This window comes from Microtus pennsylvanicus, chromosome 1, assembly GCF_037038515.1.
Source record: "Microtus pennsylvanicus isolate mMicPen1 chromosome 1, mMicPen1.hap1, whole genome shotgun sequence".
NCBI classification, from domain to species: Eukaryota; Metazoa; Chordata; class Mammalia; order Rodentia; family Cricetidae; genus Microtus; species Microtus pennsylvanicus.
In genome coordinates this window covers 99,363,286-99,507,464 of record NC_134579.1, presented here as the reverse complement: position 1 = coordinate 99,507,464, position 144,179 = coordinate 99,363,286, and the positions used below count along the sequence as shown (strand labels likewise).

At 41.4% G+C, this 144,179-nt stretch overlaps 5 protein-coding genes and 1 long non-coding RNA gene across 19 annotated transcripts in view; 3 read left to right on the top strand and 3 right to left on the bottom strand.

Moving 5' to 3' along the window:
• LOC142840486 (paired immunoglobulin-like type 2 receptor beta) overlaps window positions 1-1,211 on the bottom strand; it is a 5,959-nt gene extending 4,748 nt beyond the window's left edge. For both annotated transcript variants that reach the window (XM_075956983.1, XM_075956988.1), the window contains exons 1-2: window positions 722-1,211; window positions 40-426 (exon numbers count right to left, since the gene is read on the bottom strand). In XM_075956983.1, the coding sequence (XP_075813098.1) occupies window positions 40-426; window positions 722-809 (475 nt within the window). In that variant the 5' untranslated portion in view covers window positions 810-1,211. The remainder of the gene's footprint in view (window positions 1-39; window positions 427-721) is intronic.
• Window positions 1,212-28,737: 27,526 nt separating this feature from the next.
• LOC142851655 (zinc finger protein OBI1-like) lies at window positions 28,738-59,063 on the bottom strand. 2 transcript variants are annotated; one of them, XM_075975555.1, is made up of 4 exons: window positions 58,950-59,063; window positions 44,176-44,302; window positions 38,226-38,318; window positions 28,738-32,431 (listed from the first exon to the last, which is right to left on the bottom strand). In XM_075975555.1, the coding sequence occupies exons 1-4, from the start codon at window positions 58,986-58,988 to the stop codon at window positions 30,615-30,617; spliced, it is 2,076 nt and encodes a 691-aa protein (XP_075831670.1). In that variant the 5' UTR covers window positions 58,989-59,063; the 3' UTR covers window positions 28,738-30,614. The 2 variants fall into 2 exon arrangements, with proteins under 2 accessions (XP_075831670.1, XP_075831679.1); XM_075975564.1 differs by having other exon boundaries at window positions 29,370-32,431; window positions 44,176-44,340; window positions 58,950-59,059.
• LOC142851663 (uncharacterized) lies at window positions 59,052-63,164 on the top strand. The gene is made up of 3 exons (XR_012910858.1): window positions 59,052-59,279; window positions 61,199-61,291; window positions 63,077-63,164. It is a non-coding gene; the product is annotated as an uncharacterized LOC142851663 (long non-coding RNA).
• A 2,302-nt stretch (window positions 63,165-65,466) lies between these two features.
• Window positions 65,467-81,229, top strand: LOC142851439 (zinc finger protein OBI1-like). Of its 7 annotated transcripts, none has more exons than XM_075975272.1 (7): window positions 65,480-65,614; window positions 68,089-68,218; window positions 68,684-68,773; window positions 69,353-69,414; window positions 76,817-76,943; window positions 77,054-77,146; window positions 79,481-81,229. In XM_075975272.1, exons 4-7 carry the CDS (start codon window positions 69,355-69,357, stop codon window positions 81,061-81,063), a joined length of 1,863 nt encoding a protein of 620 aa, XP_075831387.1. In that variant the 5' UTR covers window positions 65,480-65,614; window positions 68,089-68,218; window positions 68,684-68,773; window positions 69,353-69,354; the 3' UTR covers window positions 81,064-81,229. The 7 variants fall into 7 exon arrangements, with proteins under 7 accessions (XP_075831390.1, XP_075831387.1, XP_075831386.1 ...); XM_075975271.1 differs by having other exon boundaries at window positions 68,678-68,773; XM_075975275.1 differs by lacking the exon at window positions 69,353-69,414 and having other exon boundaries at window positions 65,467-65,614; window positions 68,678-68,773.
• Window positions 81,230-100,373: 19,144 nt separating this feature from the next.
• Window positions 100,374-105,531, top strand: LOC142850380 (uncharacterized). The gene is given in 6 exon segments (XM_075973908.1): window positions 100,374-100,498; window positions 100,749-101,284; window positions 101,287-102,203; window positions 102,205-104,020; window positions 104,023-104,871; window positions 104,874-105,531. Coding segments are annotated over 6 exon segments (4,299 nt in total). The 3' UTR covers window positions 104,930-105,531.
• Window positions 105,532-110,019: 4,488 nt separating this feature from the next.
• On the bottom strand, window positions 110,020-135,215 carry LOC142851515 (uncharacterized). 6 transcript variants are annotated; one of them, XM_075975279.1, is made up of 5 exons: window positions 135,053-135,215; window positions 129,091-129,217; window positions 126,110-126,202; window positions 115,334-115,443; window positions 110,020-114,580 (listed from the first exon to the last, which is right to left on the bottom strand). In XM_075975279.1, exons 1-5 carry the CDS (start codon window positions 135,053-135,055, stop codon window positions 113,210-113,212), a joined length of 1,704 nt encoding a protein of 567 aa, XP_075831394.1. In that variant the 5' UTR covers window positions 135,056-135,215; the 3' UTR covers window positions 110,020-113,209. The 6 variants fall into 6 exon arrangements, with proteins under 6 accessions (XP_075831394.1, XP_075831401.1, XP_075831395.1 ...); XM_075975286.1 differs by lacking the exon at window positions 115,334-115,443; XM_075975280.1 differs by lacking the exon at window positions 115,334-115,443 and having other exon boundaries at window positions 110,020-114,576.
• Window positions 135,216-144,179: the final 8,964 nt, after the last annotated feature.

Below are 144,179 nucleotides of genomic sequence, written 5' to 3'. Positions count from 1 at the left end.
GAACACAGAGACAGCAAAGCCAGAACCCGGGTGGCTCACCGCGGGTAATGGTGAGTTGGGTTCCATCAGTTGACTGCCACTCTTGTAAGCCATCTTTAGTGTTCAGACGAACTTGGCAGAAGTACACTGTCTGGTCCTTCTCCTTCAAGTCCAGGATTCTGAGGACTCCGGATGTCTGAGGCTGTGTCCAATTCAGGATGAGCCGGTCCTTGAAATGCTCATGGATGAAACCCGAGGAGGAGTTGTAGATAAATTCCCCATGGTAGTGCTGCCATCTCCAGAGAATCCTCATCTGTGGATCCTTTGCCAACTCCCAGGGGAAGGAGAAGGAGAAGGGGATCTCGATGGAGTCACCCTGGACACCAGAGAGGCGTGTTGGTTGTTGGACCCCTAAACGTCTTTCTCTGTTGGATCTTCCTGAGTTACCTGGAAGGATGGGAAGAATCTGAAGCCTCTGCAGGGGAAGGAAATGACAGCCAGAATTTCTGAACCTTCTCCCCCAGGCGAGTGTGGGATGCAAGGAAGGACTGTCCTATGGCTGGTGGGACAGGAAAGCCAGGGAAGGCTTGGGTTGGACCCACTCTGAGGGATGAGCTCTCTCTTGGGGCAGAGAGGACTGGCTGGCTCCTAGAGGAGCCACATGCCAGGCTAGTCTACCCAGACCCACTGGCCCCTCCTGTTTGTAAGGCAGAGTCTCTGATAACAAGGTTCCCACACTCACCAGCTTGCAGGCAGGCTGCTGGCAGCAGCAGAAGCAGGATCCAATCCATGGTCTGATTCCCTCCAGGGAATGGGACCAGCAGAGCCATCAGGAAGGAGAGGAGGCCCCGTGGAGGAACCCCAAGTTGCTCAGGAGTCAGGAGAGAATCAGTAAAATGACCCACACTCCCCGGGGCCTTCTCATGTGGAGGACTGAGTGGGGACAGGACCTCCCCACCTCCACCTCTTTGTGACCAGCAACTTCCTTTATCATTCTGGCTTCTTTCTCATGTTGCAGAAGATTTGCCCTTGTGGTCACTGACAAGATGGCCTTGCTCTTAAGCCTCACCCCCATGTTTGACTGAAAGATGCAGCCTTGACCTCACCGTGCTGAACTCTCCTCTCTCCCACCTCGACCTCCTGTCTGTCCAGTCCTTCATATGTCTCATGCGGTCTCTTCTGTCTCCTGCCTGATATCTGCCTGTGCTCCTCATTCTCAGGAGAGAATTACTATAAAGTGACACACATCCCCAGGGCCTTATGATGTGAGCGAGTGAGGTGGGGTCAGACCCCACAATCTCCTTATCACTGCCTCCCCTTCCCACTGTCTCATTCCATCTCCTATCTTGCTGGCTCTCTGTGTGTGTCGTGCTAAGGAAGAGCCTGCCTGGACCAGCACATGCTCTTTTGGGGAGAGAAAAGCTGACCCATTTTTCTGACCATGGTCAGTTAAGAGATGCTGTATATGAAAGTTTTGGAATGGATGTTCCCTCAGAACCCAACTGTAGAACATGGTTCCCTTTTTCTGCTCTTTGACTCTTCCTGTTCTTTATCAGCCCATTTAAATTCTCAGGATACAGAAAGGGGTGCTGGATGCTCACTGCCCAGGCCTGCCCCCTGCTGCCCAGTTCACAGTGGATTAGGATTCCACGTGACACCCCTGTCCCTAGACATGGATTCTAAAGCATATCCTGTTTCTGCAAGAGCCTTGTTGTCCTCCCACCCACATGGCTTAGGCCATACCATCATTGAATGGCAGATCTGAGGGGACTCCAGTCACCCTAAGTCCTTGAGGGCTTCTGCTCTGCACAGAGACTTATTCCTGGCTGCAGGATATCGCTCAGCCTGATCTAAAGGCCAGGGACAGGTGACACCTTCCAGGAAGCTCTATCAATGACTCTCTCTAGTTCTTTTCATTCCAGAACATTCTGTGTACTCATTTTGCAAAGAAGGGTCAGAGCAGCGATGTGTCACTCATGCCAGACTGCCTGGGACATCTCTGAGAGTGGCCACACTTAGACTGTGACCGAGGTAGAAACACGAGAAGTGGGGGCAGAGACTGTGATGACCTCAGGACAGCTTCTGTATGAGCGTCATCCCACCGTTCCCCATGGCAAGGTGTCATCAGTTCAGTGAAGGGCAGGAAGATGTGATTGTTCTATGTCTGGATCTGCAGGCAGCAGGGGGAGAGACACGGGTCCTTGTTTGAGCATTTGAAATACAAACCCAACCCCCAGTGACCTAATCCTTCCACCAAGTCCCCAAAACTCCACAAGGCCATATACCCTATGTGCAATTCCCTGGTGACAAAGCTTGCAAATTCTTGTGTCTATGTGGCCCTTTCTTTCTTCCTTTCTTTCTTTCTTTCTTTCTTTCTTTCTTTCTTTCTTTCTTTCTTTCTTTCTTTCTTTCTTTCTTTAAGATTTCTGTCTCTTCCCTGCCACCGCCTCCCATTTCCCTCCTCCCCCCCCGATCAAGTCCCCCTCCCTCATCAGCCCAAAGAGCAATCAGGGTTCCCTGATCTGTGGGAAGTCCAAGGACCACCCACCTCCATCCAGGTCTAGTAAGGTGAGCATCCAAACTGCCTAGGCTTCCACAAAGCCAGTACGTGCAGTAGGATCAAAAACCCATTGCCATTGTTCTTGAGTTCTCAAAACAGCCCCTTGCCTGTTTCTTGCAGTCACCTGGCTAGGGTTTTCAGTTTAGTCTGCTGACTGTAACAGAAGAAACAGTGTCAGTGTGGCAGCCAAGCCTCTCAGTTATTGTCTGTATTCAGATGTCATTAGGGGCCCAGGCAGCAAACAGGTCTGTAGCAGGCATTCAAGGACAGGTCTGAGAGTCACCAGGACCTGAGGTCGGTCCTCAGCTGTCCTTCTGCACAGCACAGCCAATCAGAGGACAGCTCTCCTGTCCATTGCCCCTTGTCCATGTCCTTCTCCCTTTGCTTCCCTCCCCTGCCTTGAACTCATGTCCCCTCCCTGCTCTGCACTCACCAGGCCTCCCTTTTGTCTCCCTGGAACCTGGATCCCTGGCTTCCCTGTGAGTGAGGCTGCTGCTCCCTGCAGATTCAGTCTCAGGATCAGAATCCCAGTCAGATCTGCTGCCTCCCAGTCGTTGCTCTCACAATTCTAGATTCCTCTTCTCACCTATGGAGGCTGAGCCCTCTGAAAACCACGGCCCAGGTCTTCACACTTTATTTCTGTACTCCAGTTACACACTATCTGCTCATCTCTACTCCTGCCCTGTAGTCTTCTACTCAGCACAGATTTAAATCTGCTCTGCACCCAGTCCACACTTGGCTCTTTTTTTTTTTTGCATGTGCACAAGGTCTCAATGAGCCCAGGCTGTCCTTCAACTTTCTATGTAACTCCAGACGACCTTGTTCTCTTGATTCCCTCTCTGTACTTGCCAATGCTGGGGTTCAGGTGTTCCCTACTCTGTCCCCATGATTGCTTCTTAGAATCCTTTTGAATTTAGAAGACAAATAATTTATCTTTACAAAAACACAATTGGGATTTGAATAGAAAATGCAGTGAATTTTAGAGTGTTTTGCAGTGTACAGAGGTATTGCATAAAATTTTATTTGTATAAAATTTATGCAAATGTTCTTATATATTTTAGTATTGTCCTACTTTTTGAAATTTATTTTCTGTCCGTGTGTATATGTATGTTTACATTTGCATGTGTGCACACCTCTGAGGATGACAGAGGACATCCTTAGGTAGCATCTCCAGGTGATGTCCATCTACATTTTTGAGACTGGTCTGGGGTCCTAGTGTCTCTGTCTGCCCAAATATCTGCCAAGTTGGTCAACTTTTTAAGTGGATCCTGAAGTTGGAATTAATGTTCTTGTGTTTGTGGGGCAACTCATTACCCACTATACCATCTTCCCAGCTGTTATGAAATTTCTTTCAGCAGTGCTTTGTTTTTAGGACTCAAAATGTTTTTTGCCTCTTTTAGTATAGTTTCTTCTCAGACATTTTCTTCTCACTTGTGGGTTAAATACTATTTTTAATTTCTGCTTTAATACCATATCCCCAACTCAAACAGTGTCTCTCTTCACGGGTTTCACTTCCTGTGACATGTTTTCTCTGAATGCTGGTCTACCTCAGAATCTGTTTAGCAGCCATAGCCTTTTCTAAACGAGCAGTTAGCCCCTGGGGCTCCCGTATGATCCTTGAATTCCTTAGGAGCAGGCTGTGTTCATCTGCACTTGATCCTTTAATTTCCAGCTGGAATTTTTTTTTTTTTTGAGACAAGGTTTCTCTGTAGCTTTGGAGCCTGTCCTGGAGCTTTCTCTTGTAGACTAGGCTGGTCTCGAACTCACAGAGATATGCTTGCCTCTGCTCCGGAGTGCTGGGATTAAAGGCGTGCACCGGCTCTCCAGCTGAGACTCTAAGGAAGTAGGAACAGATTCAGTGCTGTTTTAGCTCAGCCTCCTTTCTGTCCTCATGTTCTCTGGGCTCTGCCCTGCACTAGCTCATCTTTCTCCATCTCCCACAGCTGCAAACTCAGTGGGGAAGCCCAGAAGAAGGGCCTGTCCTGGACCACTCATCTTTTCTTCCACCAGAGGAAGATCAGCATCACATAGTCAGGGGTTATGAGCAGAGCCGTGGTCACCAGTACCCCGACAGTGGCTCCCAGGCTTACAAGTGAAGGATTCCTCTGGCCCTCTGTGTCCTCCAGGCCAGCCATGGTGACTGCAGAGGTGATGATGGAGGGGCTCTGCATGGTGGTGCTGACTGCTGGGGAGAGATGAGGAGTGAGCAGATCCTCCCTGGATGAGGAGGGATGGGGGGAGTGTCACACCTTGTCTCCTCTGTGGGAGGTGGGATGGGAGCAGCTGTTAGAAGTTCACAGAGGGGAACACATGCCTGAGACTCTGGGGGAGGAAGCTCAAACACACATTCTCCACCTGTCCTGGCTGAGTGCTCAGATTTTCATTTGACCACAGATAATGAAGTCATAGAAATATAGTTGCTTTTGTTGTGAATGTGTTTAATGCAGAGATGTCTCAGTCCATAGAATGCTTGTAGCTCAGATCATAGAAACAAGTTGATTCCTAGTGTCTATATATTAGCCAGGTGAACTGGGTGTGGCCTTTAATCTTAGCCTTATAGGCAGAAGACGGTGGATCTCTGGGAGTTCAAAGCCAGGCTGGTTTATCTATTGAGTTCCATACCAGAGCTGAGTGAGTTATAATCCCAGTACTGAGGAGGTAGAGACAGGCAGACCCCTGGACCTCACTGGTCATACACCTAGTCTTCTTGCCAAATGTGAAGCCATTGAGAGACCCTGTCTTAAAACCTAAGGTGGATGCCACCCAAAGGTGCCCTCTAGCCTCTGCAAGAACATGAACAAATGTGAACATTCATGCATTTTCACACACACACACACACACACACACACACACACCTGAATTAACAGAGCCACATGTTCACATTCATTGAATACATAAGAGTGTATAAAAACACATATAATTTTAGCCATAAGCTCAGTGCAGGGGTGACTACAATCATTCACTGTACACACATTACTATTGTTGCTTTCCACAACATTTACCTGTTTGGAAATGCAAAATCAGCAGTTCTCAACTCGTGGCTCTCTAACCCCACCAGGGATCCACATCAGGTGTCCTGCACATAGATATTTATACTGCAACTCATAAGAGTAGCAAAATTACAGTTATGACGCAGCAATGAAATAATATGGTTTGGGGCGTCACCACAACATGAGGAACTGTTTTAAGTAGTTAGAGCATTAGGGAGGTTGAGGACCACTGGTGCATAGCATGAACCTTTATGTGCAGTCCAATCCTCAATGTTTTTTAAAAAATTTCTATGTAGATGTATGTCTGAGTGTGTGTGTGTGTGTGTGTGTGTGTGTGTGTGTGTGTGTGTGTGAGTGTGTGAATGCAAGTGCCAAGAGAGGCCAACTGAGAGTGTTAGATCATCTGGAACTGGAGTTATGGATGTTGTGAGCCTCTCCACAAGAGAGTTGGGGAGTCTAACTCAGGTCGTCTACGAGAGCAATGTGTGCCCTACTCCCTGAGCCTGCATAGCTTCCAATCCCCAATCCTTTAAGACCCACACATTACACTTCTCTCGGTCATACCTGTTATTTCTAAGTAGTTGGATGTTTGGCTTGTTTTTTTCACAATGCTGGAAATGAAACCACTCACTCTAGGCAAGAGAACTCTACTACTGGGCTGTGCCCTTAGGCCCTGGTATGGGTGTTCCTGTGATCTCCTTTCTCAAGACTGTTGGTCAGTTTCTAGTGTAAGCCTCCCTGTATCAGCCCTTGTAGAGTGTTGTCTTCCTTAGTTTATCTTTGTCACTTTGCTTTTCAATAGTATGTTGAAAAGTCTTATGTCCTTAACATTTTCCCTTGTTCTTCATGTTTTTACCTTTTTGAATCTTTTATTTCCACTTTAACATAGTTTGGAAAAGGTAGGGAGATAATCATACTGTGGTACAAACATTATTTTGCTGTTGTTCATAAACCGTAGATTTTTTTCTTCACAATTATAGAGGATCAATAATTTTTTGTTGTTGTTGTTTTGAATTTTCTTCTTTAATGAAAATAGAGTCTTTTCTTATACAATAGTTTCTTCTTCTACTCCTCCCAGTTCCTACTCCCCTCTAGATTAACTGTTTCTGTCTTTCATTAGAAAAGAACAGGCCTCTAAAAATTAACAAGTGAACAGAATGAAATAAAATACAGTAGGGCAGAGTGGGAGAGAAAGGAAAGAGATGTCTTGATTGAGGGAGCAATTAAAGAGTTAGCGAGAAACATGGCTCTGGGGAAATTCCCCGGAATCCACAAGGATGACCCCCAGCTAATACCCTAAGCAACAGTGGAGAGGACGCCTACACTGGCCTTCCCCTGTCATCAAATTAATGACTACCTTAATTGTCATCATAGAACCTTCATCCAGCAACTGATGGAAGCAGATACAGAGATCTACAATGAAACGCTGGGCCAAGCTACCAGAGACCAGTCCAAGAGAGGGAGGAGCGATAACATGAGCAAAGGCGTCAAGACCATGATGGGAATTCCCACAGAAACAGCTGACCTGAGCTAGTGAGAGCTCACTGACTCTGGACTGATAGCAGGGGAACCTGCATAGGACCAAACTAGGCCCTCGGAATGTGGGGCACATTTGTGAGGCTTGGGCAGTCTGTGGGGTCACTGGCAGTGGGACCAGGATTTATCCTATTGTTTGAACCGGTGTCTGGGAGCACATTCTCTTTGGAGGGACAAGGTTCTCAGCCTAGAAATAGGGTGGAGGGCTTTGGTCTTGCCTTCAAATGAAATGTCAGACTCTGTCAACTCCCCATAGGAAGCCTTACCATTTTTGAGGAGTGGGTGAAGGAGCAGGTTAGAGAAAGGGTGGGGTGGGAGGAAGCGAGGGTATGGGGATGGGGATAGCTATGTAAAATGAGAAAAGATCATATTAAGAAATTCTTAATGAAAAGCTGGAAAATGAGAAAGGAAAATCATATCAAAGTTGGACACAGGAACTCATCAGGAGGAAAGGAGTCCCAAGAGTCAGAGACCCACTTGTTCTCAGAGTCAGGAGCCTATAACAATACTAAGCTAGTAGCTATAATATAAACACAAAGGACTAGTGCCGGCCCATGTAGGGCCTGTTCTTGCTGCTTCAAGCTCTGTGAGCTCACATGCACCTAGCTTAGTTGACCCAGAGGACTGTGCTCTCTTCGTGTCCTCCATCCCCTCTGGCTCTTAGAATCTTTCTGTCTTCCCCACAGGATTCCCTGAGCTCTGAGAGGTGAGCCTTAGACTCATTTAGACTTTTCCTACATAAGGTGTGGCTGTGAGTCTCTGTATCTGTTCCTATCTGCTGCTGCTGGAAGCCTCTTTGATGATGACTGGAGGATAGCAGAATATCATCAAGAATCATTTTATTGATTTTTTAAAAAATGAGTAATGTTTGGTTTTACCCTAGGTATCTCGTCTCTGGTCCTTAGTTACCCAAGAAGTGCCAGGGATGGTTTTCTTCTTATGGAGTGGACCTTAAATCAAGTCAGATGTTGGTTGGTACTTCCACATTTCTGTGCCACCATTTCCCTAGTATATTTTTAGGGGTGACTGATTGTAGGTCAAAGGTTTGTGGTTGGGTTGGTGTCAGGTTTCTCTTTCCGTAGTTTACAAAGGGGCTTTCTGCACCAAAGGGACTAGAACCTGGTGGTGGCTTGGGGAGGCTCCATGTCAGTCCCAGCTTAATTTTCCCACATCCAATGAATTATGTGGGTGTTGACATCGGCAATGGGGCCTTACTGTCAGTTTGTGGAGAGTAACTCTTTGTCTTGGCAACAGCCTAAGTTGTTTGGGGATTTACATGGGACCTCTTGGCCAACGACTCAGTTGAATACAGTCCAGCCCCACTCTGGAGGCCTTCCCTGGCTGTGAGAGATGGCCAGCTGAGCTTCCATATCCCCTGCTACTAGTAAGAAGTCGTCAGGAGGATCACCTTCCTAAGTTCCAGGAAGTTGCTTCTGCACTAGGTTTCCACACCATCCCCCAAATGCCCCTGAGTTGCAGCTGTCTTTCCCTACACTCTTTCTACCCCAACTCTCCCTGCCAACCTAGCCCCCCCAACTCCCATAGGGGCTCCTGTCTGTTCCTGTCCCCACATGCCCCCAGTCTGTTTGTAAAATCTATTTCCCCTTACCAGGGAGATCCATGTACTTCTCTTAGACCCTTCTCTTTACCGAATGTCTCTTTGTCTATGGATTGTAGCTTGTTTATCATTTACTTCCATGGCTAATATCCACTTAGAAATGAATATTTACTGTATTTATCTTTCTGAGTCTGGATTATCTTAGGATGGTTTTTTCTAGTTCCATCCATTGACCTGCAAATTTCATGATGTCATTTTTTTAAACTGCTTGCGTAAATGCACCACATTTTCCTTATCCATTCTTTGGTTGAGGGACACCTAGGGTGTTTCCAATATCTGACTATTATGAATAAAGTTGAACAAAGTATCCTTATGGTAGCATTTAGCATCCTTTGGTTATATGTCCAAGAGTGCTATAGATGGGCCTTGAGGTAGATCAGTTCCCAAATATCTGGAGAACTGCCATATTGGTTTCCGGGTGATTGTACACGTTTATGCTGCCACCAGCAATGGAGGAGTGTTTCCCTTGTTCCACATCCTTGCCAGCATGAGCTGTCACCTGTGTCATTGATCAGACGTTCTGACAGGTGTAAAGGGGAATCTCAGAGTCATTTTGATTTGCATTTCCCTGATGGTTAAGGATATTGAATATTTCTTTAAGTGTTTCACAGTCATTTAGATTCCTCTGTTGAGAATTCTCTGGTTTTTTTTAATTCTCTGTTTTTAATTGGATTGTTTTCTTGATATTTAGTTCCTTGAATTCTTTATATATTTTGGATATTAGTCCTTTATTGGATGTGGAGTTGGTGAAGCTCTCTTCCCATTTTGTAGGCTGCTGTTTTATCCTATTGACATGTCCTTTGCCTTTCAGGTTCTTTTTGGTTTCCTAAGGTCCCATTTATTAATTGTTGATTTTAGCACCGGTACTATCAGTGTTCTGCCCAGGAAGTTGTCTCTTGTGTCAGTGAGTTTAAGACTATTCCCCACACTCTCTTTCACCAGGTTCCATTTTTCTGGTTTTATGTTGAGGTCTTTGATTCACTTGGGCTTGAGTTCTTTGTTAGGGTGATGGATATGGATCTGTTTGCATTCTTCTACATGCAGATACCTAGTTTGACCAGCACCATTTGTTGAAGATGCTTTCTTTTTCCAGTGTGTATTTCTGGCTTCTTTATCAAGTATCAGGTGTTCATAGGCATGTGAATTTATGTTTGGATCTTCCATTCAGTTCCATTGATCAGTGTGTCTGTCTCTATGACAATACCAGGCTTATTATAGTATGTCTGTAGCTCTGTAGGATAGCCACAAATGGTGAAACCTCCATCAGTTCTTCGATTGTTTAGGATTGTTTTAGCTATCCTGGTTTTTTATTTTTCCTTATGAAGTTGAGTGTTGTTCTTTCAAGGTCTGTAAAGAATTGCATTGTGTTGGATTTTTTTTTCCAGACAGGGTTTTTCTGTATAACAACCCTAGCTGTCCTGGAACTAGCTCTGTATACCAGGTTGACCTCAAACTCACCTTTGCCTTTGCCACCTGACTACTGGGATTAAAGACGTGCTCCACCACTGCCTGGCGTTTGTGTTGGCATTTTGATGGGGATTTTTATTAATTCTATAGAGTATTTCTGGTCTGATGGTCATTTTTACTACTATATTAACCCTACCAATCTACGAACATAGATTTTTCCATCTGATTATCTTCTTCAATCTTTCTTCAAAGACTAAAGTTTTTGTCATACAAGTCTTTCACTTGCTTGGTTTGAGTTATCTCAAGATATTTTTTATTATTTTAGTTTATTGTGAAAGGTATAGTTTCCCTGATTTCTTGAGAAGTTTCTTGTCATTTGTACACAGAACAGCTATTTTTTAAAAGTTAATCTTGATTCCAGATACACTGCAGAAAGTGTTTATCAACTGTAGACGTTCCCTGGTAACATTCTTAGGATAACTTATGTATTCCAACATGTCATCTTCAGATAAGCATACTTTGATTCTTCCTTTCTAATCTGTGTACCCTTGACCTCCGTCAGAAGTCTTGTTGCTCTAGCTAGAACTTGAAGTACTATTTTGAATGCAGTGAACAGCTTTGTCTTGTTCCTGATTTCAGTGGAATTGCTTTGAGTTCTCTCCATTTAATTTGATGTTGGCTATAGGCTTGCTGTAGATTGCCTTTATTATGTTTAGGTATATCCCTTGTATCCCTACTCTCTTCAATACTTTTATCATAAATGGATGTTTGGTTTTATGAAAGGCCTGTACTGCATCTTGTGAGGTAATTATGTGTTTTTTTTTTCAGTTTGTTTATATGGTGGATTACATTTACTGATTTTTGTACATTGAACCATCCATGCATTTCTGGTATGAAGTCTACTTGATCATGGTGGATGATCTTTTTGATGTGTTCTTGGATTCAGTTTGCAAGTATTTTATTGAATATTTTTGCATTTATGTCTATGAGGAAAGTTGGTCTGTAATTCTCTCTTTCTCTTTTTTTTGTTGAGTTTTTATGTTGTTTGGGTATCAGAGAAACTGTGACCTCATAAAATGAATTGGGCAGTATTCCTTCTGTTTCTACGTTTTGGAATAATTTGCGGAGTATTGGCATTAACTCTTCTCTCAAAGTCTGGTAGGATTACTGTGCTAATACAATCCGACTCTGGGCTTTTTTTGGGGGGTTAGGAAACTTCTAATGACTGCTTCTATTTCACTAGGGGCTATAGAGCTATTTAAATCATTTATCTGATAATTCACTAGGGGTTATAGGGCTATTTAAATCATTTATCTGATCTTGATTTAACTTTGGTAAGTGGTATCTATCAAGAAAATTGTCCATTTCTTTTTTTCTTAGGTTTATTCATACTTTAAAATGTTTACTTGGTGTTATTTGCCACGTGAGAAAATCTATCTGAGCCAGTGGGCTAAGATTCTCCCCCCTCATTTTTTAATAAAAAAATACCAATCCAAATTCCCACCCCCTCTTCTCCTCCCACTCCCTCCACACATCTTCCCACACCACTCCCTCTAAACCTAAGAGAGGATAGGCACTTTGCTTTGTGGAAAGTCCAAGGCCCTCCCTACTACATCTAGGCTGAGCAAGGTATCCATCTAAAGAAAATAGGTTCCCAAAAAGCCAGTATAAGCAGTAGGGATAAATCCTGGTGCCACTGCCAGTGGCCCCACAGTCTTCCCTAGCCATACAACTGTCAACCACGTTCGGGGGCCTAGTTTGATCCTATGCTGTTTCAACTGGTGTCAGACTGGTGAGCTCTCATTAGCTCAGGCAGTGGGTGTCCTCATCATGGTCTTGACCTCTTGGCTCTTCAACTGGCCTTTGGGAGCTCAGCCCAGTGCTCCACCGTGGATCTCTGCATCTGCTTCCATCAGTCGCTGAATGAAGGTTCTATAGTGATATTTAAGATATTCATCAATATCACTACAGGGCAAGGCCAGTTCAGGCACCTCTCCACCATTGCTTAGGGTCTTAACTGGGGCCATCCTTGTGGATTCCTGGGAATTTCTCTAGAGTCAGGTTTCTTACTAGCCCCATAGCGGCTCCCTCAATCAAGATGTCTCTTTCCTTGCTCTCCATCTCTGTCCTTCCCCCATCTCGACCATCCTGTTCCCTCAAGTTATTCTTCCCCCCCTTTTCTCCTCTCCTTCTCCCCCTTCATCCTCTCTTCTCCCCCACCCCATGTTCCCAATTTTCTCAGGAGATCTTGTGTATTTCCCCTTCCCAGGGGATCTCTATATATTTCTCTTAGGGTTCTCCTTTTTGCCTAGCTTCTCTGGATTTATGGACTATGGGCTCATCATCCTTTTCTTTACATCTAATATCTACTTATGAGTGAGTACATTCCATGCTTATCTTTTTGGGTCTGGGTTACCTCACTCAGGATGATTTTTTCTAGTTCCATCCATTTGCCTGCAAACTTCAAGACGTCACTGTTTTCACTGCTGAGTACTCTATTGTGCAAATACACCACACTTTCTTTATCCATTCTTTGTTTGAGGGACATCTAGGTTGTTTCCAGGTTCTGGTTATTATAAGTAATGCTGCTATGAACAAACGTCCCCATTGATTCTTCAGTAAAAGTCAAGATTTAAGTTATGAAGCTTTCACTGGGTCAGAACATAAAATCAAGACATTTTGATGCCTTAAGAGTACATTTGAGATTCTTAAATATTAACTATAAAATATAGAAGTGAAAACTAGTATTTGACAATATGACAAAAGATGAGAACCTTCAATAAATAAGGTCTTATAAATCCATTAAAAACACATTTAAAGTTTAAATACAATCTTATTCATCTATCATTGGTCAGTTACATTAGGATTTTGCCTCCCCCCCCCAGTCGGAGACATATAGCTCAGGAAAGACTGGATTTTGTTTTTTCAACACTTTACAATACCATAGTCTACTATTTTTTCCAGAACTAAACCAGACGTAAGTTTAATCTTTTAATTATTTTATTTTGTAAATTCAAAAATGCTTTTAAGTTCAGAAAAAGTAATTGGTGCCAGAAGTCAGCAAAAGGCTGAAAATTTTTTTAAATTTATTTATTTATTAAAGATTTCTGTCTCTTCCCCGCCATCGCCTCCCATTTCCCTCCCCCTCCCCCAATTAAGTCCCCCCCCCCGGCCTGAAAAGCAGTCAGGGTTCCCTGTCCTGTGGGAAGTCCAAGGAACCCCCACCTCCATCCAGGTCTAGTAAGTTGAGCATCCAAACTGCCTAGGCTCCCACAAAGCCAGTGCGTGCAGTAGGATCAGAAACCCATTAAGGCTGAAAATTTTATGTTAGCTATTAAACAAGTTTCATACATACAGAATTTATTTTGGTGTATATAGTGTAATAAAGACTGGGATATATTTTTCTCACATATCTAACTCTTCACTTATTTCTGTTTGCAAGTCTGTGTGGTATATTGTAAGTTAGTTGGCAAATGAACAGAAAGGGAACATTAGCAAGATTCCCACCCTGCTAAGTTGACTCACTAGACTCCTAAGACTGCTAAGGTTGTGGTCTTGAGTCTCTGTGCTTCAGCCTGCTCACCTGGAAGCTGGCAACGACAAGATACTTCTACTGATTCTTCTGAGAAATACACATGTAAGTCAGGTACAGTGTTTTGAAGACAGCCTGTCATATGTGTTGGAATCTCTATGCCTTTTGTAATCTGGCTGCATCTGACATTAGAATTCTCTTACTGTTCATTTTCTAGTCTCCTTTCTATAGAACATCTACCTTGTCCTTTGTCTACCATTACTATTACTAGAATTTAAGACTAAGGGGACAAGAATTTAGGAAAGTCTGTTAGAAATAGCATGTTAAGGTGTGTTACTTTTGTTTATGTTGCTTTTGCTCAACTCTGTGAAGCTGTGATACGTTGCCTGTCTAGAACACCTGATGGCCTAATAAAGATTTGAATGGCCAGTAGTGAGGCAGGAGAAAGGATGGGTGGGGCTGGCAGGCAGAGAGAACATATATTTTCATCGTTTATCACCAAGTGAGAAAATGTATCAATTTAGGATCTGCTCAGGTTAGCGGACACCTCGGAATCAGCGTAGGGCTGTCTTACTTTTTTTTTTTCTTTTTTTTTTTTTGATACAGGGTTTCTCTGTGGCTTTTGGAGCCTGTCCTGGAACTAGCTCTGTAGACCAGGCTGGTCTCGAACTCACAGAAATCCGCCTGCCTCTGCCTCCCGAGTGCTGGGATTAAAGGCGTGCGCCACCACCGCCCCGCTTCTCTTACATTTTTTTTCTACCATTCAATGATAATTGACAAAAAAGGACCCACTCCTGGTGCGCTGCCAGGCCTGCTTTGCCCCTCATTTTCTCAGGACAACTGCAAGGAGACCTATTTGCCAGAAGAGGTCGCCCAAACACTGGGCTTAGCTTCCGTTCAGGCGTGGCGACTACATTCAGAGCAGAGCTGTGGGCAGGAAGGCCCCTAGGTGGTTTGAATTGGCCAGGGCAATAGTGGAGAACTCACCCTGGTGGTGAAGATGGGGGAGAGTTTGTGAGCTTACCAACCCTGCCACTACCAGGCCCAGAACCAAGGTTAAGTGTTGGCCCAGCACCCCATCTGTGATCTGCTGCAGCACAGGTGGGATTGTGGGGTAATCCTAAAGACCCGGGGCTACAGGATCTCCATGACACAGGGCAGCAAGGCGCTGTCCAAGAAGAGTCCCAGTGAGGGCCCAGCTTCAACAGTGTAGCAGAGATCAGGGACCTGTAACAAAACCAACGATTCTTTGTGATGAACACCTGAATGTAAAGCTGTCTGGATAGAGGGATTTACTGTGTGACGCAGTGTGTCACACTGTAGCTTCCATGATAAGATTTTCCCTTTCTTCCTTTTTTTCCACTTCTTTATTTTGTTTTATTTATTCATGTTTTGGAGGGAGAGTTGCAGGGACAGAGGGCAGATGTGAGAGAATGGGGGCCAGGTGGGATCGGGATGCAGGATGTGAAAGACAAAGAATAAATATTTTTGACAAAAATTAGTCAATTTTATATGTGCAAATGGGTTGGGAGAGACATTCCATGGCCCATATGTGGAGACCAGAGGTCACCTTGTAGGAGTCAGTTTGCTCCTTCTTCCCCCTGGGTCCCAGGGATTGAAGCCTGGCCATATTGTCTTTACCCTCTGAACCATCTTGCCAGCCCCAGGAGACAGTGAAAACACTGTAAGTGACCAACTAAACCCAAAATGTGGAATCAGTTGGTAAACCGGCTCTCACCAAACACGGGATCTAGATCAGGGGCCTTCCTTGTGTGATAAAAGTAATGTTTAAATTATTTCCTATGGGCTGGAGGAATGGCTCAGAGGTTGGGAGTGCAGACTGCTCTTCTAGAGGACCCAGGTCTGCTTCTCAGCACACACATGGCAGCACTTAACTGTCTATAATTCCAGCTGTAGCGGATTTGACATCCTTTTTCTGGCCTCCAGCCAGGCATACAGGGCCGCCTCTGTGCTAGGTAAATGGTCTGCCATTAATTTATAGCTGAGTCCTCCATGACCATCTCCACATAAATCTGGCCTGAAGGTCGCTCAGTCCGGGTCAGCTGTCACCAGAATAGCTGGGATGACAGCCCTGTAACACCACACACAGTTTAGGAGAGATTGTTTCTATCTTGCTAGAACTTCAGTGGTCCTCTGCCTTCTGAATGCTGCCATGAAGGAAATGAGCCAACACACCTCACAATTATCTTAAGTTTTATTTATTTATTATCATTATTACTTTATATGAAGGTGTGGGATGAGCTTATACCATGACACATTAAGACTTGAATTTATTTTGTGAATTGGCATCTTCTTCACTGTGCTCTGCCTTCAGGGATGTGAATGATCTACTTATCATTCTCATTTTCAAAAATGACTTGAAAATACATCTGCCCTAGCTTAGTGCCTAGGACTTGTTAATCAAGCACTTGCTTGAAAGACTGGGGCGGGAAGATTGTGAGGCTAACCAGGGATATTCAGACAGGCAGGCTGAAGAAAGAGAGACAATAGACCATGGAAAGAGATGGGTGGCTCCTTCCTGGTTTATGGTGATGGGAAAGAGTTTTTATGTTTGTGTTTGACACATGATTGGCTGAGGATTCTCTGTGCCTTTTGCTTCTTACTAAGGTACATGCCCATTTCTCCTGAACTGTCTGAAGGATGAGGATGCATCTCGGAGGAGAGCAAGTCTGTCTTCCTGTCCTCTGACCAGGACTCAGTGTCTGTGCTCTTATTGTAGTGTGCAGAATGACAGACATACTTGTGGTTACTTCCTCTCTGATCCTCGCCTCTATGGCGCATGGCCAAGGAAAAGGGAACCTTTAGGTTAGCCAAAAGAAATAATGAGTCAAGAGAGGTCTGGATATCATTTTGAAGCACCATGAAGTCTCACTATGAGAAGATTTCATTTTACTTCCAACTGTATTTCTTTATAGCAACCAAAATGCACTGTGCCTTCAATAGTAGGGCCTTACCATCTAGTTGTGGTAACCAAGAACGATGTCACATGTGTGTGTGTGTGTGTGTGTGTGTGTGTGTGTGTGTCTTCAGGTCCTCCCTTGTTGCGGGAGGTCCTCCCACTCCTCCAGCCTATCGCCGCTGAGATACCAGCCCCTTGGGGCGTGGTGTCTCTCCCTTTAAAAAAGCGGCCACTTCCCTCTCCTCTCTCTCTTCACTTCCTGCTCCGCCGGTGACTTGACTTCCTTCCTGGTTACGCAGAGGGCTGAAAGTGATCTGTAAGTTTTTCCCCTTTAAATAAATATCACCCTATTAATCATAATCCCAAATTGGCATTGTTTGTGACTTACGCCTTCATTTGGCGCCCAACGTTTGGTTTTAGAACCTCTCCCGGCTCGCAGCCGCGAGTTCGGCTTGGCGGCCGGAAGTTCGGCTTGGCGGCCGCAAGTTCGGCTTGGCGGGCGCTTGTTCAGCTTGGCGGGAGCAGTTGCTTCCTCAGCCGCTGCCTGTGGATTTAAACTCCACAGGCCCGCGAAGTCTCTGCCCGCGTGATTTGCTCTTTTCTGAGTCGTTTTCAGATCTCCCTTGCAAGCACAGCTCTTAAGTGGCGCGAACCAGAGCACGTGGTTGCTGAAAGCTGCAACCCCTCAGGGTGACTCTGTCACGTGGAGGCATAAGCGGCTTCCAGGTTGCTCTTCCCTACCCCTGGATTCTGGTTTCTGGTTCCATCTCTGGAATTGATTTAATTACATTTACTTTGTTGAGCAACTTACATTTTCCAGTTTTTAACAAATACTAGGCGGACTCTGAAACAGGACCGTGTTTTCGTCGAGACTTGGCAACAGCGCCACCTGCTGGATAATAGGTAATATGGCAGTTCTCGTTTCCAACGCGAATTTTACTGTTCTGGTTACCAATACAATGGGTTATATCATGCAAGGTTTATATGACTATGGGGATAACTTAATTTACTGGTTACTAGGTTTCAGTATTTTTTTGCATATTCTATCATTTAGGAAGATCATGGCACTCCTAAGAACCATACAATCTTTACTAGAAACTCATGCAGGTCAGGAGATTAAGGATTCAAAAGAGACAATAATAAAAAGACTTGAAATGATTGAAGAAATGATTGGAGCTGGTGAACAGAGTAATAAGGCACAAGGACAGAATACAATGCCAATACCAGCTATTAGAACTGGCTTACCAAAGGTTTTAGCAGCATACCCTATACTTAATTCTGACAAAGCGTCAACTTCTAAAGGCTCAAAGGGAGTCAGAGAAGCTAGATGGACGCCAATAGCAATGAATGATCTAAAAGAAATTAAGCAAGCTATTGTTAATTTTGGCTTGCACTCTGCATACGTAAAGGAAATGATAAGGACTTGGGCTTCTAATGCTAGAGCTACCCCCCATGATTTCCATCAGTTAGTGTCTGCAGTTTTAGATAATGGACCTTCCTTGATGTTTGGAATTTATTTCAGAGAAGAATCCAAACATATGGAACAGCAAGGAAGAGCAAAAGGTATTAAGGTTTCCCAAGATCAAATTCTTGGTGCAGGAGAATATGCTGATCCACAGGTCCAAGCTCTTTATGATGATGAAGTACTGTGTCTATGTCACCAAGCAGCTTTAAATGCTTGGAATAGGATACAAGATCCAGCAAAAAGGGTTGAATCATATACCAGAATTAGGCAGGGACAGAGAGAACCCTTTATTGACTTTTTGCAAAGATTAATTAAGGCTCTGGACATAGGGGTAACAGACCCAGAAGCTAGACGAATACTTCTTGAATCTCTAGCTTTTGAGAATGCAAACATAGAATGCAAAAAGATAATTGGGCCTTTAAAGTCTAGATCAGCACCTATGGATGAATGGATTCAGCATACGATGAATGTTGAGACGTTTAGCTATAACGATGAATCTTGGGTAGGAGAAGCGATTTCCACAGCAATGAGGAGACATCAAACTGCCAGGTGTTTTAATTGTGGTAAATTAGGACATCTGAAAAGGGATTGCAGGCACAGAATTTCTAGGAATATTATCTCCTCTGGGAATGACAAAGATAGGAGACCTAGGCCTTCAGGTATATGTAGGAGATGCGGTAAAGGCCGACATTGGTCCAATGAATGCAGGTCAACAACAGATAAACAAGGCAACCCGATACCGTCGGGAAACTCCTTGAGGGGCCTCTCGCAGGCCCCCAAGCCAACAGTGGCCCAGTCATTCCCAGTCACAGTGGAGAACGTGCCTCACCAAGAAAATTAAAAGCTCCAATTTCTGCTGTAAAAAGTAATACTGGTCTAAATGATGAAATCCATGTGGAGGATGAGTCAAAAAACCCAGTTGGACAGAGTAAACGTATATTTTGGCAGACTTCTATTAATGATCAAAGACCAAAGCTAAAAGTCTGTATAAATGGCACTTTTATTGAAGGCTTATTAGACACAGGTGCGGATGTAAGTATCATTACCCCAGAATCTTGGCATCCGAATTGGCCTCTTCAAGAGGTAGATGTTCAGTTCCTGGGAATTGGAACCCTATCTCGTGTAAAACAAAGCACAAGATGGGTTGAATGCATAGGGCCCGAAGGGCAAATAGGAAGACTAAGGCCATATATAGCCAATATTGCCATAAATTTATGGGGCCGTGACCTGCTACAGCAATGGAATACCCAGATTAACATTCCTGTAGTTCCAGGAACTCATAATTCTGGGAAGTATATGATGAGGTATTATGGAAAAAGGTCACTAGCCATTCAGGCTGTACAAGAACATACAGCAAATACCAAACCTTTAGAGGTACCAACAGCCCTACCTTTAAAATGGCTAACTGAGAAGCCAATATGGATCAAACAGTGGCCTCTAGCTGAAGATAAACTACAGGCATTGGAACAGCTGGTGCAGGAGCAACTAGATGCTCACCACATTGAAGAATCAACCAGCCCTTGGAATTCTCCTGTGTTTGTTGTAAAAAAGAAATCTGGTAAATGGAGAATGGTGACAGATCTAAGAGCTGTCAACAAAGTAATTCAACCTATGGGCTCACTACAATCTGGAATTCCTTTGCCTTCTCTGTTACCAAAAGGATGGCCTCTTATAGTTATTGATTTGAAAGATTGTTTTTTCACTATACCGTTACAAGAAAAGGATAGAGAAAAATTTGCCTTTACAGTGCCTACTTATAATAATTCTCAGCCCAATAGGAGATATCAATGGACTGTCCTCCCACAGGGTATGCTCAATAGTCCTACACTGTGCCAATATTTTGTAAGTAAGCCATTGGAAATAATTCGTAAACAATTCCCCAAGTCCATTATTTATCATTACATGGATGACATCTTGTTATCTGATTCAAATAAAGATACTTTAGAAAGGATGTTTGAAGAAGTAAAGAAAGTCTTGCCTAGGTGGGGATTACAAATTGCCCCTGAAAAGATTCAAAGAGGAAACTCTATTAATTACCTAGGTTACAGAATAGGGTTAGAGAAAATTAAAACGCAAAAGGCACAAATTAGGAGAGACCGCTTAAAGACTCTTAATGACTTCCAAAGATTGTTAGGAGACATTTCCAGTCTACGACCAGCTGTTGGGATAACACCTGATCTAATAGTTCATTTAAACAAAACCTTAGATGGTGATAAAGATTTGAATAGTCCAAGAGAACTGACAGCTGAAGCAGAAAAGGAACTGACAATGATTGAGGAAAAATTACAGGAGGCACATGTGGATAGGGTGAACCCAAATCTTAGCTGCATCCTAGTCATATTGCCTTCCAGAATTTCTCCTACAGGGATTCTAATGCAGAGGGAAGATATTATTTTAGAGTGGATATTTATACCTAATAAACCAAGTAAAAAATTAAAAACTTATGTGGAAAAAGTCTCTGAATTAATTATAAAAGGTAAGCTGAGACTTCGTCAACTAGCAGGTATAGACCCAGCAGAAATTATAGTGCCTTTTACTACTGAAGAAATAAAAAAGTTATGGGAAGACAATGAACCGTGGCAAAGAGCTTGTGCTAATTTTTTGGGAGAAATTAATAGCAACTATCCCAAAAGTGGTAGACTTAACCTCATAAAAAGAACTTCTTGGATTCTTCCTAGAATTGTACGTGATGCTCCAATAACTGGAGCCCGTACATTCTATACTGATGCAAATAAATCAGGGAAAGCAGGTTACAAGTCAGATGAATTGAGTAAGGTGGAACAAAGCCCTTATAATTCTGTCCAGAAGGCAGAATTATATGCCATTCTTATGGTGCTAAGGGATTTTAAAGAACCTCTTAATATAGTTACAGATTCACAATATGCAGAAAGAGTTATCTTGCATATTGAAACCGCTGAATTTATACCAGATGGCACAGAGTTGACTTCATTGTTTATCCAGGTACAAGACATAATCAGGAACAGGCTTTGTCCGATGTACATAACACACATCCGTTCCCATACAGGTCTGCCTGGTCCTCTAGCCCAAGGCAATGCTGAGATTGATCAATTATTGATTGGAAGTGTGTTGCAGGCCTCAGAATTTCATAAGAAGCATCATGTCAATAGTAAAGGCCTAAAGAAAGAATTTTCCATTACTTGGCAACAAGCTAAGGACATTATAAAGAGATGTCCTACTTGTTCTTTCTATAATCAAACACCGTTGCCTGCAGGGAGTAACCCAAAGGGCACTAAGAGAAATGAAATCTGGCAGATGGATGTGTTCCACTTTATGGAATTTGGTAAATTAAAATATGTACACCACACCATAGACACGTATTCAGGTTTTCAATGGGCTACTGCCCTGAGCTCAGAAAAGGCTGATTCAGTAATCACACATTTATTGGAAGTTATGGCCATCATGGGTATACCTGCACAAATAAAGACAGACAATGGTCCAGCATATGTATCTAAGAAAATGAAACGCTTTTTTGATTATTATAATATAAAACACATTACAGGTATACCAAATAATCCTACAGGTCAGGCAGTTATAGAAAGATCAAATCGTACTATAAAGGATATGCTGAACAAACAGAAAGGGACCGAAAATACCCCCAGAAATAGATTACATAATGCTTTATTAACCTTGAATTTTCTTAACGCTAATGAGAAAGGAACGACAGCAGCAGAAAGACATTGGATAATGGAAAAGTCTGCTGAACTAAATCAACCGATTTATTTCAAAGATGTGCTGACCTCTCAGTGGAAGCCAGGAGATGTGCTACGTTGGGGAAGGGGTTTTGCTCTTGTTTCCACAGGAGAAGAAAAATTGTGGATACCATCAAAATTAATAAAGTTTCGATTTGAAGAGGAGAAACCTCTTGGAAAGGAGAAATGACAACTTATCCACAATGATGATATTCATACAGGTGGTAAGAAAAACATATAGAATGGGGGCAGGGTTCTGTTCTTATCTCCACAGGAAAACACTCATCTTTGAGAAATTCAAGAGACCCTGGATGTTTGGATACTGACAGATGGAAAAATACCTGCCTGATAGGAAATATCAAGAAAACTGAATGGGTTGTGTAAGTAATATTAAACCATATTTCTAAATTTATAAAGCTGGTTTTGAAGTTGGACTCTGGCTCAGTCCCTCTCCAATTCCAAGCCTGTTAGTAAGAGAAAAACCCAGAGTTTCTGGAGTTTCTGTCTCATGTCAAGAGCCATGATGTGGGACAGAAAGAAATATGAGTTTAGAAAACATCTTTGCTTTTCTTCATATCTATCATACTTTTCATTGAATATATCTATCATGTCTTTCATTGAATATATATATATATATGTCTATATGATTAATGCTTAAGTTTTTCATAATGAACAATGAGTTTTTCCTGAAGTGACATTTGAAGTTTCCAGGAAGAAGATGGGGCCCCATAACAACAACTCCACCTGGTTGATATGACGTCAGATACTGATAGCGCTACAACAAGACCTGCTTTGGGTACCAGCTGCACAAGACAGTTCCAACTTGGTTAGCTGAAATGGTGCACATCTTGTACAACATTCTGGCCAGACCTCCACAAAATACTCAGAGACTATTTGCAATTTTAAAAGACATTGATCTTGAAATTTAACCATCATTTTACTTTCACAGGATCCCCCAGAAAGAACGTCGCCCCTATGACAGCTGGAAGTAATTTTAGAGGACGACGTCCCCTCTCCCAGTAAAGTTTGCCCTTGGGTTTAGGGACATCATTTAGGGGTTGATTATAATTAGTATACGATTGAGGGTTGGGGGAGGAATTTTATAAGCTCAGGGATCATTTTGAAAAAAAAAAAAAAGAGGGATGATGGGATAATAGATTTGTAATTGTGAGTTACTGTTGTTAGACAAATATATTGATATAGATTCTTGTATATTGATACAAAGTTAAATTGTATTGACTATTGTATGCATTCATGTTTCTACCTCTGTTTAAAACATTTTTTATGTATTGACATATATATATTGTATATATTTACCATATTGCAGTGTACATTTCTACCTCTGATTAAGATACTTATATAATGTTCGTGTATTGGTATATGTTTACCCACTGCAATGTATATTTGTACATTGTTTATATTTGGAGGTCATTGTCCTCATTTGTTTCACAGTCGTTTATTGTCTTAGTCTTTAAGTTAGATAGATATTGAGAATTATATAGACTAATAGTCATCTAAGTTTGTCATTTATAATTAGACTAATCAGGTTCTTTAGATATATAGAGATTATACTCAGTATAGATAGATAATCTTCAACTTCTTCAAAGAGCTGTAGAAAATGGCCTTTAATCTAACTCAGAGTTTTGTGGTAGTGAGACACAATTGCTCCTGGCAACACCACTCTATTCCCGAGAGAATGTTGAGCACCAAAGACACTCCACCTGGAGCATTTCTTTTTGGCAGAACTGGCCTTGGGGCAAAGAAATGCCCATACCTCAACCACTGACAAAGATACAGAGCGTGCATCAATGGATAAAACAGGGCTGTCTTATCCTGCCAAGACAGGGTAAGATAGTTTTGAAAGTTGCTTGCCTTTGAAAATGGTGTGTCAGTTATGTTAGGCCTTAGCCAAAGTTGGTTGCTTCAACGCTGCTAATGTGACTTTGGGTGATTGCCTAGGTAGCTAGTTGTCTCTGTGATTTGTTGCATGTTTTGGAAGTTGTTTTACTGAACTTCCTAATTACCCAGGTAACATTATTTCCCTTCTCAGATCTTTGATGGGGTTGAAGACTATATAAATGTAGTTACTTTCTCTCATGACTTGGCCAAGTTATTTATTATACAAGACCTAAGCTAGTTAGAATAGCATATTTGTACTTATTGTATATAATTTCATAGTAGGTTTAGAACTCTCTTATTTAAACAGAAGGGGGAGGTGTTGCGGGAGGTCCTCCCACTCCTCCAGCCTATCGCCGCTGAGATACCAGCCCCTTGGGGCGTGGTCTCTCTCCCTTTAAAAAAGCGGCCACTTCCCTCTCCTCTCTCTCTTCACTTCCTGCTCCGCCGGTGACTTGACTTCCTTCCTGGTTACGCAGAGGGCTGAAAGTGATCTGTAAGTTTTTCCCCTTTAAATAAATATCACCCTATTAATCATAATCCCAAATTGGCATTGTTTGTGACTTACGCCTTCACTCCCTGACTGTAGCCTGAAATGTTTTGTTCAATGACCCAGCCCCTAGAACTCCTTGAACTGTACTGTTGACCTCATTTGTCCTTTGTGACCTATGACCAACAATTAGAGGAGTGTATAGATAAATGAGCAGTGTGATATGTCATGTTAGCAGCTCAGGCTTTAACAGAAGTAAACAATTGGGACACGGTGGCACATAACTATCATCCAAGAATCATAGGATATATGAGACCCCGTGTGATGACTATTCTTGATTGTAAACTTGACTACATCTGGAATTAATTAAAAACCCAAGCGGCTGGGTACACAGCTGCATTTTTAAATTAAATTATTTGAAGTGGGAAGACACTTTTGAGGGTCTTTAAGACAATGAAGGGGTAGCTATTTTCTGACCAGTTAAAATTCCTGGTGCCAGTGTTTGAGGATTGGAACTGGGTCAACAATAATCACTTTTTGAGTGATACTCCACTGAGAAGCTCAGCATTTAATTGGAGTGGGCCTGAAGTCTAAAGTCCTTAGAGCTCACTCCTTGCAATGGAAACTCTTCACTCAAGCAATAGTAAGGGAACTCAAAGCCTGGGCATTTCCACAGTGAACCCATGGTTGAATCACTGTTACCCAAGCATAGATTATAGCAAGAAGGGAACCCTGTTTTCCACCACACACACATACAGGACCAAGATACACTGTATCAGATCACCAGGGAGGGAGGCAAGCTAAATCACAGTCCTAAAAAGGTATCTCCCAGTGGGAGTCCAGAGTGAGCCGCATGTTCTTGTCTATAACCATTAAACATGGTTCCTACTTTCCTGCCTGATCTAGGAAGGAGAAGAAAGTAGTTTTGGTTCAACAGATACACACTCCCCCCCCCACACACACATGGGAAAAGGAACATTTCCAGAAAAGTACATGATTTTGAATTATTTTACTTTTTACCACTTAACTAAAGAGCAGGCCAACAGAGCCTCTCAATGTCCTGCCAGATGTGGAGTCCCAGTGCTGTGATTTTTTTAAAAATAAATATGAGATTTACTGTTTTGCATTTTCTGTGATGTTAGGTGTTGAACCCAGAGTCTTGTGTGCACATTTTATCATTGATCTGTATATTGTCAGCCTTAAGGTGTATTTTTGTGGTTCTAGGTCAAACCAAGGATCTCCTACATATATAGACACAGGCTCTGTCACTGAGATCCATCCAAGAATGCTTCATTGGGATAATTTACTGCTTTCAGAAGCCAGGTATGCTTTTAATTTGTGTCTTATAGGATAATACACCTGAATTGTAGGTGTTACTCTGTGGTATAACAGTTGCCTATCAAGTCTAAGTCACTGGATTTGACTACCAGCACCACAAAAACAACCGAACAACGTAGTATTCACAGGAAAGGATTTAGCTGAGCAGGACGGCAGTACAGATCAAGACAGATAGCCCTATGGACACAGATCATGAACTTCCATCTGTAGCTAGCAAGGAAAGTAGCTAAATATTTATGATGCTGGACTTAAAATGCCCTTTGTTGCATTAAGGGGTACAAACAAGCAGTAGGAACACCAGAGATGTAACTCCAGGATGAGTTTTCAAGCACAGAAATGAATGATTTGTATGATCAAGGCAGGGAAATGACCACTATAGGAAGAGTAAGGGATTAAGAGGGCATCAGTGAGAGCTGGTATTGGTCTTTAGAGATTCTGCGTTGAGACAGGCTGTCTTAAGTCTCTTTTCTGTCACTGGGATAAAATATTCCAACCACATCAACTTAAAGAGAGAGTTCACAGTTCCATATTATAGTCCATGATAGCCTGGAAATCATATGGTAGACTCTTGAGGAAGTTGGCCCTATCACATCTATATAAGAAAGTGGGGGAAAGGAAAAAATGGGTACATGCTAGTGCTTAGCCACATCTCTACAAGTCTATAGTCCAAAATTCCCAAGCACAGGGATTGGTGTAACCCATAGTGGGCAGGTCTTCCAACAATTGATGTAGCTAAGACAGTCTCTCAAGTCATCCTCAGCCCTCTCTCCCCCAGTGATTCTAGATTGTATCAAGCTGACATTAAGACTATCACATAAGGATCTTGTGTAGACAGTGCTGGTCTTGAGGTTTCTATGAAGCTGAGGATGACCTTGAACTTCTGATCTTCCTACTTCCACCTCCCAAATGCTGATATTAAGGACATGTACTACCATACCAGGTTTCATGCTAAGCAGTCTTAGATACCTCCTGAAGATCACAGGGAGACCAACAGTGAGAGTGTACAAGCACTACCAGCATTTGGACCAATTATAAAGTGTAATGGGGAAATAACGGGAAAAAACAGTTATATAGAAGGGTTTTTTTTTTGTTTTTTTTTTGGGGGGGGGCAAGATTTCTCTGTAGCTTTGGTGCCTGTCCTGGAACTAGCTCTTGTAGACCGGTTTGGCCTTGAACTCACAGAGATCCACCTGCCTCTGCCTCCCAAGTGCTGGGATTAAAGGTGTGCGCCCAAGATTTTTATCATGAATTTGAAGTCACATTCTTCTTAAATACCAGTTATTAAGCAACAAGTAAGTCTGGTATTAGGGAACTCTTGATGTAGGAAGGTCATTTGTCAATCCGTTGTTTCATTGGTTAATCAAAAAAGAAAACTGCTTGGTCTGTAGGTGGAGTAGACAGAACAGAATGCTGGGAAGAAGGGAAGTGAGCCAGACGCCATGCCGCTCCTCTCCAGGGCAGATGCAATGAAGCTCCCACCCAAGATGGACATAGGCTAGAATCTTCCTAGTATAAGTCACCACCTCGTGGTGCTACACAAATTACTATATGGGTTAAACGAATATGTAACAGTTAGCCAAGAAGAGGCTAGAACTAACGGGCCAGACAGTGTTTAAAAGAATACTATTTGTGTGTTGTTATTTTGGGTGTACAGCTAGCCCTGCAGGGAGCCGGGCGGGATGAAAAGCAGGCCTGCCCGCAAGCTCCATCTACAAAATCTTAAAAGTTCCCCTCTCATTTTATTGTCTCCTTCCTTCCTTCCTTCCTTCCTTCCTTCCTTCCTTCCTTCCTTCCTTCCTTCCTCCCTCCCTCCCTCCCTCCCTCCCTCTCTCCCTCCCTCCCTTCCTTTCTTTTTGACACACTGTTTCTCTATGGAACTCAGGCTCTCCTGGAACTCATTCTGTAGATCAGGCTAGCCTCAAACTGAGATCTCTCTGCCTCTGCCTCCCGAGGGCTGGGATTAATGGTGCGCACCACCACCACTTGGTAATGGCTAGGTTCTTGGATACTGGCCAGGTCCATACCCAGGATTCCCAGAGTATGGCCCCCTTCTATCTTAAAGTACAAAACCCCACAAAAAAATTTTAAGAATTTGATTTGTGTACCATATTACTGGTCTCAACTGTTCCAATGGCTTTGCCAATTGTGATAACTCCAGAACACCTGTGATATCTGCATATAATAACCACAGCTTTCATAAATCACTTTTACTTCTAGAGAAAGAATCAATTTCCTGGGTTTGGCACTTGTTTTCTATTGTCTCCTATGCTATCTGGAAATATATATTATATCCTTTCCCTTGGGAGTTGTCACATACTCTCACAGATTGGAAACACAGGAATTCAAAATTAAGTTTTCACTGTGCCATGCATTCTGTAAGACAGGATACAAACTTGTCTTTCCATGGAAGCTGCAGGTACAATGGGCTTTGTCATCCCCATTGCTCTCCTATGGCATGGTGTTTTCCTCTCTGTATATGGATTCTGTTTACAAGGGATGATTAGTCATCCTATATGTTATCTCTAGCCATCAAATAAGGTCATGTTCTCTTAGTCAGAGACAATGACTTGAACATACACCTTGAGATATAATTTAATATATAACAATATTGTTATAATAATACTCTTTTCCTATTGTTGTGATATGATACTCTGACAAAACCAATTTAATGAAGAAGGGGTTTGTTTAGTTCATGGTTCAAGATACAGTCCATCATGATGAAGCTCAACACATCTTGTCACACTGCATCCACACCAGATAGCAGAGTAATGATGGGTTCATGCTCAACTTCTTTTCTTATACAGTTCAGGATTCCCTATTCTTGGTATAGTTCTGAATAATTTTAGGTTTGGTCTCACCATCACGAATGATGTTCTAGACAGTGAGCTATGTTTTGTCATATCTGTTGATCTAATTTATATATACTGAAGATTTTGCTTAAGGATACATACATAGAAAAGCATGTACCCTATCACTGAGGGAGGTCTTTATAACACTTGTCACACTTGATGTATATGTATTATCTGTACAATAATGTGAGTTCTCTCGAGGCATATACGGGATAGTATATATAATGTCCATTGTTGAGTGGCATGCTTGACTCTGTCTACCGGGATTCTACTGTCAACTACCAGCCTCCAGGATAACAAGACATAGCCTAGTATGTGTGTAATAAGAGCATCATTCATGGTTTTTAACTAGCACACTTTTCTGTAATTTAAACTGTGACTCATAATCCCTGATTATCAAGTCTACTTGAAGACCAACATCAAGTTGTGTGAAGTGATACTTTCTACCACAGCTTTCTGAGACATCTTTCAAAATAGGCTTTAATTCTTTATGCACTAAGTCAATTTTTTTCCAAGAAAAGTGTTAGATGCATGTAATCCAAACACATATGAGGCTAGGCAGGAGGACAAGGACTTTCAGATTATCCAGGGTTATAGTAGGAGTTTGAAGACAGCGTTGTGTTGTCGGAGACCGCTTGTTCATTCCCGACTCCCCATACCAGCCTTGGCTATATACAAACCCTCAGCTAAAATATGAAACAAACAAAACAAAACATACAAATAAAAAACTTGGTTAGAGGAGATGATTCTTTAAGTAAAGTGCTTGCCATGAGGACCTGAATTTGAATTCCAGAACCCATGTAAAGGTGGATTCGGTAGCCCACATCCATAATCTCAATACTCCCGTGGTGATTAGAGGTGGAGATAGGAGGGTCTCCAGAAGCTTGCAGGCCAGCTAGTCTGCAAATCCCATATCAAAGTGGGAGGCAAAGTCTAACATCCAAGGTTGTCCTCTGACTTCCAGACATATGCTGTGGCACATACACGTCCACATTCACACACAAGAAATACACACACTGCACACACATACATACAAAGATAAACAAATTAAAAATAAAAACTAAGATTTATTTTACTGAATGTGACCAAAGAAAGAATTATCAATTGACTGCAATTAATTTGAGCATATTTGACAATGCAGGGTACTTGCATGAATTTGAAAGAATGGGTAATAGATGACAAACACTCTGGCAGTGGGCCCCATGCCAGCCTTTTTCAACCCTTGCCATTCAGATGGACCTTGCAATGCCTGTAGATATGTGACTTTGTGGAACTTCACAACCATGATGTATGGAGGCTTCTAACATGAACCACTGATGCCGAGGTGAGTGAGGTACAGCAGCACAGTCCCTATATTCATCCTGTGTGTCTGTCTTCATGGTAATCTGATGCTAGCTGAACTTCAAATCCCACTAAAACGTTTTTGAGAATACTTTCAATTGGTTCGAAACTGGCGTGTTTCCCATTTCCTATAAGGAGAGGATCCAATCCAATTTGAATGGACATTTTTATAAAAAATATTTTTATTATAAGCCAGGCATGGTGAGACACACCTTTAATCCCAACACTTGGGAGGCAGAGGCAGGTGGATCTCCATGAGTTTCAAGTCAGCCTGGTTTACACAGAGACCTAGCTTTTAAAAAGGACATGGTGCATTACTCTGTTGTCCAGGCTAGCCTTGTCTCAGTACAAGTGGAATGTAAGCATCAACACTCAGAGAAGCTGATATTAAAAGTGCTCCTTCAAACATCTCTCGATTATTTACACTCACAGGACTCCTTACTTGCCAGGGCTCTGTAAGCTTCCCTAGATTAGTACATTTTCTTCACCTGTGTTGAGATTTCTGGCAGACACTGAGACACTTGTCAAAAAATTTCTCATGTTTGAATCATTTAAATTCATTAAATTCATCATCCCAGCTATAAGTTTTCAGACAGTGAGATTTTTTTATGATGGTAAGCTTTTCTGCATTGTTTACATTGGTGGGATTTATGCTTGAATGTCATCTCTTTTTTGTGTTAGAGCTTTACTATAACCTTATATTCATATGCACAGGGTTTCTCACTTACCTGAATTCACTGACTTATAGTGAGGTGTAACTTATGCACAGCACCCCTACCATTTCCTATGGCTTCTCACCTGTATGCACTCTCTGACAGAGAGTGAGGCATAACTACTGTATAATCCTTTCTCATACTTTTACATTTATAGGGTCTATTACTGGCATGGGTTTTCTGATGTTGGCTAAGGTGTAATAGCAACACATTTTCCTACATGCATGGTGCTTCTCACCTATGTAAAGTCCTCTGTTAATTCTGACTAGTTTAAGAAAGTTCTTCATAATTTGCATCCCTATATTTCTCACCTAGACTGGGTTTCTCAGCTCTGTGTGTCTTCTGATGGCGTGTGAGGTATGACTTACGTGAGAAAGTCTTTCCACATTTCTTACATCCAAATGGCTTCTCAGGTTTATGAATTACCTGATGTCGAGTAAGATATGCTTTAAGATAGAAAGCTTTCCTGCATTCTTTACATTCATAGGGTTTCTCACCGGTATGAGTTGTCTCGTGTTGCATCACTTGTGACTTACGAGAAAAGGTTTTCCCACATTCTTTACACTCGTAGGGCCTCTCACCTGTGTGGGTTTTCTGATGTTGAGTGAGGTGTGACTTACGGGCAAAAGCATTCCCACAGTCTTTACATTTGTGTGGCTTCTCGCCTGTATGGATTTTCTGATGTTGAGTGAGATGTGAGTTACGGAAGAAAGCTTTCTGGCATTCTTTACACTCATAAGGCTTCTCCCCTGTATGAGTTCTCTGATGTTGAGTGAGTTGAGCCTTCAGGTAGAAAGCTTTCTTACATTCTTTACATTCGTAGGGTTTTTCAGGTGCATGGATTCCCTGATGCCGGATAAGGTGTGACTTGTGGCAGAAAGCTTTCCTGCATTCTTTACATTCATGGGGCTTCTCCCCTGTATGAGTTCTCTGATGGCGAGTAAGTTGAGACTTATGGGAGAAAGTTTTCATACAGTCGTTGCATCCGTAAGGTTTCTTAAGACTGGGAGTGTGGTGTTGAGTGAGGCTTGATATATAGAAGTAAATTTTCATTAATTCCTTGCATTCATTTTGCTGTACATCTGTATGAGCTCTCTGATATTGAGACAGTAGAGAATTGGGGTAGAAGGCCTGACTGCATTCTCTGCACTCACAGGATTTGTCATCTGTGTCAAGTCTCTGATGTTGGGTGAGGGCTGACTTATCACAGATCGTTTTCCTATATTCTTCACACTCACAGGGTTCCTCACAAGTGTGTGCTCCCTGATGGTTGATGTGATGTGACTCATGGTAAAAGGTTTTCTCAGACACTTTACCTTCATAAATTTGTTTCTCAGTGTGCCTTTTCTGATCAACCGTTTGCAGTTCTGCATCCAGACAGAAGAATTTGGTGTTTTCCTTGTGTTCCTGGGGCTCTTTCTCTGCATATGCTTCCTGATGTTTCTTAAGGTCTGATTCGTTAAGCATGGGTTTCTCATAATCGCATTTATAACCTTTCTCTTCCATGTGCATGTTGTCATGGTTACTGAGATCAGTCTTGCTTGGGTGTATTTTATGATCTGTATTCCATCCCAAAGTTTTCTTTCTTAACTGAGTCATAAATTGGGCAGGATGTGCTACCTCATCCAAGGATTTCTCACAGTCACCGAACGTCCTACAGGTTGCCTGAACGTCAGACTTCTTAGGTGTTAATATTGCTTTTGTGTGGAAGGCATCATCTGGCCCAAAATACTGAAAATGACACTCTGAACACTTCTCCTGGCTGTGGTGAATGGAATGGTCAGGATACGAGAGAACGTCCCATGTTTCTTTCAAATCATGAGTTACTTCTGTTCCCTGCCTCTGAGAAGGCTCACTAGGCAAAGACACATCTTGCCATGGATTAACAAGCTCCTGATGGAACATTCTATAATCGACTTCATTTTTCATGTTCACACTTGAAATGCAGTTGGAGTCTGCATGGAATAGTTTTTCTACTTCAGCCATATCTTCATTTGGTGTATTTCTCTTGGTGATTTCAAGTTGACCCAAATACTTCTCTTGAGCTTGCTGTCTTGTTTCAGTCAGGGCACTCCATTTATGGACATCTAAAAATGGTAATAAAATGATCATTTAATAAGTGATACATGCTCTTAAGAACAATATTAAAAAGTTGCATTTGACATTCACAGCTATTTACATAAATTTGACTACTGATCTGAGAAATTACATAATGTCACGTTTACTAAAATTGTATCTGGGGATGCATAAACTTTTTAATATATCTTGATTATGGTAGTAATGGTTATGTGACTATATTCTAAACTAGAAGAGTGAAATTTGCCACATGTTAAAACAAAAACCTGAGAGTTAAACGTCACACTTTCATACCCCATATGTCATCAGGCGCCTCTGAAATCTTGCTTCTTTGTTTCTCCAGGTAGGCTTTGTCTTTTCACCCCATAGGAAACCTGTGATAAGATCTCACTTCTTGTGCTGCCAGGCAACTGACTCCACTCCCCTTTGATGGCTGCTACACTAACCTTCCTCTCTGAGATACTGCACCCCAAGCCCTCAGTAGGCCGTCTATTTCTACAAGATTCCAGGCTCCTCTAAGATCTCATTTCTTATAGTTACTAGGGAGAACCATTCTCCTCACCCCATAGGCCTTCTGACTCTATAACTAGCTTCCCTAGGCTCTTGTTCTCCCAATCCATACCAGCTGATCAGAGCTTAGCATTTAGGTATGGAGAGATGCCAGAAGGCTGTGGTAGAGAGGACCAGCAAGAGGTATGGTGATCACTGGATGACGGTTAGCATAGATAGTAGAAGACTCTTAAAAGACTACTAAGGACAGACCCTGCAGCCCTCAGTACTAAGCCACAGGGCAAATAAGGTCCCAACCCTCTTACAAACTAGTCCTCTCTTGAGCAGTTCACATACCTCCCAGTGAAAAATAAAGGGATTTGAGCATAAAGAAAGACTCAAAAATGCATTCCTTCAGATGCAAGTCCCTGCCCAGAAATGAACATAACTTGAAAATCATGACAGCTTGCACTCTCCCAGTTACTAACCCCATAGTCACCACCCAGTGGAATGACCTGGAAAAATTCCAAGACAATAATTCAAAAGAGTGATAGTAGCTATGTTCAAACAACTCAAAGAAGGTAAGAATATATTGCAAGAAAATAAAAATAGAGCTGAATGAAATGAGAAAGTCAATCTAAGACACGAAAAAAGAATTCAACAGAGAGACAGAATTTCTGAGGAAAATCCAAACTTTATCAAATGCTAGAAATTAAAAAAAAACTCATTAAGTAAAACAAAAACTTTGGTGGAAAGCCTCATCAATACAATGGATCATGTGGAAAACAGTTTGAGGGAGAGGAATTGGATTACCCAATAAATATCAATGATAAATTTTTAAAAAATGAACAGAACAGGGGAGTGCTTTGCAACACCATAACAATGCCTAACTTCTGAATTATTGGGCATAAAAAAAGAATACCACACCAAAAGTATAAATATAAAATCATAAAAAATGTCCTCAAAGCAAGAAAAAGATACACCTCTCCAGGTACAGAACACCTACAGAACAGCAAGTAAACAGAGAGAGAAAAGCCAGCTGGACTGGGATCAAACTGGACTCTCTGAATGTGGCTGACAGTTGGGGCAGACTGAGAAGCCAATGATAATGGCACTGGGATTTGTCTCTACTGCATGTACTGGCTTTTTGGGATCCTAGTCTGTTTGGATGCACAGCTTCCTAGGCCTGGATGGAGTGGGGAGGGCCTTGGACTTCTCACAGGGCAGGGTACTCTGTCCTTTCTTAGGGCTGGAGGGGGAGTGGGGAGAGGGAGTGGAGGAGTGGGAGGGAAATGGGAGGAAAGGAGGAAGTGGAAATTTTGAATGGTATTATTTATAAAACAATACAAAAATAAAATAAAATAAGAAACTCTCCACAACATACCATAGTTAAAACACTAAAAACAGAGTAAATGGCTTCCTGCTACAGCTATACAGTGCCAGAATGTGCTACTCTGCTTGGGGAGGAAAGGTATCAGAGGTTTTGCTCATTGCTAGACCCTGCATGTTCCAATACTGACCTGACTGGGGAGATGTGCCCCAGGTACAACACCAGCAGTGATAGGTAAGGGGATTGCCAACAACTATTTTGCCTGTATATGAGGCTTACATTACAGAAGTATTTTATGCCTGGTAAAATAAGCCTGGTCAAAAGCCCATAAATGTTAGTATTTTTTTTTAACCAAAACAGTAGTGAAAGTCCAATCAAGAAAAGTTTGGAATCAGATGGATTCCCTGCTGCGTTCTCCAAAACCTTTAAAGACGAGCTGACAGCGCTGTCCTCACGCTGTTCCATGAAGGAGAGGAACACCACACCCAACTAAAGACACTGACACTGTCCTGATACCCAAATCTGGGAAGGATACAAGAAAATCATAGGGCAGTTTTCATGATTATCGCAGATGCAAACATCCACAGTAAGATTCTTGCAAATCCAATTAGGGAGATCACACACAAACTGAACAGCACCACCCAAACAAACTGGATACAGACATGATAAATATGGACAATTGCCAGCCCTGCCAGTGCCTGTGGTAGCGACAGGCAATAAACTGTGGTAAATAGACTGTGAGCTGAAAAACAAAAGTCAACAAATAATAAAAAAAATGAGCTAAAGGAAGGAGGGAGAGAAAAATAAAAGAGAGAACTGAGGTTAAATTAAAGACAGAAAAAGGCCAGGCATGGTGGTGCATATCTTTAATACCAGCACCCAGGAGGCAGAGGCAGATGCATCTTTGTGAGTTCAAGGCCAGCCTGATCTATATAGCGAGTCTAGGAGAGCCACAGGTACATAATAGAGAGATCCTGCCTTAAAAATAAAATGTTGTCTTCCCACCACCCAAAAAAGTGTGTGGAAGAAGAGATCATGTAAGACAAAATAATTTCATACAAAGTAATAAAAAACACATAAAAGGAGAGACAGGTACAAGGAGGAGTAAAAATGAAATAAAATTTAAAAAATGAAAGTGAACAGTAATACTAATAACTCAACAAAAAGAAAACAATTCAGAGAAGGAACTAATAAAGATTATCCTCCTCCTCCTCCTCCTCCTCCTCCTCCTCCTCCTCCTCCTCCTCCTCCTCCTCCTCCTCCTCCTCCTCCTCCTCCTTTCAAAACAAGGTTTTTCTGTGTGACTTCAGAGCCTGTCCTGGAACTAGCACTTGCAGACAAGGTTGGCCTTGAACTCACAGAGATCTGCACGCCTCTGTCTCCAGAGTGCTGGGATTAAAGGTGTGGACCACCGCCCAGTTTGGTGAAGGTTTCCGTCTGTTCTAACACTGCCTCTAGCAGCAAGGGGTGGATACTGAGGTTGTGCCTGGAGTCTTTATCACATCATCAGTTGGTATTAGGTGCTGGCAGGGGGCTGAGCCCATCAAGGTTATGTTATGACAGGGTGGCTTTTCATTTAAAAACTTTTCTGTTTGCAGAAAAGAGCCACTGCTAACCTCATCCAACTTGGGTGTGTGTGTGTGCCAAGCAACATTCTGCTTGCTCCAGAGACTAGTTTGTGCATGGAGGGAAGGTGATGCCTACTTGAGTCTGATTGACGTTTTAGACTGAGGAAGCAGGCTGCTGACAATGCTTATTAGTCTTGCTGTTATTCTCTGCAGAAACCCAGAAGAAACTGGAGCTCTGTCTTAGTTAGGATTTCTATAGCTGCAATGAAACACCATGACCAAAAAGCCAGTTAGGGAAGAAAGGGTTTATTTGGGTGACATTTTCACAGCATTGTTCATCACTGCAGGAAGACCCAAGCGAGGCAGGATCCTGGAGGCAGGAGCTGATGCAGAGGCCATGGAAGGGAGCTGCTTACTAGTTTGCTCCTCACAGCTTGCTCAGCCTGCCTGCCTTCTTTCAAAACCCAGGACCAACAGCCCAGGGATGGCACTATCCACAGTGCTTTGGGCCTCCCTCACTGACCTCTAATTGAGAAAATGCCTTACAGATGGATCTCATGGAGCCATTTCCTCAACTGAGGCTCCTTCTTCTCTGATGACTCTAGCATGTGACAAATTGACACAAAACCACTCAGTACAGGCTCATACCTCACCGAGAGAGCGTGACCAGCAGACACCCTCTACCCTTGATTTTACCTGGTTTATGCTTCTCAGTGATTCTGCACCTAACCCTGCTCATCAACTCGAAAGTGGTCATTTCCTGCATAGAAACTTGGCAAGTGTGCCCAGCGCTTCCTTTATTTTGTAGTCATTTCCAACTTTCAGACCCCAAGAACAGCAGCTTTTTATGGTACTCCCAGGAATGCACAGAAATGCAAAGACTTCTGCATAATAATCTGCAGTGCAGAAAGTTAGAAAAAACCATTGCAAGCACTGGATGGGATGTTTACAGAACTCCAGAGTGGAGGAATATGAGTGTGCTGGATTTGGGGTTCCTTGCACTCTCCAGGCTGGGGGTGGCTTTTGGTTCCCCTCTCTCTGAAGAGATGAGGTTGAACTTAAGTGGCTCCTATTCTTCTCTGCATTGCCTTTCTGCTTCCTGTCTTTCAGCTATACTCACAATATCTTCTTAATCACATGGTTCACACTCTGTCCTCAGAATATGTTCTCTCCTTTGTTACATGCTGGTCTCCTATTCCTAAGTCAGCAAAACCTAACTGCCACTTTACTCCTGAGCCTCTGATTAATTATTCTTGTTTTCTTAAAATTTCCACAGGCAACTACAACAGTAACTGCAACATTAAATCTTCCTGTAGGCCACTGTTTATTTACGTTTGTGTGTCTACACAAACTAAGATTGCTGGTTTTGGTTGCTGTGATAAAACATGATGAACAAAAGCAACTTGGGGAGGAAAGGGTTTATTTGTTTTAAACATCTTGCTCATTCCACCACTGAAGGAAGCCAGGGCAGGAAATCAAGGCAGGGACCAGGAGGCAGGAACTGAAGCAGAGACCACGGAGGAGCACTGATTACTGGCTTGCTCCCCATGGCTTGCTCAACCGGCTTTATCATAGCACCCAGGACCAGCTGCACAGGAGTGGCACCCACACAGTAGGCGGAGCTCTCCTTACATCAATCAAATTATTCAAGAAAATGACCCACAGGCTTGCCTACCGGCCAAACTGATGGAATCATTTTCTCATTTGAAGTTCTCTCTTCTCAGATGACCCTGGCCTATGTTGATGACAAAAACACTAGCCAGCTCAGGCATGATCCAGTGTTTAGTTTGTAAGTAAGTAATTCACTGGAGGCTAGTTCACTTGAAGCCTTTCCTAAAAGAGAATCTCATGTTTTTTCCTCTCCTCTATTTTTTTTAAATCTTTTGTGACTCTTCTATCATTCTTTGACTTTTCCTTCTCATGATACATTGCTATTCAAGCAAATACAAAGACAACAATCCTTAAGCTAATCAAAGAGCAAGAACTGAAATAAAACCCAACATGTCAACAAATGCCAAATAGAAATTAGTCTCTGGAAAGGAGAAAAGGGTGAGTGAGTGGTGGAGGAAGGGCTGGAGCTCAATTGATAGAGTGTTTTCCTAGAATGCATAAGCTTTGGTTTTGATCCTTCAAAAAATAAATAAAAAAATAGGAAAAGTATTTAACCAAAAAATTGTATGAGAAATTCCACACAGCAGTAGTGAGTTTGAGCAGATACAAGGATACTTCAACAACAACCAAACCCAACTCAACCAATACATACAGGGAAATGGTTTAACATATGGACCCTCATTTGGAAATTGTATAAAATAAGTGTCTGATTCAAGAGCTCACTCCCCTTCGGTCTGGCTTTGATATAAGCTGATGAAACATCTCAATATGACCAACAGCTGAAGAGCGCATTTCTTGCTGACTCACCTGGTAGGCACTGCTCTGTGACTTCGGCACCACTCCACGGCACCAATCCTTGTTCCAACTTGGAGATCAACTCAGGTTTGGCTAAACAGTGCCCTGTAAATGAGAAATAATAAAAGCTTAATGCCAAGTCAGGTTTATGAACAAAAAACAACAGTCTCATTTGCGGATCTTTGCCAAAATGATCGGAACTTGTGTTAGAGTAGGTTTGTACTGCAGTCTTCACTCACTGGAATATCACCTTATGGGGAGTTACATTGTATGATACATAACCCAATATAATGATGTAGAAAAACTTGGAAGAAACAGAAAAAGTGAAGAAAAACAACAACAACAACAATAACAAAAACCCAGACACTGGAATGGAATACCTGTCTTAGGGTTTCTATTCCTGCAATGAAACATCATGACCAATAAGCAAGTTGGGGAGGAAAGGGTTTATTTGGTTCACACTTCAGCATTGCTGTTCATCACTGAAGGTAGTCAGGACAGGAACTCAAACAGGACAGGAACCTGGCAGCAGGAACTGATGCAGAGGCCATGGAGGAGAGTTGCTTATTGGCTTGCTTTCCATGGCTGGTTCAGACTACCTTATAGAACCCAGGACCAGAAGCTCAGGGATGGCACCACCCACCGTGGGCTAGGCCCTCCCCCATTGATCACTAAATCAGAAAATGCCTTACAGGTGGATATCAAGAAGGCATTTTCTCGGCTGAGGCTCCTTTCTCTGATGACTCTACAGCTTGTGTAAAGTTGACATACAAAACCACCTGGTACAATGACTCCTGATCTTTAAGAGAAATGGAAAAAGTAGAGATTGATCACAAAAAAGAACCAGCCAAAAGTTTTGGAAGTAAAGGCCTCAATTCATGAAATCATAAAAGCTGACAGATGAAATCACAGAGCTCATTAGTTAGGAGAACAAATTTCAGGGAACTTAGGAATAACCCAGGCAGGCTTACTAAACTGAAAGAAATATAAAAAAAACCAGCAAAGCTATTGATGGACATGCAGTACTCTGGAGAAAGCAAGCATTTCATCACTGTGTTCCAAAAAAAGGAGGGGGGATCAACACACAGATTGAATTTAAGGATTTAATGTCGAGAGGATGTTTATGTTCAGATATAGGAGGATGCTAAAGACCCCCTACCAGAATGGACTAATAATAATTTTGAGTCATATTAGAGTCAAACTGACAAAACTCCATGACAAAGAAAATTCTAGAATATACTTGAGAAAAGCCTATAGTTACTTTTAAAACAAAAGCCATTAGAGGAATATGTCAGTTTGAATGAGAATCGCCCCATAGGCTCACATATTTGAATACTTGGTTCCCAGTTGGTGGAACTGTTTGGGAGGGATTAGGAGGTGTGCCTTGTTAGAGGAGGTGTGTCACTAGGGGTGGACTTTGAGGTTTCTAAAACCCACACAAGTCTCAGTCTCTCTTTTTCTTTCTTTCTTTCTTTCTTTCTTTCTTTCTTTCTTTCTTTCTTCTTTCTTTCTTTTTTTCAACTTGTGGCTAAGAAGCAATGTCTCAGCCACTGCTCTATCAAACCTGCCTATGTGCTGCTATGCTCCCTGCCTTTATGGTCACAGACTCACCCCTGGAAACTATAAATAAGCAAATTAAAGATTTGGTTTATAAGTTGCCTTGACCATGAAGATTCCTCCCAGCAACAGAAAAGTAATGAAGACAAGTCTCGACCACTGTAGCTGTAACCTTACAGATCAGCACTACAATGATTTCAAAAGTTGGTGTGGACACAGCAAACAAACTACAGACAAAAAGACCTAAGTTCTCGGCAAGTCAGCAAATCAAGTGGAATGGAATATAAAAATACACTAAACAATGATTCTACTTTTTTAAAACTTATCTTATGAGTGTTTTGCCTGCATGAATGTTTGTGTATTGTGTGCATGTCTTGTACCCTTGGAGATCAGAAGAGGACACTGGATCCCTTGGCATTAGAGGTATGGATGGTTATGAGCCACTCTGTATGTGCTGGAAATTGAGCCTGGGTCCTCTGCAAGAGCAACAAGTGCTTTTTAACCATTTATCCATTTTTCCAACCCCTAACCTGTGATTCTCTGTAACTTGTTCCAGGGATACAACTTTCATGTTATAGGAAGTTATAAGTGTAAACCACCATACCAACAGAATGAAGAATATAAAGTCACATGAACACCAACATTCCTGCATAAAAATGCAGTGAGAAAATTCAACCTACTATCTTCACAAAACTCAATAATTTGAGTCAAATAGAGGCAGAAGATTGATACCTCTATATGATAGGATTTATATAGAACAGACCCACAGTCTACAGGTTAATGAATGAAAAAAAACAGACATTATTTCCTCTAAGCTCTCATACAAGACAAGGTTGTACTCTTTTAACCTTCTTCTTCAATATAAGTAAAGCAATTATAGACATAACAGTAGAGTAAGGGAAAGAAATAAAAGGAGTTAACAAAGGACAATGTCATAAATGTCCTTTTTGTAGGTTAAATGATTTTTATATAGAAGACAAACAAACAAACAGAAGTAAAAATAACAACTGCTAGAATTGTTGAATCACTTCCCTTTAGGAACAAAACACTAAGTAAAAACACTCAAATCTGAAATTGCATGCTTATTGGTAAAGGAATTTCTGAGAAATAAATTCAGAATGCAATTCAATTCATAATAGCTATAAAATATTTTTAGTATTTATTGTTTTTTATGTCTCTGTATGCTGTGCGTGTGGGTGATGGTGGAAGCCAGAGGAAGGAGTTGGATGCCTGATCTCAGGGGGAATTACAGGCAGTTGTGAACCACCTGATGTGGGTGCTGAGAATTGACCTTGGAAGAACAAAAGATGCTCTTAACCATAGAGTCATCTCTCCAGACATTATAAATTATTTTTAAAAATTAAAATAATTTTATAATTTACTAACCAGGATATACATTGAAATGCCAAAATAGAGAAAAATGTTTAAGAAGACACACACCCAAATAATCACTGACTGAAACATCTGAAAAATGTAAGCCAAAAGAATTCTGTTTCTTTCAAGATGCTTGTGTCAAGCATTTTTGTTTTCTGGGTGACAGAAATATAATATGTTTAGCCAACTGATTTTCAAAACAGCTTTCATGTACTACCACTCAGGAATACTCATTAATAAGTCACATTGAGAAAAGGCATTCCATTCCCCTATCTCACCACATACAGAAATCAAATGAAAATGATCAAAGAAAGGATGTAAGGCCTGAAGCTATGAACTTATGCTATCCATGTGAAACTCTTTAGTACAATAGTGTAGGCAAAATGTCCTTTTTGACATAATTCCAAAAATAAGCTGATACAAGCAAAAAATCATTAGCTATTAAAAATAGAATAATTAATAAAATATATAATATAATAATAATATAAAAACAATATGATATAAAAATTCATTTTTTTAAAAAAAAGGCAAGCTACCAAAGTCAAGTCAACATACAGAATAAGAAAGTACTGCTTGTATCTGGCTTTTTGGGAATCTATTTTCTTTGGATGGATACCTTGCTCAGTCTAGATATAGTAGGGAGGGCCTTGGACCTTCCCCAGTGCAATGTGCCTTACCCTCTCTGAGGAGTGGATGGGGAGTGGAGGGTGTAAATGGAGGGCATGGGAGGAGGAGAGGGAGTGGGAACTTGGATTGGTATTTAAAGTAAAAAGAGCTAGTTTGGTTTTTTTTTTAAAAAAAAATTTAAAAAAAGACTCACACAGAAAAGAAAATATAGGCCAACAACCTATCAACACACTAACTTTTAGAATATATGGATACTTCAGATGCCTATAGGACAACGATGTGAACTGATGCTTCTCTATCAGGACACCCAAACAGCCCGAGGAATGTTCAACACCATCGGAGAATGCCTAGGACAACCACAAGGGTTATCTGCACACTGAAGCTAGAATGCTACCCAAGGAAAAGATTCACAAGTGCTGGCAGGTCCCACAGACTGATGATGGGCAGATAAATTGGTACAGTCACCATAAAACCAGTACAAAGGTCCTCAGAGTTTAGAACCAGACTTCTACATGGACTGTTTGCACATATGTCCCATGGATATGTTACTGAAGTACTAAAAACATGCATTTTTGTTATTGATTTCATATTTTACTTTTTAAAATGATTTATTTTTATTTAAAAAATTGTATGGACTTGTGTGTGTCTGTGTGAGGATGTGTACATGTGAGTATAAGTACCTACGGAGGACAGAAAGGGGTGTTGGATTCTCCAAAGTTGGAGCTACAGCTGGATGTGAGCCACCAGATGTACATGCTGGGAACCGAGCTCAGGTCCTCCGCAAGAGCAGCAAGTGCTCTTAACCACTGATCCATTTCTGGAATAGTCTCCTATAGCCTAGTTTGGCCTTGAACACACCATATAGATAAAAATAATTTTGAACTTCTGATCCTTCTGCCTCCACCTCCCAAGTGCTAGGCTTTCAGGCATGTAATGAAAGGTGGTTCACACCTGGTTTAAAACCTTTGGTCTTGTGCTCACTACAGTGCTATCCACAAAGGAAAAAAGGTGTCCATCAACAGAGAAAGAGTAAAAACTAGTATATATATAAATGGAACATTTTTTATCAAAATAAATGAAAATTCTGTCCTAGTGACATGGCAGGGAGTGTGTTACAGCTTTAGTAGAGTGCCACGCACACCACGGCCCCTGTATGCGCTCTATGCACTAGAACCCAGTTCGTGAACTTCGGGCTAGGGGCTGGAGGTTGAGAATACACACGCAGATACAGACTGACACACAGACCTTCCAACAGTGGTACCAAAAGCCCCTCTGTAATAGCACCATGGAGGCTTAAATACACTGCAGTCAATGGCCAACAGGTGAAAATCCCATCCTCTGATCCTCTAGGCAAAGCACAGCTTTTAGTCACTTCAATTAGAAGGCTCTAGACAGGGAAGAGCAGCTGAAGGCCAGGACTCAATTAGTCCCAACAGTAGGGCTAGTTCCTTGTGATCAGTCACCACTATCTTGAAGTAGAGCAGCTGCAGCCTACAGGAGACACTGGCACAGTCATGACAACAGAATTGAGTACAGCAAACATCTAGGTCTACGACAGAGGTTCTCAATCTGTGCCTTGTGACCCTCTGTGGTCGAATGACCCTTTCATAGAGGTTGCCTCAGACCATCCTGCATATCAGATATTTACGTTATGATTCATAACAGTAACAAAATTACAATTATGAAGTAGAAATAAAAATAGTTTTATGGTTGGGGGGTCAATACAATGTGAGGAACTGTATTGTATTAAAGAGTCACAGCGTTAGAAAGGTTGAGAACCACTGGTCTATAATAGTAATGGGAAATTAACATTCCCTCTTAAGATGGTCATGAAATTCCAGTAATGGCTCCCTCCCGCCTAATTGCGCATGCTCTTAATAAGCTAGCTTTGGAGCTCCAGCAAAGGAGAATTGATAGACACTTCTGTCAGCTCCTTATTATTTGGGGTGGGCAGAGTTCCTTCTATGTCTCTCCAGAAAAGGCACAATATGTAAGTGAAATATATTGGGTAAAAAAAAAAGACAAAAATAAAAACTAAGTTTTTTTAACAACTAAAAAAAATATAAACAAAAAGATAAAGAAAAAATAAAAGTCAAACTTGGGCAGCAAAAAATAAATAAAAATAAAAACTAAGAAAGAAATAAGGAAAGAAACAAAAACCAAATGGACAATGATGCAAGTTCTTGTAGTTGAACACTTAAGTTGAACTCAAAGAAGTAATGAGTGGTTACAGTATATGGGAAAGGTGTAGGGGAGGTGATGGTTAGTGCACCCTGGGGGACAGTGAAATGGAGGGATAATTTTTAATGGCTGTATAGTCCAAGTACTACATGTCAGTTGAAAATGTATAATACCCATTAGTATGAACAGATATTACCAAACTTGTCAACAGGGTCGGACTCACCCAGCCACACCAGGCTCCTGTAGTTCTCCAGCATCACATCCCTGTAGAGGGTCCTCTGAGCAGCATCCAGCTCCTGCCACTCCTGCCAGGTGAAGTCCACAGCCACGTCCTCAAACGACACCAACGGCTGCAATGACACACTTCTCGTCAACCCAAGTCCTTAGCCTTGAGAACACAAAATCAGAGTTCATGCATGTATTTGTATCTCTCTCTGTGTCTCTCTCACACATACACCGCATAGCATTGTCTTGCTAGTATTTCATAGAAGGTACAGCTTGATTTGTATTGTTTTATGTGACAAAGAAAATTGAATACAAATATCCTATCTCTGGTTAATTCATGGATTAAAAAATTACAGAGGAATCACAATACAAACAAAATTCATAGATGAATATATATGGATGAAAAGTTTTTGTTACCTTTTCAATAGAATTAAAATAATGGAGGTGCTGGAGGGATGGCACAGCTGTTGAGAGCACTGGGTGCTCTACCAGAGGACCCAGGTTCAATTCACAGCAGCTCCATGGCAGCTCATAACCATCAATAACTCCAGTTCTGGGGGGACCTGACACCCTCTTCAGACTTCTGTGGGCACCGGGCATGCACACGATGCACATAAATACATGTAGGTAAAACACTCATTGTGCTGGATACTTTTATATCTGAGAGTTGAGTTAGAGGCTAGCCTGGTCTAAAGAGCAAGGACAGTTCTAGGTCAGCCAGCACTACCCAGAGAAACCCTATCTCAAATTCCCCTCCAAAACCTAGAAACCCTAAGGCATTCATATGAATTAAATAAAGAAAAAACTGGGTTGTAGGCAGGCTTATAAGGCATTTTCTTAATCAGCAATTGATGGGGGAGGCCCAGTCCATTGTGGGTAGGTGGTGCCATCCCTGGGCTGGTGTTTCTGGGTCTGTAAGAAAGCAGGCTGAGCAAGCCATGAGGAGAAAGCCAGTAAGCGGATTCCTTCACGGCCTCTGCATCAGCTCCTGCCTTGAAGTTCCAGCCCTGCTGGAGCTCCTGTTCTGACTTCCCTCAATCACGGACTATGATGTGGAAGTTTAAGCCAAATAAACCCTTTCTTCCCCAAATTTCTTTGGTCATGGTGTTTTGTCACAGCAATAGAAACCCTAAGGCACTCATATGAATTAAATAAAGACATTTTTAAAAAAGAGTAACAGGGTAAAAAACATCTTCTACGCAACTGTGCAGACTTGAGTTTGGATCACTAGAGCCGACATAAAAAGCTGGGCATACTGTGTGTACTTGTAGGGAAGAGGACAACCAGATGTAAATGTCGTTCTCTCCTTCCACTATATGGACTCTCAAGATGGCACTCAGATTTCAGGCTTGATGACCTTTCACACACGGAGCCATCTGCCTGGCTCCAAATTTTGTAATCTGTAAAATTGTGAAGCTTGGTATATTTCTGAAATATATTCATGTTCTTTATGATGAAATAGCATAATAAACACCATCTACCATTGAAAAAAAGGATCATAAGCTAGAGAAAAAAACCCTTGGGCATGGCTGTATATCTGCAGTCGCAGCACTGGGGGAGGGGAGCTGGTAGAGACTGGTGGATCCTGAGAGCTCGATCCTAAGTGAAATAGTGGGCTTTTAGTTGAGTGAGCATGGTCTCTGAGGAAAACAAAATGGAGAATGGTAGAGAAAGACACCTAATGTCTATCTCTGGCTTCCAGTGTGTATGCATGCTTGAACATTTAGATACATGTTCCACACACCCCCCACGTCTCTCTCTCTCTCTCTCTCTCACACACACACACACACACACACACACAGAGAGAGAGAGAGAGAGAGAGAGTCTATATAAATGTAAAATTTAACTTAATAAAAATTAAATTAAACCTGAAAAGGAACAACCCAGTGAAAAAAGCAGACATTGGGACTGTGGCACAGAACTATGGTACAGTGTGTGCCCAACAGATACAATGCCATGCATCTTTACTCCATTCATAAACAATCTGAATGAAAAGTTCCATATGTTTCAAGCCTCTCTCCACAGCAAAAATGAGTTGATAGACTTCTGTCTACTAAGAATTGTAAGAATCCATGAAAACACTCCCCCTCAAATGGGTAGGGGAAGCAGAGGCATACCTGGATGTGAATTCTGCCTTGGCCGACATACCATGTCACTGAGAAATGATCCTAACAAGTAACTCCAGTGGAAGATTTGGAAAATGCATATGGCACCCTATCTCTGCAGTCTTCTATGGATGAATCCTAAGTCATCTCACACTGGGAAGGCACAGATCTAGGCAAGCACGAGTCTACTTAGATCATGGAATGAACTCATAGGTTTGCATGGGCTTATAAGTACTCCCCTTGGCTCCTCCTCCTCAGGGCAGAGGAGGCCCGGTTTATCCCTGGAGGGGATGTATCAGCACAGCCTGTTCATTGCTGAGCCGACAGCTAGGCTTTTGTATGACCTGCCACAGAGAGTTAATCCAGCAAAGGGCAGTAGACACCCTGCAGCTTGCCTGGAAACTCTGCATATCTTGAGCCTTCCCCCACTGCCCACCTCACTGACATCTCCCAGGTCCTCCAGTTCATCCAAGGTGGAATTTTCCATGCACTGAGTTTGTCAACTTTAAAACATTTTATTTGAGGGAATAGATGCCAAATCTCCAAGCTCTGGGAGCAAGGGCATCTGGACATGTGCAAATGACATTGGCTCTCAGAAAAATAAATGTCCAAAGTGGGCACAGAAACCTCTAGCATGAATACAAGAATCGGTGGGAACATACAGATCTCTATTTAGTCCCAGAAGAACATTTAAGCCTACTTTTCCAGTGCCCACGTCACAGCTTGGACTCTAATAAACTTCCATCATGGAGGGGACACATCCCTAAACACACTGGTCCTGAGCACAGTGGTCAATGTTATGATCAAAACACTAACAGACAAAAAACCTTTGAGAGGACACTGGTGAGGCAAGGAGGAAACCCTAGTGCTCTGCTGGAATTGAAATCTACTCAGTGGAACTAGAGAGATGGATCAACAGTCAAGGGCACTGTCTGCTCCTTCAGTCGACTTGGGTTTGGTCCCCAGCACCCACATGGTGGCCCACAATCAGCTGCAGGGCATCTGGAATTCTAGGGACAGACTGCCATATTTGAAGACGAGATATAACCAGAAGAGGTCAATCTAAGGAAAAGGTACCTATGTCCACACAAAGTCCAGCGAGGTCTGGCATCTTACAGCTGAGTCATGGATAGGGATGCCTCTAATAGGAGTTTTAGACTTTTAATGACCCTTACCCTTCTTGTCCTGAGATCTCGCTCTTTCAGAATACTCCCTCAATCCCATTGAAGCTCCAATTGCCTACATACTTAACTAGCAAAACAACTTGACCCGGATAAATGAAAGAGAATGTATCCTTATTTATTTTCCTACAATATGGTCTGGTTACAGTATAAACTAGACAAACTAGAGCAGTGGCTGTTTCATGGCAGCCTTAGTTACACTGTAGAACATAGAGAAGTCAAATGGCCGGAGATGTCATACATACAGGCCTTCATGGTCTCTTACTAAGGACACTTGGTTTACAATGGAGCCCAAGTAGTCCAGAAGGAAGGGACTTCAATACAGACCCTGACACCATGAAGAAGTGAAGACACCTGACACTTCTGAGAGGCCCATGTGTACCAGGGAGAGTTAGAGTCTCCTCCCTCCACCCTCCTGCCTCTTATGCTCTACTAACACAAAAGCAAAGAATGTCATCTGACAGCATCTGAGGGCCAAGGCAGAGAGTCCTCTGCTTTTGAGGACCTGCATACAGGGTGTTTCTATCATGTATTTTAAAGTGTCTGTTCATATAGAAAAAGATACATAAAACTGTTACTACATGGGGATGTGGAGCTTGGGGTAGCCTAAATATCTGCTCACAGGACATGGTCCTGCATATATCACTCTAAAATAAACTTTTTCATCTTCCCCTTGAGGTTAAGAGCTGTATCTTTGCCTCTGTGGTCTTGGCACCTAGAAAATGAAACCCACGGATAATCCATTTTCACCAGGGAAATCACACGGATTTCTGTCCAGGGGCTGTTCCAATTCTGAAACCACAGGCTGCTTACTCTACTCACCTATGAAATCTAACTAAATTGGTATCAGTTGACACCAAAATAAATTTCATACATTAGGAAGATAAAGCTAAAAGTGTGACCCGGGCATCTCACAGGGCCCCTTGCAAACCTGTAATTGGGGCTGTATTAGCGAAAGCTTTATCTACCTGGGAAAAGGCATTTGGTGGCTTTACTCTCATATTCCCCACCAAACTCAACTTTGCCTTGCAAATTAGAAAACATCCTCGGTGATGGAGGAAGAAAGATTTTGCTCAGCTTCACTTTCTGGTTACGGTCCATCATGGCAGGGACACCATGGCCACGGGAGCTTAAAGAAGCTGGTCACATCACATGCACAGCAATGAATTAATGCACAGGCTATTGGAGCAATGGTCCATTGGACCATCGGAACCATGTGAAGGGAATTCCGAATGCTTGTGAGAACACTCCAAGAAAATGGAACAAGACTCTTGTGACTTAAGTTTCTCCAAAACATAGGATTGTTCTGGGACTGTGTTTCTGTGTCCCCATGGGTAGAGCAGATAGGAGAGGGTTTGCTTCAGAGTACCCATTGCTGCTTGCTGTTGTTAATCAGAATGTTTACAGCCTGAACTCATGTGATCTGTACTCATATGACCTCTCCTAACTCTCAAAGTATGAACTGATGTTCTAAATAAAGTCAGCTATTGCATAGGACTTCCGTCTGCCTCATTCATCAGCTCCCTTCTCGCAGGTCCCACCACCTCTGGAGTGATGACAGTGGGCCATGGAGGTGGCTCAGTGAAGAAAGGCACCTGCCACCAAGCCTCACTACTGTAGTTCAAGCCCAGATGATGAAAGGTGAGAATTGACTCCAGAGAGTTATCTGACTTCCACATGTGTACTGTTTGGATGTTTGTGGGTGCTTGCTTATGCACGTCCACTGTGGTTGAACAGGAACGGCCCTGATAGATTAATATTTGAATTCTTCATCATTAGGGAGTGGCACTACTTGAGAAGGATTAAGTATACCTCTGCCCTTGTTGGGGTTGGTGTGCCCTGTGGTATCACCGGGTGTGGGCACTGAGGTTTCAAAAACCCAAGCTAGGCCCAGTGGCTCACTTTTCCTGCTGCCTGTGGGTATGGTCCCACAGCTATTCTCCAGCGTCATGTATGCCTGCATGCTACCATGCTTCCTAACATGGTGATAATGGACTAAACCTCTGAAACTGTAAGCCAGCCCCAATTAAATGCTTTGTTTTATGAGTTGCTTTGGCCATAGTGTCTCTTCACAGAAATAAACAGTGACTAAGACAATCACAAAGTAAATAAATAAAAAATCAAAATTACCTTATTTATTTATTTTTGTTTTTTTTTCAAGACAGGGTTTCTCTGTGTAGCCTTGGCTCTCCTAGAACTCACTCTGTAGACCAGGCTGGCCACAAACTCACAAAGATCCACCTGCCTCTGCCTCCCGAGTGCTGGGATTAAGGTGTGTGCCACCACCACCTGGCTAAAATTATTTTAATTAAAAATGTTGATGTACATTTATTGTGCATGGTGATAGCGTTCACAAAGACATTTTAATGTAAGCACATAATGTAATTTGATCATATGCATACTTCCATCCCATTTCTCCCTCCTCCACTATTCTGTTGTTTCTATAGTCTTGCTGCTATTTTATACTCTCTCTCTCTCTCTCTCTCTTTATATATATATATATATATATATATATATATATATATATAATTTCAAATATACACATGTAATTTAGGATCTATAGTGAGAAAAGGTAATGTTTGTCTGAGTCTAACTTATACTCTGATGCTATGCAGTTACACCCATTTCTCTGAAAAAAAAAAGACAACTTTGTTCTTCGTATTTGAATGACTGCACATTCCTTTTCATCCAGTCACCTGTTTGAGATCTAGGCTAATTCTGTAAGTTGTCCAGTTTGAATCACACTGCCATAAACAGACACATAAGTATCTTTGGACATATATCCAGTGGTGGTATAGCTGGGTCACAGGACTACTTGAAGTATTTTGAAGAATCTTCATACTGATTTCTATGGCTGGCCTAATTTGTATTCCTATAAGTAGTGTATAAGATCTCCAGCATTTACCTGTTTTCTTAACTGTACTCTAACTGGGGTGAGACGGAATCTCACAGCACTTCCCCAATGGCCTAAGGATCTCCAATATTCTTTATATATTTACTGATCATGTGTAGTTCTTCTTTTGAGAATTGTCTGGATTGTGTGTGTGTTTACATATGTGTATATGTGTGTGTGTTTAAGACAGGGACTCTCTACATAACTCTGGCTATTCTGGAACTATGTAGACCAGGCTGGTCTCAAACTCACACAGCTTTTATTTCTGCCTCCCAGGTTCTTGGATTAAAGACCTGTGTCACTGAGAATTATCTATTTCATTTGCCCATTTACTGTTTAGTATTTGTGTATCTGGATGTTCTTATTGTTGTAGTTGCTGTTTTTCTGAGTTTCATGTAGACATGTTGACTTCGTACTTACCATGTAGCAGAGGAGGGGAGGACTTTGAACTGTGTGTGTGTGTGTGTGTGTGTGTGTGTGTGTGTGTTGGGCAGGGATGCACATATGTGCCATGGTCCATATGTGAAGATCAAAGAACAACTTTGTGGAGTTGGAGTTGATTCTTTCTTCACCGTCATGTGGATATGGGGGTTAAACTCAGGTCAGCTGTTTTCTGTGCCTTTACCCGCTGGGCATCTCACTGGTTCTGTGTTCTGTATGTGTTCTAGACATTAATCTCATCAGATGTACAGCTAAAACGGTTTATTTCATTTGTAGGCTGTATCTTACTTCCACTACTGTTTTTTTCTTTTGTTGTACAGTTTTTAATCTCATTCAATCCTTTGGCCAGTTCCTAAATTCTTAATTTTTCGAGCAACCAGAGTCATTTTCAGAATGCCTGTGCCTTTATCTTTAAGTGTTTTCTCATTTCAAGTCTTATATTAAGGTATTTGATTCATTGTTAATGACAGGGGACAGGGTGACATTATAGATCTAGTTTCATTCTCCTATATACATGTGGGTAGTTTTCTTTGCACAATCTGTTAAAGGGGGCTGTATTTTCTCATCTATATGAGAAAATATAAAAAATATAAAATATGAACAATATATGTAAATGTTATGTTATATAGTATATTATATATACATATAAATATACACATATACACTCTTTATCAAAGATTAGGTGCCTATAACCATGTGGGTTTATTCTGGGTCTTCTACTCTGTCCCACTGATCTATATGTCTGTTTAAGTTAGCACCTCCTGGACATTTTTCACATCTCTCTCTGTTCCACTTGTCAACCTTTCTCTCTATATATCTGGATAACAGCAGTGAGCCGTAACCCTGGCACAGCCTGAATATTATACCGTGTTAAAACTTAACTCACAAAACAAATTAATCCACTATTTAAAATTTTAAATTCCATTTATTTATGCAGCTATATGCAAGGAGAAAGGGTGCAAATGTACCATGTATACATGTGGAGATAAGAAGACAAGTGGTGGGTGTTGGTCCCTTTTTCCACCGTGTGGGTCCGAGAGATCAAATTCAGGTCATCGGACTTTGCAATAAGCATCTTTACCTGCGGAGCCTGACCTATTACTTTGAATCAAGATTCATGCAAGTTCTCATCACATGGACAGAATAAAGTTAGATCCTTAGTGAGAATGAAACATGAAAGACCTCCAGCCTAGTTCCTGACAGAATCCTTGTTCCCCCTTGAAACCTTATTAGCCAGGTCTCCGAAGTCCACATTTCTCCCGGCACCCAAATGCTTCCCTACGCTCTGTTTATGGGATTCCAGGACTTTCCTAGTCTGTAAGCCTTCTTCAACATCTCTATCACAACCAGTTCAGCGGATGTAATAACCGCATACTTTTACTCATTTCTGGAAACTCATGTTGCCAATTTTCCGTGTCAGTTACTTTTTATTCATTACTATGATACTATGATCTGGCAAATCAGCTTAAGGAAGCTTGTTCTGCCTTGCCTTGGACTGTACAGAGCCTATTGCAGGGAAAGCACGGCAGTATGAGTATGAGGCAGCTGGTTATATTATAGCCACAGTCAGGAAGCCCAGCAAAATGGATGCTGGTGTGTTCACTTTCCCCTTATTTATTCAGTGTGGGTTCCCAGCCTCTAAACTAATGCCACTCACCTTCAGGGTGGATCTTCTAAGCTCAGTTAAACCTTGCTCTTAAAGACTCTCATGGACATACTCAGAAGTTTGTCTTCTACATCCCATCATTAGCAAGCAAGATTAACCATTATAATCACAAACAGATCTGTTATAGTGTAACAGAATCTATAGTTGGAATTTTTTTAGCTAGAATTTAACTAATGTGGACAAGGTTGTGACATTTGTTTTGCATAATCTATTCCTCAGGACTCCATGTTAAAATTCTCCACTAGTCTAGTCTGCATGAGATACAAACCGAAGTTAAGAAGAAAGGTGTTGGGTTTTTAGCTATTGAGTATAAACTGGTGGATGCAATAAGGGTTACAATGACATGCTTGGAACATATTTGTATGCTACTTTACCCTGCCAATTGAGAGTATTGTCATGCGTTAATAGCATTTTAGTCAATAACAACCCACATGGTATTATGGTAGCTCTTGTAAGATAATGTTAACACAAAAAGTCATAACAATTACACAATAGTACCAAGTGTGGAGTTCTCTGCCTATGCTTGAATTCTCATGCTCAGAAGGAGCTGTGGGAAGACACCGGGGTCAACTCTGGTGTAAGTGTCAGGTTCTGTTTACATGGAAATGTGGCTCACAGGAGTCTACAAAAGGAAGGTGAATCTCCTGCAGACTGACCTTCTTCCCTGCATTCTACAGGAATGGGAATAACTGAGCTGTCCAATCAGGTACTACGCTGAAAGAAAAGGGTGGAGGTAAAGGCAGCTACTGGGTTAAAGCACATGAATATGTGTGGGCTGTGTGATAGGGTGTGATAGACATATGCTATGGGCCTTACAAACTTCAATGGCTGTGCAGTATCAACTATCTCACTGTAACCCGTATGGCAGTCATAGCGAGGACAGCAGGACAACTGAAAGCAGAGCATGGTGAATTTGGGCCAGGAAGTCCAGAAGTGTAGATGGACAAGCTATTGGAATTTGCATAACTAGCACTTACCACCCTGGGTCTCCACTTGTCTAGAGCCCAATTTCCCAGCTGTCCACTGTGTGGTGTGGATCTGGGACCTAGGCTCTTGTCTGAATGATGTCTTGGGGCCTGGGGCCCTCTTCAGACCTGTCAATGTCCACATGCCCACAACTTCCCAAACTCTGGACTCCAAACAAAGGGAGCAGGGACAATCAGACACTTTGTGGGCTTGGTGCACAGGACTGTCCACAATACAGTTCTCACCTCACGGGGAATAAAATGCACTTTATTCCAAGTCAAATATTAGTGGCTGTGGCCTACCAACATGGTTTTAAGGTGGAAGTGGTTATATGAACCTTTATAGTCACAAGACAATGTCATAAATCAAGGCATTACTAAATATAGTGATGTAGCTATCAGGTAAGTGGCTGTATTAGTTACTTTTCTGCTGCTGTGACAAAATACCATGACCAAAAGCAACTTAAGGAACAGTTTATTTTGGCTTATGGTTCAAGAGGAGTAAGAGTCCATCAAGGTAGGGAAGGCGTGGCAGGGTGACAGGAGCAGGAAACTGGCTGATCACATTTTTATCCATGTACAGGAAGCAGAGAGGGAGGATAGGAAGTGGGGCGAGGCTGTTAGTCCTCAAAGCCTGCCCAGTGGTGTGCTTCCTCTAGCAAGGTTGTACCTCCTAGAGGTTCTATAACATCACCAAACAGCACCACTAGCTGTGGGCCAAGTGTTCAAATACACGAGCCTGTGGGGAGAATTCCTCATGTAAATCGACACAATGGGTTGAGGCAAAGTAGGCAAACTTCTAGCATAGGGTGAAGATGCTATCTGTAGTTAGCTTTGGGGCGGCATGAGTCAGTGTTCTGTTAAATTAATACATACCAAACATTTTACCTGTTATAAATGGTATCCATATTTTATACAGGAGGTAGTAATTACATGTCCCTTGTGATACATCACTGCTACATAATTTTGATATTTGTTACTTTTTTTGTTCAAGTAATATAATATGTTTATTACATAAAATATGATGGGGAAATACAAAGGAGGGATTGTATAAGAATACTATAAAACACAATGAGACCATGGGTATGTTAATTCTGTTAATTCTGCTGATTGTGGTACTGATGTTATGAATGTAAACATGTCAGCAAACAAAAATATATGCAAATCATGTCAATTATAAGCCAATAAACTTGGAGAAGATGTATTAAATCCTGGTGTTAAAAATGAAGCATATAGTATTGATTACATAAAGACAATATTAGGTAAAACAATAAAGAGACTAAGAATTCATTGCCTAATCTCTGATCTCAATAATTAAGAAAATAATTTTTTTTTCAAAAGAAGGACTGACAAGATAGCTTGCTTACTTATTTTGTGTGTATGAGTCTCTCCTGTTATGTGGGTCTTGGAGATCGAACTGAGGTCATCAGCCTTGGTGATCTCCAGACCCACATAACAGGAGAGACCCGACTCCTGAACATTGTCTTCTGGTCTCCATACAGTCTCTGTCTCAGACTCACTCACGCACTCGTACACACAAAATAAGTAAGCAAATGCAATTTCTAAAAAAGTTTGGGGGAGAATATAAAATCCAAAATAAAGGAAATAATGAAGAGGTATTGAAAAGGAACATATCACAGAGAATATCAGCAATCCCAGGCAACTTCAATAAGGAAAAATAGCATGTTAATTTGTATTATATATTTATACTCATACCTCACATCATAGTGTGAGACATCCTATGAAATGTTTTCTCAGGGATTCTGACATTCTGAAAACATTACCAAGTAAACTTATACAAACCTTAGTTACGTGCCACCATCATATATGAATCTACTGAGAGCACAACATCTTGATGTGTCACATGTCTATATATTATGATGTTGGCAATTAGAAGAATAAACAGAATAAATAGAACTGTGGATATGAAGGCAGAGCCCTTATAAACACCCTTGCCTCTTAGATTCCCAGGTGACAGACTGGACTGCACCATAGGGAAACAATCCCTTCCCAATGGAAACTACTGAAGAGTGGAGTAGCCGGATGGCTACAGATGTTTGCATACCCTTTCCTCATACCCTGTAGGAAGTCATTCATAAATTATAAATCTAAAATCACACTAAGACATCCAAAAGGTGTTATGGAAGGGGGGGAGGTGGAGTGGGAACACAAAAGTATTGTGGGAAATCTCTTCAAATATACACAAAGCTATATTTTAAAAAATTCATAATTTAAACTACACTAAAATAATTGTATTCATCTAATAAAACAAAGAGTAATAAATGAAGTGGCCCAGTGGAAGAAACCAACTGTCTCACATACATCTGATAACTTTAAATATGGAAGGAAAATAGGCAAGGGATTTGAAAAATTGGTTTTATATAGTAAGTATGTACATGTTCAATAACCAAAAAAATTGAGAACACATTTAGAAATGAGCAAAAAATATAAAACTAAATTACAAAACAGACGAACAGTATTGATGAACACATGGAACAATTGAACACAAACTCAAGATGAAGTGTAAGTTGTTATTTCTTTGGAGAAAATGGCCATGAAAGAGGCAAACTATTATCTGTCACAGGTATAAATTTATGTCATGATAACACAGAAGACACAGAAATAATAACATAAGAAGCTGAAATCCTGGGAACGGAGACAAGAGGAGATACATTCAGGAAGTGACAAATGATTATTTGGCCTAGGTCACAGTCATCCTCAAGGTCTTTTCTGAGTAGCTAGTGTTAGCAGTGAAGCACGGGCTAAGTATTGCATAGATATGGTATGCCTGCGGTATTTCACCTGGACATAAAATTTGCAAAGGAAATAGGTAGAACTTATTAGAAAATAAAAATTCAGAGAGGCACATAGAAGTGACCAAGTTACATATACCATTTGTTTTGAAAAAAATGTAAACATAACCTTTTCCTCCTAAGTTAATTAATATTATCCCATCAGAATTTCAACATGCTTAATTTTTAATAGAAGGAAAAGAACCACAAAACCCTGGAATTTTTCTTGAAGGTTTAATATATGCATGCATAAATAGATACTATATTTATGTACATGTGTGTATCCATCATACGTATAATATTAACCTAGAAGTAAGAGCAATAATATGCTATTATTATACGATACTAACATATGGTATGTAACTCTCATACTATAATAACAAACTCCAAGGAATCCCAATATAAGTAAGGTCCATGATGGATTTATATGGATGTGAGGTTTGTATTAAGAGCAATAGAAACACATGTATCAACCCAACCATATTTAAAAAAAAACCACTATTAGTAGAGAAAATATAACCAAAGACTGAAAGCTCTGGCATCCAGAATGGGCGTGCAGCCCTTCCTAAGTTCCCCACCCTCACCCCAGCTCGTCCTGTCTACAAGGTCCACCTCCTGGAAGGAGTTTAATACCCACCAAGTGTCTTGGTCTCAATGTATCCCACTTCAAGGAAGTAATCCTAAGCCTGAGAACTCTAGAAGCAGAGGAGGCTGGGCCTGTGCAAATGGCAACGAATCACAGTCAAAATGAACTTTTTAAGGTGGACACACAGGCACTTCATTGGACCTCAACTCCCACCGTTAACGAAGAGTTAAAAGCCACAAGCCACTGCTACCCCAGAAGAGGTTTGAACACTCTTCCGGTGGTGACTTGAGCTCCACCAGGGACTGGTTACTGCACACAGCGGACCTCCTGTAGCTTCAGTATAGAATAAGGCCATGCGGGACAACAGTGTTTGAAAAGACCTGGATAGGGCAAATGAGGAGTCCTGGCACAATGCTAATGAGAATATAAATTATGCAAAACAGTTTGCGTTCCATTTCAAAAATCTAAGCGGAACTACCATATAACCCAAACATTATGATATTGATTATGTATTGAAATAGCAATCAATTTGCCAGAGAAATGGCATCATTCCCGTGTGTGCTGCTCACAGACCCGACACGGAAACAACTGAAGCTCCTTTTAGATGACAGTATACTGGGACCTTCCTTCCAGTAGCAGGACATCCAGGTGCTTCCCTGAGGGATGCACCCCCACACCTCAGAAAGCCTCCTAGAGGAGGAGAGGACCCAGTACCCTAGAATAAGAGCAGTAAGATTGGCTATCATTACATGACGCTAACATACAGTTTATACCTCGAATACTGTGATAACTGCCCAAGGGGCTCAATGCTGTATTTATATTATCCTCAGATGGATGTATTGTAAAGAGCAACAGAAAGACATATTGATATAACCATATGAAAAAATGCATTACTAATTAATTGAAAACACATACACACAACCAACAGCAAATAAAGCAGTGGACCTCTTGGCAGACTGATGGGACCTTGGTACTTCCTATGCCCTCCCTGAAGTTCACCCCACATTTCAGGTCTACTCACTGTTACTTAATCCAAGAGATCAAAGACTGGAGACTAGGCAATTACAAGAACTTGGTGTCAGGCAGTTCTGAAACCTATCACCTGGAAAAGACACGAGGGCGGGATGAGGACTCTCACAGTTCCCAATGAGAGGGAACACAAAGACATCTCCTAAGCTGTCCTGTTCTGGGGGCGGGGAGGACAAAAGGAACAGTTTCTTTGTAACAGGAACTCAAGTGATTCTTCTCCTGAAATGTTCACAGGCAAACATCCTTGGGACTAGAGAGACAGCTCCGCAGTTAAGAGCAGTTGCTGTTCTTCCAGAGGACCTGGAACTTGGTTCCCAGCATCCATATTAGGTAGCTCACAACCTGCGGCAACTCTAGTTCAGGGGATCATACCCCTTCTCTGACACTGCTCTCACTGGTATACATGCATACATACACTCAGGCACAAACACACACACACACACACACACACACACACTTATGCACGCATGTATGCACACATGCGCTTAAAAATTTGTTAAAATCTATTTCTCTGGTACCTGGAAAAAAACAAAACTTTTTTTTTTTAAACGAAATATTGTGTTTGAGATATACCATGAGGAGCAATTGGGAGGCATTCGGTACAGCCTTTCTGGGGAGCACCTGTGGGAAGCCAGGGGCACGCACAAATGGTGGAAGGGGAAGTTACAGGGTTTGGGAGTGTGGGCGGGGATGTGGAATTTGAAGAACCAGGTAACCAGACTTCAGAGGAGCTGGCCTAGGTTCTGGATTTGGATCCTGCTTCCCATACATCTGTAAAGTCCAGGGACTAGGTGGAACATGGAGAGGACGAAGGGGCTGGGGATCTAGGGAACGTACATAGCTCCTTTCGTGAATGAACGTCACATTGAGAGACTCTTCCCTGATGAGCCACCAAGTCCTCGCCACACGTGATCCGGAGCAAACGGGCAGCCAGCGCAGAGATGCCCTCGCTGAGAGGGCTCCAGAGCCGGCCGCAGTCGCCACAGCGGGAGGGACAGCCCCGCTGCCCAGGGGACCCTGCACGGCAGCCCGCTCCGCCTGGCCGCAGACCCCGCTCTGCTGCAGCGCTTTCCGCTCGCGCACCGCCACCTCCGGGCGCCACACGCACACTCACCATGTCCGCCTCTCGGTGCCGCCGGCGCCCTCCTACCATCGCCCTGCACCCACGGCGTCACCGCGCCACCAGAGCTGCGCAGGAGCTTCCTGGGCAGCAGACACACAGCCCAAGATGGAGGGTCCCAGACAAAGGCCTGGCAACAGGCAGAGCCCGCCCCCGTCCATCGTCTGTGTGTCTGATTGGACATGCCTCAGCCCACGGCTTTCGATTGGGAAGGGCTTCGCGTCCTGCCCGCTGAGTGACAGCAGTTGTCGCCAACGCACGGTTAAAGGAGCCTAGGATGACAGGTTCTCAGGTGCAGCTGCTGGGGACTCTGGCTTCTGTCAGGTAAATACACGTACGTGTTTATTAGTCACAGACGGGAAGAAGATATCAATTTTCAAAATTCCAAATTTTCTGAACTCTATTCTCATTAACTTGGTCTTCAAAATAGAAAGAGCTATCTAATGCTTTTTTTTTTTTGTATTCAGACTAAAAATTGGAAAGAAACAAGCGAAGTCAATTTTGGTGGCACATGCCTGTATGTACTTTTTAGAACTTGCAAGGTGAAGCAGGGAAAGTGCAATCTCAAATCCAATTTGGCTACAACGAGTTTTATGCCATCCTGGAATGCATATGTAGACCCTATCTCAAAGCAAAGAACTACAACCCATGAAATGGATGGTAATGGCCCAATGCACTTAAACACATCTTTATAATCTTATCAGTGTAAAATTGGTGACTTTTATGTTCTGTTGGGACAAAAACCTTCTAAAGTCAGCAAATGTTTTAAGGTTGTAGCTCGTCTCAGTTTAGAACAGCCACAACATCCTTTTGAGAGCTGCGACTCTCCTGATCTCAGGAAGTAGAAGGGACTGTCATGCCAAAGGGGAGGGAACAGGAGTCCCTATTGATATTTCTCCTGAAGCCCAGAGAGGAGAGCCACAGCAGCCTGAAAGAGAGCAGAGAACTTCAATCAGAACTGCCCAAAAGTAAACCACTGCTTCCCAAGAGCTGTTGAAGACAGGCCTATTCTTCCAGAGATTGGGCAGAGGCAGGCAGGGACTGTAGGGTCGCCAGAGGAGAAAATGTTATGTCTTTATATCTAGCTACAGCCTTGGTCTGTAGAGTTTAACAAAAGATAACCTCCCATTTTTGCTATTTGTTCTAATGATCAAGCTGTGGATATTGCTTCCTTCTGTGATGTGGGATATTGCGTGATTTCTGGAACAGTATATTTCTATACATATTTCTGTGAACACAACAACATCTAACGAAAGGAAAGGGAAATCGGTGTTTACATGAAACCTATTGTTAGCCAGGTAACTTGTAAACAATATGTCATTCAGTCCTGGCAACCTGCTTTTCTCTATAGTCCAGAGCATGGTCTGTGGTAGCCATACTTCTGGTTGTGAGTAGGTGTGCTTATTGAGTGTACGAGAAGCAGAAAAAATAATAAAAGATAAATTGCACACAGCTGATCAAGAGAAGCAGCGGATAGATAGCAAAACATCTTTAAAGCAGGAATTTATAATATCCAGCAGGGACAACTGAAGGCCCAGCCTGAGTAAGAAGGCAAACAGGCTGGAGAAATGGCTTAGGAGCCCTTGGTGTGCCATCCCGAGGACCACAGTTCCAATCCAGCACCCACACAGGTGGCTCAAGAACACCTGTAACTTCAATCCTAAGGGGTCCTATGCCCTCTTCTAGCCTCCAGGGCGCCTGTATGTACATGTATGCATACACTCACACAGACACATAAATGTATACACATAAAATAAATAAATAAACACAGGGAGGAGGAGGGAGGCCCAGAGTAACAACACTAAATATTGTGTTTACAAACAGGCAGCAGAAGCCGGGCGGTGGTGGCGCACGCCTTTAATCCCAGCACTCGGGAGGCAGAGGCAGGTGGATCTCTGTGAGTTCGAGGCCAGCCTGGTCTAGAAGAGCTAGTTCCAGCACAGGAACCAAAAAGCTACGGAGAAACCCTGTCTCGAAAAATCAAAATAAAATAAAATAAAAACAAACAAACAGGCAGCAGAAATTGGTGAGGGGAATTGAGGCAGTCCTCTGGGGTTCCTGATCTAGATCTTTGTCTCCTCAAATGAGCCCCAGCCTCTCTTTCCTACTGCAAGTATTTTTACAACAGTGGAATGAACCATAGTGAAGTTTGTTGGAAGTGGTTTAGCTTTTAGCGGTTCTGAATGATGCACTATGTTTGATAATCTAGCATGTTTGCTATGCTTTTGCTCTCCTTGCTACAGAGCCCGGGAGCCAGCCTGACTCAGGACAAGGAGTTTTGGAGGAGACAAGGGAGGACCTCCTCACCCTTCAAATCTGCTTTCAATACGCTGAAGGTAGCACGTGATAATTTGCTTATGTCATTTACGTTACCTTCCTACCTGTCTATTAAGGTTGTGGCCGATTTGATAAATAAGGCTGGCTGCAAGCCCCTTCCAAAGTCTCCAGTGCAAATTGGGGCTGGTTAGTAACCTAAGCAAAAACCCACTGGGCTCCGTCTGCTATATGCAGTTATCCACCGCCAGATGAGGTGGCTCCGCTGCAGGAGATGAGCTGGTTGCTAACAGGGACACTGCTTGATTTTCCTGCAAACAATATTTCATTTTCTAGCTGACTGCTGGGCACTTGTTCCCATGGAGATGGCAAGATTCTGGAAGTAAAAGGAAAATTACTCCTTAAAACCTTTTCTGCCTGTATCAGGAGCATCGGCTAAAGCACATTGCTGACAGGCCAGGTCGGTTAACAACTGGCTCAGTGGGTAATGTGTTTGCCACTTGTACAGTAACTCTGGCGTTTGGATTCATAGCACGCATGTGAAAAGCCGTATGTCATCCCAGCTCTGCAGAGGTGGAGACAGGAGAATTCCAAGCTCAGTGAGAGACCCTGTTTGACTTGGTCAGTGTTTTGTTGCTGTGAAGAGACACCATGCCTATGGCAACTCATAAAAGAAAGCATTATATTGGGGCTGGTTTACAGTTTCAGAGGGTGAGTCCATTATTAGCGGGCGGGAAGAGTGGTGGCATGCCGGCAGACACGGTGCTAGAAAGGCAAGTTGAGCGTTTTACATCCAATCCACAGTCAGCAGGAAGAGAGAGCCTCTAGGCCTCACTTGGGCTTTTGAAACCCCCATGCCCACTTCCAGTGATATACTTCCTCCATCTAGGCTACACTTACTCCGACAAGGCCTTACCTCCTAGTCCTAATCTCTCAAGTAGCACCACTCCCCAACGGCCAGGCATTCAAATATGTGAACCTTTGGGGGCCGTTCCTATTCAAACTACCACAATGGTGGAGAATGATAGAGGAAGACACTTGTAATCAGCCTCTAGCTTTCCCATGTACAGGCAAGAGCACCTACACAATACAAACATATATATACAGTATGTGTATATATAAATATGTAGTAATAGGAGCGGCGGGGCTGCGTCCCCAACATCCCAGCCGCCTGGCTAGCTTATGCCCGAAATAACAACACACAAACTGTATTCATTTACACTGCTTGGCCCTTTAGCTCTAGCCCTTACAGGCTAATTCTCATATCCCGATCAACCCATCTCTAATAATCTGTGAGCACCGGTTTTACCAGGAAAGATTCAGCATGTCTGACCTGGCAGCTTGCTTCATCGCGCGTGCGTCTGCCCTGGAGAGCGGAGCATGGCGTCTCTCAGAGGCGTCTGCTCCCGAGAGGAGAGCTGTGGAGTCTGAGCTCACTTCCTCTTCCTCCCAGCGTTCTGTTCTGTTTACTCCACTTACCTATGTTCTAACCAATAAAATGGGCCAAGGCAGTTCCTTTATTAGCCAATGACCTTCCTCCATCATAAATATCTATTAATATATATTCTATCCCTAATAGTCCAAAAGCCCCAACTGTTTAACAACTGGACTCAGGGGTCTCCAAATGCGAACACCTTCACTTAAACATAAGACTCGTGTTTTTTTTTTTTTAGATCTTCGATAGCTTCCTCAGTTGATATTATTCCAAATTCTCATTATGTTTACTTATAAAACATTTGTTTTATTTATTTTAATTAGTCTGTGTCTATGTGAGTATATGCCATGTATGTGTTTGTACTTGCAGAGGTCAGAAGAAGGATATTTTTTGTTTTTTGGGTTTTACTTAGGACTCCTGGATCTCTCTACATAGGTCAGGATGAACTTGAATTCACAGAGATAGGTTTGCCTCTGCCTCCCAAGTGCTGGAATCAAAAGGTGAGCACCGCTGGGCCTGTATCAGAAGAAGGCATTAGATCTGATGCAACTAGAGTTTGGGGTGGTTGTGAGCTGTCTGATGTGGGCATGGAACTTAACCCAGGTCTTCTGCAAGAGCAGCAAGTGCTCTTAACTGCTGAGCCATCTCTCCAGCTCCTGCAGATTTTTTAAACTGGCATGAAAATATTTGTTGCTGCTTTGTGGCTTTTCAGTCTTAACTGAACTACTTAATTTCAATCCTTTGCTGTATTCAACTGTTCATGTTGTTTCTGATTGAGCTCAGTTTCCCAAGCACCCACTGTAGGCTCTGATTTGTGTTAATTGGTGAGTGTGGGCTGAGGGCTTTGCTGGGTAAAAACAATCTCACACAACATTGAAACTGCCCAGAGGCAGGCAGAGCTCCCTGATTTTGAGGCCAGCAGGGTCTATATAACTAGTTCCAGCCACAGATACATAGTGAGACCCTGAACATTATACTGTGGACATGACAATATGGAAGATACATAGTGAGACCCTGAACATTATACTGTGGACATGACAATATGGAAGATACATAGTGAGACCCTGAACATTATACTGTGGACATGACAATATGGAAGATACATAGTGAGACCCTGAACATTATACTGTGGACATGACAATATGGAAGATACATAGTGAGACCCTGAACATTATACTGTGGACATGACAAAATGGAAGCACTCATGAACTCACTGAAGCTGGAGGAGCCTGTAAGAGATAAAGCCAGTCAACATTTCAGAATGGGAGCCACCCTTCCCCAACATTAGATGAGGAGCTATTTATAGTTGAGTGCTTCTGGGGAAAGGAGAATCAGTTTTCTTTAAGAGTAAGAGTATGGATCCACATCCATGAGAATACAGGCCACACAATTTGAGCGGGAGAGGGCTAGCTCAAAATTGGAAGGGGTTAGGGGGAGTGGCGTTAAAGGAACATAGGCAGATGGGGAAATAGAAAACAGCCTCCTTGAGATGGTGGCTTCTTGTTCCTAGAAGACATTATCAGGGGAAATGACATCAAGGATAGGTATCTAAAGAGGACCAGTAGGGGGAAGGGGAGGACTCAGGGGCCCCTATGAAATACCAAAGCCAATGTCCACTGAGCAATGGGCAAGCACCCAGGCTTGTGGCTCCTCCCACCCTTAAAGAAAAAAGCAGTTATTTTTACTTTCCTTCCCAGATATTCAATTCTTTGTCTGTTCAAGGAAATGAGCTCAGAAAACCACCCAGAAACCACCTGCCAGCATCCCTGTTAGAGCTGGGTGATGATGGATCAAGAAGGGGGCAGAGTCCCAAGTGAATATGATGGAAATACATAGTGTATGTAAAAAAAGAAGGATAACTTCTTAAAGAAGTGTGGGGTGGGCTGGGGTGGAGGGGTGAGTGTGATGGGGCTAGTGAGCTGGCTTAGTCGGTAAAGGCATAGGCCTCTAGGCCTGACAAGCTGAGTCCAATGCCCAGGACCCACAGAGTAGAAGGAGAGAATCAACTCCCTCAAGTTGTTCTCTGACCTTTATGTATGCACAACCAGGGCATGGTGACACCCATAAGCGCATACACATTCACCCCAAAAACTAACCACCAGGTAATCTCTGAGGTAGCCTTGGTAGGGTTGCAGTAAAGTAAAAATCTAGCTCGTAAGGATTCAAGAAGACAGGACATCTTTACTGTAAACAAAGTTAAGCCTTGCTAGGCAGTCCTTGGTTATGCCAGGGAAAAGCAATGAGGTCTGCCCAAGATCATTTACACTCAACTTTTGAGTATAACGTAGACTCAGTTCTACTGGCCAAAGGTTGTGGAGGCCGGCACAGTGACAATGCGAGCTTCGCTTGTGTGTGTGCGTGTGTGTGTGTGTGTGTGTGAAATTTGGTTCTGTTAAAGCATCAGCTATAGTTCCATAACCTACCTAATATTACAGACTTTTGAAAACTGGCATCTTATTTCTATTTGTGACTAGTATGTGTGTATACACACACACACACACACACACACACACACACACACACACACACACACACACATATAATTCATAAGCTTATATGATATTAGACGTGAGGCTCTGAGGGTAAATCGCAAATGCCCAGGAATATATTGTGCTTCACAAGAAGCTCTCCCTGCCTTAAAATTGGTTGCAGTCAAGAACCTGTCATCCTGGACTCCTTTAGCCCTGCGTTGGCGCCAACCGCTGTCACTCAGCGGGCAGGACGCGAAGCCCTGTCCAATCGGAAGCTCTGGACTGAGACGTGCCCAATCAGACACCCAGGCAGAGGGCGGGGGCGGGCTTTGGCGGTCTCCCGGCCTTTGTCTGGGAGTCGCCATCTTGGGCTGTGTGTCTGCTGCCCAGGAAGCTCCTGCGCAGCTCTGGTGGCGCGGTGACGCCGTGGGTGCAGGGCGATGGTAGGAGGGCGCCCGCGGCCCCGAGAAGCGGACCCGGTGAGTGTGCGTGTGGCGCCCGGAGGTGGCGGTGCGCGAGCGGGAAGCGCTGCGGCGGTGCGGGGTCTGCGGCCAGGCGGAGCGGGCTGCCGTGCAGGGTCCCCTGGGCAGTGGGGCTGTCCCTCCCGCTGTGGCGACTGCTGCAGGCTCACAAGGTGCGCAGCCCTGCGCTGACTGCCTGGCTTCTGCAGGTTGTCTTAGGTTTTGTTCTTCCTATTCTGTGAGGTTTTTCCTGGAGGCGAACTGTCGTCCACCGGATGCTTATTCCCCGCCCCCCCCTTCCTGTGACTTCGCCTGTTTCCTCTAATTTTCTGGAACGTTTGGTCCTTGGAGTCCCAAATCCAGAATCACGAATGCCAGCCCCTCCCCTCCTTGTTCCGTGTGAGCACTTGCCCCAAATTTACCTCTCTTCCTCCTTTCTCAAACACCAACTTCCAGTTTCCATTATGTTAACTGTTCCCCATTGTACATTTTAAATATACAATACTGTATGGTTTATTTTTTTTTTAAAAAAATTCCGAGAACTAGAGAAAAATAATCTCTCAAAGACTTTAAAAACTTTCCAGTGAATATAACACGAAAAGAGAGAAAAACAAGTCATTTGACTCCTGAACTTTGTGCAGAACGTTACCGAGTTTCACAGGAATGCTTCGTGAATGTTTTAGTATGCGGGTGACATCAACAAAAAGTAACACCTGTTAACGTTTTGCATACCTGAGTATCTGAGAATAACAATAGAATGGAGCTTTGTTTGAGTGCTGGCCATGACCACACGTGTCCTTGTGAGGTCAGTTGTAGTATTTTGAGGTCCTCACCCTTGGGCGAACCCTAAGCACTGCCATGTTTGTTTGAATTTAGTGGATGACTCTGTCCCTCCTGTAGTGCTCCGTCTTCTCGTCATGCTCACTGAAGCTAGGGGAAAACTACCTTATGCAGGCTAGGACACATCTGGTGTTGGGTTCAGCCAGGGACAAAGTAATTGCAGAGTTGAGCGAATGATACTGATTAGGTAAACCTACGTGAATGGCTAAGACAGAAACACAACTTAGCAGTACATTTCTTTTGTTTATATGTATGTGTGTGTATCTGTGGGAGTGTATGCCGTTAGCATGCAGGTACCTCCGAGGCCAGAAGAAGCACTGGATATCCTGGAGCTTGGGGTTACAAGTTGTTGTGCGCTGCCTGACATTGATGCTGGAAACTGAACTTGGGTCCTCTGAAGACCAGCGAGTAAAGTGCTGAGCCATGTCTCTAGTGCCGAGATTTCTATATTACCTCAAGACCAACTTACAGATTAGTCAACAAAAGATAATGGTTTAAAAAGCAATAGGTTTGGCCCTCCCCTCACATCACATATTACTGGAAGCGTGAAAGAGCATTGACTTCTAGGTGGGCCTCTACAGCCATTCCAGTGCATTGGCCCATTGCAACTTTAATTTTGAGGATTTTAAGTCTCAGGAATGGGAGGGGGTTCAGGGTTCTAGGAACTTCCTCAGTGTGCCGTGTGTATTTGCTTCATTGCCCTATCCGTTTCAAGTGTTTGAACACAGCTTTGCCTAGTGAAAAAAATCAAAGACCAAATGCAGGCTATTTAGCTGTGTCTTTCTTGAAATTCCAACAGGAGGAAATGCTTTCTCTAATCATGTCTTCAGGGCACCTTCACAGTAGGATGTTCCAGGCACAGCGATTTGTTTTTATCTGGACAGGAAATCGTAAAGTACTTGCGAGTACTAGAAGTGGTGGAAGTGATTGGCACACCTGTGTGTTTTAGGCATGTTTTCAAATTTCTCCTGTGATGAGGAATCAGAAGTGTACAGTTGCTCCTTTGTTTCTTGAGTTCTGCTACTAGAATAAGTGTTCATTGTCTAGGACTGAAAAGGACAAGGTCAGTTACGTGAGTCATGTTGTCTGGTGGTGACACATGGCAGCGTTTGTAGTCAGACGGAATTGACTCCTGTTCTGGATCACATTGGCTTTTTTTTTTTTTAGGAGTATTTTAAGGACTGGAGAAATGGCTCCATTGAAGGGTATACTCACAACCAAAACATACACCTGTTTTTTTTTTTTTATTCTTCAACAGTTTCACGCATGTGTACAGTGTGTTCTAATCATATTACCCTACTCCCCTCAGGCACCCCTACTAGGCCCTTCTTCCACTTTCACATTCTCTTTTTTTATTGCAACTCAAGAGTCCAGTTAGTTAGGTCAGCTGCTTAGTACCTGAAGGGAGAAGTTCCTTGATATGGAACAGGTGCAGAAACTTCATCTGCAAGGAGCGGCTGAATGATACTGAGTGTCAGGATGTTAGCAAGTCGCTATTAGTTTTCCAGATTTATAACCGGGACAGCCCCATTGAAAGGGAGCTCTATTTCCTGAACCTTGGATTCAGGGTTCCCTTTTTGGCACATCGCTTATGACGCTGTGTTTGTACCTGCACTGCAAAGGCCTTGGAATCCATTCATCCTTTCTTTCAGATCCCTCCTATCTCCCTGAGAGGAAGGCCACAGTAGGGCACTGGTGGATAAGAATCAAGGAGGAGAATCAAGATGCTCCAAATGACAGTCAGGTCACTCTCTGAAGCTCAGCTGCCTCTTCAACCATCAGGTAGGTGCACTTATCAAAAAGAGCCCACCTGATCCTAGCCTAAACTACCGGCCAGCCCAATCATATTGTATTTAATAACATCTAGTGCAGATAATTATCACCCCTTATGATAGATAGGATTCCAAATTTAATGACACCTTGCAAATGGCAAAGCAATAGATGATTTATAGGTACCGATTTCCTCTTACTGAAATATACTGTTAGGTCACACCGAAATACATGTAGATGTGTAAACACATGATTGGTGTTCAACTCACCGTACCTGTTATGCTGGCTTTTTCCATTTATGGGGTGGTGACTCTCCTGTTACTTAGGGACCTAGAAAGGCAGCCCCTCCTGTATAACTGAAGGCATTGGGTTGAGGAATGTCTAGTCAGACAGATGAGCAGTAGGGGGCAGGCTTTCCCAGTCTTGCTAGGGCCTTATGCGTCCCTAGGCTCAGTCTCCTCTACTCTGGAGGTCTAGGTGGCTGTGCTGTAGACTCTGTTGCCCTGTGACGTGCTGGTGCGGGGAGTTCCATAGGGAAGACGCTCGATGCCCTGGAAGCCAGAAATGGTGAGTGTGTGGGCCAGCGTCTTGAACCAGGGACTGTAATTGGTGGGAATTGTTGGTGGCTCCCAAGTCATTAGGTTGGGAACCCTATACTGGGTGTCTGAGCCCCAGGTCCCCTCTTTCTGTGGGGTGGGTGATGGGCTGGTACTTGGGACCCAGGTGGCCTATCTCATTCCTGCAAGGTGATTTCAGCTCCTATTGGAGCTCTCTCTGTGCCTTTAGTTCCCTACCAACTGCAGGGCAGCAGGGGGTATTGTGTTCTGTTCTCAGATGATTACAAACATTTTAACTATTACGAATTTGACTTTTAACATAATTGATACAGCTTTAAAAATTATTTCAGAATTTCATATTATGCTTTGATCAATCCCCCATTATCCTTTTATCACCATCCCCCTGAATATTTCTTCCCAATAAGCCTTTCTCTTCCTTTTCTGTATTTAAGTTTTTAATAGCCCTCTGCATTTAAGTAGGGTTGCTGGCATGAGTGTAGGTAGGGGATTATTGGTTGCAAGGGCACTTGAATCCCTGGCAACACCACTAAGGAATACTCAGCATTCATTAACTCTCATACTCCCTAAGGAATGATGGGACCTTGTGAGTGCTGCCCCATCCGTGGTGGACTGCGATGGACCACTTCTTGTGTAGGTAGCCACTGCTAGTCTGTTTTCCCCAAGACTACCTCGCTTTTCCTCTCTGGGTTGCTTGAACTGAGGTCACTGGCCACTTCTACTTCTCACTGCCTTGTCTTTCAGCTTCTACTCCCCTCTGTTGTGTTTCTCGGTGTTCTCCCCCTTTGTTCAGAATAAAGTCTGTCTTTTGTTACTCTGGTCATCTCGTTCTTGGAGTCACCTGTAGACAGCTTATAGTCCTCCATCTGACCCCCAAATCCCGAATTTCAATCTGTTTTATTCTTTCTTGACTTTTTTTTTTTTAATTATAGGATTTGAAAACTGTGTTAAACTTGGAATTCACAAATGCTAGCTGACTGCTGTGGAAGTGAGCTACATTCCTAGCCCACAGAACATTTTTTTCCATTTGTTTTCTGCCTGAACTAGAGGAGGCAACTTTTAAACTATTTTCAAGCATAAAGATGAGATGGAAACATGTTTAGATTTTAGTCCTGTATGCTCTTAGATGTCTGCTGGTTCCTTTCTCCTTTCTATGCATATCAACTGGCATGTGTGTAATCTCCATTCATAACTGTGTATTACAGTCTCCAAACGCAATGGCCGGTACCTGAAATATACTATTGTTGTTTATGTTTATTTCCCTGTGGTAAGCAGTACTTATATTACATTAATTGGTATCCTAAATAATATAAGTAAAATGTAACTTAAGTTACACCACTGGTAGGGGCTAAGTGTCACTTTTTATTTAGGGTTTGTTCAGTTTTAGTTAGCATTTAAGACAGTTTATAACAGCATCCTTACACTGCTTGTTATTTCTGGTGATGTTTATAATGATGATTAATTTTCCAGGAAGTTTTTTTTTTTCTACTTATACTAACCTGTCCATCAACAGCATAAAAGTGTTTACTTCTCTGACTTAGAATAAAGAGGAAAAAGATTTTTTTTTTAATCTCTGTGTGGTACATTCTCAGCCTTACGACAAAGGGAAAATGTGAACTTGTGGGTGACACCTCTGACTTGTGCTTAGAATACTGTGCATCCCTTCCATGTGGCTCCTCCGGCTTCTTCTCGAAGACTGTATATCACTTGCATTCACAGTGCAGAGGGAGCCCAGACAGCAGAGGGAGGCTCCAAGTTGGCTTATGTGAATGTTGCGTTATTTTCAGCATCTCACTTGGTTAAAGGCATGGCAGTCAGGGCTATGGATGAAATGTTTATCCTTTCCCCAGAACTTCTGTATCTGCAGATAGGGCTTATCGGAGGTAATTAGCATTAAATGAGAAAATGTGTGAGATGCTAACACCATACAGCTGAACTTCCCTATTTAAAAGAGGAGGAAGGGCTGGGTGCTAGCACAGTGTAGGAGCATTTGTCTAAGGCATGGTTGATTCCCCGAAGAAATTAAAAGAATTACTTGTTTTTTTGCGTGGAAAGACATTCTGATTAGGCTGTCACCTGATTATCAGGAAAGGAGACCTTACCAGGTACAGAACCACCTGCAACCTTTGCTATTAACTGACACAATTGTGAAAACAATTATCTTTCACCCATTCTATGTAAGTTTTTATTGTAACCCATGGCACCATGGCAACTAATGCAGGGGGAAGAATTAGATTTTGAAGCACAGGAATTCAACCTGTACTACTCTTGCTATTTTTGTGTTAATTTTTCAAGAATTGTTTTTATTATTATCATCATCATTATTATTATTTGGCATATACCTGGCAATCAGAGGACAACTTTTGAGAGTTGGATCTCCATATGGAGCCTAAGGATTGAACCCAGGACATCAGATTTCTTAATGGGCATCTTTACCATCTTGCCGGTGTATAAATTTTGATAACAACATTGAAATCAACTGACCTAAGGAAAATTAATGATATTGTGATGACATCCAGTTATTGTATTTTTGTGATAAATAATCTTACACCCATGAATATAGTGTTTAGTTTTTTTTTATAACCTTAATTTGTTTTATTATCTGAGAAGTTGATATATTTTTGTTACTAAAGTAGGTACCTTTAATTCGGTATTTTGTTATTGTCTGAACATATTCTTATGTGTGACTAATCTTCCTTGTCATTTTGACATACCTAGGAAGAGGGAATTTTAATTGAAAAATTGCCTCCATTAAATTGACCTGTGGTCATGTCTGTTAGGAATTTTCTTGGTTGCTGATTGATGTAGGGCTCCCAGCTCACTGTGAGTGGTGCCTTCTTGGGCAGCTGAGGAAGCTAGAGGGAGAGAGTCAGTAAGCTTCCTTTCTCTGTGGTTCCTGCTTGAGCTCTTGGCTTGGCATCCCTTGATGCCAATCTAATTTGAAAGATGTCGTAAATTATTTCTCCCACAGCTGCTTTTGTTCAGTGTTTTATTGAAGCATAGAAAGCAATTATTATTTTTTTTAAAGATTTATTTATTTATTATGTATACAACATTCTGCCTCTGTGTATGCTCCCACACCAGAGGAGGGCACCAGACCTCATTACAGATGGTTGTGAGCCATCATGTGGTTGCTGGGAATTGAACTCAGGACCTCTGGAAGAGCAGGCAGTGCTCTTAACCGCTGAGCCAGTGTTTTATTGAAGCATAGAAAGCAATTAAAATGGTTTCTTGTGCAGTTTATTTAGGCATTGCTGGATATTGAAACCAGGAAGCTGTGTGCTATGAAAGCCCTCTGCCACTGACCCACATCCCCAGCCCTTATGTCATTTGTGTAGTGTGTTTATTGAATCTTTCTATTTGGAGTAATGTCTGGGGAATTCTCTTGGGATGTAGGTATATGTTGTAAAGATGATGCTCTTTTGTAGTAATAGGGAGCTGCGGGGCTGTGTCCCACCACCCAGACGCCCGCACGGCTAGCTTTATACCCAAAATAATTACATGGAAACTGTATTCTTTTAAACACTGCCTGCCCCATTAGTTCCAGCCTCTTATTGGCTAGCTCTTACATATCGATCTAACCCATTTCTAATATCCCTGTAACACCACGAGGTGTCTTACCAGGGAAGATCTTAACCTGCGTCTGTGTCCGGTAGGAGAATCATGGTGACTCTCTGACTCAGCTTCTTTCTCCCAGCATTCTGTTCTGTTTACTCCTTCCCCTATGTTTTAATCTATCAGGGCCAAGCAGTTTCTTTATTGCTTAACCAATGAAATCAACAGATTGATATATGACACTCCCACATCACTTCCCCTTTTTCTGTTTAAACAAAAAAGGAAGGTTTTAACTTTAACATAGCAAAATTACATATAACAAAACAGTTATCAAGCAAGAATTACAGTTATAATATTTATATCTATTTTATCTTTTATCATAACAATGGAAAACTATAACTATCTGTCTATTCTGCAACTCCATCAAAGACTCCAGAAGAATACAATATTACCTAAGCAAACAAAAAGTAAGCAATTTTCAAAACTCTAGAAATGACAGAGACATCTCGCTGCCTGGACAGTCACCCAAAGTTCCTCTGTACCGTTGGGGCATCAGTCTTCAGCCTTCAGACCCATAGTATCCAGCAGACATTTCCATGAAGCAGGAAAATTCAAAGTCAGTTCAGTCACTATCTGTTGTGCCCTGCAGAATGTCTTGCAGACTCTTTCATGAATCAGGAACCCCGAAAGATCATCTCACCTTTAGGCAAGTTCAGTAGTCCTCTCTCTGCGGGTTCTCTGTTTCCAGTTTATGCAATAGTGCAGGCAAGAGCAGTTTCTTGCCCAAATGGCTATCACACTCCATAAGGTGCCTCTTCAATGCCCATCTTCCTCTTGAAGTAGATTCGTGCTGCCAGGAGCAGAGTGTCTCATTGCCATGAAAAACCCTAAGTTATTAAAACATTTAAAATGCCATATTCTATAATCTTTGAAAAATATGAAGAATGCCTATCTAAAATATATCTATGTACATCTAGAAAATCTTAACTAACATGACTACAAGCTTGACTATTATGATTATTTATTAACAAGCTATATATATTACATTTTAAGTGAACTACACAATCACAATACCTTAATCAAGATCAGAAACACATATACATATAACAATATTGACCTTAAATTTATATCACTAAAGCAAAATCCATGTCAATGCAAGTTATTCATACCTATATCATATCCCCCTTTAAATGTAAAAGAACATTTATAAACAATATTTGGGAACATGGGTGCAGTTTTTTCTCTCCAAACTGCTTCCTGCTGAATGGGGGCGCTGTTAATCATATCTTTCATGGGGTAACCTGTGTGCCAGGGTCATCTCAGTTGACAGTTGAGCGAAGCAATTTTTTGAGGGTGTTCACAGCAACCTTTCAGGAGGGCATGGTCTATCATACCACATTGGGCAAGAAGCGATCCACAGACTTTCACCCTCTGTGAAAACAAAATAAGAAACTCCTTTCCAAAGCATCATGTCCGTAGATCCAAATTTCAAAGTCAAGGCATTTTCAAAATATCTATGTTGGATTAGTTCAGCAGCATTTATAACCAAATATCTTTTAGCAGCTGTTGCTCCTTCCTCAGCATTCAAACAATTCAAACAGAGCATAATAGCATACAGTATCAAGATTCTCTGTGTATTTTCTATCTTTGTGCGTTTTATTTTAACCTCTATTTTGTTTATTTTTATTTTTTGCTTTTAGAGACAGGTTCTCTGTATCTTTGACCTAGAATAACTCTGTAGACCAGGCTGTCCTTGAACTCTCAGAGATCCGACAGTCTCTGCCTCCCGGGCATTGGGATGAAACGTGTACGCTACTATACCTTGAACTCACAGAGATCTGTTTGTCCCTGCCTTCTAGGAACTGGGATTAAAGGCCTGTGCTACCACACCCAACAACTCTCTTTCTTACATTTTTTACTTTTAAGAACTTTAAGTTTTAGTTTGCATATATTTTTACCACACTGTAAAGCATTTAGAAATTTTCTTTGTCTTTGAATCTCTCTTTACTGTATATCTCTCTTTTTCTGACCATATGAGTCTTTAATGTACCAAGCAATAAGAGTAGGACTAAAGCCGTGGCTTTGCCGGCTAGATGTAGCCCATTCTTTAGCTTTCTGCCATTCCAACCTTGTGGCTGAGGTACCGGCCAGAGCCGCATTCAGTGCCACAAGTCTACAGTGTTTCAAGGTCCTTGCCATCTGCAACAGACAACACTCAAGTCCTGTCTCTGTAGCTGGCCCTCCTGCCTCAGTCAGAGTTTGCCCTGGCAGGATGGCCCAGAAAGCCAGCATTTTAAAACAACACAGGTTTTTTTCCTGCTACTGCTGAAAACAAACAAGCATTCAGTCGGCTTTTATCAACACCATTTAAATGTTTTGTGGCAGGACCTCTTAAGAGCTGCAGGGTTTTGCAGCTGAAGCTGAGTCAGTAAGCCTCTCTTAGATGAGAGTGCTAGCAAGCAGAGCAGACCCGAGAAATCGCTGCTACCAAGAAAACATGCTTTACTCTTTCCCAAGCTTTCTCAGGCTTTCAGTGGATTCAGTTGTCCACATGTCTGGGCTCCATTCTGTTGTAACAGGAGCGGCGCGGCTGCATCCCCAGCACCCCGGCCGCCCGCATGGCTAGCTTTATACCCGAAATAATTACACGGAAACTGTATTCTTTTAAACACTGCCTGCCCCATTAGTTCCAGCCTCTTATTGGCTAGCTCTTATATATCGATCTAACCCGTTTCTAATATCCCTGTAACACCACGAGGTATCTTACCAGGGAAGATCTTAACCTGCGTCTGTGTCCGGTAGGAGAATCATGGCGACTCTCTGACTCAGCTTCTTTCTCCCAGCATTCTGTTCTGTTTACTCCCCACCCCCTATGTTTTAACCTATCAGGGCCAAGCAGTTTCTTTTTTTTTTTTTTTTTTTTTTGGTTTTTCGAGACAGGGTTTCTCTGTGGTCTTGGAGACTGTCCTGGAACTAGCTCTTGTAGACCAGGCTGGTCTCGAACTCACAGAGATCCGCCTGCCTCTGCCTCCCGAGTGCTGGGATTAAAGGCGTGCGCCACCATCGCCCGGCTTCCAAGCAGTTTCTTTATTGCTTAACCAATGAAATCAACAGATTGATATATGACACTCCCACATCACTCTTTCTTATGTTTTTTAGATTTTCCAGTACTCATTATAGAGTGCTGAATACTTTTGTGATTGAGCACAGAAGTTAACCCTGCAGTTGTGTGAATATTTCTTGGGAAGACATCAAATTTCCATTCACCCTTAAAAACACCACTGACAGGTGAAAAAAACTATTCCACTCAAGTCCTGGTGAACCAGTGAGCCTAGTTGGAGTTACTTAATAGGCACATGGGTAAATATTAAACAGTTACACAATTGAAGGGATATCTTTCTGCTAGATGTCTATAAATCTTTGAGAATGGTTGGCGCCTTGTGAATGCCTCTTTTTGAAACCATCAATTGCCTATAAATCAGAGGTCAGAGTTAGTGATGTAGATGGTCAATTGGCTCATGTAATTTACATAATTTATGGCACCCCATGCTTTTTTTTTTTACACCTTTTGATTTAGGAAATGAGTAAAATAGTCACTTTTATGTGGACCCTAGCAGTTCCTTTTGAATTAGTAAAAAAATACAAGAATGACCATAACTGCAATTATTATTTTTTATAGCAGGTTTAATTTTTAAAAGTTTTATGTATATTGGTGTATGGACATTTTGTCTGCATGTCTATGTGACAGGAGTGTGCTTGTGCCCTTGAACATCTTTTGATCCTCTGAATTGGAACTCTAGATGACTGTGACCAGAATGTGGGAATCAAATTTGGGTCCACTGGGAGAACTTAACTCTTAACTGCTTAGCCATTTTGCCAGCCTCTGAACAGTTATTTATGTATGTAATGGACTACTAACAAATCCATGAAATTAAACTGCTAGAATTACTTAAGTGCAAAATCACTGGATAATAAATGATTTGAATATTTACTGGTATTTTCACTTATCACATGAGACTACACAGACATGGAATTCTGTGTGGTTCTGTTAGCCTGTCTTGTGTCCTTTGTGCTATCATAACTGGACTTCTGTTGCTTCTTGTTCATGAGAACACATCCATGTAAACATTTAAGAGTACTGCCGTATGTAAGTAACAAATGTTTTCTACTTCATCATTCTGTTGTACATGAACATTAACTTTTTGTACACATCAACAATGTGTTGGTACTTGTGTCTTTGAACTATATCATCTGCTTTCCTAAGAACTTTATTGATTCTGTTCTTCCTACTAAAAAAGATTATTTAGCATCCATAAGGGAAACTGGATAATTACATTTTCTTGAATTATATAAATTCATGTTTAGGTAAGATAATACTTCCTGCCATGATAAAGAATACAAATCAAGTTTTGTGTTATGTTAGACAGATACCCATATAGAAGGATGAGCTCCTAGGCTGAAGAGAAATGTGTCATTACAGGGGTTGGTATCGTTTGAGGACGTGGCTGTGGACTTCACCTGGCAGGAGTGGCAGGAGCTGGATGCTGCTCAGAGGACCCTCTACAGGGATGTGATGCTGGAGAACTACAGCAACTTGCTGTTCTTGGGTGAGTGAAGAATGGAATGTAAACTCTTTATCATTGATTTTTCCTGAAATGAAGATAATTTTCTTTTTTCTCTCTGCCTGACTTCGTAGTTTAACATTTCCCATTTACAGGGCACTGCAAGACCAAACCTGAGTTGATCTTCAATTTGGAGCAAAGACTTGGATCATGGATTGTAGGAGAAACTGCAGGCCAGAGTATCCCAGGTACATCAGTGCATACTATTTAGAGATTAGGATGATGAGAACTAATCAGATATGGTCACCAAATTTACCCATCCCAGCCCTAAAAATGGCTAATCTTGTATATTAGACATTTGTCTAATACACTCTCCAAAGAAGATTGTTTTTGTTGTTGTTACTAAACGTTTTTTTTTTAGACTAATTATAAATCCTATGTTGTTTTTAAACTTAGTATAAATCCTATGTGGATCTTGGAGAAAGAACATTTATAGTGCTAATTTAGGAAAAGTCTAATAAACTAAGTTGTAAGGAAGTAGCTTTGCATTTATTTTTATTTAGGTAATTTAACTATGAGATGAGTATTTTCCAAGTTTACTACATAATATATAGGTGACTATCTAATAAAGACTTGATTATAGTCATGAGGATTAATAACAGACTTACAAATCAATGAATGAGTAGTTTAAAGCTACTATTTAATCAATTATTTGGCAGTTACAGGTGGAATTTGCATGAATAGCATTAGAATGTTCCATAGTAAAGCTGTAGACTAAAAATGCTTTAGGATTCTCTGAATACAGAGAGATACGGTAAAAGGGGAGAATATTCCAAGTCTCCTGGGCAGCAGAAAAGCAAAACTGTAATATATGAGCATACACACACACACACACACACACACACACACACACCACACCACACCTGATACCACACCACATCGTACCACACCACACCAAGAGGAGATAGCCTCTCACTGTTTCCCTATGCAGAGGAAAACCAAAAGCCATAAGCATAAGGGAAGCCTGGAGCGTGTAGTCAGCCTTAGGGACAACTAGACACAGGAGAAACCAATAGTTTTCAGAAGGCTTAAATCCAGTTGAGCGTTCCTTGTCTTAAAGTAACTTCTTCATAATAGACTAGCAATGGAGAAGAAATCAGTTATAGTGCTATACCTAGACTTGAGAGATACCTATACTCTCAACTTGAGAGGGCACTCATTCAGTTTTTGAGACTGAACTATGCTGTAGTCATGAAATCAGATAATCACAGATTGTAGAGGGTATAGACATGCTAGCACTATTATTAATTTAGCAAACCAGATGACCTTTTAAGATAAAGATTTAATGTATATCTTCCAATAAGAGTCCTAAATATAAGTATTTTTAACTTTAAAGCAGATGACTAGAACACAATAAAACAAAATAAAAACTAAGATCTTGTTCTCTGCAGCATCTCCTGTCACTGGCAAAAGTGCATATGGATTTAAAATAAGAACAGTGTTTCTTAAACAGTGTAAAGGGACTCAGCAGTAGCTCTACTCACATGAGTAAGCCAACTTCATGATTAGTTAGCTTAGAAGGCATAAAGAAATTTACCGAATATTTATAAAGAAACCAATCCATTAAAATATAATTCTTTCAAATGTTTATGCATTGAATATTGGTGTCTGAGTTCCATAAGAAATTATTTCTAGACACAAAGGAAGACAGAAGTTCTGGACAGATCAATAGCGAGTGACTTCAGTATTCCAGGAGTGGATAATATTCCACTAATTAGTATAACAGATTTGAACTAGACAACATCCACTTTCATGAGTGAAATAAATACTGGAGTTGAGTGATTAAAATAGTCTACTATCATAAATAACTAACTCACAGTTAACAGAGTGCATCACTGTAACTGAAGAGACATCTATAGTATATACTATCCAGTGGCTGTGAGATATACATCTGAGCTTTCTCTAAAATAAGTCAAATTTGAGGTCATAAAGCAAGCCCTAATGAACAGATAACATTGGAAATATTTTCTTACATGTTTTAAAAATCAAAACTACCAATAGTCAGAGAAAAGAAGCGAAACAAATAATGTGGTTGAATGCAGTTTTGGATGATGAATGGCTAGTAAAAAAGATAAGTGTTAATTTTTAAGTAAACTTTACAAAAAAGAATGAGGATTGTCTGGAAAGAGGAAGAGAACCTATAGGTCTGGGCAGAGAAAGATAGACATGAATATTATCAGAGTACATTGTGTACATATATAAAAACAAAACAAGGAAACCTCTTTGGGTGTGAATAGTATTCAATTGTATACATATATAAAAATAACATACTATGCCTTAGTTTGTATAATTAATGTATGTTAAATTTAGAAGTCACATATGACATTGAGTTAGACAAAGGAAAATGATATCATTTTGGTATACTATATAATATTTTTATAGTTTTTTTTTATTTTGATAAAATGAGTAGGAAGCAAATATATGGCTAAAGCATAATAGGGATTTGGGGGGGTGTTTATCTTTGTGGTGGGAAGGAAGATAGTCCAGTTTGTGCATATAAATTTACTTTAATGTTATTTCAGATTTCCAGGAAATGAATGTCCTGGACAAGTTCTGTGCAGAAGCCAAAACAAGGCATGTGTGGCAAGTTGTGCTCGACAATGATACATCAAAGGATTTGACTGGAGTAGGGAAGACTTTCAGTGTGAGGGCAAACCATGTTTCAAATCAGAATAGAAAGAGTGAGAACCCACGAGGAATGAGTCCTGGAAAGTTTATTCTGTGGAAGAATGTTTATCTCCGTAGTGATGCTGATGAGCTAGAAGTTGAACCAGATGACCTGAATGGAACTGTAAAATCCATCAAACATCCAGAGCATGTTACTCTGTACAAGTCTGAAAATTCACAAAGTTATTTTCAAAGTCTTATACCAGGGAAATCCTTCAACACAAAAGCAGTATTACTGACTCATAAATTCAGTGAATATGCAAAGTCCTTAGGTGATACAACATTTATTGGCAAAGAGATGGCTCACATAAGGGGGAAATCTTTTGAATGTAACATATCAGAAATAAAGTATAACAAGTCTGACCTTGATGAAAATGAGCAAAGGCACCCTGGAGAGAAACATTACAAATGTAGTGACTTTGAGAACCCTTTCATTATTGAATCATACCTTCCAAAACATAAGGTACAGCATGCAGGAGAAAAACTCTTTGCCCAGGAGGAATACGAGTTTTCTCAGCAGTCAGAAGTGAATCTCCATCAGAAAATCCACAGAGGGAAAAAGTCCTATGAATGTAAAATATGTGGAAAGTGCTTTCATTGGAAAACTAGCTTCAACAGACATCACAGTACTCACACTGGTGAGAAGCCCTATGAATGCAATGAATGTAGGAAAGCTTTCTGCCAAAAGTCACACCTCACTCAGCATCAGAGAGTTCATACAGGTGAGAGACCATATATATGTCTAGAATGCAGGAAAGCTTTCTATCGTAAGTCAGAGCTCACTGACCATCAGAGAATTCACACAGGTGAGAAGCCGTATGAATGTAAGGAATGTGGGAAAGCTTTTTGCCAAAAGCCCCAACTCACTTTACATCAGAGAATTCATACAGGTGAGAAGCCCTATGAATGTACAGAATGTGGGAAAGCCTTCTCCACCAAGTCCTACTTAACTGTACATCAGAGGACTCACACAGGCGAGAAGCCATATGAATGTACAGTGTGCAGGAAGTCGTTTATCTGTAAGTCGAGTTTCAGCCATCATTGGAGAACTCATACTGGTGAGAAACCCTATGAATGCAAGCAGTGTATGAAGACATTCTACCGGAAGTCAGGCTTGACTCGACACCAGAGAACTCACACAGGTGACAAACCCTATGAATGCCAGTTATGTGAGAAAGCTTTTTACTGCACTTCCCATCTCACTGTACATCAGAGGACTCATACAGGTGAGAAACCCTATGAATGCAAGGAATGTAGGAAATCTTTCTATGATAAGTCAAACCTTAGAAGGCATCAGAAGATTCATACCATGGAGAAAGCCTGTGAATGCAAACAATGTAACAAATCTTTGCTGAGTAACACTTTGCAGCATCAGACAATGTACTATGAATATGAAGAATGCAAGAAAGCTTTGCACCCTAAAACAAACTTTACTTAAACATCTAACACTTCTTACAGGTAAGGGGACCTGTGAATGTAAAGAACATTGGGAAACATTTACCCACATGACAGATCAGATCTTACTGTACATAGGAGTACTCACATGAGAGATTAAACTTTATGAATAAACAGTGAAGGAAAAAACCTTGATTTATGCTTTTTTTTTTAAATCAAACTCACAATTTACTGTGGCAAGTAATTTAGCTGGTACATTAGTGATTGCTTTTAACCCAGCATAAGATATGTTTATGGTAGGGGGTCATTTGTACTCTGGCACTAGAGGATGACACCATGACTTAAGAGAAAATAGGGCCAAGTTTTCTACTTAAGGTTCTCCTAACATACTATCAGAACTTGATGTGAAACCAATGCTGGTGAAGAACTGACCCCAACTCTGAATAGAATTTGGAACTCATTGCTGGGTGTGTTGGTGCATGCTTATAATCTCAATACTTGGAAGATTGAGGAAGGAGATCAGGAATTATAGTCTTGGCTACAGAGCTATTTCAAACCCAGCCTCTGTTACATGAGACCTTAAAAAAACAGCAACCAGATGAAACAACCAGATGATTAAAAATACAAGAATTTGAGAATCTAATGGTGTCATAAACCCTGTATGTGACAAAGAACAAGAACGCAATTAGGGAAAATGTTGCCATACTTTACTTCCATTTGAATCAAATGTGCTATAGGAGTTTTGTAGAAACGTGGAATTTTGTGGAAATTTATGGTAATGGGCATCGCTTCACTCAAAAGTGAGTCCACTTGAATTTAAGCAGTTAGGGCTGTGGATGTAGCTCGGTGGCAGAGTGCTTGACCACTAATAATGTTAGCTGTGTTTCATATAGATTGCTGGTTATATCTTTAAAATTTTTATTATATTTACTTGTGTATGTGTTTCATATCACATATGTCAAGGGCAGAGGACAAACTCTCCAAAGTTAGTTTCCTCCTACCTGGTGGGTCCTTAGTATAAAACTCAGGTTGTTAGACTTGGCAGCAAGTGTCTTTATCCTCCCTCTGAGCTATCCTAGGCCTGTATTTTATACTAATTAAGTTTGATAAAATAAAAGCAGTTCTGGTGGTAGTCCATCCAGTTCAGTAAGGACATTTGTTTTATCATTTTTGGAAAAATCTCCCTAACTTTTCAATTTGGAGAGAAGGTCTTGCTATACACACCCTGGTTAATATTAAAGTCCTGCTCTTCCTCTCGTATAAAGTGCTTAGATTACATGTGTGTGCTATTCTTTTGCCCAGCATAAAATTTTAAGGTTTAAAAAAATTAAGACTGAAAACTTCTAGAGCTCTTTGGCTGTTGTCTGTATGTCTAAGTGTTCCATCACTGTGTTACAAAAATTTGAGCAAATGAAAGATTTGATTTCACAGCTCAGTGATAGGATGCCAAATCTGTGAAGATGAAGAAAAATGAGGATAGTGTGAAGTTCAGAATTCATAGCAGTAGATACGTATACCTTGATCATTACAGCCAAGCAGAAGCCAAGGAAGCTGAAGAAGATAATGAAGGAGTTGAAATGAAACATATCCTCATTTGGATTAAAATCCTACAATGTAAAGAAATTCTGTTTATATAACTTGGGCGTTAATTGGAAATAAAATATTTTAAAAATATTATTTCAAATCATGTTCAATGTGTGTACAAGCAGGAGGGTTATTCCCAGTCAGCATAAATTGACCTCCAACCTGCAGCACTTGTGCTTGACATAAATGAAAATTTATTATTTAATGCTCAAATTTAGTGAACAGGTTTGAACACACCTTAAGTATAAGTATGTTCAACATTATATATTTTTGTTTTAGAAATCTGAATTAAGGGCACTCAGCCTAAGTACAGAATATTTGTTACTTATGTAACTAATACATTGGGATACTACTTAAGAGGTAGGGTGCATGCCTTTTTATGTATGTGATTCTGATTGCAGTTTCAGACTTACACAGAGTATTAAAATGTTGTGGTCATATTAGTTAACTTGGTATTATTTGGGCAACTAGCTGACAGAACCAGTATAAGGGTGTACATATTTATTTTAGGTCATAATTTCATATAGTCAATAGTTTCTGGATTCTGACCATGAGTAGATCGTGGTTGGCAGAAGCACTTTTTATCCTATAGATAGGACACAGCAAAGAAGAGGCTGAGTATCAGGCTTATTCTTTAAAGGTATCTAACAGTGGCATACATTAAAAAAAATCTTCCTGAAGTTTATATCATCTCAAAAGCATTGCCACAATCTTAGAACCCAGCATCCAACACAAAAGCCTTTGGGCAACGTTTCAGATTCAAATCAGAATGTACAGTTTTCACATTAAACAGCTGCCCCGTTTATTTTTTGTTAAACATATGTTCATATAGAGTTGTATGGTATTTTTGTACAACTATTCAGATTGAAACTGAAGTGCTATCTACTGCCTCAAGAGGGCGATTGCTAATGTATTTATAGTGTTTAACCAACATAGAACCTGTTACTTATCGTGTCTAATCTCAGCAATTCATGTTGAAAAGCAGAAATCTGGTACACAATTGTTTATAGTTGACATCTGAATTAAAGCATTTTTGGCCAATAATTCTTGTTTCTTCTTTTATTTTTGACATTTTTAGTTAATAATTGTATCACCCCACTACCCTTTTCCTTCACTCCCTCCCTCAAATTGATAGTCTTTTTCATTATTACAGTTACATGTATACATACAAATATATAAATACAGCCCAATGAGTTACTTTTGTGTTTGTGTGTGTGTGTGTGTATGCTGTTTAAGGACTGACTACTTTCTAGTGGATTACCAATTTAATTAGTTGGAGTTCATTCCTGGAAGAGGGTGATTCAGTCCCTGATCAGTCATGTAAATTTCACTGAAATATTACAAAGAGTAAAGACTGCCAACCCAAATTTTTGGTTGAGTTAAGCAAGCTTTATTTTCTGTCAGGGCTATCGCCCAAAGCTGGGTTAAGAGAACAGGCCCAAACATAGAAAATTTTTATAGCCCCCAAACTGCAAGGTTAGGAGGTTTCCAGGGGATTTTTAGTTAAGTAGGAACATGGCAGAACATCTCAAAACTATTTGGTAGAGCATCTTATCAGGGTGAAGGTCAGGGTATAGGGTGTTGAGCATGTCAAATTCCAGAAAAGTGGTCAAAGCACAGTCCAACTTAAGTTTTATGGAAAACAGGAATTAACTTATTTTGACCATTTGATAAGATGGCTTCTAATCTTAACACCAAGTTAGGCTGCTATATCATTCCCCCATTGTCTTATGTGTCCCTTTCCAATCCCTGCCAGGGAGCAGTCATTTCTGTCTATTGTATGGGCTGATAGTGCCAACAGAGGACAAGTATCTTAGCTTTTTTGTCAGGTCTTAGAATTTGTAACACTTTGGAAGACAGAAGGCCCTGATTGTGAGTAGCATTATAAGGCGTGTTAGGAGCCTGCAGCAGCTGAAGCAAGAGTAGTCCCAGGGGGCCCAAGTGAACAGGGACTGGTACCCATTGTTTCCTTCCTGTTGCTTTAAGATTGTTCTTTAGTCTGTATAGAGCAGGTCGAGTATCCTTTCATATTGTAAAACTGCTTTAATGAACAAATCTTCCTGTTGATAGATCTTGATCTATTTAGTTTTATTTTTTTAAATATTTATTTATTATATATACAATATTCTGTGTGTATGCCTGCAGGCCAGAAGAGGGCAGCAGACCCCATTACAGATGGTTGTGAGCCACCATATCTTTTTTTTTTTGACAAGGAGTTTGGTATACTAATAGGTATTTATGTAGCCCCTCAATAGACGAATGGATAAAGAAGGTGTGACACCAGGTGGTGGCGGTGCACGCCTTTAATCCCAGCACTTGGGAGGCAGAGGCAGGCAGATCTCTGTGAGTTCGAGACCAGCCTGGTCTACAAGAGCTAGTTCCAGGACAGGCTTCAAAACCACAGAGAAACCCTGTCTGGAAAACCAAAAAAAAAAAAAAAAAAAAAAAAAAAAAGTGTGGCACATATACATTTTAGAGTTTTACTCAGCAGTAAAAAAAAAAAAATGACATCTTGAATTTTGCATGCAAATGGATGGAAATAGAAAACACTTTACTGAGTGAGATAACCCAGACCCACAAAGATGAACATGGTATGTACTCATTAGTGGATTCTAGCCATAAACAAAGGACATTGAGTCTATAGTTCATGATCCTAGAGAAGCTAAATAAGAAGGTGAACCCAAAGAAAAACATAGTTATCCTCCTGGATATTGGAAGTAGACAAGATTGCCAGGCAAAAGTTGGGAGCATGGGGGTGGGGAGTAAGGGGAGATGGGGAGAGAGAAGGGAGAAGGGGAGGATTGGGGAGAGCTTGGGGGAATGGGATGGTTGAGATGGAGGAAGAGTGGATATGAGAGCATGGTGTGGGAGAATTGTCTGTATTCTGTCAATCATGTTTTAAATAAATGCTGATTGGCCAGTCAGGAAGTATAGGCGGGAAAACCAGACAGGAAGTAGAACTGATATAATGAGAACAGGAGAATTCTGGGAAGGAGGAAGCTGATTCTTCCCACTCTCTGACATTTGCTCACATTTCCTTTGTTGTTCCAGACTCAAGTAAATCAGTGCTTCATAGTGCAACTTCCCAAATGCTCTCTAATCAATCATTCCAGGTTGATACTGCCTATCTTCTTTGATGAACATAAAGTGAAAAAGTCTATTCCTTTCATTGTTATACTTAAATGTATTTCACTTAAGTGATAAATTGTATTTGTATAGTCATAATTTATAAAGTCATAAATTATTGAATTAAATTACATAAACCTAACTTTATCATAGGATCAACTCCTTCTGAATTCCCAGGTGTGACTTTGTCATGTGAGTTCAGCATAAGGAGTATGTGCTTTGAAATTTCTTTCTTTTAATGTTGGCCTAAGTCATCAGATCCAAATTTACTTATTTCCATACTGTTTGAGTCCTCTAGTGCTTGTGTGAATGCGAATGAATATATTCTTGAAATCTGGAAAAACTCCTATTGTGAAAATATTTAATCATTTCTACAGAAAAACATCTACTTAATAAATAGATATAAAACTCTTGTTTTAGTCTTAGTTGGTCATGAAATAATTTTGTGGTACTTTATCACTTATAATTTGTGAATTTCATCTTGAATTAAAAGATATAACTATCAATGTATTTATCACATATTTTTCATTAACAATATTCTGTTTCAAATTTCTATTAATATTTCCAATATTTTTATAAAGCGAATTTTGCAATTTAATTTTTCTTGAAAGTTCTAATTAAAAATATATTGAATTCACCATTTTGCCAATGCCTATTGTACCTTTTATTTTATCATTTTAGGTTTTATTTCTTCAGATGTGCCTTCCTGCTACCTCTCATGTTCTCAAGCACTCCATCAGTTCTCTATCCTGTGTGTTTACTTCTATTGGCTTCTAACTGAGCATACATGTTTCATAAGCACAATCTTTTATCTTCTTTAGGAAAAGCACAGGATATATAGTTAATTACACATATCTTTTAGGAATGAAAAATGATTTTTTAAAGCCAGATGAACCTCATTCTATAGATTTTCAGGTACAGAATTCATTGTTTTGTAATAATTATCATTTATGTCTTAGTTTCTTCTTTCTTACTAAAATATTTTGTAGTGTCACTTTAAACTGTAAACATGCAGAGCTTGGTATTGCTGTTTCTAATTCCCTCCAATGAATTTAATTAACATGTCCACGAACACACCATGGCTCCAAACTACACAAAGACTCTATATGCTCATTAAGTCTTTGATGGTCTGTATACTCTCAATATGCACATTTTGAAATTAGACAAATCAAAGACAACAAATCATTTGAAAATTTTTATCTTTATAAAGTAATATTTAAATGTCTAATTGTTCATAAAATTATAATGTTACTCAAAATATTCCAACTAATATATGAAGAAATGCATTAGACATAAATGGTAAAGTTGAAAAATGCTCTTTGATTTTCTCTCCATAATCAACATTGTGTCATAGTGCTCCTCACATTCGCTGCTCTCAATGTCTCATTCCTATTTTCTGTTCCTTGGATATATTTTGATATAAGAATTTCTACTATTGCCTGCAAAAGAGAATCCATCAAATTCGGTGTCCTGACTTGTTTTAAAAACATGGTGTATGGGACTGGAGAGATGATGGCTCAGTGGTTAAGGGCACTGACTGCTCTTCCAGAGATCCTGAGTTCAATTCCCAGCAACCACATGGTGGCTCACAACTATCTATTACTCTCTTCGGACCTGCAGTCATACATTCTGGCAGAACCATGTATATATAATAATTAAACAATTCTTTGAAAAAGAACAAGGTGTGCATCTATGCATGGCATAGTCACACTATCATTAGTGGGGGTGCTGATGAGCCATTTCAACTTCTTTTCACAATATATGAACAGCATACCTGTTACTCTTAAGTCATACGTGGGTTCAGTTGCAAGCATCCACATGGTGGTCAATGCTCTCCATGACACCACACCCAGGAGATCTGATGCTCTTTTCTAACTTTGATGTGCACCAAGCAAATATAGGGTATACATACATGCAGTAAGGCAAAACGCTCAAGGATAAAACAAAATAAAAATATCTAAAATAAAACATTTTAAAATATGTCCATGGTTAATCAAACGTAACCTTTCTGATCACCTCTGATGAACCTAGAACCATGACTCAAATTATGCAACTAAGAACCACAAGGATCTAAAACTTAAATGTAGGTTAATTCTGAAGTAAATATCCTTTGAAATACAACAAAAGTCAGTAATTTATAATGTGTGTGTGTATGCGCGTAGTGCACATGTCATGGAGAAATAAAACAGACTACTCTGCGATGCTAAGTGGTTTTCTGGAAGGAGCAACGTCTTTAGAGGGCAGAGGATTGGAAACCATGAATCCAGTATGAGATTCAATGGCCAGAGCATCATTTAAAATGATGATAAAATGAACAAAAGCACTTTCGCTTCTATCTGAAAGAATCACAGGATTTATCTCTATTGTTCCTTCACAGAACTTTTCCACCTGCTTAGACACTGAGAAGATGGTGGAAATTTCCCAGTGAGTCGGACACATACCTGTCTCATTGGAAATCTCATTTTCTGGACAAGGAGTGCAGTCATAGCAACAAGTAGCCTTGCCCTCTTGGGGGATTTTCTGAATCCTGGAACACAGCTCTCGCTGCACACAAACTGAGGAAGCTGATATTTAAATAAAGAAAAGAGAATACTCAGGAGTGTAGAGTTTTAAAATAAGAAAAAAAATTAAAATAAATAAAAAATGAGAAGAACGGTGTTCATTGCTATCTACTTCCTGACTGAAGATAAAACATGACTCCCTTTCTCAGGCTCTTGCCAACAATACTTAGGACTGATCACACCAAGTATGATCCTACCAAACTCTGTGTTCTTAAGTTTTGTCTGCCTGTTTGTTTTTGGGGCATTTAACAAATTGTTTTTTCTTTCAGTCCCAAGACATGTAAATAACCCATATTCCTATGCCCTGCAGGCTACTGGGTATATCTAGGTGCCTAAAAGCATAATGACCATGCACAAATATTTAATAATCTGGGAGTCAAATTAATGCTTTTGTCAGGTACTTTCAGCACAGGGATGAAATCTTAATAAATAGACACTGTATTTATACCTTGAAATTAGTGCCCATAGGAATAAAAATACAGAACAACAAACAATCCCAGAATAAGGCAGCAAAATTCCTCATATGATAGTAGTTTTGTGCATACAGATGTGCACTGAATAAGCAACCAACAATCATTACATCTGTAAGCAAATGCTTATTGACATAGAGATCAATACAATGAGATAAGATCCAACTCACTTCTGTAAATCCTATAGCCCACTGAATCATATGAACAGACAGAAATAGCTCTTGTCCCTGTGGAGCTTTTGGAGAAAATGTTCCAACTTTCATCTTTTGCCTGAGACTCTCTGGAAAGTTCCAGAAGTTGAGAATGTCATATTCTGCATCTAATTTCCTTTGTGAATCCAAAACCACAAGGTTTCCAGCTCTATTTTTGAAATGGATATCCTTGAGAAAAGGGTGAAGCTAAAAGAGATGCAAAATCTGAAGGTAAATTTATTCCCAGAAGTTCAACAGAACCCAGTGGGGTCTCACTGTCCTATATCCCTGACATTAATTCCAAGCTATACAAAGCTAGCAACATTTTAATGGATGAAGAACAAAAATTAATATATTATAATGTTTCTGTACAGCCACCTACCTTCAAAAGAATGAACTGACACACACATACAATACCAAAATACTAACAAAAGGTTTAATCAGTGAATGTTGATTCCAGAAAATGTTCACAATTGTGAAGTGCTAGCTATATCCAAATACTTAAGAAATTTCAAATCTTTGGTTTGTAAATTGTGTTTTTATATCTACAAATGTGATAAAATGGTCATTTAGGTAACATAAACATAGCTTCTGAATTTGAACTATAAGGATCTAGCACCAACTAGACCAGTTAGGATCTAGTTCTATTTCTTTTCTGAAATATGCTTATAGATAATAGAGTTTCAAATGAGATATTATTATGAGAAGATTATGTGATTAATTGTAACACAAAGTAGATAATGAAATGTATACAATTAAACCTTTTGTTGCTCCCATTCATCACGAACAATAACAGATGTGTCTGCAACGACTTCTAGATAACTAATTACATACAGTCTCCCAGGTATATTTTGGCAAAATCTGCCACAGTATACAATCATGTACTGAGTGATTTTATAAAACATCAGTATGTCATAGAGTTATTAATAAAATATACAAGCAGAGAAATTACCTCCCAAGGGTAGGTATTTTCCTCCCCATTTCCATGGCGGCGATTTTGTACTTGTTTGAGAGACATCTCGTGGAGACTGTGTGCCACAGCATATACAGAATTATATACATTGTAACTCTCTTCAGTCATTTCCACTTCCCAAATATTTCTAGGCAACATTTCCAAGGAAACATTGGTTAGACAGTTACCCAAAATTTTACAATCAGGTCCAGAAAAAGTGCAATTGAAGTGTGTGTTCCACAACAAAGCAAGAAAATAATCTTCTGGGTATTTGGAAAGGTTGTATGTTTGGATAAACTTCCTAAACTCGGGTATCTCAGCACAGTGGTGTGAAAAAATGAGACTCCCATGGAATGGATCAAATATGAAAGATTTGGAAACAGCAGTTGAATCCCATTGTGATGTCATGACCCAGACTTTCCAGTTCGATAAATGCTTTGCTCTATTTATGATTCTACCATGTAAAGATTCATTTTCACCATAAATAATAACCACCTTTGCAGATGATTTCAGTATCTGCAAATGAGTTTTGTAGTCAAAGGAAACCAAGTTGTCTGGAATCATTTCTACAAAGGCTACACACACTCTGTTCCTATCCATCTCTCCTCTCAAGTCTGAAAGAATCTCAGCCCCATTGTGGTCATCTTTGAGAACCAGTCCCACCCAGGTCCAGCTGAAATGAACCATCAAAATGACAATGCCATGTGACCAGGGATGTGTCCTTGGGTGCTGTCTGGTAGAGAGAAGAGAATTCACCTCTCTCAGTTAGGATAGTGTCAAATGGCCCGAGAGCAAGCTGAAGGAAATCTCAGAGGAAGGAAGAGTGAGGGCATTGGCATGGAGCGCAACCTTAAACCTAAGTAGGCACACTGTATTGGCAGAGACTAACGTCTGTTCATGGTGTTTTAAACTCTCATCTTTTTTCTGAAGACACTTAAAGAGACTGTTTTATTTTATTTGTTTTATTTTATTTATTTATTAAAGAGTTCTGCCTCCTCCCCGCCACCGCCTCCCATTTCCCTCCCCCTCCCCCGATCAAGCCTCCTCCCTCATCAGCCCAAAGAGCGATCAGGGTTCCCTGCCCTGTGGGAAGTCCAAGGACCACCCACCTCCATCCAGGTCTACTAAGGTGAGCATCCAAACTGCCTAGGCTCCCCCAAAGCCAGTACGTGCAGTAGGATCAAAAACCCATTGCCATTGTTCTTGAGTAGTAGTCCTCATTGTCTGCTATGTTCAGCGAGTCCGGTTTTATCCCATGCTTTTTCAGACCCAGGCCAGCTGGCCTTGGTGAGTTCCCAATAGAACATCCCCATTGTCTCAGTGTGTGGGTGCACCCCTCGTGGTCCTGAGTTCCTTGCTCGTGCTCTCTCTCCTTCTGCTCCTGATTTGGACCTTGAGATTTCACTCTGGTGCTCCAATGTGGAGAGAAATTTTTAAACACAAAAACACAGTATTTCCTAACTCCCCACTATAGGCGCCAGCCTCTTCTTGTTTATCTTAAGCACAGTATATGAGGCTATATAACCAAATGTCTCATTTATTCTCTTCGGCAGATGGACGGCACAGCCTCACTTGTGTTGGAGTGTGAGGTATTGTGAGAAATATATTGTTTTATATAAACATACAATAAAACACAATAGCTGAAAAACATCTCTATATTCAATAATTCAAAACATTGAAAATTTGCTAGCAGGACTCCAGTTCCTAAAGCATGAGGGATCCGGGGGCTGTGAAACTAGTGTGTGTTATGGACAATATTAGTAAAGGCATGGATACATATTAGTATAAATTTACTATGTTAGCCATTCCAAAGAAGAAGTGTGAGCTATTATGTAAATAATGCCCTTCCCCTGATAATAATGAAACAATACTAGTTTATTAATTGGGACTCACTACTCAATAATATGAGGTCTCTACAAAGGAAAAAATAGGAAGGTTATATGTGTTTGGGGTAACTAGCAATACTCTTTCTATAAATTTTCTATAATTCTGATATGGCCCTAAAACTACAACTTCTTTATTTCAAAATATTAAGCCTAACAAGTTTCTACTAATCACAGATAAGTTCTGATCATTTGGAGTGAAGTTAATCAGAATAGAAAAGGTTCCAGAGAATAAGATATAGTTTGAAAAATTCCACATGAACATTCATGCTTAACACTTCAATTATAGCTTTTTACTTTTGAATGTGAGCTATGTGACAAAACTGAACACCTAAACTGAACACCGCCACACATGTCAAATATATATCTGCTCTCTATAGAGGAGCAGAGGTTCTCCCTTTTGAAGACAACTAAGGCGTTTACGGTCACACTCACCTGCCTTTCCTTTATCTTAACGGTTATAGGTGGTCGTAGATTTGTGTCTACCGAAAGCCCCAAGTATGTCCCTATGCCTAGATATCATGCAATTCTTGTTTGACAATATATTGTTTGTAGATGTGACCAGTGTAAATTATGGTTATTATGGTTGGATCAAATGTGGTTACAACTCTATAACATGAAGACCCTCCTATAGTATGGCCCAAAGAAGGAAATGTTGCTGCTTCAATGCAAGGATGGCTGAGACTTTATCATGTGATTCCTAGAGAAGACACATCATTTTGTTCCTGAAGATCAGAGTATGAATGGGCCCAGAGAGTATTTGAGATTGAAATTCTGTGTCCTTGTGTTGTGACAGAATAAATATCTCATGTTCTCAAACTCTCCCTTTCGGGTATTTGTCATAGAACTACTGAAACAATACTCTAAGTATATTGATGAATTGGCGTATACACCTCATTTTAAGCACAGAGTGCCCTAGAAAATTCACAATAAGCCACTAATTCTTCCATGAAGCTGATCTTTTTTTCTTCTCATTTTCCAACAGGTATCCAAACTGGGTTTTCCACATTATCTCTGAATAGTTCAGATTTTATTCTATATTCTCTCCTCTGTATGCCAAAGTAAGTCTTCATATGTCAGCGGGAGATTAGAAATTGGAACCCGTTATGTGTGCATGGCAGTCTGGGAAGAACTGTGGAAATATGGAGCCATAAACATTGAGAGTGAGAACAATTTTAGGACCCGATGCAGAACAAAGATCTTGAATTAGTCTGTCTTAACACTAGATGTTAACATTAGCTCATGAAGTCATGAGTTGCTTTAGAGCATTGTCCTGTAAGCTAGGTTTGATTCTCTCCCTGCTCCTGCTCCACTCCACACCCGCACAGAACCCTTTGCCCCAGTATTTCTCCTTCCACTCTCACATTCCAAGTGTTCTATTATTATCTTCCCTTCACAAATGACTTAGTTCCACCATTTGACCCCTTCCTCCCACTTCTATCTACATATGCTTGTAAACACAAATATTTACTAATACAGAGATGTGATTATGAGACAGAGCATGTAGTAATTGTCTTTTGAAGCCTGGGTTGCTTCAGTTAACATATTTTCCAGTTCTATTATATCATTTTCCTTGAAAAAAATTTCCAAAGCATTGAAGAAAAATATTCTCATTCTCCTTTTATTCGTTGATGGACATTTAGGCTGCTGCATTTACTTGCTGCAGTGAAAAGAATGGCCATAATAAATCCTATTGGGCAAGTATCTTTGTAGAAGGGCATATGGGTCTTTAGTTGCATGTCTACAAATGGAAGATAATGGTCATAAAGTAGTGTTATGCTTAGTTTTGAAACCCCTCCAGTTCTCTCCATTGCAGCAAAATAGCCACAGTGTATGAGGGTTTTTCTCTTTCCTAGGATTCTCATAATCATTTGTTCTCTACTTTGCATTATTTTACTATTTGATGATTTATCTCATTTATTTTTATGTGTATGAATGTTTTACTTGAATGTTTGTATGTGCACTGTTTGTTTGATGGCCTAGAAGGCAGAAGAGTGCACAGATCCTCTGGAACTGGAGATAGAGATAGCTCTAAGCTACCATGCAGATGCTAGAAACCAAACCCAAGTCCTATGAAAGCAGAAAGTACTCTGAAGTTTTAAGCTCTCTTTCCTGCCCCATTTTGACTAGGTGGAAACTGAGTTTCAACATAAGCATTTCTAACTTTCTATGTGTTCATATGTGTATCTCTACACATGGGAATATGTGGTTGTGGGTCATGTGTGTACATGAGTGTCATGTTCCCAGGAGCTCATGCAAAAGCCACGAAGAATTAGGTATCAAAAACCTCCCTACAAAAAAAAAACACCCCAGGACCAGATGGTTTCAATGCAGAATTCTACCAGAACTTTCAAGAAGACCTAATACCTATACTCCTTAATGTACTTCACAATATAGAAACAGAAGAGTCATTGCCAAATTCCTTTTATGAAGCTACAGTTACCCTGATACCAAAACCACACAAAGATTCAACCAAGAAAGAGAATTACAGGCCAATCTCACTCATGATCATCGACACAAAAATTCTCAATAAAATACTGGCAAACCGAATCCAAGAACACATTAGAAAAATTATCCATTATGATCAAGTAGGCTTCATCCCAGAGATGGAGGGCTGTTTCAACATACGAAAATCTATCAATGTAATCCATCATATAAATAAACTGAAAGAAAAACCCATATGATCATTTCATTAGATGCTGAAAAAGCATTTGACAAAATTCAAACTCCCTTTATGATAAAGGTCTTGGAGAGATTAGGGATACAAGGGTCATACCTAAATATAATAAAAGCTATTTACAGAAAGCTGACAGCTAACATCAAATTAAATGGAGAGAAACTCAAAGCCATCCCACTAAAATCAGGAACATGACAAGGCTGTCCACTCTCTCCGTACCTCTTCAATATAGTGCTTGAAGTTCTAGCAATAGCAATAAGACAACATAAGGGGATCAAGGGGATTCATATCGTTATTTGTAGATGATATGATAGTGTACATAGGCGACCTCAAAAACTCCACCAAAGAACTCTTAAAGCTGATAAACACCTTTAGTAACGTGGCAGGATACAAGATCAACTCCAAAAAATTAGTCGCTCTCCTATACACAAAGAATAAGGAAGCAGAGAGGGAAATTAGAGAAGCATCACCTTTCACCATAGCCACAAATAGCATAAAACATCTTGGGGGTAACTCTAACCAAGGAAATGAAAGATCTATTTGACAAGAACTTTAAGGCATTGAAGAAAGAAATCGAAGAGGATACCAGAAAATGGAAGGATCTCCCTTGCTCTTGGATTGGGAGGATCAACATAGTAAAAATGGCAATTCTACCAAAGGCAATCTATAGATTCAATGCAATCCCCATCAAGGTCCCATCAAAATTCTTCACAGATCTTGAGAGGACAATAATCAACTTCATATGGAAAAACAAAAAACCCAGGATAGCCAATACAATCTTATACAATAAATGAACTTCTGGAGGCATTATCATCCCTGATTTCAAACTATTACAGAGCTACAGTATTAAAAACAGTTTGGTATTGGCATAAAAACAGGGAAGTCGACCAATGGAATCGAATAGAAGACCTGGTTTTTAACCCACAAACCTATGAACACCCGATTTTCGATAAAGGAGCTAAAAGTATACAGTGGAAGAGCAGAAAGCATCTTCAACAAATGGTACTGGCATAACTGGATGCCAACCTGTAGAAGAATGAAAATAGATACATATCTATCACCATGCACAAAACTCAAGTCCAAATGGATTAAAGACCTCAATATCAATCTGAACACACTGAACCTGATAGAAGAGAAAGTGGGAAGTACTCTACAACATATGGGCACAGGAGACCGCTTCCTATGTATAATCCCAGCAGCACAGACATTAAGGGCAACATTGAATAAATGGGACCTCCTGAAACTGAGAAGCTTCTGTAAAGCAAAGGATACTGTCACTAAGACAAAAAGGCAACCTACTGACTGGGAGATCTTCACCAACCCCGCAACAGACAAAGGTCTGATCTCCAAAATATATAAAGAACTCAAGAAACTAGACTTTAAAATGCTAATTAACCCAATTAAAAAATGGGGATCTGAACTGGACAGAGAATTCTCAACAGAAGAACTTCAAATGGCCAAAAGACACTTAAGGTCTTGCTCAACCTCCTTAGCGATCAGGGAAATGCAAATCAAAACAACTTTGAGATACCATCTTACACCTGTCAGAATGGCTAAAACCAAAAACACCAATGATAGCCTTTGCTGGAGAGGTTGTGGAGTGAGGGGTACACTCATTCATTGCTGGTGGGAATGCGAACTTGTGCAACCATTTTGGAAATTAGTGTGGCAGTTTCTCAGGAAATTCGGGATCAATCTACCCCAGGACCCAGCAATACCACTCTTGGGAATATACCCAAGAAATGCCCTATATTACAAAAGCATGGGATAAAACAGGACTCTCTGAACATGCCGGACAATGAGGGCTGATGAAAAGCCAAGGACAATGGCACCGGGTTTTGATCCTACCTTAGGTACTGGCTTTGTGAGAGCCTAGCCTGTTTGGATGTCCACCTTCCTAGACCTGGATGGAGGGGGGAGGACCTTGGACTTCACACAGGGCAGGGAACCCTGACTGCTCTTAGGACTGGAGAGGGAGGGGGAGATGAGTGAGGGGAGGGGGAGGGAAATGGGAGGCGGGGCGGAGGCAGAAATTTTTAATAATAAAAAAAAGCTCACCTGGAGAAAGGTCAGGGTTTCACTGTGATCATGAATATCCAGTATATTCACTGCCCAGCTAATGCTTTCTATTGTCCTAAAATTATGTCCAAGAAGTCTTCTCTGGTAGAGCCCACAACATATCTGGAGGTTCAACCAAGATCTCCAAGTATCAGACTTGAAGATACCTGGTTTCAGAGCCCCTCAGGGTGGGAAAGAGCTTGGTGGTCAAGAAACTTCTGGAGAATACACAACTTGAGATGTCCCAGGTCCACTAGAATCCCTTTGATCAATTGCTTCCTAATGCTTTGGAGGAGTCTGATACCTCCATCCCAAAAAGAGGCCAATTACAAAGTTGCCTGGTTTATCACCTCTTAGGGAAATCTGGTTAGAGTGCCTTATGTTTCAACACATAGGTCACACACTGCTGTTGAATCCCTGATGTGGGATTCCCCTCTGTATGCTGTGATTACCATTAATGAATAAAGAAAACTGGCTTGGCCTGATAGGGTAGAACAGAACTAGGTGGGGAAAAACTAAACTGAATGCTGGGAGGAGAAGGAAGGCAGTAAAAGAGAAGCCATGGAGCTACCATCGGAGACATCTACTGGAACCTTAGCAGGTAAACCCTAGCCACATGGTGAACACAGATTAGATTAAGAGAAATGGGTTAAATTAATATGTAAGAGCTACCCAATAAGAAGCTAGAGCTAATGGACCAAGCAGTGATTTAAATAATACGGTTTCTGTGTGATTATTTCAGTTCTGGGCTGCCAGGACAAACATCAGGCCTCCTTACTACAAATTGGCACCCAATGTGGGGCTCAAACCCACAACCCTGAGATTTAGAGTATCATGATCTACCAACTGAGCTAGCAGGGCAGCTGGAAAACAATTGGTCTCTTCTTCCAACAAATCCCTGTTTGCTCAGGTGCATGAATGTATTTTAGCCACCCCTGGTTGTCTTTATAGTCTCTGTCTTTCTATGTATGTCAGTTCTATTTCCCAGTGCCTTTCTCTAATACAAAACCTCCCCCAACACAACCCTAGCTTAGGATCTATATGTATATCATTGGGGGCCTGAATCCTTTTGTCTCTGCAAGGTCACCCAGAGAAACTCACAAAACAAAACAAACAAACAAACACTTGTCCCACTCATGTGGGGTGCTGTCTGTTTCATCATTTGTCTCCAATGACATACTGGTCCCTGTGTGGAGGGGCTGAGCCTGTCATTCAGGGTCCCTGTACCCTATATTCTATGTGGAATGTACAAAGGGAGGGAGGAATAGTTTCCTGGGCCACACATTCCCTTTACTACCCTGTCCATTCTAAACAGTCCCAAGAAAGGGGAAACGAAGCTTCACTCCTTTCTGTTCCATGATTTATGGCCTCCTTTAAAGGGCAATCTGTATAATCAGAAAACTCAAAGTTACCATTCTCTTAAAAATTAGAAAAAACTTCCCTGGTCCCTCAAGGGAATTGCTGCCGGACAATGCTGCCTGTTTAGAATTGATATCCCTTCTGCCATACACTGACCACTGAGACTTTAAGTAATTTTTAGGATTAAAGATGGTTGCTCAAAAGATTTCCTTTGTCACCCAGTTGACCCCAGAATTTAGAAAAAAAATGGTTATAAAAGTTAAAAACAAATTAAAGGTATAACTAGGTCCCAACTGCTGAAGGGAGCTAAAAGGTATTTAACACCAGAAACCTGATGGAGAGACAAGAATTTTTGCATAAACTGATAGCCACAATTACCTTCTCTGGTGATGAGATGCAGATAGACTTAAAGATACTCAGCAAAATATTGGTGTCTTGCCTTGTGTCAGAAGAGTATCTAGCTGAAAGTCAAAAGATACAGTTGGACTCTGCCTTGGGACACAAGGTAGCTGCACATAGGAATTCATAACCAGTGAGACAGCATGCAGAATCCTAGTACAAGCCCCAGCTAGACCAAATCCCACCATGGAGAAAGAAAGTAGACAGGAATTCCCACTCAAAACCTGAACAACTTCTGGCAATTGATGGCTGCTGGGAAATGGAGTCAGTTTTGTTTCAGAGTATTAACACTTCATAACTCAACCACACTCCAGCAGAAGTTCACACATAAAATATATGGGAAGCACAAACTGTACTTGTTGGATTTAAAAGGAGGGGCACAAAGTGGGTTGGCAGTGAAGGACAGGTGATTGGGGGAGGGATTTGGGGAATGGGATAAAAACTTTCAAAACACATTTTTCAAAATTTTCTGAGAACTAGATAAGAAGCTACTTATCCTGTCAAATTTAAAACTGCAGACAAGTCATGCCATAGTTTCTGTAACCTTTATAGAGATTAACACCATTAGGCAAAAATGCATAATGTGCACTGGGGAAACAACTAGGAGCACCTGAGAATATAGCACCACTCAAAAACATGAAAATGCAAGTTTATAGTTCATTTGCAACATACCTGAATTGAGAATGCTAAACAAAGGCTTCCCTCCTAGAAAAAGATCAACTAAACTTGCATTCTCATGCATTATGCAGAGGTCACTGTGATTATGGCCCCAGGATTTAGGCTACACTTTAAGATGGTAATAGCACTTGGCAGCAATAAGATATGCATGAGGAGTTTGTGAAAGCTTATTTCAGAAATGCTACTGAGGACAAGTGGTGCATTGTATGCTCAAAGTCTCTACAAGGAAATCCTGAGAACATCCCATGTGGGATACCCAGCTAAGTGAAGCCATATGCATGATGTAGAGCTGAACAATGATAAAGGTAATGAAAGACCCTACAGACCCCCTCCTCAAAACCCATAGCTAGCATGCTCCCGGGGGAACGTCCTGTTTGCTTTTAAAAAATTCTCTGGATCAGCAGCCAGCCTGCTCCCGTAAGAACATCCCATGTGCTTGAGAGAGCAGGATATCTATCAGATAGAGATAGGAAGACTGCAAGGCAAGATGTCAACAAAGCAGGTTAGCTATAAGATAGGAACAGGATGATTGTTGCCAGACATCCATGCTGAGAGAGGAAACCATTCATGCCCCCCACCGCATTCAGATAACCACGCTTTTGCTTCTGTAAACTTGCTTCTTGCTGACACTCATGCTGAGAGAGGAAACCATTCATGCCCCCGCCTCATTCCGGTCGACCGATAACCACGCTTTTGCTTCTGTAAACTTGCTTTTTACTCTTCCCTATAAAAAGCCCGCCCTCCAGTTGGCAGGTACGCAAATCTTCCGAGAGATCTTGCTGCCCACAGGTACCTGTGTCTACTCAATAAACCTCTTGCGATTTGCATCCGTGCGGTCTCGGCCTGTTCCTTGGCGTTGGGAGGTCTCCTCCTGAAAAGAGATCCTCGTCAAGGGTCTTTTATTTGGTGCATGGGCCAGGAATTGAGACCCCCACCCAGGGACCACCGACTCACCAACGGGAGGTAAGCTGGCCAGCTCCGTCAGTTGTCTTCTGTGTTCTTTGTTCAGTTGTCTTCTGTGTTCTCTGTTGAGGGTCTTCCGTGTTCTTTGTCGAATTTTGTATACTCAGGTCTGAGTGCGCTGTACCTGGCAGAGGGAAGGGGGCTGACGAGCCTGGTACTTCTCCCCCACAGTCCGTGGAAGACGTTCCACGGACATCGGAGCCAGTCCGCAAGGACTTCTGGAGCCCGATTCTTCGGAGCTCAGCCCGTATCCGAAGGATACGTGGTCCTAGTTGGAGGAGAGGGATCCGGACCCTCAGAGCCTCCGTCTGAGTTTTGCTGCGCTGCGCATCTGTTCTGTCTCTGTGTGTTCTGTCAGCATCTGTTCTGTCTGTGTGTTCTGTCAGCATCTGTTCTGTCTCTGTCTTTGTGTGTTTTTTGTTTTTATATTTGGTTCCCTTCTCTTCGAGAAGATGGGACAAACCCTAACCACCCCATTGAGCCTTACTTTAGACCACTGGCCTGATGTCCGCGCCCGAGCCGACAACCTGTCTGGCGATATTCGAAAGAAGAAATGGGTGATCTTTTGTTCGTCCAAGTGGCCTACTGTTGAAACATAATGGCCAGGAGACGGCACTTTCAATCTCAATATTATTTCCCAGGTTAAGGCAAAAGTGTTCAGCCCAGGACCACATGGACACCCGGATCAATGTGCCTACATTGTTACCTGGGAAAGTTTGGCACGTGACCCGCCCCTATGGGTCCAGCCCTTTGTCATCTCTAACAACATCTCTAACAAACCCCAACCTCCTCTTACCCCTACAGCCCCTAAGGCTCCCCCTTCCCAGGAGAGCCAACCACTTGTGCCTCTTCCTCCTGCACCTTCCCCTGCCCCACCCTCTTCTTCCCTATACCCCACCATTCTTAAGGAGAAGGTTCCCAAAGAAAAATCTCCGAAACCTACCCCTGCGCCCCCTCCCGTCCTTCCTCCAAACCCTGACTCTCCCCTCACTGACCTTCTATCAGAAGAAACCCCTCCTTATGCAGATCCAGAGGATCCAGAGAGTCCGGATGGGCCAGAGACTGCAGCGGCGGGTGGACAGCCTGCACAAATCTCCCCATCCCCTTCACCCATGGCGGGAAGACTCCGGGGAAGGCGCGAACCACCCCGATTCCACTACTCATGCCCTACCCTTGAGAGAGGGCCCAAACGGCCGACAGCAATACTGGCCATTCTCTGCCTCAGATCTATACTATTGGAAACACCATAACCCCCCATTCTCCAAAGATCCAATAACGCTGACTAACCTGATTGAGTCTATTTTAGTCACCCGCCATCCCACTTGGGATGATTGCCAGCAACTCTTGCAAGCCCTGCTGACCTCGGGGAAAAGCAAAGAGTCTTTTTGGAGGCTCGGAAAAACGTCCCAGGAGACAACGGGAGCCCAACCCTTTTGCCTAACGAAATTGACGAGGCCTTCCCTCTGACGCGACCTGACTGGGATTTCACTACAGCTGCAGGTAGGGGACACCTATGCCTCTATCGCCAGTTGCTAATCGTGGGTCTCCGAGGGGCAGCACGCCACCCCACCAATTTGGCCCAGGTTAAGCAAGTAATACAGGGAAATGAAGAGATGCCCTCAGCCTTCTTAGAAAGGCTCAAGGATGCTTATAGGATGTATACCCCCTATGACCCTGAAGATCCAGGGCAAGCTACAAGTGTATCCATGTCTTCCATTTGGCAGTCTAGTCCAGATATTAGAAGCAAATTGCAGAGGCTTGAGGGTCTCCAGGGATATACTATACAAGACTTACTAAAAGAGGCAGAGAAGATTTTCAGTAAGAGAGAGACTCCAGAAGAAAAAGAGGAAAGATTATGGCAGAGAATGAAAGATCGGGAGGATGAAAGAGACAAGAGGAGAAACAAGGAATTAACTAGGGTGTTGGCCACCATGGTTCAGGGACAGAATAGAGAGGGAGACAGGAAGGGAGAACGACATAGGGCCAAGGTGGACAGAGACCAATGCGCCTATTGTAAAGAACGAGGACACTGGATTAAGGATTGCCCCAGGAGGAACAAAGGACCTAGGAAGCCCAGGCCCCAAACCTCCCTCCTCACCTTAGAGGATTAGGGAACTCAGGGCCAGGAGCCCCCCCCTGAGCCCAGGATAACTCTTGATGTCGGGGGGCAACCAATCACCTTCCTAGTAGACACTGGGGCCCAGTATTCAGTCCTGACCCAGACTTCAGGGCCACTCAGCAAAAGATCTGCTTGGGTCCAAGGAGCCACTGGGTGGCAAGAGATATCGATGGACAACTAATCGGAAGGTTCAGCTGGCTACTGGTAAGGTGACGCATTCCTTTCTGCATGTTCCGGACTGTCCCTATCCCTTGTTGGGTAGAAACCTCCTCACCAAGCTAAGGGCCCAAATTCATTTCGAGGACACAGGGGCTAAGATAACGGGCCCAGATGGAGGTCCCCTCCAAATTTTGACCCTCCAGCTGGAGGATGAATATAGACTTTACGAGCCCCCGGGGCAACAGACAATTGACATGGCCCCTTGGCTCAATGACTTTCCATTGGCATGGGCAGAGACCGGGAGAATGGGGATGGCTATACAACAACCTCCACTCATTCAATTGAAGGCAACAGCTACTCCTGTTTCAATCAAGCAGTACCCCATGTCCCATGAAGCATATCAAGGCATAAGGCCCCACATAAAAAGACTGCTGGATCAGGGCATTCTCACTCCCTGCTGGTCACCATGGAATACCCCCCTTTTACCAGTAAAGAAACTGGGGACTGGGGACTACTGGCCAGTGCAGGATTTGAGGGAGGTCAACAAAAGGGTGGAGGACATACACCCCATGGTCCCCAACCCCTATAACCTATTGAGCACTCTGCCGCCATCCCACGTTTGGTATACCATATTAGATTTAAAGGATGCCTTCTTTTGCTCGCGGCTGCATCCGGAGAGCCAGTCCCTTTTTGCCTTTGAATGGAAGGACCCAGATCTTGGACTTTTGGGTCAATTGACCTGGACACGGCTTCCCCAGGGGTTCAAGTACAGCCCGACCCTCTTTGATGAGGCCTTACACCGGGACCTGGCAGACTTTCGGGTTCAGTACCCTGCCCTGACATTGCTCCAATACGTAGATGACCTCCTTCTGGCGGCTGCTTCGGAGAAAGAATGTCAGGAGGGTACAAAGGCCCTCCTACAGACACTGGGACAAGCAGGATATCGGGCATCAGCCGGGAAGGCTCAGATATGCCAGAAGCAAGTCATTTACCTAGGTTATCAATTAAAATATGGACAGAGATGGCTGACCGAGGCACGCAAACAGACTATCACTGCCCCCCGGAACCCCCGCCAGCTAAGAGAGTTCCTGGGAACAGCGGGATACTGCCGCCTCTGGATCCCAGGGTTTGCAGAGCTGGCTGCACCCTTGTATCCATTAACTAAACAAGGAACAATGTTTGATTGGGGGGAGGACCAACAGAGGGCTTTCGAAAACATTAAGAAAGCCTTGTTAGCCTCCCCTGCTCTAGGCCTCCCTGACATTACCAAGTCTTTCGATTTGTTCGTGGATGAAAAACAGGGTTACGCTAAAGGGGTCCTAACTCAAAAGCTGGGCCCTTGGAGGCGTCCTGTAGCTTACCTCTCAAAGAAACTCGACCCAGTAGCTTCAGGGTGGCTGCCCTGTCTGCGAATGGTAGCAGCTATTGCAGTCCTCACCAAGGACGCGGGTAAACTGACTCTGGGCCAGCCATTGACTATCCTGGCGCCCCATGCGGTGGAGGCCCTGGTCAAACAGCCTCCAGACCGCTGGCTCTCTAATGCCCGCATGACTCATTACCAAGCCATGCTCCTGGATACGGACCGGGTGCACTTCGGACCTGTGGTCGCTCTTAATCCCGCGACCTTGCTCCCCCTGCCAGAGGAAGCCCAACACCATGACTGCCTCCAAATCCTTGCGGAAATACACGGGACCAGGCCGGACCTGACGGATCAACCCCTCCGAGATGCTGACTATACTTGGTATACAGATGGCAGCAGTTTCCTGGCAAATGGGGAACGGAGAGCAGGGGCGGCAGTGACAACGGAGACTGAGGTAATTTGGGCACCTCCGCCCAGAGGGCTGAACTCATCGCTCTGACCCAGGCACTCCGGATGGCAGAAGGTAAGAGGCTAAATGTTTATATGGATAGCCGATATGCCTTCGCCACGGCTCACATACATGGGGAAATTTATCGAAGACGTGGGCTGCTGACCTCAGAAGGAAATGAAATTAAGAACAAACTTGAAATACTGGCACTCCTAAAGGCCTTATTTTTGCCCCAAAAATTAAGTATTATGCACTGCCCTGGGCATCAAAAAGGCCATAGCCCTGAGGCAAAGGGAAATAGACTGACAGATGACACTGCTCGAGAGATTGCTATGAAATCAACCAAGACCTCCCAAGCTTTCCCCTTGATGAACCCGAAAGAGGCCCCAGCCTCCAGTTCGCTACCCTATAGTAGAGAGGACATTGATCTCCTAAAGAAAATGGGGGCCACATATGACCCCAGAAAGCAACATTGGGTTTTTAAGGAAAAGATTGTTATGCCAACAAAACATACTTATAAAATAGTAGACTACTTACATAAATTGACCCATTTGGGGCCAAAGAAGATGAAGACCTTGTTGGACAGACAGGAGTCAGGCCAACACCTCCTGAACAGGGATGGAGCCCTGCAAAAAGTGACTGATGAATGCCAAGCCTGCGCTCAGGTAAATGCAGGCAGAACCAAGCTTGGTCCAGGAGTTCGGGTACGGGGACATCATCCCAGAGTACATTGGGAGATCGACTTTACGGAGGTTAAGCCAGGTCTCTATGGGTACAGATACCTCTTGGTGTTCATAGACACTTTTTCAGGATGGGTGGAAGCCTTTCCCACCAAACACGAAACCGCAAAGGTGGTGACCAAAAAGCTCTTGGAAGAAATCTTTCCCAGGTACGGAATGCCTCAAGTCTTAGGCACCGATAATGGCCCTGCCTTCGTCTCCCAGGTAAGTCAGTTGGTGGCCAAACTCCTAGGGGTAGAATGGAAATTACATTGTGCGTATAGACCCCAAAGTTCAGGGCAGGTAGAACGCATGAATAGAACAATTAAGGAGACCTTATCCAAATTAACGCTTGCAACTGGCACTAGAGACTGGGTGCTCCTCTTACCACTGGCCCTGTACAGAGCCCGCAACACTCCGGGGCCTCATGGACTGACACCTTTTGAAATCCTATATAGAGCTCCTCCCCCATTTACAAATTTCTTTGATTCAAACATTGCCGATTTTGCTGTCAGTTCTTCTCTGGAAGCCCACTTACAGGCGTTACAGATTGTGCAAAGAGAGGTCTGGAAGCCACTCGCCGCTGCTTACCGAGACCAACTGAACCAGCCGGTGGTACCACATCCCTTCCAGATAAGAGATACTGTTTGGGTCCGCAGACACCAGACCAAAAACTTGGAACCTTGGTGGAAAGGCCCTTACACTGTCCTTCTGACCACCCCAACGGCACTGAAGGTTGACGGCATCGCAGCCTGGATCCACGCCTCGCACGTTAAGGCCGCCCATACAGCTGAGAAAGCGGAGCCCGCTGTGACCCCAGCATGGAGAATCCAACGCACTCAAAACCCCTTAAAGATAAGGCTTACCCGTGGGGCCCTTTGACCATTATATGGGCCCTATTAAGACTGGGGATGGCGACACAAGAAAATAGCCCGCACCAGGTTTTCAATGTAACCTGGAGGGTTACAAATCTCATGACAGGAAAAGTAGCCAATACCACCTCCCTGGTGTCAGAAGTGAAAACAGGAGGGGGCTAGACATGTTTTTGCGAGAGGGAGGGTTATGTGCGGCACTCAAAGAGGAATGCTGCTTCTATGCGGACCACACTGGGCTGGTGAGAGACAATATGACAAAGCTTAGAGAGAGGTTAAGACAGAGACAAAAGCGTTTACAACTCTATTGTCTTCTTTGATGGGTCCCTTGATTATCCTCCTTCTGATACTCCTGTTTGGGCCCTGCATCTTAAACCGCCTGGTCCAGTTTATAAAAGACAGGCTTTCAGTCATTCAGGCCCTAGTACTGACCCATCAATATCACGTTACCACAACAAGAAACCGAGGTTCTGTAATTGCTTTGAGTAAAAGATTTAACTCAAAAAAGGGGGGGGAATGAAAGACCCTACAGACCCCCTCCTCAAAACCCGTAGCTAGCATGCTCCCGGGGGAACGTCCTGTTTGCTTTTAAGAAATTCTCCGGATCAGCAGCCAGCCTGCTCCCGTAAGAACATCCCATGTGCTTGAGAGAGCAGGATATCTATCAGATAGAGATAGGAAGACTGCAAGGCAAGATGTCAACAAAGCAGGTTAGCTATAAGATAGGAACAGGATGATTGTTGCCAGACATCCATGCTGAGAGAGGAAACCATTCATGCCCCCCACCGCATTCAGATAACCACGCTTTTGCTTCTGTAAACTTGCTTCTTGCTGACACCCATGCTGAGAGAGGAAACCATTCATGCCCCCGCCTCATTCCGGTCGACCGATAACCACGCTTTTGCTTCTGTAAACTTGCTTTTTACTCTTCCCTATAAAAAGCCCGCCCTCCAGTTGGCAGGTACGCAAATCTTCCGAGAGATCTTGCTGCCCACAGGTACCTGTGTCTACTCAATAAACCTCTTGCGATTTGCATCCGTGCGGTCTCGGCTTGTTCCTTAGCGTTGGGGAGCTCTCCTCCCGAAAACAGGTCCTCGTCGAGGGTCTTTCAGTAACACGCGTTATAAGAAGCCGATCTGAAGGGTTTAGGGGTACCAGTGGGGACCAGAAGATTGATCTCAATAAAACTCTTAGTACTGGTTATGGAACTGAAGTTTTGGGTGTCTGCAACAATAGCTGTTATTGCTTTAATGGTTCTCATAAGTGATAAAACTTTGAGCCTGTGGCAGTGGGTCATTACTCAGACTTTTGAAGTTTATACCTACTCCTCATACTGGCCTTCAGTCTCTGCTTCCTTGTTCTCTACCATATGAGGAGTGGATACCTCCAGCTCTCACTACCTGACATTTAGCGAATCCTGTTAATGCACCTGTCTTGCTAAGATGGACTAAAAACTCTTGAAAACCAATAAGCAAAATAAGCATTTCCTCTTCTAGTTTTCATCACTGGTCATTTTTCTCAAGGAAGAGAGAACTAATAAAAATCGAGAACAATTGCTTCCTTAAAAAACAACTCACAAGGGCTGGAGATATGGCTCAGTGGTTAAGAGCACTGACTGCTCTTCCAGAGGACCCAGGTTCAATTCCCAGCACCCACATGGCAGCTCACAACTGTCTGAAGATCCAGTTGCAGGGGATCTGACACTTTCACACCAATGCACATAAAGTTAAATAAAGCATAAAAAAAATATTTTTAAAAAAAAAACAACTCACAAATATATATGTAAAATTATTTTAGAATAACAGAATACTTTAGCTGATAGTTTATATATGTATATAAATTTAATATATATATATATATATATATATATATATATATATATATATATACACACACATATTTTTTCAGCTAAAAAGTTTGGAGTCTAAGAGCTTAAACTGTGGTGGCTAAGATGGTGGTCCTATAACCAGCACCAATGTTGAAGGGAAGGAGAGAGGGAGGGATGGAAAGGAAGCAGGGAGTAAACTTTAGTGATAATGGGAAGGGACAGTAGAGACCTCATACCCAGCACCTCAACACTGTCACATACATAAACAGGTTTCAAACATAAGAATCTGTAAGAGAATAAACACGTCAAAACTGTAATAATCAACTTTTGCATGTATTGTTACTGATATGCAGTTTGTACAGACAGTAGTATCATATAGACCTTCACAATTGCATCTGGGAGTCCCTGTAATAATCACAATCTAAAGACTAAATGCAGTTGGGTATGATGGTACATGCATATAATCCCAACACTTGAGGGGCAGAAAAAGGATTGCCGCACAGGTGAGAGCTTCCTGTTCTACACTGTGAACTCCAGAAGAGCTAAGGGTGTGTAAAAAGCCCCCTTATCAAACTGTCCTCAAGAAATTGAATACTTAGTGATGTATGAGCTATTCACTCAAGTGCACAGCTGTACTGGGTGCTAGTTTCTCTCAGGGACAGACATTTCAGTTGTTCTAAGTATGTCAGAATTTTGTTCACAGGTTCATAGATCAACACGAGATTTAAAAAAGTAATTTAATAAAGAAATGGATCTTTGTCACATACAATCTGTGTACCCAAATTATCAATTAAAGTAACTTAGGCATAAACTCATCCTTTAAAATACAAAGCTCTTTAGATCTGTGTATGAATGAAGGTTAATTTTAATCATTGTTTTATTACCAGTTTATTCTGGTTATCTTACTGTATCAGCCATTAGGTTATCACTAGTTCTCACCAACAATCTCTAGGGCCTCATCATAAGGATAAAAAGTAATTAAAGAGATGACAATTTTTAAGAATCCACAACTTCACAGAAAGGGATTCAAATAAATACGGGGTGTTGGCAAAACATGCTTGTTTGTTCCCAGGTCGCTCAGACCAGAAATAGCCACACAGAAACTGTATTAATTGCAATACTATTTGGCCAATAGCTTAAGTGTATTTCTAGTTAATTCTTATATCTTAAATAACCCATTTCCATTATTTTATATTTTACTATGAGGCTTGTAGTTTACTGGCAAGGTTCTGGGGTGTCTGTCTCCTACGGTAGCTACATGGCATCCCATTAACTCTGCCTTCTTTCTCCCAGCATTCAATTTAGTTTTCAAGCCTATTAGTGTTTTCTGAATTACAATGAACTTTCAATTTCTTGAAATAGGTAGTTAATTACATCATATGTTCCTTTGTGCTACTCCATTTATCTATATAATTGTATCATTTGTCGAAATTGCTTTTTGTCTTACAAAAACTGAACTAGTGGGAAAGGTGCACGAAGGATTATAAAGCTCCTAGAAAACAATTTAGTGAGATGGATATCTTAATTATCTTGACTAGCACTGATTTTATGAATGCTACATATCAAAAACAGACTAAACATATATTCAAAGTATTATTCCAAGTACACCTCATTAAATTCATAAAAGCAGAATGCATCTAAAGTCATCACCAAAACAAAAGGATAAAACAGTGTTCAAGAAGAAAAAAAATAGGCAAGGGACTTGAACAGCCACATTTTATAGAACATATCTAAATGTTCAATCATCATATCCTCAACATGAGAAACAAAAGCAATGCAGATACACAAATTAAAATACTACTGATATTGGCTGGCTGGAGACAGCTCAGCAGTTAGAGTCTTGCTGTTCTTTCAGAGGACCTAGATCCAGTTCTCAGCATTCACATGGTTACTCACAACCATCTGTAACTCCAGTTCCCTTGGCTCCAACATCTTCTTCTGGTATCTGCAGGTAATAGGCATGTATGTGGTATATGCACATAAACTCAAGCAAAACACTCATACACATACAATTCTGAAAGTTTTTAAAAAGGATAGCATTAACACACATTAGCGGGGTGGGGGGTGGAGGTTAATCTCACAACACACCAACTCTAGACAAAGAACTATAGAAACTAAAAAATGTTGACAACAGGAAACAGTCTTTCCTGAAAAAAGCCATAGAAATTGGTTACCCAATACCATGAAATCATACACATACAAGTAACATGTAGACTGAAAGGGCTGCATTTATATATTTAGGAATATATATATATATATATATTTTTTTTTTTCACACACATCAGTAACAAATGTTAAAAAGATACCACGAATTTAAAAGAGCAAGGGACTACAAAGGAAATGCTGGAGGAAGGAAAAGGAAGAGGGAAAATAATACTGTATTTAAATTATTCATTTAGGAAAATTAGCTCATGAATGTATTTGACATTCTCCTACCAATGACACAATACAGAAATTAGTGTTCATGTATAGCAATACTGGTTCAAAGAGTTAAAACCCCACAGTGCAAAGAAAAACAGTCACAAAGAAATTAAAATGTACAGTAACTATATGTTCACATTAATGATCTCAATTATACACAGGCAGACGATGCTTACTAGAGCATTTTTATTTTATTTACAAATTGTTCAATTAGAGTGCAGGAACCAACCCCACTTATCTACAAAGTATTTCTTTTTGAGAGTACCTTCACAAGTGCAAACATATCCCTGTGATTAAAGTATCTGGCAACTGGAGCAGTTTGTGCGGTCTGATATTTGGAGAAAACAGTCAAAAGCTTGCTTGTATGACTTAGCACCTTCCATCACTTTTTCAATGAGTATGTCATACATATAGAGTCACTTATTATATTCCATTCCCTGTGATTCTCAAAACATTTGGCAGTTGTATATAAGAACTACATTTAGTCAATAAATTTGGAGTCTAAGAGCTCAAGCTGTGGTGGCTAAGAGATGGTGGTCCTGAACCCAACGCCAAGGGTAGATTAAACCAATGTAAGATGGGAGGGAGGCAGGCAGCCAAGGTCTATCCAAATTCCACCCTCTTCCCCCACATCACTGCTACCACACCTGCTATCATTTGCCTATTTCCCAGACCTTGTGGATGCAGCTGTGTGTGGCTCTAAAAGAAAATATGGGAACTATCCTAAATCTAAACCTCTGATCAAAGGCTGGGGAAATGTGGGCTCACATAGAAAATGTGTACTGGGAGCTGGAGATGGCTCAGAGGTTAAGAGCATTGCCTGTTCTTCCAAAGGTCCTGAGTTCAATTCCCAGCAACCACATGGTGGCTCACAACCATCTGTAATGGGGTCTGGTGCCCTCTTCTGTCCTTCAGGCATATACACAGACAGAATATTGTATACATAATAAATAAATAAATATTTTAAAAAAAAGAAAGAAAAGGTATACTGGCCACTAGTTTTTCCTTGATTTAGCAGGGACACGTTCTATCTCTAATCTACTATCACTAGAAACTAACTCCAAGTCAGTAAAAACCTCACACTTCTGTGTATTCAGGCACCTTAGTATCTGGCTGGTTTGAATCTTGTCAAGATGACATCTGATAAAGCAGACAATATGCACCAGAGCATAATCTCGGGTCTGACTCCTCTGAAGAGAGTTTTTCTATGTGTTGAGGTTTTGAGACTTCTTCCTAGGCCTCAGCCATACTCCTTGTCCAAAAGCTCTGGTTCCAGGATCACCATATCCACATAATCATTCAATGAGCCAGAACTGCCAGGTCAATGAGAAAGGTGGCATGTAAAGAGAAGACACAGACCACCACAGTAGACAGTAGTGATGCATACACACGCTTGGCGCCCACTCAAGGCCCAGGTGACTGCTGAACTGAAAACTCATTTCGATACACCACTTGGGAGTCACTGGAGCCCTTATGTGTCTCCTTATTTGTCTTATTTTCTCACTCCAGTGAGTCAGGGTGGATTACTAAAATTCCTGGAGGCTATTAAGGTAAACAGTAATACTATTGCATATCTCATGTTAACTTTACAAGTTAGTACCTCATACCCTAATTCAACCTGAGCACGAAATTTTCTAAGCACAGAAGTTTTTTGCACTACCTACTCTCTCTATGGGGAAAGGTAAGAAAGACTGGATTTAGAGAATATAGCAGAAAAAAGGCTCACCCCGAATTCCCGAAGACCCAACTTATTATAGGAACTCACATTATGCTGCCGCTGCCTCATCTTGGCTGCGGGTTCATCTAATGATGACCCTATATTGTTATAAATTCCTTCCACGGGAAGACATAATCAGTGTCTATCTCTTCGAAGAGCCTAAGGTCCTAATGGCAAACAAAGGCATGACTCAAACAAAGTCCCAAATAAACCAATGAGTTTATTTGCTTCCTTACAGAGAAAGCTTGGGTGGTGAGAGTTACTTCCAAGAGTGTGGGTTCTCCATCCCTAATGGGCCACATCTGGAAAACTTTACCCAGCAAGAACCATGTTTCTTCCAAACAGCATAGATGGAGGATGTAGTGCCTTCCCTGACATGCATACACATATGCATATATACAGATACAAATACATACACATACTGTCTAAATCTTTTCTCCAGGCAGTCTATAGAATTGCCAATTGATAGGGAGCAACTGGCTACTGAGGGGAGGAGAGGAGGCTATAAACCATCAACAAGCCCAGCTGGGATTAGCTTTTGCAAGCTGGCACAGCTGAATTTCCCAAGATGGCAGTTGCTTTGCTCCGAGGACAGTCACCTAGGACACCATTATTTAGATTCTTTTCTGCCAGGGTTGAAATATGTTACTGAAGATTATTCTCCCTTCAGTCACAAAGAGAACTGTCCTTTGACCTCAAACTGTGTGTATCTGGCCCAACTAAATTACTTTGTGTATCTGCAAAGTATGGTACAAAACCCCATGTACCTTGGTCTCTCGTGTGCTCCTAATCTGATATAACTGTTACCACGCAAAACTGCATTTCTCTGAGGATTGGGAAATAAGTACTGTTAACTTCATGACTCCTATGCCAGTGACTGTCCAATTAAAATGAATTTGAGAAGATCCACCATTTTTTTCTCTTGCCAGATGAAAATAAGAAAACACAGAGCATCAGTAACTTTAAAAGTCCCACAAAAGACAGTGCCTATCAGGTACAATGTCACAGTCACATCCAGCATACCTCAGCACCACTTCTGAACTACATTTCTATACATGCTATTATATACAACTCCAGGCCCACCAGAGTTGGACAGGCTATATTTCTAGTTTGAATAGAAATGTCTCAATGACCATGGAACATAAACAAGTGTCATACAGGACAAAATTGTTATCTGTACATAGTCACTCACCTATATAACTTTTCTGATGCAGAATGTGATTTGACTATCAAAGTTTTCCTATGTTCTTTAGCAAGGCCCCTTACATGTTTGTTTTCCAAGGTTAGTACATATACAATATTCTACACTATAAAATGTTGGATTTTTAACATCCTCAGGATTCTTCATAGCATGTATACTCATATCAACTGAGATTTGAATTATCATTTAAAACTTTTAAGCTTGAAATCCCTAAGCTTCTTCACATGTATGATGCTTACAGAGAGATAACTACAGTAGAGCTTTCCTACATTCTTTCCAGACACAGTGGCACACACCAACCAATACGGATTTTCAGATGTTGAGAAAGGTCTCCCTTGCGGCAGTTTTCACTTGTTCTTTGCTGTCATCATTCTACATTCTCTGATGTCAACTCATCTTGGCTGACTGCGAGCTTTCTTGCCTTCTCTACACTATTAGTGTGTCTCATCTGAGTTCACGCATACTGAATGAGGCATGAGTCACAAAGGGAAGTTTGCCTGCATTATGCACATCGATAGGACTTCTCAACTGTAAGAAATCTATGGTATGGAGTGAGGACTGATTTACAGTAGAGAGTTTCTCTTCATTCTTTATACTCACAGGGTTTCTTAATTGTATGGCATTTCTGATGTTGGCTGACATGTGAGTTGCAGGAAAATGCTTTTCTCTATTCTTTGTATTAGTGTCATGTGTATGAGTTCCCAGATGTCGGGCAAGTCCTGACTTGCAGAAAAAAGCTTTTCTACAGTCTTTACACTCATAGGGCTTCTCACCTGTATGGATTCTATGATGTAGAGTTAAATGTGACTTGCGACAGAAGCATTTGCCACATTCTTTACATTCATAGGGCTTCTCACCAGTATGAGTTCTATGATGGGCGGTGAGCTCTGACTTGGAGGAGAAAGCTTTCCTGCACTCTTCACATTCATAAGGCTTCTCACCTGTATGAATTCTATGGTGGCGAGTTAACTGTGACTTGTAGAAGAAAGCTTTGCCACAGTCTTTACATTCATAGGGCTTCTCGCCTGTGTGAGTTCTCTGATGTTCAGTCAGGGTTGACTTATAATAAAAAGATTTCTGACATTCTTTACACTCATAAGGCTTTTCACCTGTATGGATTTTTTGATGTACACGGAGGGTTGACTTGCAGTAAAAAGCTTTCCCACATTCTTCACACTGATAGGGCTTCTCACCTGTATGAGTTCTATGATGTGAAGTGAGCTCTGACTTGGAGGAGAAACCTTTCCTACATTCTTCACATTCATAAGGCTTCTCGCCTGTATGGGTTCTATGATGGCGAGTTAAGTTTGACTTGTAGAAGAAAGCTTTGCCACAGTCTTTACACACGTAAGGCTTTTCACCTGTATGAATTCGCTGATGTTCAGTGAGGGTTGACTTATAATAGAAAGCTTTCCAACACTCCTTGCATTCATAAGGTTTCTCACCTCTATGAGTTTTCTGATGCACAGTAAGGGTTGACTTACGATAGAAAGCTTTACCACATTCTTCACATTCATGAGGTTTCTCACCGGTATGAATTCTATGATGTACAGTGAGTTCTGATTTGGAGGGAAAAGCTTTCCTGCATTCTGTACACTGATAGATCTTCAATCTTGTACGAGTTCTCTGCTGTCCAGTGAGCGCTGACTTGTAACAGAAAGCTTTCTGACATTCCTTCCACTCGCAGGGTTTCACACTTGAGGAATATTCACGCTGCTTGTTGTGCTGCGATGGCAGGTTAATCCATTTCACACATGGTTTACACTCATAGGGCTTTATACCTCGATGGAGTTCCAACTGAACCTTCATTTCTGCCTTGAGACAAAAGAAGATGTCAAGGTTTTATATCAGTAGGGCTATTTTCTAGCATGTATTTAATGTTCTGTAAGGATAATAAATTCTTTTAAGTTTTATAAAAAGTACATTTCCAATATTTTCCCCAGTATACAGCTTGTCATAAAAAAGATTTATTTTTTCTATTATTTTTAATTATGCATATATGTGTAGGAGTATATGCATTCAGGAGTAGGTACCCATGGAAGCCAGAGGTATCATATTCCCTTGGAGCTACAGTTATAGGCAGTTAGGAGCAGCATGACGTGTTCTGGGATAGCTCAGGTCCTGTGTGAGAGCAGCTCATGTTCTTAACTGCTCAGCTCTCAGTCCTACACTTTACCATGTTCTGTTCTGAATCCTCTTAAATGCAATACTTTTCTTTCATGAGGTATGTTTTGCAGAGTAAGTGTTATGCAAACAAAAGATTTCCAATGCATGAAATGAGAGGTTCTTAAATATCAAACATTTTTCATAACAGTCTTTGTATAGATGTATATCCCTGGTCAAATATATTGAACATCATAATGTGACCTTTCAAACTTGTTAGGGAGACTAAGGTACTCAGGGTGCCAGAGGGGCTTATCAGTCATATTATCAGCTTCTGCACTGTCAGCATCACATTAGCCTCACTATGGACACTCTACCACTGGTTAGGTTCCTAGGAAAAAAAATTCTAGTCCTATGTCCAGTTTCAAAATGTGAAAGTTCTGCTTACATCCATGTTTTACCTACTTCAATCATCTCTCTGTTTGACAGATTCCTGCTGATGCTTCCCACTGGCCACACATGACTCCCCTGATTTTCCAAGCAACTCTTATCTGAAGCATACACTTCAAGAACACCTGAAACAATATATTAAAAAGTCACTATTGATTAATCAAATATACTTTACTCTGCTCAAATAAAATTGTGCAGTAGATATTTCTAAGTATAAGGGAAGATTACATGAACAGATAAGGTGGTGCTAAGTCATGTTCCTTTGCTGCTTTTACTCTTGTGAAACACGTGGAAAGAGGTCATCCATCCTTCTCTGCTGCTTCTGGCACACTCATTTTTAACTGCTGGGGTTACCCTGAGCTCCTTTTCTCCATTACTTCAATTGTAGACACACCACCTGATATCACATTTCTCCCATGTGAGGGGGGAAGATTTTCTTTCACTATCTACCCACTTGACATAGGTTTCATAGTCTGTTATGAGCAAGAACGTAGGTTCTTAAGAGGATTATTATGTATGTGATAGAAATTTGTTTAATTTGCCCTGAAAATCTGCAGCAATATTTCATTGGTCAATGTATAAAATCACCGTTCTCTCACACTAGAGGACAGATTCTTCAAAAACTCCTTGTAATCCATCTTCTGTTGTACAAATCTCTTTTGTTTCTTAGACATAAATACAATTTTGAAAATAAACCATTTTATTAAAAATAAATACTAAGAAATAGTTATGCTGCAAATCCAGATTAGTTTGTGCCTGTACATATAGGAGAATATCAATTACATATTTTTAGGTGATTTATACTGTGTATCAACTGTACAGGATTATGGGCATAATTTATCCAAACTTGTGGCTAGGGAAGTCATAGTCCTTAAGGGAGAATCTATTTTGTCCTCTAATGGCCATATTATCAAACTGCATCCTAAACATTTATGTTTCTACCTATACATCTGTGCTACTCTAAAACTTGATCAGAGAAGTTTCTTATTGCACTGGGTGGTGGTTAACAAACACATACATTACTGTTTAAACTAAAAAATTGAAATAACAGTCTAGATGTCCATCATATGATGAATGGATAATGAAAATGTGGTATGTATACACAACGGAAGTTTTTATTCACTCATAAAAGAAATTTTGAGCTTTGTAGGTAAATAAATGGAGCTGGAAATAAATCATTCTGAGGGAGGTAGCCCTGATCCAGAAAGATGACTCATGCTCTTTCTCATATGCGGATCCTAGCTTTGAATCTTTAGATGTGTGTGCTTAAACTGGAGGACCTGTAGAAGTCAGGAGAACTAAGCATGGCCATGGAAGAGGGGAGTAAGGAATGGAGGATATAACACATGTGCTATAAAGGAGTAAAAGGAAATAAAGCTACAGGTAGGGTTCAGTGGGTTGGTGGTGAAAGGACGGGGACAGGAACAGGTATATAGTGAAAGATAACACTAAAGACCTTTTAAAGTCATATGGAAACCTACTTTAGATGCTTCTGAAAACAGACAGACAGACAGACAAAATGGAGTTAGTTACCCTATATGGGGAAAAATGCCTCAGATGTCACAGGCTATTAAACAAAATGTTCAATGCACGGGGATTATCTATTTTCAAGGTGTTGTCAGTGTGGTTCCAAAGACTTCTCTTGCCCCAACATTACAAGATATTGCTACTGCTCTGAGTTACCCTTCAGAACTTGATGTTAAGATCCAATTTCTGAAGACACTACATACTTTAACTATAGGACATGGAAAAATCAAGCTGATATTTATCTGGAAGCTTCATCCCTACTTCCTATCTTTCATAGTCCTGGGAAGTGCTATCATAGTGTTGAAAGAAAAAAGTAATCCATGGTCTTAGCCAGCTATGAACCTTGAGGACTGCAATAGTGACCGGCCTGACAAGATATACCTACTCTTGCAAACGTGGCATGAAATTTGTGGGAGGAAACAAGCACTTCAACTGTAGTTAAGGCCCACTCCACAAGACAGAACTCATGCCTGATACTGGTGACTGAGACAAGAACCTGTGACTGGGTAGGTCATAGGTTGTCAGGCACAAACTACTTCCATTTTTTCTACTAAATAATTACAGTATTAAACAGTCCACTAAGTACTTATCTTTATATTCATAGATAAGTACAGTTTTCAACCATCATTTGCCAGAGCGGCCAATCCTAAAGGGACATCTGTATCAAACACCTAAATCCCAAGGGTCAAGGAACACCACAAAAGAAGGGGAAGAAAGATTTTAAGGCCAGAAGTAGTAGATGACTGTTGATAAACAGCATATTCCAGACACAATGGGGTCACTATACACATGAACTCACAGGGTTTCCGGTATCAAGGTTTCAGCTAAAAAGATTTAGAAGGCTAAATGGGCTTGCTATTATAGTAACAAAGCTGTTTTGCCTCTTACACTGTAAGATGTCTTTTCCTTTTCTATCATCTGCATTTAACTAAAACCAAGTTTGACCAAGTCTTTCTAATTTATATTGGTCAGTGATTCTGAATGGCTCCTTTCTTGGATGTATACATGTTTTCTAGTTTTGCTTTTTTGTTCTTTCCAGATATCTGTGCAATTTTCAACTCTATTTTATGGATTACATTTTCTGTGTCTTTAGTCTACTTCTCATTTCTCTGTTCTGTACCACAGTCATAGATTGCATCTCCTTTATAGTCATGACTGAGCTTCCTTTTCCTCTATTATAGAGTTCTTTCACTACAATAATTTCTCGACCTTACCTTCATTCTTGATATTCTTCCTTCTACACAGTCTACTCCAACAGATGTTGCTTTCCATTGAGTGGCCTGTTTATTGAACTTCTTCCTTCAATTATTTAAATATGTATTTTCTGTCACGATCTCTGTTCACTGAATTTGTCACAGAAGCATAAATAGACTCCATTCACCTATTTATCTGAATACTACTTTAGTGCATGGATCATTACTAAAACCATGCTTTTGCATTTTATACCTGACATTCCACTATTTACAAAATCCTCAGGTCAGTTATTGGAGATGTCCTAGTTTTTCCAGTAATTATCACCATTTACCTGGTTGCTGTCATGCATATTAGATTTGTGTGCCACTGACAACCACTTTGGAAGAATGGGGATGGAAAGCACCCCTCATCTTCTAAAAAGGGTCCTAGCAGCCTTTTTCACCTTTGGCTTCAACTCCCAGCATCATTCAGAGAGAAATCAAAATGCTGAAAGAACAACACCAAATCAAATCAGACATAGAAATAATGCTAAAAACTTTAAAAGGCAGGCATCCCATACCACATCTCTAACCACCGGAGTCTTGGCTCTGGCTGCCGCTGGAGAGGTGAGTGTCTGGGTTCCTGGCTGGGGGGTCCAGAGAGCTAGACCTTAGCTCACAAAGGTACATGCTGTGCCCCATCCCCACCTAGGGAAGTCCCAGGGACCTGGGAGCAGTTTCTCCAAACCTGCAGCCATACCCCATTGCATCTCTGACAACTGGAGACTTGGCCCTGGCTGCCCCTGGAGAGATGAGTGTCTGGGTTTCCAGTTGGACTGTCCTGTTCTCCTGACCACAGTCAACAGAGGAACATCCTATGCCCCACCCCAAACAGCAAACCCCAGAGACCACAAGCAGTCTCCACATACCTGCAACCATCCCTCACTGCACCTATTACCACCTGAGTCTTGGTCCTGACTGTACCTGGAGAGGAGCCCCCAGAGCCGCATGAGCAGATAGCAAAGGCACAGCTCCACCTGCACCAGGAGGAAGAGTGACCATCTAAAGCCACAGGTCCCACCTGTACCAACTGGAGGAGGAGAGATACCCTGAAGCACAGGCCCCACATGCACCCCTTGGAGGAAGAGATGAGTAAGCCCCAATGCAAGAATACATTCAACAACCTAACAGGAATACAGCAACACCTGGACTTGGTGGTCCTACAAAAGAAGACCTGAACATCCAAACCCAGAAAAAGCAGAAGAAAACGTACTTAAATATAATTTTCTGAGGATGATAGAGATCCTTGAAGAGGAAATAAAAATTCTCTTAAAGAAATGAAGGAAAAGACAAGGAAGAAAATTGGAAGAAATCAATAAATTTCTTATAGGCAAGAAAACCAAGAAAAAATAAAACAAACAGATGAAGCAGCCATTTTATTTAAACAGAAAAGGGGAGGTGATGTGGGATTCTCCTCTGTATGCTGTGAATACCATTGGTTAATAAAGAAATTGTCTTGGGCCTGGCAGGGTAGAATTGAGGTAGGTGGGAAAAACTGAACTGAATGCTGGGAGAAAGAAGGCAGAGTCAGAGAGAAGCCATGTAGCCGCTGGCAGGAACAGATGAGCCAGAACCTTGCAGGTAAGCCACAGCCATGTGGTGATATACAGATTAAAAGAAATTGGTTAACCAAAGATATAAGAGCTAGCTAGCAATAGGGTTAAGTGATTGGCCAAGCGGTGATTTAAATAATATAGTTTCTGAGTGGCTATTTCGAGTCTCGGCAGCCAGGATCAAACAAGCAGCCTCCCCTAAAAGTTACCTTGATACCCAAACCACACAAAGATTCATCTAAGACAGAGAATTACAGACCAATCTCCCTCATGAACATTGATGCAAAAATAATAAAATACTGACAAACAAAACCGAAGAACATATCAAACAAATCATCCATCATGATCAAGTCTGCTTCATCCCAGAGATGCAGGGATGGTTCAATGTACGAAAATCTGCCAATGTAATCTATAATATAAAAAAAAAAAGAAAGAAAAAAATCCCTTAAGATCCTATCACTAGATAATGAAAAAAATGTCTGACAATATCCAACACCTCTTCATGATAAAGATCTTGGAGAGATCAGGAATACAAAGAATGTGCCTAAACATAATAAAAGCAATATACAGCAAGCAGACAGCCAACATTAGATTAAATGGAGAAAAACTCAAAGCGGTTTCACTAAATCAGGAACAAAAAAAGGATGTCTACTCAATCTAGTATTTGAAGTTCTAACTAGAGCAAAAAGACAGCAAAAGGAGATCAAGGGGATATAAACTAGAAAGGAAGAAGCCACACTTTCATTATTCGTAGATGATATGATACTATATATAATTGACCCCAAAAATTCTACCAGGGAATTCCTGCAGCTGATAAACACTTTCAATAATGAGGCAGGATACAAGATCAATTAAAAAATAAACAAACAAAAATCAGTGGCCCTCCTTTATATAGATGAAAAATAGGCTGAGAAAGAAATCAGAGAAACATCACCCTTTATAATACCCACAAATAACAAAATGTCTTGGGTTAACAATACCAAATAATTGAAAGACCTGATCAACAAGAACTTTAAATCTTTGAAGAAAGAAATTGAAGAAGATACCAGAAAATGAAAAGATCTCACATGTTCTTGGATGGATAGGTAGGATCAACATAATAAAAATGGCAATCTCACCAAAAACAATCTACAGATTCAATGCAATCCCCATTAAATGACCACACAATTCTTCTCAGACCTTGAAAGAACAATACTCAAGTTTGTCTGGTAAAAATAACTAAATAAATAAGAACAAAAAACTCGGGATAGTAAAAACAATCAGGCACAAGAAAAGAACTTTCATAGAGCTATAGTAATGAAAATAGGTTGGTAATGGCATAAAAACAGGTTAGTTGGACGGTGGAGGTACATGCCTTTAATCCCAGCACTCAGGAGGCAGAAGCAGGGGATCTTTGTGAATTCAAGGCAAGTATGGTCTACAAGAGTTAGTTCCAGGACAGGTTGTATAAAAATCGTGTCTCAAAAAACAAAATCAAAACAAAAATAAATAAATAGACAGGTGGACCAATGGAATAGAATCGAAGATCCAGATATTAATACATAATCATATGAACACACCTGATTTCTGACAAAGAAGCTAATATTATACAACAAAAAAAGAAAGCATTTTTATTCAACAAATGGTGTGGGTATAACTGGATGTTAACATGTAGAAGAATGTAAAGAGAATCTATCCATATCTATCCCCATGAACAAAACTCAAGTCCAGATGCATAAAAGACCTTAGCATAAAGCCAACCACACTGAACCTCATAGAAAGTGGGAAGTAGTACTGAACACATGGGCACAGGAGACCACTTCCTAAATATAACACCAGTAGCACAGACATTGAGAGCAACAATTAATAAATGAGACCTCCTGAAACTGAGACGCTTCTTTAAGGCAAAGGACACAGTCAATAAGACAAAAGGGCAGCTTAGTGAATGGGAAAAGTTCTTCATCAACCCCACATTTGACAGAGGACTGCTCCCCAAAATATATAAAGAACTCAAGAAACTAGACATTAAAATGACGAATAATCCAACTAAAAATTGGGTTCAGATCTAGACAGAGAATTCTCTACAGAAGAATTTCAAATGGCCAAAAGACAGTTAAGTAACTGCTCAACATCCTTAGAAACCAAAGAAATGCAAATCAAAGCAACTCTGAGATACCATCTTACACCAGTCAGAATGGTTATGATCAAAACCACCAATGACACTATGCTGGAGAGACTGCAGAGAAAGAAGAACACTCCACTGTTGCTGGGAGTGCAAACTTGTAACAGTCACGGTGGAAATCAATATAGTGGTTTCTCAGAAAACTGGGTATCAATCTATCTCAAAACCCAACAATACTACTCTTGACATATACCCAAAGGATGAAGATCCATTCCACAAGGACATCTTTTCAACTATGTTCATAGCAGTATTATTCGTAATAGCCAGAACCCAGAAACAATCTAGATGCCCCTCACCCAAAGAATGGCTAAAGAAAATGTGGTACATTTACAGAAACTCCACGGTAAAAAACAATGACATCTTGCAATTTGCATGCAAATGGATGGAACTAGAAAAAACAATCCTGAGTGAGGTAACCCAGACTCATAAAGACAGACATGGTATGTACTCACTCATAAGTAGATTAGATGTATTAGATGTAAGGCAAAGAATAATGAGCCTATAGTCCATGACCCCAGAGAAGTAGGGGAACAAGGAGAACCCCGAGACAAACATACATGAATCTCATGGGCAAGGGGAAATAGACAAGATCTCCTGTGAAAGTTGGGAGCATGTGGGAGGGGGTAATGGAAGGCAGAAAAGGGAGGGGAAAATGAGAGAATGGGAGATTTGAGATGGCGGAAGAACAGAGAGGGAGAGAAAGGAAAGCTTATCTTGATTATGGGAGCCATTATGGGGCTAGGATGAAACCTGGCACCAGGGAAATTCCCAGGACAAGGATGACCCCAGCTAAGACCCTAAGTCCAGCTAAGACCCTAAGTATTAGCAGAGAAGGTACCTGAACTGGACTTGCCCTGTAGTCAGATTGATGACCACCGTGATTGTCATCATAGAACCTTCATCCAGCAACTGATGGAAGTAGATACGAGGTCTACAGTGCAGCACTGACCTGAGCTTCAGGAGAACAGTTGAAGAAAGCAGGAGCAATAATATGAGCACGATGGCATAGCCACAGAAACAGTTCACCTGAGCTAGTGGGAACTCACTGACTAGGAAGACAGGAAGGGAACCTGAACAGGACCAAACTAGGCCCCCTGCATGTGGGTAATAGCTGTCTGGTTGGGACAGTCTTTGTGGCCACCGGCAGTGGGACCAGGCTAGTGCTTGAACTGGCTTTTTAGAGTCCATTCCTTTTGGTCGGATACTTTGCTCAGACTAAATATAGAGGGGAGGGCCTTTGGTCCTACCTCAAAGTGATGTGTCAGACTTGTTGACTCCCCACAGGAAGCCTTACCCTCTCTGAGGAGTGGTAGAGAGGGAAGGTGGGAAGAGTTGGAGGAGCAGAGAAAGTGGGAGTGGGATAGGTATGTAAAATGAAAAAAGATCATTTTATAAAATAAATTTATTTATTTAAAAAATTTAAACAAATGCAACACTATCAGTAACTATAATAAAACATTTAAATAGGCAGAACAATTTGAGACAATAAAATTTAAAGAGTAAGACAATAATCTGAGCAAGATAAATGAAAAAAAAGCTAAAACAACTATGCAGAAAGAAAGGAATACAGAAAAGGTTAAAAAGCCAGAGAACAAACCAGATATTCAAATATAGAAAAAGGGTAAATAAAACTATAAAAAGGAATAAGGAACAGTAAAAATACAAACATCAAAGACTTAAAAAGGATAAAGTCAAAATGTGCTAGCTAGTTTCATGTCAACTTGACAAAATCTAGAGTATTCTGAAAGGAAGGAACCTCAATTGAGAAAATGCCTAATATCCGGCTATAGGGCATTTTCTTAAAAAATGATTGATGGGGGAGGACCCAGCCCATTGTGGGATAGTGTCACCCCTGGGCTGATGGTCCTGGGTTCTATAAGAAAGTAGACTGAGCAAGCCATGAGGAGCAAGTCAGTTAGCAGCGCCCCTCCATGTCCTCTGCATCAGCTCCTGCCTCCAGGTTCCAACCCTACCTGAGCTCCTGCACTACAATGTGGAAGTGTAAGCCAAATAAACCCTTTGCTTCCCAACTTGCTTTTGGTCATGGCAGTTCATCATACTAAAAGTAACCCTAATTGGGACAAAAGAATAAAAATAAAAATACTAAAAATGTCTGAGAAATAGAAAGAAAGAAAAAAAAAAGGAAAAAAAAGGAGAAGAATTTCATCCACGTCCACTATTACTGGAATCCATCAGCAGGCTGCTGGGGTTGCTGAGTAATGGCTGGGGAGTAACATTAATTTTTCTGTTCTCACTTTCCTGTTAGCATTATACACTAGTTAAGGACTGAGTCCACAAAGGTTATATTGTTGGTGACAAGCCTGAATCCAATGATGAAAACTATGTACCTCAATACAGGAGTCACTGCTGTGCTCAAGCTTTTCAGAGTATCTGCCAGACACCATACAACTCCTTCAGAAACGTCAGTATTCTATATTCACTGATGGAGAGCAAACCTCTACACATGAAGTATCTGCAGAATTAGCCTACACAGCAAAGAGTAAGGCGATTCTGGGCCGGTCAGGCCCTCTGAAGCCCAATGAACAGCATATTCTGGTAAGAAGATCGCTATGAAAGGCTAATGACTCAAACATTTTAGTACAGTATTTTTAAGTACAAATCCCAAGGTGCAGTAAACATGGAGAAGTACAGTGGAGAAGGAAAAAATGATCTCGAGGCCAACCAACTGGCTGACTGGGCCTACTATTATTCTCTGCCTGTGACTATGAGAAAAGGGCACACTCCTCACTAGAAATGTAAGACCCCATTCCTAGCATTTCATGCTCCTTTCTTGAGGAACTACGTTTTATGTGAGTTTCCGTGACTACGTCTTGTGCTCACCTACCACACAGAAACTGTCAATATGGCCCCAGCCTCCTGAGATTTTGTTTGGTCTTAGTTATGGCCCCTGGTATGGCATCCTATATGCAGATGAATGCAATTTGTTTTTCAATTTATGCAAATATCTACAAGGCACTGTCAGAGAAGCTATTTCTCTGTATTAACACTTGCCAGTATCAGGCTTCTCCCATGACAAAACACGCCGGTCGGTGGCAGCAGGGCACTCTGCTCATTATTATGGTCATTACCTAGTTGTAGGATTAGGATCACTACCACTTGGGATTGAGATTAAAAGTGCAGTCTGAGAGAGAAAATAGCTTTTCTGTTCTGACGAATACTGTCCTGTCACCTCTTTTTTGATCCCAAGTACTCTTTCTCTCATGCTCTCTTTGGAAAACATTCTCTCCTTTCTGACTGGCATTGGGCATTTGTGTATCAGCATGGAAAAACGTTTTATCTGCCATCCTACCCTTAAATTTCTGATGTGTTCTTTCCTAATTTAAAACTATATTCTGTAGTCGATTTTCCTTAGGCCACCACATTTCCAAATTTCTTTCTCCATGCTAATCTCTGTCCTCAATTTACATACACACACACACACACACACACACACACACACACACACACACACACACATATATGTATGTTTTTTCTTTCTTTTTGTTTTTTAAGACAAGATTTACCTGTGTAGCCCTGGCTGACCTAGAACTTGCTCTATAGACAAGGCTGGCCTCGAACTCAGAGATCTGCCTGCCTGCTTATACCTCCCGAGTGCTGGTAGTTCAAATAATTCTAAGAGTAATCATAACACTAAACTAAAATAAATGAATAATTCTTCAACAGTGCCTTACTTTATACTTTTCCTAAAATAAAACTTCATGTGTTTTCCCCCCTCCTCAGGTTAATATTCTTGGTGTCTCTTACCTCACTGTGGTACATTATTGTAACAATGCTTCATTTTCCTCTCACTAAACTTAAGCCCTTAAAGAGATGCATTTGAATGTTAATAAAATTTCTGATCATTTCAATATTAACATAAGAATGACAAGTGAGAATTCAGATGAAGTATGTAGACATGTATCTAACTGACAAATGTACAGATAATGCTGGGTGTGATCATACATGTGGGGAGTGGGCAACGGAGGGAAAAGGATGCAGACTTTTAGCCCAGCAACATCAAGTTGGAGGGCAGTTTGAGCTATGAGACCCCATCTCAAAGCAACAATAAAAATGTCTGGGAAAATCTAGCCAAAGATTGATTTTTTTAAGCAAATTTAGGAAAACAGACTTCAATAATAAAAATGAGACGGACTGACCCAGAATTCCCCATTTGAAATCTGCATAAAATAAACGCCTGACAGAAAAAACTAGCTGTTACTTAGACTAGTTGTGGAATGCTGGTAAAGACAGCTCAACACATCCTATAAGCAGTCAGTTGTCCTTGCTGAATTCCCTTCCTCAGTTCACATTCACTGACCTGGGAGATTCCAGAGTGAGGTCTCTCCTATGCTCCATGGTCCAAATCCATGCTCCAACCTGAAGATCAACTCAGGTTTAGTCAAGCAGTGCCCTGTAAATAGAAAGCGATATAAAAATTGTGCTCAAGCAGAAAGTTCATTTCACTGACGGGCTATGACAGCGCCGTTTGAGGCATGCTATCAATGGTAAATGAAGCTACACAGAGAAAAAACTTAAAGGACTCAAAAGAAAAAGAAAAGAAAACCTAGAAACTAGATGAAACTTAGAGAACACACAGTCAAAAACTAAAACACCATGTATGCAATCAAAAACCAAAAGCATTAATTGCTGAGAAGTCCAATTTTACATTCCTCTTCAAAACAGCTGCAGGCCAACTATCACTGAGCTATGTCCCCAGCTCTACTGTAAAACTTATTAACCAACAAGCCCAATACCAGCCTGAAAATTTCCAAACACTGAGAAGTTAAAAGAGGCCACCCCCTCCTCCTCGCCAGATGGAAAAATCTCAGGATACAATAGCTGGAATAGGAGGACTGTTGTAAGTTCAAAAACACTTTGAACTACAAAGTTCAAAGGCACCCAGGAGACACAGTGAAACACTGGTTCAGAAAACCAAGAAAACAAACTGCCTGTGCTCAATCCAGGAATTAATCCACAATCCCATATTCACGCAAAGAATCCTAATCAAATTCAGTGGTCATAAAACACACCCACGCACACACACACACGCACACCCACGCACATGCACACGCACACCCACGCACACACACATGCACGCACGCACACACACGCGCGCGCATTCGCACACGCACCCACACCCACGCACACACGCACACACAACAAAAGGAGGAAAGGTGAAGGGAGACTGTAGAGGAGTGTGCTCAGAGGAATGGGGAGGGCATAAGAAGATAACAGATGGTAAAACTGAAAAATACATTGCATCATGTATGAGATTATCAGAGTAAAAATAAACTAATATTATGAAATAAAAAACCACAAAAATAGGTCACCACATTTTATGTTAATAAATGGAAGAAATAAAAGTATTAAAAGACGCAAAACCCATACTTCTTAGAGTGATTTACAGATTTAACAATATCTTCATGGTAAAATCGATGCACTTCCTAAACAATGTACATCATGGAAAAGTGCAAGAGACCTGAAGCTAGCCAAGCCTCTTGTTGAAAAGGCACCAACATGGACCTACCTTCAAAACCCACTACAAAGACACAGCGGGGAACTGGCACAAAAAGAAACCTAGACACTACTGGAAGAGAACACACAGCCCCAATCAAAACCACATCTATTCAGGGTTATAATGCGGATTTGAAGCATATTCCAAAGAATACAGCATTGATAAAGTTAGCAGGTACAGTCTAGCAGAAGGACATGCGGACATGAGGAGATGCCCAAAAAGGGATGCTGACATGTCAGAACCCTTTCTTTGCTCTCCAGTGTCAGTGAAGTAAGCAGCACACCTCAGTTCTGTGCTCCCTTCATGTGACTCTACCTCTCTATAGGGCCAAAGTGACATGGCCAAGTAAAACCACGGAAAAACCTGGGTAAACTATGAGCCAACATCAATCTTCCTTTTACGATTTCACTCAAGTACTGTGTTGGAGTGATGAAAAGCTGACTAATACATTCAGTCAGCTGATTTTCAACAAAGGTTCAAGACCTTTCAACCAGGAGGGAAGTTCTCATCTGTAACTCTTGCAGAGAAGTATGGACTATTTATGTTGATAAAAGGCAAGAGACCTCTCTCTCTAAACTTTACATAGACATCAACTAAAACAGATCAGGTTCTGAGTGTGCTACCACACACCTGAAATCCCAGCATTCAGGAGATACAGCCAAGACAATCAGAAGGTCAAAATCAAGTGAGTTCAAAGCCAACCTGAAAAACTGCATTATAAATGCATAGTGAGGAAAAAGAAAACTCCAAAAGTAAATCAAAGGTTTAAATCTAAGACCAGACATAATGATGTCTCTAGCATATACAATAAACACCTCAGGACAGTGAGGCAGACAAAGAGTATTTTGATGTCTGCCAGATGCACAGCCATCAAAGCAAAGTCAGTGAAAAGTATTACATCAAACTCAAAATTACCTGCACAGAAAAGGCCACAGTGGCTGAGCAAGGTACCTCACCTCACCACAGCCAGAGAGCAAAGGAAGGGGAACAGGCTGACATCTTAACATCTCTTTTTGGGCATCACCCTACAAACTGAGACACTTGTCCAGGAACAGAACTGGAGAGCACTTGTGAAGATGTAAATCGCTATTTCTGAGCCCGTGATAATCTCCACTATCTTAAAACTAAATAACTGGTGGTCCACAAAAGGACTTGGTACACAGATGTAGCATTAGAATAGATAGAGCACCGCAATAATGATGGCGCCAATATTCCCTCAGAAGACTGCCTCGAACCCCTCAAAAGAGATTCCAATCCAGACCCCTCTGTCCAACTGCAACAGAAGGCAAAACTGAGTAAGATGTGGAGTTGTCAGGATTACCACTGTCTGAGAGTCATTTTGGCTGTCTGAGCAGAACAAATACACTTTCTGATTGATCATACTGGAATAGATGGAAGTTTTATTGAACGACTGACTTCCTCCACAATTGAGGTAAACAGATGATTTCTTATGTCTACACAGGAAAGACACAAGTTCAATGAACCATGTCTGTCATAAAAAGCGAAATCTCACATGTCTTCATTATACTTGCAAGCTAAGGTAACCTCAAAGAAGTAGAGAAAATGGCAGTTATAAGAGTAGAGCAAAGACACAGGGGACATGGGAGTGGGCTAGACGGGGAACGGTTAGCATTTGTTCTTGGTAGCTGGGCAAAGGACACAGAACTTATGTTCCATAGTGTGGTAATAAATATGTTTGACAATTAAATCTTTAAAAGTAGCTATCAGGAAGAATGTAATATATGCACATATGCTAAAACGTCTATCAACTTAGTCAGACTCACCCAAGGAGACGAGGCTCCTGTAGTTCTCCAGCATCACATCCCTGTAGAGGGTCCTCTGAGCAGCATCCAGCTCCTGCCACTCCTGCCAGGTGAAGTCCACAGCCACGTCCTCAAACGACACCAAGCCCTGTAATGACACCTCTCGTCAACCCAAGGCCTCAGAACTGAAAAAAAAAAAAAATCCTTTTCTCTAGGTGACTGTGTCTTGCCAGTGCCACATAGAAGCTGGGGCTTGAATTGTTTTCTGTATCGTGGGACACATTAAGATCAACACTAGTATCTTACCTCTGTGTTAAATAGTTAACTGAAGAAATTATAATTAAAGAGCTCTCCACGGAATTATAATAGAAACAAAATTGTATCGGAGCATGCGTTTGTGAGGTTTTCACTAAAAGGAAGTGAATGGATTCTATAAGCTCAATTATATAAAAACAAAATTAAATCTGTAAGGCATGCAGAGCACAGTGAAAAGGCAGATGTTGGGGCTGGCAGAGCAGCACTGTGCTAGAGTGCAGAAGACATAGGGGCATGAACTCGAGTTCCCTTCCTATAGTAGAATAGATCTTATTCTTCAAAGCAAGATGATAACCCCATACATGAATCTAGGGTCATAAAATTATTTTTGCAACAGAGAGGAAGTATAAATACTCCATGACCAAAATTTAACTCGGAAAGACGTTGTGAATCCAGGACAGCACTCGGCCACGTGGCATCAGGTAAGAGCACTGTAGCCTTCGTTGTGAACACACAGCATGTGCACTAGGCACTGTTCATGCCACCACACCACACAATTTCAAGGAACACTGCCTGAGATGATATCTTACTCTGCAAATTTTACTCTCCTTACAGCTCTCTACTCTTATTGAAACGATTTAATCATGGGAATTAGAGATTTTAAGTATTTTCCCAACTTCATTTCTTACTCTTTAAGCATGAAATTAGCATGTATTTGACTTGTATTGTGTTCATTTATAGGCAAAGTTCATTTCATCTTTTACAACCAACAAAATCATGAGAAATTATTTTTTAAAATGTGTAAGACTTATTAAACACAAATATTTGGTTTGTATTCCTGTTTTATATGAACCTATATATCTGAGTTCATACAAAGTTTCTCAGGCAAAAAGTGACCATAAGTGGAAAACATTTATCTGTACCATTTCTCTCTCAAAAGCATAAATGAGTTGCCCTCTATACACTGGGAAACTGAGACAACAGTCACATCAATGAGTCCCAGTTGTGAGACACACATGAGCAAGAACTCAACTTGCATCACACTATACAAGAGGAAAATGATTCTATGCTCCTTAGGTCATCCAAAGAGTGGGTGGGAAGATAATAACCATATATGTAAAAATAAATACCCTCTAATAGCCTCGATGGGAGTTTAGACTCCTGAGCTCCTCCTCTACTCACACACATCTCCAGGTTCACCAGTTGTTCACAGGAGGAGGCTGGCACTCACTGAATGCCTCAACTTTAAATTGGGTCTGTTTGTGGGAATATATACTAAACTTCCAACCAAGTTCTGGGAACAAAGCGATCTGACACATGTAAATCTATTTAGGGCCCAGAAAAAAAAACTGTCTAAAACCCAGAAATATTGCAGAGAAGAATGACAAGACAGATTCTAGTCTAGTCCCAGAAGTCGTCTGCTCTTTAAGAAGTTATCAGACAGCCTGAATGGTAACCAATTTGCCCCAGGGATTAGACAGCAGACAGCATACTTCTTGCAACCTCAGGAAAGCTGTGAGAATGACCATGTCAATGCAATGACAGATTACAAGGGTCAGATTATAATGGACATGGCAAAAAGGGAACTCAGTGTTCTTCTGTTGATGTGTAAAATTAGTACAGTCGCTTTACAAAGTAGTATTCAAGCTTTGCAAAAAATGGAAACAGATCGTCCATATGATCCAACTATCACCAGGGCTGGCAAGTACACAACAAACAGGTAAATGTTTAGGAACTGGTTTCACATCCACGTTCACTGCCAAGAATGCTAATAGTTAAGTGTCTCTTAGATGAGGGTATGGCAGGACATTCCTCCAACATACAGAGCATCCACCTATTCCCAGAAGATCCACAGTACACATGAGATTGTCCCTTAGAAGAGAACCCAAGAACTGGTATTCAGACCAGGAAATACAGATGTTGGGACAAAGGCACACATCACTATAAAATCTGCTAGGAGCTAGCTCAACACAATGTCATCAGATAACGTTTCTGCCCCTAGGGTACACATGGCTCAACTGAATTTTCTCAGCTTTCCTCTAATGTAATATGTTCATGAACAGAATTAAATTCTTCAAATATCCACTACTCCAGGACTCGGGGGAAAAAAGAAGACAACAAAACAAATCTATATTTAATAAATCACATCTGTAGGAAATGAAGTTCATGGGGCTGGAGAAACGATGGTTCAGCTCCCAGCACATACCTAGTAGCTCAGAACTGTCTACAACTCCAAGTCCATGGAATATGATGCCCTCTTCTGGCCATTTCGAGTACTGCATGCATATGGTACATACAAATTCATTCACAAAAGTAAAAAGTTGATATTTGGTAACGCGAGGAAGTGTCATTTTAGGAATTTGCTGCCAGAGACACCGAGGGTGCTGGAGACACTAGCCATGGTGTCTGGATTTTAAAACTTGCTTCCCACACAACTGGAAGGTTCAGGGAAAACAGTTTATCCATACGGAAGATGTGAGGCAAAAGAGCTGGTCATCCAAATTCCACATCCTTCCTTCCTTCCTGATACTGCAGGCAAGGCTGCTGTGGAAGCTGGGACTTTCATGAACAGCAAAAAGGTCAAGAAAGAGACAGATGCAAAACAGGCTGGCTCCTGGCTTCCCTTCTTTTCTTTCCATTTGGGTCATACCAGGTCCGCAGACACTGCCGTCTGACCTCCAGGAAATGGGTCCTTAAAGGTCTCCTGCTGTCAACAGGATTTGGGGTACTGGCCTGTGGGAGTCTGAGGAATTCCCTTCAGAAACCTCCTTTCACAGGGACTCTCCTCCTCCTGGTTAGGTAAAACAGGAGAAGGGGGCCCTCAATTCCTCTCTTAGACTCTGTCTTCTTCCTACAGGTCCTCTTCTCTCAGGACCACTAGTGTCTAAACCATTCTCAGTAACCAGAGAACATCAGCACCACCTCTTCCAGCCATTTGAGGCCCCACTGAACCTAGTGCACACACTGCCTTCTCCTGTCCTATGAGGGCCAAGTCACTGCCCCAGGGAATCAGGCAGTTAAGTGTCAACCCCTAGCCTCAGCTTTTTGTTCTTCATAGTGGGAAAGGCTTCATATAGCACCCTTCTCCTGGTCTCGGGGTCCCAGGATGGAAGGTTTGTGTGCACTAGAGAGCCCTTGGCCTTTTCACGGCAATACTATGTGTCTTGCTGTACAACAACAGATAAGGGGTAACATGATTCTATAGAACTGAATCTAAAGGCAGGGATTGGCTTCTTTGAGGTCCGACAGGGTGGTGACTGGAAATGGAACCTACCACACATGCCCAACAAGTGCTCTACCACTGGCTGACTTGTGTCTTTTTCTTTAAGGCAGGGTTGCACTAAATTGCCCTGGCCCAACATGAACTCCACTTTGTACTCCCTCAGACTTGCTATATATATACTGGCCTGCACTAGCATGCCTTCTGGATAGGAGAGATGTGAACCCAGATCTAGTCCTCGCATTCCTGTTTCACCTTACCAGAGCACAGAAGGAGACATCTAGAGAGGAAAGGAAGAGGGAAGAAGTAAAGCCTCTATGCACAGATGCTCCTGGAATCCCAGGTTACAAAATGCTACCAAGTAGATGGGCAGTGGTTCCAGCGCTCGGGAGGCAGAAGCAGGTGGATCTCAGTGAGTTCAAGGCCAGCCTGGACTACAAAGCGAGTTCCAGGACAGCCAGGACTGTTACACAGAGAAACCCTCTCTCAACAAAAACAAAACAAAACAAAAATTTCTACTGAGTGGGGTCAAAGTCAGCCAAATTTCCTTCCAGAGCAGGACTCTACACAAGCTTTCAGAGACCGAGACAAACCAAAGACACAAAGACAGAGAGATGAGGAGACAACAAGGAACAGAGAATTGGATATCATGGCTCATGCCTAAAAGATCTCAGGGAACAGAAGGCTACAGTAGGAGGATCACCATAAGCTTGAGTCTAACATAGGCAACAGAGTGAGACCCTGTGTGAAAGATCAAATACAAACAAGCAAAGGAAACAGGAGAGGAGGCAGCAAAGGATGGCGAGACAGAGGGACACATACAGAGAGAACTGAGACCCACATGTGCAGTGCTCAGGTTTAGGGAGCAGGCCCCAATTCCCTGCACCGAGTCTCCTAACGCTCCTCCTTCATGTCCCGTGAACCAGACCAGTGCCAAGGGAGATCAGGAAAGTCCAGTGCTATATGGCCAAATCCAAAGAAGGACACTTGGAGACTGCTTCTCTGAGCCACCTCTCTAGTTCCACAGTACAGGAGCCACATCTGTCCCAGGCACCTGGCTCCTTCCCTCCCTGCCTTATGGAGAGGCTGAGGGGGGTCAACATGGCTGGCCTGAGTCTGGTATTGAGACCTTCCTGTGGCCTGTTGATCTGCCGCAGGTCTTGCTTTGTAGCCGTCTCTCTTACGTGCTCCTCTGCCTCTAGCTCTCTTTCGTTCTGTGCACCTTAATTCCAACCAGAACCATGCTGTGCTTCCCAAGCTATGCCTGTGTGCCAGGACCGCCCCAGCAGAGAGGCATTTCTCCCCATCCCCAAGAGCACGGGTGGGGGCAAAGATGGATTAAAGGAGGCGGGGCAGCTGGTACCTGGGCTCCTGCCAAGTATAAGTCCCTATCTTGGGGTCCTTTCTTTACTTCCCAGCTAAGAGAGGAGGATGAGAAGTTCAAAGCCACCGTGGGCTGCAGTTAATACGACATCTCAAAATAAATAAATAAGTAATAAATAAAACTGTACAAATTAGGTAGAGGCTCACAAGGTCCCATTCTTCCTTCAGGATGTATGTATAAGGAGTTAAAGGTTGGCTCGGGAGAGGGTTCTTTTTTTCAGTACTGTAAGCAACAGTTTGAGGCCCATGCTCCTGTAACTAACCCCCCTTCAATGTGCCTGTAAAAGTCAGGGGTCCTTTAAAAAAAATACTTGACAACATCCAAGAATAAGGGGAAGTACTAGGAGAGAGGAAGGGGATTAGAGGGAGTGTGGAAGGGACCAGGAGAATAACTGAGGCTAGCGTGAAGAAAATACATTATACACAGGTATAAAATGTAATGAAAGCCATTACCGTGTACCATTAAAATATGATACTAAAAACGTTAAGTAAAAGAGGAGGAGTTTGGTTCTCGGCAGAGCACTACCGTGCACGTTCATGCACTATTTCACAGGAACGAATTCTTAGGTTCCATCTAATAGCATATAGAGAGCCAGAGCCAGAAGTCACAGAGGGAGAGAGAAGGAAACGGTTCAGAATGGGATGTACCTACTCCAGGTCACCAGGGGCTCCAGGACGTGAAGGAAAGGTCTCATGGAGGAGACGTGTTGAGAAAGCCAGAGACACTAGGGAAAAGACGAGCCATTGACAGCAGAGACTCCCACAGACAGAGCTTCAGAGACACTGCACAAGATTGCAACACAGACAGCCGGGCACAAACACAGACGTGCAAGAGAAAGAGAGGGGCGGGGCGGCTGTAGGAAAGCCGGGGGAGGCCGGTGGCCATGAGGGCCCCGAGACCGAACAGCCAGCATCCCCAGCTGACCGCAGTCCTACCACATCTGGGGGCTGCAGGGAAGCTCGGCCCCGGCCACGGGAGCGTCACTGCAGGTCCCCGGTGCGCCGACGCGACAAGACCCCGGGCTGCAGCAGCTGCCCTAGCCCGGCCACTGCGCAGGGGGCCCGGGCGCCTGGCGGCTCCCACCGGGGACTCGGGGCTGGGGACGCTGCCGCGGGTACACGCACCATTTCGGGACTCCCGGTGAGCGGCCCCCTCACGCTGGGTGTCCAGGCACCAGCGAGTCACAAGGCGATGGGACCTGGTGCACTTCGGAAGCCAAGGCAGAGAAGAAAAGCGGCCATAGACGCCAAAGATGGCGGGATCAGCAACAACGGACGTGCAGCTGAACGCCCCGCCCCCAGGCCCCGTCAGTGTGCCTGATTGGGTAGCCTTCGGTCCTGTGCCTCTGATTGGGTAATGCTTAAGGTCCCACCCTGAGTGACAGTTCATGCTTCACTTCGCGGGTGGGTGAAGCCAGAAAGCCAAGGCCTTGCTTTTGCAGGTAAATTAAGGCAGGGCTGCCTGTGACAGGACCTCCTTCTTATTGGTCTGTATTAACTTTGTAAATAAAGTAGGAAAATTTATGAATTGCATATGAATCTATATACATTGTTAGTGTCCTATGGATTCCAAGAAGAGCAAATTTATTTTATTTTTTTAAATTTTCACTTAATAAAAAGTCAAAACAAGCGTTTGAACTGGACTGTAAAAACTACCATTTAGCAAACCAATGCTGTGTTTTTCATTGCTTATCTTAGGAGAAATTTGAAAATATGTATAATACATCCCACATGCATGCAAAATATGTCCATTCCTTTTGGGTTTGCTGGATGTAATTTTTAATTTCCCTCACAGACAATAATCCAATGTCTGTGCTTAAGTCATCTTCCTTTGAAGCTACCGGCATTCATACAGATGTGTCTACTGAGAATGCATTTCTTCTTTTAGCCAAACAAGGGAGCATTTCTTGAATTTGTTCTTTGATTTTAGCTAGACAAAGTAGTTTCTTTCCTCTAGAGCTGAGATGCTGCATCAGGCAAAGGGTCACAGTACTCATGGATGTCATGAATTGCTCATGCATCCCAAAGTACAGACCTCCTGGTTGTAACCTCTGACTCTCTGCAACTGTTTTCAGAGGAGCTTTGATCTAATGGGAGCTCACCAAGGCCAGCTGGACTGGGTCTGATGGAGCATGCGATCAAACTGGACTCTCTGAATGTGGCTGTCAATGAGGGCTGACTGAGAAGTGAAGGACAATGGCACTGGGTTTTGATTTTACTGTATGGTCTGGCTTTGTGGGAGCCTGGTTTGTTTGGATGCTCACCTTCCTACACCTGGATGGAGGGGGGAGGACCTTGGACTTCCCACGGGGCAGGGAACTCTGACTGCTCTTAGGACTGGAGAGGGAGGAGGAGGGGAAGGGGGGAGTGGGAAGGAAATGGGAGGTGGGGGGGAGGTGGAAATTTTTAATAAATAAATAAATAAAATTTAAAAAAAAAGAAAAAATCTGACAAAGTCAATTTATAAAGGAACGGTGAAATCAGAGTCCAGTTTCTTGGACTCCAGAGTAATTCAGTGTGAGCCCAATCCCCAAACACCATCTTTGATGAAAATGCTTCTTCAGGGCTTCTTGAAGGTTTTATGACATTTTCCTAAGCAAAGGTCTAGTTGACCCTGACCGAACAGAAACAGCAGAGTGGAGAATCAGTTCCACTCCTACAAAGCTTGGTACACTGCCGGAGTCTGTGTTTTACTACTATGAAGAGACACCATGACCAAAGCAGCTCCTATAAAAGAAAGCATTTAACTGGGGCTGGCTTACAGCTTCAGAGGTTTAGTGTATTCTCACCAAGGTGGGGACTTGGTGGCACACAGACAGCCATGTTGCTGGGGGCATAGCTGAGAGCTCTACATTTGGATCAGCAGGCAGCAGGGAGAGAGACAGTGAGCCAGGCTTGGATTCTGTAACATCAAAATCTATTCTCAGTGGCACACTTTCTCCAACATGGCCACATCTACCCCAGCAAGGCCGTATCTCCCAAACCTTCTAAGTAGTTCCACTTCCTGATGACTAAACATTCAAAGATAGAGGGACCATTCTTATTCAAACCACCACATGTACCAGTGAGTTTAAATTTCATTTTATGTATTTATCTATGTTAGCATGGAGTGGCATACAAAAGTCACAGGAGATTTGACAGTTTGCAGAACATTATGAGTCCCAGAAATCAAACTTAAGTCATTTAGTTTGGCTGCACAAGTTTTTACTTGAGGAGCCATCTTGGCAAACTCCCATGGGTTTGACAAGAGGAATGTGTAAAGGTGTGCATTTGGGACTATGAGTAACACCACCACCAAATACCCTGAGAAAACAGGATGCTGGGGATGACACACTGACAGATATTAGAGTGTAGGACAGTTCTCTCTGATGCCAGGACCCTGGACTTTTAAGCAGGAGCAGACAGATGCTCCATAGAGACTCTGGTTCTCTCAGGCACTGTGTCTTCTGTCACATTCTAATCTTCACTGCCATTATAATAGGACTCTAAAGGGAAACTTGGGGAAGAAAGAACAGATGCATAGGAGGAAGAGCAGAGACTTCAAAACTGTAGTGGGTTGTCTGCCCCAAATATAAAACATTTATCGGACACTAAGGGGATTACAGACTGATGAGGTACAACACCCAGTAGAAAGAAAGACCAGACTTAATTCTGCGGCAGACCCACGGGGGTAGAAACATCAGGACCTTCCTATCTCCAGCTGGCTCAGCCATGCCAGAGGTCCTGAAGGCTTTTGTTTCCATCTGACAAACAGGGGTGGATCTTAATGAAGTCACCACTGAGATGTCATCAATAACATCTTTTAGCAGCTGCATCATACATACTTTATTGAAAAAAATCAGATCAATATGCTCTGTCTGCCACATAATGACACATTATTTTGTTTTGTTTTGTGGAGGTGTTTGTTCTCGGCAGTAGGAATTTGATTGCTTGCTTTTTTTTGTTGTTGTTTTGTTTTGTTTGCTTTGTGGTACTCAGGATCCAAGAGACAGCCTTGTCCATGGTAGGTGAGTGCTCTATGACTGAGTTACAGTCCACTCTCCCTTGCTTTCTTCTGAGACAGCGCTTTCCCTGTGTAGCTCAGGATAGCCTTGGACATCTTTTCTTCCTGCAGCTGCTCCTCAAGTGCTAGGATTACAATAGTGCACTACCACAGCCATATCCCACTGAGACCTTATACTGTCCCAGATCTGGGCTGACCCATCCCCTACTCCTTTGAAGGATGGAGGTGAAGGCACCCATGTGACCAGGTAGATCCCTGAGGACAGGCAGTGAAACCCCTCCTAGCAGATAAGTTTTTCTTTAAATTCAGGTAGCCAATGTTCAGTTTTAAATAAGAAACCTAACGGCAATTACATTTTGTGTTCTTGCATGATATGCATTTACACCATATCTTATTTCTCTGAAAGGGTTTCTAGTTTGCTGAATTACTAACATTTAGTGCTTTCTTCATTGTGATGTGTGGTATTAGGAACTTTCCTTATCTCCTAAGCTTTCCATTTTGCTTGCTTTTGTTCTTCTTTACGTTCAATAGTCCTTTAAGGATCTTATGCAATGGTACCTTAATATTTGCACAATTATTTATCTAAGTTTACCATTGAAACCTTGGACAGTTAGATTGTCTGACATATTGCTCTTTTTAAAATTAGTAACATATCAATTATATTTTAAAAATAACAAATCTCACCTGTGGTTTAATCAGTTGGAGTAGGTGCAATAACCATTGTCTGCCAGTAAGTGTCGTAGGGTACTTGAATCCACCCGCTCAGTTTGGATCTGAATTTAGGCGGAATACTGAAAAATATACTCAAATCAAGAAGCTTTTCTTTTTTTTTTTTTAGTATAAATCACAGACTGTGTGCTCTGTGAAGGTCTTTGGCTGTTCAGTAGCCACACTAGACATGTCTCCTACTCTGGCTCTGTCTCCAGCTCCAGCTCCAGCAGTGGTGGCAGCAAGGGGAGCTGAGGGGAGCCGAGGGGGGAGTGTCCAGGGATGGCTATGGAGCTTTGAGCTGAGTGTTGATATGGGACAGTTTATGTCCAAATGAACATTGGCCAGAGCTACCAGAGACTCTAGTGGTCCCATGTTGGGCACCAGATGTTGCGAACGTGCTTGATATAGGAAATAATCAGGCCAGCTTAAAGATAACAATTATATTTTTAATGGTTACAATGGAAAACTCACAGCACAAGAATGGGGAGTCTGACTTCCTTTGTGTCCAACAGGAATGGCGCAGAGAGAGCAGACACCTGGTCCGTCCCAATTTTCTTCCTGGATTCCAGGTAGACACATCTTAACTAGGTGTGATTGGTTAACAGAGCTTCCCCATCAGGTAAATGTTTAAAGATTTCATTGCATAATTTACTGAGAAAGACTTCAAGTGAGAGAAGATTTTTGTATTAGATATGGCTAGAGGGAGGACTATGTGAAATAAGATTCACATGCAAAACCCAAGAATCCAGGGCTTGCCCATAGAATATGATATTATATCTGTAACTTTACATAATTCCATCATACGTTTTTTCTGTTTTTGTGTTTTTTTTTTTAATTTTTAGTAAAATAAATAACATGGAGGCGAATAATAACACTCAAATTTCACAATTTCTTCTTTGGGAATTTCAGAGGACCCAAGTTTGCAGCCTGTCCTCTTTGGACTGTTCCTGGCCATGTACCTGGTCACAGTGCTTGGGAACCTGCTCATCATCCTGATCACGATCTCAGATTCTCACCTGCACACACCCATGTACTTCTTCCTCTCTAACTTGTCATTTGTGGACATCTGTTTCACCTCCACCACTGTACCGAAGATGCTACTGAACCTCCAGTCACATTGTAAGTTCATAATGTATAGAGACTGCATCACCCAAATGCTTTCCTTTTTATTCATTCCAGTATTTGACATTTTACTGCTTACCATAATGGCTTATGACCGATATGTGGCCATTTGTCACCCCTTGCATTACACAGTCATCATGAATAGACACCAACAAAATATTCAACCATCTTTATTTTGTCATTTCCTATGTTTTGTCAAGAAATTCTTCAAAATATTCAATCATCTGATAGTACACATTTTAGCGTAATTTAATTTAAAATGACATATATAACAAATAAAGGTTATCTTCTGTAAAAATGTAACAAATTTTATTACTCTTAAGTAACACTGTGCTTTGCATACAAAGTTTGTTATATAAATTCATGGTGAAGGAAAATCAGAAACTAGTTGTTCAATATATATTCTTCATCTCATAGTATATGATGAGTTAATTGTTCTTTATTGTAATATAATATAGGTATGCTGTGGTTAGAAAAAATATTTCATTCTTCCATTTCAATTTCTATTTCTATTTTAAATCAGTGTCTTGTGTATACAATAGTTTTATCCAATCTAGCATTTGAAGTCTTAGCTATTACAATGAAAAAAGAGAAAGTTATAATAGGGGCAAATAAAAGAAACTGAAGAAGTCACACTATTTCTTTTTTCAGATGACATGTATTTATACTTACTAGAGCCCCAGACTCTATAATAAACTTATTTTATGTCAAATTAATATGAACAGTAAAGGTACAGGATAAAAAAATCAAAGTAAATTTCAGTAGCATCTATGTATACCAGTAATGTAAATAGTTAAGCAATACATTGGGGAAAAGTATCACTTTCACAATAATTACAAAATAATAAAATTTCTAGAAATAACCTAACCAAGGGGTGAAAGACTTCTGCAACAAAAGCATTAAGATGTAGAAAAAGGAAGTGAAGAAAAAATTTAGATGACAGTGAAACCATCCATGTTCCAGGTTTGGCATAATTAATATTGTGAATAATGCCAAAATTCTAAAGAAATTCCCATTAAAATTACAGTATTATACTTCACAGAAATAGAAAAAATTCAAAACCACATGGAAACACAGAGTCACATAGATGAAGCTATTCTAAGCAGAGAGAACACTGCTAAAAGTATCAAAATAAATGACCTCAAACTATACAATAAAGCCATAGTGAAAAAGATAGCATTGTACTGAAATAAAATATACATGTAGATTAATGAAAGCATGTAGTGGTTTAAGAGAATATCCGCCATAGACTCTGACATTTGGATATTTGATTCCTAGTTGGTGATGCTGTTTGAGGAGGCTTAGGAGGCTTAGGAGTTATGGCCTTGCTGGAGGAAGCATATCATTAAGGATAACATTCAGGTTTAAAAGTCTTGGGTCATTCCCAGTTTCCCCTATCTGCTTCCTCTTTAAGGATGTGATTATTCCTGGTATAGGATATGAGCACTCTGATTCTGTTCTTGCCACAGTGCCTGGCACTTGCTACTGCCGTGGACTCTTAAACAATCTGGAACTATATGGCATATAAAACCTTGTCTCTCTAAGTTGCCTTAGTTGTGCTGTTTATAATAGCAATAGAAAAGTAACCAATATAAACAAAACAGAGGATAGAGAAATGAACCCACATGAATATGGCAAGAGTATTTGAAACACGAACTGAGAATAGGGATAGCTCACTCTCACAACTACTGTGGGTACATATGTGCAAATGTGTATCACAATTAATACTGGGGTTCAACCTGAAGGTCAGAAAAGCAAAACAGCCAGCCACTGGCTCTTACCTCTATCTCAGTCTGAAATGGTGATCCTGCCTCCAGGAATCCTTAGAATGAGAATGTGTCTGAGAATTATACCCTCCAATCTTATATTACTCTCTAGGGCTGGGACTAAAGGCAGGTACCACTACCACCCGGTATCTGTAACAGACTATTGTGGCTACTGGTATTAAAGGCATCTGTCACCACTGTATGGTTGGTAAGGCTGAGCAGTGGGACTGTTTTACTCTCTGCTCTTCAGGCATGCATTATTTATTAAAATACAAATGAGATATCACTACATTTCTCCTTTTTGTCTAAAATATAGATGAGTATAACTAATATAAGAAAACTATACATAATTAGTAAATGACTATATATAATATGTACAGGCAATAAATACATTAGCAATGTCTAATCCATTAGGATTTGACAAATTCAGAGAAAACACTCCATATCTATCCTGTCTTTGTGAGTCTTAAGTTTTGTACCTAATTTACTTTCTATCATAATTTGCTTTCTACATCAGGCAAACAAGAAAAACTATTAAGTTTTTCTATTAACTATTAACTATTAATTATATAGTCTTCAACTCCTTCCAAGACATAAGAAGAAAATATTAATGGAGTAAGCAGGAAGCAAGAGAAAGCAACTTTCAAAAATGTTAGAAGTGACAGAAACAGTTGGCTGCCTGGACAGTCACCCAAAGTTCCTCTGCAACATTGGGGCATCTATCTTCAGCCTACAGGCTTAGCATATGTGATAGACTTTTCTGTGAAACAAAATATTCTGAAGGAATGTCCCTCTTTGTCTTTACAATGTTTGGCAATCACTTTCTTATGTAAATTGATTGTCTAGTTTGTACAGAATACTGTCAAGGCAAGGGCATTTTCTCGCCCAGTGGTTTACTTTTGCCACAAAGAAAGTAAACTCCTTATGGAGTTTCTTTGAAGCCCATTATCTTCTCTCAAGTAGATTGGTGCTGCCAGGAACAGACATGTCTCAATATCATAAAATAGAGCCTATGTTTTAAAAACATTTTAAATGCCATATTCTGTAGATATCTGAAATATTTGAAGGTGAACTGTCTATCTAAAATTTTTGTTTGACCTTGAAAACTTACCTAATGGCTGGGTGGTGGAGACACACGCCTTTAATCCCAGCACTCAGGAGGCAGAGACAGGCTGATCTCTGTGGGTTTGAGGCCAGCCTGGTCTACAAGAGCGAGTTACAGGACAGGCTCTGAAGCTACAGAGAAACCCTGTCTTAAGAACAAAAAACCAAACCAAACCAAAACATACCTAATGTGACTACAAGTTCAATTATAATAGGTGACTAATTACTAACTTGTATTTTCTTATTATCTCAAATAGTTGATAACAAATAACTTTCAAATACTAGAAATTGGCATTACATTATTAAATGAACTGTATAGGTACAATATGTTGAACAAGATTAGAAATGTTGTACAATATGTTTAAAAATCAATCTCAAATTTGTATCAATATACAAAGTTTGTATAAATCATCCAAAAGTCCTATCCAATGTAAAACATTTCAAATTAGTAGTTGCTTTCTAAAAGTAGATTCTGTAATCTGCCTTTTATCTTAGAATCTGTATATCCTCCTTTTCTTCTTTTCAGAGTATACCCTTTTATCCTCTCATATTTATATCCCCATTTCCCTTTTCAAAACAAGAACCTTGAATCTAATTTCCTTTGTTTAGATTTGTTTCTGACCATTTCCAATAATAAATTTTAATCAATCCCTCTAAACAATGACAAATATCCGTAATCCACCGAACAACAAAAACCAACATGGTAATGTGAGTGTCTTATTCTTAAATTTATTTTTTGCTATCTGGGGATGGTGGTATCTTTTTTTTTATTTATTAAAGATTTCTGTCTCTTCCCTGCCACCGCCTCCCATTTCCCTCCCCCTCCCCCAATCAAGTCCCCCTCCCTCCTCAGCCTGAAGAGCAATCAGGGTTCCCTGCCCTGTGGGAAGTCTAAGGAACCCCCAGGATGGTGGTATCTTTAGGGGATCCTGAAAAGAAATTTTTTTTTTGTTAATTGTCAAGTCCTGAAAGAGGTAGCTTTATCAACTGTTGTTCAGCCTCTGCATAATGGGAAAGGGCACGGATTTTCTCAAATCCTGGCTAGAGTAGTCTGTTAGACTGGATCATCTCAGTTAGCCACCTAGAAATTGTCCTGAGCTTAGAAGTCCAAATCCAATCTTTAAGTGGTGCTATCAGCTGAATGGCATCATATGAACCAGGTAGAATTGTTGTTGTGGGGCCCCACATTCTTCCTGGAGACTTCAGAGATTACTGTAGGAAAATTTATTGTCCACTTAGGAACTCTTAAACATTATTTATATCAAACCAGAAAGTTCAAATTCTGATAGACATATATACAAAGAAAGGTACCAAATAGACAAAAATAGGTATAGGGACATAGAATTTTTGAAAGCATAGTTTTGATAACATTAGTCCCTAGGTTTTATCTTCTTTCTGTTCCATACCAGTTTGCTTTTCTGACATGAGACAGAAACCCTAACTTTTTCTTTTAACAACATGCTTGAATTTATAGAAGGACAATCAAGCCAGCTTTGATTTTTAAGTGAGTTGGGACTACCATTACATTGAATATGAGGAGATATGG

Bases quoted from the DNA above. Each gene is read 5' to 3' on its own strand.
- LOC142851655 (XM_075975555.1), bottom strand. From the start codon at position 58,988: ATGGTAGGAGGGCGCCGGCGGCACCGAGAGGCGGACATG. The intron at 44,303-58,949 runs GTGAGTGTGCGT...GTGTCATTGCAG, and splicing joins GGCACCGAGAGGCGGACATG to CCGTTGGTGTCGTTTGAGGA. The intron at 32,432-38,225 runs GTGAGTCAGCAA...TACCATTTTTAG, and splicing joins CACAGAGCAGTGCCTACCAG to ATGTCCATAAATGGAGTGCC.
- LOC142851439 (XM_075975272.1), top strand. From the start codon at position 69,355: ATGATGGGACCTTGTGAGTGCTGCCCCATCCGTGGTGGACTGCGATGG. The intron at 69,415-76,816 runs GTAGGTAGCCAC...GTGTCATTACAG, and splicing joins TGCGATGGACCACTTCTTGT to GGGTTGGTATCGTTTGAGGA. The intron at 76,944-77,053 runs GTGAGTGAAGAA...TCCCATTTACAG, and splicing joins CAGCAACTTGCTGTTCTTGG to GGCACTGCAAGACCAAACCT.
- LOC142851515 (XM_075975279.1), bottom strand. The intron at 115,444-126,109 runs GTCAGTGAATGT...ATATTGTTTCAG, and splicing joins CTCACTCTGGAATCTCCCAG to GTGTTCTTGAAGTGTATGCT. The intron at 114,581-115,333 runs GTAGGTAAAACA...TTTTGTCTCAAG, and splicing joins CAAACAGAGAGATGATTGAA to GCAGAAATGAAGGTTCAGTT.